At 43.2% G+C, this 144,179-nt stretch overlaps 2 protein-coding genes across 2 annotated transcripts; both read left to right on the top strand.

The window, feature by feature from the left end:
* Window positions 1–8,743: 8,743 nt before the first annotated feature.
* LOC144668554 (annexin A4-like) lies at window positions 8,744–55,525 on the top strand. The gene is made up of 12 exons (XM_078530698.1): window positions 8,744–9,066; window positions 12,544–12,625; window positions 15,794–15,888; window positions 17,073–17,186; window positions 18,993–19,083; window positions 25,630–25,709; window positions 26,347–26,403; window positions 30,293–30,386; window positions 41,873–41,968; window positions 46,254–46,312; window positions 51,711–51,833; window positions 54,856–55,525. Exons 1-12 carry the CDS (start codon window positions 9,043–9,045, stop codon window positions 54,919–54,921), a joined length of 981 nt encoding a protein of 326 aa, XP_078386824.1. The 5' UTR covers window positions 8,744–9,042; the 3' UTR covers window positions 54,922–55,525.
* A 21,575-nt stretch (window positions 55,526–77,100) lies between these two features.
* On the top strand, window positions 77,101–114,023 carry LOC144668553 (annexin A5-like). Its single transcript, XM_078530697.1, has 13 exons — window positions 77,101–77,209; window positions 77,331–77,365; window positions 84,779–84,866; window positions 88,720–88,814; window positions 93,194–93,307; window positions 96,300–96,390; window positions 97,904–97,983; window positions 100,072–100,125; window positions 101,497–101,590; window positions 105,965–106,060; window positions 109,242–109,300; window positions 110,419–110,541; window positions 112,438–114,023. Exons 2-13 carry the CDS (start codon window positions 77,348–77,350, stop codon window positions 112,495–112,497), a joined length of 972 nt encoding a protein of 323 aa, XP_078386823.1. The 5' UTR covers window positions 77,101–77,209; window positions 77,331–77,347; the 3' UTR covers window positions 112,498–114,023.
* Window positions 114,024–144,179: the final 30,156 nt, after the last annotated feature.

The following is a 144,179-nucleotide window of genomic DNA, read 5'->3' as shown; positions in this document are numbered from 1 at the left end:
CCTTTCAACTACAGCTAATGGTATATCTTTTCAAAGCATAGTCCTGCACTGCCTTCAGGACTGTGTTTTTCCCTCTGATTACTATAATTATATCGGAAGATATGTGTGCTGATTTTCAGCCATCTATTTTGGATGGAAGTCTTTAGAACATGATGGCATAGCCATAGATACTGCAGACTGTATGCCCAATGCTTTATTCCACTGGTCAGTCAACAAGCTCCATCTAATTCACTTTTGCTTTGCCAAGGCATTAATTTGGTATGCAAAGCTAAAGGAGGCACTCCAGCAAGCTTTTAATGCTGGCTCTGGTAGCTCTATGCTTGGGGCCTCCTGACGGATACATACAGCAACCGAGAGCCTGTTTATTAGTGTACAAGGTTCAACAGTTTATTTTCACATTGCAGCAGTGAGTAGCCCTCTAGCTTACATTCATCCCATGAATGGCATGCAACCTCTGTTAAAGAATTCTGATTAAAGGCCTTTAAGAGCTTCAAAATGGACCCAGATCAAATAAATGCAAGAATAGAAATCTCACCAGCCAATGATGTATCTGAGCATGTGTATAGCTATCTTTCTTTACAACATTTAGAGGTTATAAAGCAATTCAGTAGAACATACTTGCTCCGTAATGATCTGAAATAATATTTTAAAAAACTCATGTTCAATGTCTTTACCAGATTCTGAGCATTAGCTGGCTGTGGTATCCTTCCCTTCTTATTCTCTGGAAGGCTACACTTATTCTGTGTAGCAGTCAGCAATTGTTTTTGCCCTAATTCTTCCCTTTAGCCTTTTAATTTCAGGCTATTATTATGAACATAGTACTTGCAATTCTTTCAACTTATTTCTTATAGCTCTCAGCATCCCATTGGCTGTGAACACATTTCTGTTGGAGCAGCTGTTTACTCAAGATGTCAATAACTGTAGACTTTCAAATAGCCTCTTTTCCTATAATTATGTTTCTGACTCAAGTGTCAAGTTCCCCCCCCCACCCCACCTTCTCCTTCGTATAATGCTGGTATAAATAACACCTGAAGAAAAGTCATGCAACTTATTCTCATATAGTAAGATGACAAGATCTCAACTTGCATTTGCTTGAATAAAAATAGAAAAGAAAACTATTAACAATATTATCACATTAACTGAATCTTGGCTAATAAATCACTGATTTACAACCACGTGCCCTTAACAATTGCAGCTTATTTTTAAATTCCAGTTTTGAGATCACCTATTTGGTAAAGTAAATAGATAAGAGTACTTGGAAAATCAGTTTCTACTGATTTAGAAAAAGACAACATACATAAAATATGTGAAGGGCTCTTATCACAATTCTATAGCATGCTTTTCAACAATTCCTAAAGCTCAGATAGATAGGTTCTTGATTGGTAAGGGGATCAAAGGTTACGGGGAGAAGGCGGGAGAATGGGGTTGAGAAACTTATCAGCCATGATTGAATGGCGGAGCAGACTCGATGGGCCGAATGGCCTAATTTCTGCTCCTACGTCTTATGGTCTTATGGTCTCGGTCTTTTTAAAAGGCAATATATAAAATTTACTTAGTGTTTCTCCAAAGTTGTCACTCCAACAATAAAACATTTAAAACATGTTATTTGTCTTTTCTTTCAGATTAATTAACGGCATTTTTGTAAGCTCATCAATTCTGCATGGAAAAATATACTCTAACATATCCCGATTGAATTGTTAATGTGAATTTTTAAAATATAAACAAAACTTTAAAAGAGCACAAAATCTGGTATGAATGGAGTCTGATTATGCTTCATTGATTTTAATTGGCTGTTACAGAATATATTGCTTTTGAGTCAAGATTTTAAAATGGCCTCTAGAAGGCGCTGCTTGCTCACATTGCTTAAGGACACTACTGCCAGCTTTCTCAGTCACCAGCAGTTAAGATAGTTAAGATCATACCAACGATAAACAATCCCTCACATGTTGCCAGTGTTTAGGTTTCCTCGTAGCACTTAAAATTGGAATGGGCAAACACATCAGCTTAAAAAAAATAAAGTGCCACGGATGCTTCAAACCTGAAATAAAAATGAACCACTGCAGATATTCAGTAGAAAGCATCCCTGGAGGGAGAAAAAGAATTAATGGACAGTATTTAATGGAAGGAACAGGGGTCTTGCCTTCCAGCTGAAGATCTGCCGGGAGCCCATGTTGCTTCTTTTTGGGGAAAGTCCGCTGAATTAAGTGCCACTCCGTGTCGGCAAGGCCTTCTCCGGGATCAAGGGCCCGGGGGAACGGAAGTCTCGCCTGCCGAGACTTTCTGGCCAGAGGCCGGCAGCTCTATTGAACGGCATTGCCACTGGGGAAGTTGTGGTTGTTGCTGGTACAACATGCACCCTACACCTGGTATTGGCGCTGGATCCCATGCCACAGTTGAGTTGGCGGGGGTGATAGGGGAGAAGGGAGGCGGCTGCAAGGGCAGAGGGTGGCTCTTAGCAGGCACACCTCCTTTCCTCATGTCACTGCATGCCATTTAAACGAGGAACCCCAGAAGAGTCTGCAAGCAACCCCACATGGCTGGTATTAACCTAGTAGCGTCAGCCACTAGGTTAATACCAGCGAAGGAGGAATGGAGCCCTGAAGTGGGCATTAATTGCTCACTTAAGGGCCTCAGTTGGTGACAGAGCAGGGAGGGCAGTTATGTTTTACAACATAACTGATTCTCTGCATGTGGAATGAACAGCACAATAAATTTATTTGACCTTAAACTACTGATTTGTATGCTGGGAGAAATTTATGAAGGTGCTGGGGGAGGCAGTGAAGAAACGTGAGGTCTGAGTGTGGCTTCAAAGTGAAATTATGCTGTTTGTGTTCACTTTATTTATTGCAGGTGGTGCAAAAGGGCTGTACTGGGGTGGGCCCTCTGGAGATGGCAGGGAGTTGAGTTGTGAATTCTAAGAGAATATGTCCTTTATGAGAACACTTCTGACATTTCTGGATGCTGCCACCAGCTCCTCCTGCTGTTAAAGTTCATTGTCTCCTTCCAGCTCCTACTCATGTGCCTGAACAGCTACTTCACCCTCTTACGACCAGACACCACTTTCCAACAACAAGTTACATTTATATAGAGCCTTTAACATAATAAAATCTCCCAATGCACTTCACAAAAGCAATATGGAAAAATGTTAGACAGCCGCCCACATTAGGAGTTATTAGGCCACATGACCAAAAACTTGGTCACAGAAGTACTTTTTAAGGAACGTCTTAAAAGGAAAAAGAGATGGAGAGTTATAGGGAAGGAATTACAGTGCTTCGTGTCTCGACAGCTGAAGGAATAATTCCAAGCCATAATAATGCAGCAGTTGTGGAGGAATAATGGAGAGTACAGATAGATTTGCCCAAGCAGCAGGAGCCAGCCTTCAGGATAGCTGTAGCCTTTTCCTCGATTAGCCATGTTGAAGGGGCCCAATTATATTTTTCCTTTGTTTCACCATGGAGCATCTTCATCAGGATCATCACTGTTTTCATTAGGTACCCCATATTGCCTAGAAGCCATCCTGATACTTTCCTCTGGTTTGTGAGGAGAGTTGGTACTGAAGGCATCATGCCAGTTACCAAGATAAAGCACATCCACATCCTGAAACAAAATAGCAGCACCACTGGCAAAAGTATTCTCACATTGAGCTGAAGTTGCTTTTGAATTTGGAATTCCAGCAATATTTCTATCTTTATCCCTGCTGCAGAGATTGTAACTGCCATTTTTTCTTAACCAGTAAGTCTTATGTTGGGGAGGGCATAATGTTTCTGTGGTTTCATTTAAATATAGTTGCTATGATGTAGGTGGTATGTGTGACTATATAAAATTAGCAGGCTGGTACATTCATGATGACTGAAGCTTCATGACTGGTTGCTCCCACCTTCTGTATAGCATAATCCCAACATACAAAACTGGTGGATACTGCATGCTCCTGGACCCATTTTCCAATCCCATTTGCCAAGACTGCAAAGATATTTGGGGAGAAAGAGTAGATTATCTCAACCTCCGACTCCCATGCTACTGGCATGTTTGGAAAACGTCTCCATTGGTTTCTCAACTTTCCTCCTCCTATCCCTTCCAACTTTTTCTCACTTCCTCCGGAAACACACATACTTGTATCTCGAACCTATTTATATTATTCCACAGTAACTTGTACCATATGAACAGTTTCCCACTGTAGTGCTACCTGATTTCCCCATTTAGTCCTAATTTCCAAAAATTTAAAATATTTTCTGTAGATTTTGACCAGTGTCAGGAGAACAATTCCTCTGGATGTTTATTTTAGTAATGTGGCAGGTTTCAGAGGGAGCATGGAGTTTGTCTCAAAACAAAGATCAAAGTCTACCAGGCGGTGGTTCTCAAATCACTTCTCTATGACTGTGAGGGCTACTGGCATCTCCTAAAGCAGCTGGATGCATTCCACCTTCACTGGCTGAGATCGATCTGCAACATCAATTAGCAGGACAAAATTTCTAACACCAAAGCTCGTGCAAAGTGTCGCATACCTGGTACCAAAAGCATGCTCATTAGCTCAGCTTTGCTGGGATGGCCATATGATTTGCATGAGGATTCCCACTTTCTGCAGCCAGCTGAGCATGGGAACCCACACCACAGGACATCCCAGCCTCAGATACAAAGACAATCTCAGAGCCTGTAAATTGAACTCCACTACATGGGAAAAATCCTGGACAGATCCAAGTGGCAAAGTCTCTGTCATCAAGCAATCTCAACATTTGAGGAGAACAGAGATAGATCCTTACAGGGCAAGTGAGTATGCTGCAAAGCCAGTGTCTTCACCGACTCCTCCAACAGTGAGCGACTTGATATGTAACATCTGCAATCAGATCTGCAAATCAAGATCTGATTTAACATCACATATGAAAGAACACCAACCCAGACTGTGAACAACTGGTGTCCTTGCCGAACACTCATTCAGTGTAGAGTACAGGTCTCCTTATTTAAGGAAGGCTGTAAATGCATTGGAAGCAGTTCAGAGTGTGGTCAAGAGATCACATTTGAGAAGATGTGATAAATCAAAGAGCAGAGAAAAGGCAAGAGAGAAAGGTATTAATATGGGAAATGATAAACAGATTGTGACAGGAAGGGACAGGGAGCACAAATCTAAGAGTAAATCAGCAGATGAGGCTAGAAGTTACAAAAATAACAAAAGGATGAAACTAAGCTCTCTCTATCTGAATGCACGTAGCATTCAAAACAAAACAGATGAACGGAGAGCACAAATAGAAATAAATAAGTATGATCTAATAGCCATTACAGAGACATGACTGCTGGTGACATAGATTGGGACCTGAATATTGAAGGGTGCAAGACATTTAGGAAGGACAGGAAGCTAGGAAAAGGTGGAGGGATGGCTCTGTTAATTAATGATGGTATTAGCACATCAGAGAGGGATGACCTAAGTTTAGGAAACCAGGATATAGAAACGGTTTGGGTAGAGATGAGAAATTATAAAGGCAAGAAGTCGCTTGTGGGAGTGGTGTACAGGCCCCCTAACTGCAACCATATGGTAGGACAGGGTATAAAGGAAGAAATAATGGGAGCTTGTCAGAAAGGTATAGCAATAATCATGGTGGATTTTAATCTGCATATGGACTGGGGAAATCAGATGGGCAAAGGTAGCCTAGATGAGGAAGTTGTAGAATGTTTTTGGGATAGCTTCTTAGAACAGCACGTTCTGGTACCAACAAGAGAGCAGGCTATACTAGACCTGGTAATGTGCAATGAGTTAGGATTAATTAATGGCCTCATACTGAAGGCGCCCCAAGGTAGCAGCGATCATAATATGATTGAATTTTACATTCAGTTCGAAAGAGAAAAGAGTGGGTCCAAAACTAGTATTTTAAACTATAATAAGAGCAATTGTGAGGACATGAAAGCACACCTAGCTAGAGTTAACTGGCAAATTAGGTTAAGGGATAGGCCAATACAGATGCAGTGACAGACATTTAAGAGGATATTTCGGAATACACAGAATAGAAATGTACCAAAGAGAAAGAAAAATTCCAAGTTGGGGGGGGGGGGGGTGGGGGGGCCCACCTTCCGTGGTTAACTAAAACAATTAAAGATAGTATCAAACTTAAAGAAAAAGCATTTAATTGCGCAAAGATGGGTGGCAGATCAGAAGACTGGACAGAATATAAAGAAGAGCAAAGAATGACCAAAAGATTGATAAGGAAGGAAAAATCAATTTGATAGAAAGCTAGCTAAAAATATAAAGACAGATAGTAAGGATTTCTACAGATATTTGAAAAAGAAAAATTAACAAAGTGAGCATTGGTCCCATAGAAGGTGAGACTGGGGATTAATAATGGAAACTAAGGAGAAACAGATGAATTTAACTGGTATTTTACATTGGTCTTCACTATAGAGGATACAAGTAACATCCCAGAAATAGCTGTAAATCAGGACATGGAAGGGAGGGAGGAACTCTGGAAAATTACAATCACCAGGAAAGATTGTTGGAGCTGCAGGCTGACAAGTCCCCCGGTCCTCATGGATTTCATCCTAGGGTCTTAAAAAAAGTGGCGAGTGTGATAGTTGATGTGTTGGTTTTAATTTCCCAAAATTCTCTAGATTCAGGGCAGGTTCCATTAGATTGGAAAATAGCAAATATAACTCCTTTATTCAAAAAGGGAGGTATACTGAAAGCAGGAAACTACAGGCCAGTTAGCTTAACATCTGTTATAGGGAAAATGTTAGAAGCTATTGTGAAAGACATTATAGCAGTGCACTTGGACAATTCCAGGGTAATCAGGCATGATTTTGTGAAAGGGAAATCATGTTTAACCAAGTTATTGGAATTCTTTGACATAGTAACATATGCTGTGGATAAAGGGTAACTGGTGGATTTACTGCACTTAGATTTCCAGAAGGCATTTGATAAGGTGCCACATCAAAGGTTATTGAAAAAAATAGAAGCTCATTTTGTAGGGGGGTAACATATTGGCATGGATAGAAGATTGGCTGGCTAACAGGAAACAGAGGGTAGGCATAAATGGGTCTTTTTCTGGTTGACTAGATGTAATGAGCGGTGTGCCACAGGGTTCAGTGCTGGGGAGTCAACTTTTTACAATTAATATAAATGACTTGGATGAAGGGACCAAAGTACTAAATTTGCTGATGACAGAAAGATAGGTAGGATAGTGAAATGCAAGGAGGACATAAAGAGGCTACAAAGGAATATAGAGAGGTTAAGTGAATGGGTAAAGACCTGGCAAATTGAGTATAATGTGGGAAAGCATGAAATTGTCCATTTTGGCAGGAAGAATAAAAAAAGAAGCATATTATCTAAATGGTGAGAGACTGCATAGCTCTGAGATGCAGAGGGATCTGGGTGTCCTAGTGTATGAATCTCAAAAGGTTAGTGTGCAGGTGCAGCAAGTAATTAGGAAAGCTAATAGAATATTATCATTTATTGCGAGGGGAATTTAATTTATAAGTAGAGAGGGTTATGCTTCGGTTATACAGAGCATTGGTGAGACCACCTCTGGAGTACTGTGTACTGGTATTGGGGTCCTTATTTAAGGAATGTAAATGCGTTGGAAGCAGTTCAGAGAAGGTTTACCAGACTAATACCTGGAATGGGAAGGTTGTCTTATGAGAAAGGTTGGACAGGTTAGGCTTGTATCCACTGAAGTTTAGAAGAGTAGGAGGCGACTCTATATAAATATATATAAGATCCTGAGCAGTCTTGTCAGGGTGGATATGGAGAGGATTTTTCCTCTCGTGGGAGAATCTAGAACTTGGGGTCACTTTTTAAAAATAAGGGGTCACCCATCTAGGACAGGAATGAGGAGAATTTCTTTCTCTCAGAGGATTGAGAGTCTTTGGAACTCTCTTCCTCAAAATGCGGTGGAGGCAGTGTTTTTGAATTTTTAGACAGAGGTAGATAGATTGTTGATAAGCAAGGGTGGAAAGGTTATTGGGGGTAAGCGGGGATGTGGAGTTGAGGTTGCAATCAGATCAGCCATGATCTTACTGAATGGCAGAGCAGGCTCAAGGGGCTGAATGGCCTACTCCTGCTTCTAATTGGTATGTTAGTCCGTCAAAGCGACGGGAGAATTCATTATCAGTGTGGCAACCAGTAACTGACATGTACATGTATGGCAGCAAAGACAAACCATGAGTTTCGTTTGTACTTTTAAAAAAACTAAGACCTCTAATTTCACCCCAAACAGAAAATCAGACAACCTCTCGAACTTCTGCTCTTGTACCATGCAACAACCGCTCGGAGGTATTTAACACTCGTCCGGGCAAGAAGGCTACACTCCAATTGCAAGGAGAGGCTGTAGCGACTCCTGCCAGCAATGAAATTATGGAATTAGCTGCTCAGCACCATATAAGAGATTGAACCTTCACCTCTTTAGCGGGCTTCTGCACTTTTTGGTTGCACTTGCACAGTGTTTTGTCAAGACTAAGATAAAAGCAAAAAAACTGCGGATGCTGGAAATCCAAAACAAAAATAAAAATAGCTGGAAAAACTCAGCAGGTCTGACAGCATCTGTGGAGAGGAACACAGTTAACGTTTCAAGTCCGTATGACTCTTGCACCTCGTTTCTATTTTTCCCTAGTTCTGTTGAAGAGTCATACGGGCTCGAAACGTTAACTGTGTTCCTCTCCGCAGATGCTGCCAGACCTGCTGAGTTTTTCCAGCTATTTTTATTTTCGTTTTGTCAAGACTTCCGGGCGGAACATGACCCAATACCTGGAAGCCCGGTGAGAAAGAGACTGTGGAAAGAGGAAGCGTAGTATGACGATTGCGAATACTATCCCCCTGTTCATTGGTGAATGGAAAGATGCTGCCAAACGGGACTGGTGGCCGCTGGAACGCCCCTTTCGCAAAACCTGCCTCTACAAGTTGGGTAGCGCGGGCACACCTATGTCTGTTCAATAGCTTTTCTTGAAAGACACCATCCTCAAATCAACTGCGAGACAGTGTCCCTTACTCAGTCAGGTAAAGCAAAGAGTAAGGCTCTCCGGATTCAGGTCATCCAAAAATATCATAATTCATCCAATTCAGAGAGAATGGCTGCTAAGTGCGTGCTCAAAGTAAGTAAATAGTACGGTGAATACGCTATGTTTCTCGGGCACTTAATAAATTCTGTAGAGTATATCTAAAATGCTCAGATTACTTAAATGGATGACGGAAAAACGACTTTCAGGCCCGAGGTTTGTTCCAACTGTCCCAATTTCCGTTTCTCTTATCAATCAAACTATTATCTTGTGAAGGGAAATGTTATATCGCAAATGACAACTCATCCAGTCTCACGATTTATACCAGATGGATTGTGTTGGACATGAAAATAATGAAGCCATCGACATGTTCAAGTGGGGAAATATTACCATAATGCTAAATTTATAGTTTCCAGATTTGCTGTTGGTGATGGTAAAAGCTAATGAGACCAGCCAATTGTTAACACCACTACTGTAATAAGCGGCGATCTGAATTTGCAGCTTTAGAAATACCTGTGATAAATTACATTGGTTTCTGGGCGCGATAAAGTTTGATCACAAATTGGGAAGTAAGCCATAATAGGACTCTAGCATTTTAATTTTTTTGTTTCCGCCTGGTACCGAAACAGGAACTTTTTGCATAAAAAAGATAAATGCTAAGCCCTACTGTGCTACAGAAGCAAAGACGGTTATTTCACACGCTGGGTGAATGGCTATAATTTTTATCAAGAAAATTGTGTCTCTAATATTAATCGGGATAACTCCCTTTATTGAGCAATTGTTGATTCTGTCATACCCAGTTTCCAAAGGCAGTGTCTTTTTTTTAACAGTTCCATGCCGGTTATATCGCATACTGCTGCCTTCACATCAATATAATCATATGTAATTTTGGTACATCACTAATGTAAGACCATGTTTAAAAAATTAAAAATTAAAAAATGCTAAGGTGCTATATAAATGCAATCCTCCACGTCTTTCGTCGTTTGTCATCCAAGGGCTATACAAGAATATCAGATCCGTTATATTTGTTTATCTAAATGATCTACCCAATTAGACAGAAACGAATTCTTTCTTTATTTAAAGAACTGCAATCTTATCCCCTCTTAGCCTGTATTTGTGTGTTGAAAATGATCCCATCTCTTGGAGCCTCTGGTGATGTAAGCAGTGTATTTGTCCTACATCAACAGCTTGCATTTATAGAGAATCTTTTAACAAAGTAAAACATTCAAGGTAAGTCTCAGGAGCTTTGTCAAACAAAATTCGGAACTGAGCCATATTAGGCCAGATGATTTTTTTTGGAAAAATATACTTTATTCATAAAATATCTGAAAGAGCATTACAAAACATTTCAAAACAGCCCTCACAAAAAGTGCAATCATATTCAAGTTTCCCACATAGATCATGAGGTACTTCAATACAACCAATGATATACATTTCAATATGGTCATTACAGTCAGGCAGTGCATTGGTATTCAAGTTGTCGACATAAGTCATGTTGTACTCTGAGGTGCTTCAATACAATTATGATATATTTAGTATTCACTGCATACATTTAATGTGAGTCATACAGCCCGGGGGTCTATACAACTCCCAGCCCCTGGGCTGAAGGATGGCTGAAAGGTCTTAGACAGCAACCTTTCCCCATTGTGCCTTTGTGGCAGCTGCCCCAAGCTTTAGTGTGTACCTCAGCACGTAGTCCTGGACCTTGGAATGTGCCAGTCTGCAACACTCAGTGGGAGACAACTCTTTGCACTGGAAGACCAACAAGTTTCGGGCAGACCAAAGAGCGTCTTTCACCAAGTTGATGATCCTCCAGCTGCAGTTGATGTTTGTCTCGGTGTGTGTTCCTGGGAACAGCCCGTAGAGCACAGAGTCCTGTGTCACAGAACTTCTCAGGATGAACCTCGACAGAAACCACTGCATCTCTCTCCAGACCTTCTTTGCAAAGGCACAATCCACAAGGAGGTGAAGAACGGTCTCGTCTCCACCACAGCCACCTCGAGGGCAATGTGCAGAGGGGATGAAACTCCTGGCGTGTTGGAAGGATCTGACGGAGAGGGCCTTTCTCACCACCAGCCAAGCTACATCTTGGTGCTTGTTGGAAAGTTCTGGCGATGAGGCATTCTGCCAAATGACTTTGACAGTCTGCTGGGGGAACCATCTGACAGGATCCACCCTCTCCTTTTCCCGCAGGGCCTCTAGGACGTTACGTGCCGACCACTGCCTGATGGACTTGTGGTCAAACGTGTTTCTCTGCATAAATTTTTCCACGAGGGACAGGGGGTACTTGGAGCGTTCCGCGGCAGCATGGCCAGACCCATCCTTCGCAACACCGGAGACAGGTAGAACCTCAGCACGTAGTGACACTTGGTGTTTGCATACTGAGGGTCTATGCACAGCTTGATGCAGCCGCACACAAAGGTAGCCATCAGGATGAGGGCGATGTTGGGCACGTTTTTCCCCCCCTTATCGAGAGGCTTGTACATCACGACCCTGCGAACACGATCCATTTTGGACCTGCAGATAAAGCGAAAGATGGCTCAGGTGATCGCCATCGCGCAGGAGTGTGGAATGGGCCAGACCTGCGCCATGTACAGCAACAGCGAGATTGCCTCACATCTGATGACCAGGTTCTTACCCGCAATGGAGAGGGAGCGTCTCTCCCACATGCCCAGTTTTCTTTGCACCATAGACACTTTTCTAACAGAAAATTCCAGTATATTCTATGGCTGGAGTAGAATATCCCTTGACAATTGGTGAGCCTATAATTGATTAACATGGGATCAAATGTTTACTAGGGTAGCCCCTACAGTTTTCTGATGAATGTTTGGACATTATTATATGATGGCACCTCACAATAGATATTTTAATTGCCAGACTTAACCTTCACAGCAAAAATACCTTAGAATCTCTGGCTTCCTTGAGACTTTCCATTCCCTTTATGCCTTATGCCTTGCCTTTAGTAAATGCAACAGGAATTCTCTACATAACCTTCTGTTCAGAGATTCTTTAAGAATTTGATGAAAGACACTTAAGAATTTGATTTTTTTTGTGGTCAGCTTTGTTTACATATATGAATTTATTGACTATGTTAATATTTTGGTTCTGTATAGTATTTCACCTATACATAGGTCAGACCAAATAGTCTTAGCCTGTACATTGGATGGCCTTGTTACCTTCTTCTTCCGATGTGGCAGAAGAGTTTGGTAAGTTTCCCATGTATTCTCTGCTGAGTGACATACCCAAGGTTTGGGAGTGAATTACTAAACTTGGGCATGCTAACTTGTATATAGTGGTGAATAAAGAGACAAATTCAATTTTAAGGCTCTTAGTCTGTTTTTGGATCCTGAGGTATAAATATGGGAGCAAAAGATTGGAGAGAAAAATTCTGCACTGTAACAATCTGAAATACAAGCCCTAGAAAAATGCATAACCCTTGTGCAATCTATAAAAAATGGTTCTTTGTTAGATTTTAACTCTGTTAAAATTGTTCCACCTGAAACATTTTAAATTTCTAAAAATGAAATGACTGATTAAATATTATAACTATGTTCTTTTCTTCCACTTGTGTAGACAAGAGGCACTGTCAGACCAAGTCCTACCTTTAATGTTCATCATGATGCAGAAAATCTTCGCAATGCTATGAAAGGACTAGGTAACTGAAGTTATTAATAATTTTTCCTGTTAAACTGCATGATGGAGGAGAGACAACTGCATTGGATCACAGGGGTGTGAGTGGGGTGGGCCTGGGCCCCTTCCTAATCCCTTCCCCATGGCAGCCAGGTGTCTGTGTTTCTGGTTGCTAAAGGCAGACAAACTATTATGGATGTCCAAAGGCCCCATGCACGTGTGATGCCCTTCTTTGACTTGCAAACTCTGCTAGCCCTGCTCAATGGCAGTAGGCTGGAGGAGTTCTGATCAACCCTCTTCTGTGAATGAGGGAAAAACAGAACTGCTAAAACTGAATATGTCAAGAAAATAGAAACACCACTTTTAAAGTGGCAAAACACATTACAAAGGCAATAGAGATAGGGAAAAGTTTGGACCAGTACTCTTATTTCCCAGAAATAAAAAAGCAGAAAATGTTGGAAAAACTCAGCAGGTCTGACAGCATCTGTGGAGAGAGAAACAGAGTTAACGTTTCGAGTCTGTGTGACTTCCTCAGAGCTAAAGAGTTATTTCCGAGTTTTTACTGATGTTCCATTTTAAGGTATACAAGATCGGTTCAGACCAGTATCCTTATTTCCCAGATTCTACTGTTTTTTTGTTCTTGATCCAATACTAAGAATTTTCCTGTTCTCAATTTGGTACGATACAGATCGTACGACTGTGCACAATGGGTAGAATAGGAAACCCCTTCTACAGAGGATCTTTAACTCCAGAGTAAAATGTTAAAATTGTGCCAACTTTTTAAAGTGAGATAATCATTAGAGATGATTGGAAATGGGTTAAATAAAAATTTTATGTGGTTAAAACCAAAGGAGATGAGGCATACTAAACATGAATACCAGCTTTCAGAGTAACAACTCCTGTGTGTAGTCAGCTTGTAGATATTTCACCAAAAAATAAATTCTTCTTAGAAGGAAATTTGGCAATGTCAACAAAGCAGATTGGATGGAGGGCAAGGCCAGAGCCTGTCGAAACCAATAACCAAGTGTGCCTTCTCCCACTAATTGGTTGCATGTAAATTTGAGAAGGAAAAGCATTAACACAACATAGTTTTTGATAGCCTTGGTTACAGGTGGATTTTAATCTTTAAAATACCTGTAACCCCAGAAGAAGTAGTGTTTTGCTTGACAGACAAGGAAAGCAGGCTTTTAAGAATTTCAGACAATACATCAAATGAAGTGTCAAGAATCAGAATGTTCCGCGGTCCTGTCTGTCCTATAGGAAATAAATCTCCTGGGTGTAGCATTCACATCCTTCTTCAGTAATTCCCATATCCACCATCACTGCAAACTCGACTTTTGTGAGTACATGTTGGATATCCTTGCTGCTTAGGTTAACAGTCCCTTACCCAACAGTACTTTCAATATTGGTAACACATTGGGCCGATATTCAGGACTGCTATTGGTGTTTTTTTTTTAACTGGCGGTCAGTTTTTTTTTAGTATTCTAGATTGGCACATATGATGTAAAACTTCTTAGTGTAGCAGAAGACTGGAAGAGATATAACATTTCAGTCAACACCTGCACTAAGCACTATATTTTGTTTGTGGTACTTTGCAAGATTTTAACTACAATGGAGAATTGTAGATGTGCAAATTAAATGTTTCCCCTACCTGCAGCTTAATTTAAAATGCTGTATTTTGCAAAAGTATGTAAATGTTCAACTTTTTTTTTAAAGTTAAGTTTTGGTTGTATGATGTGTATTTTTATCCTCCATTGTTTGTAAATTGAAGCACCATCCTACATTTTGCTGTACCATGATCTCTGAGACAAAACACACTGTTCAAAGATTATAATTCCCTCATTAATCCCATCATTTTCAAGTGTGCAAATAAAAATCCTACTCTCATGTTACTGCTTCCACCATGAATCGATGATGTTAGCAGTTTACTCAAGTTCCCAGCCTGAAAATCAAACAAATGTGCTAATTTGTGGATTTCATCCAGAGTAAACTCATAAAAGTACTATAATTTGTTTGATGTACTTCGTAAGGTTCCATGTAACACTTCCCTTTATTGTGTCAGCTATGCCCTGGTTGGTAGCACTCTCACCTCTTGAACTATGGTGAAGTACTGAGGGAGCACTACACTGTTGGAGGCACCATCTTTCAGAAGGGACATTAAAACGAGGCCCTGTCTTCCCCCAGTTTTTAAAGAATGAGTGCCCTGGCCAATGTTTGTCCCTTGACCAACATGACAATTTTTTTAAAAAAAGATGACCTGGCCATTATACATTGTGAAAAGTTGCTGTGTATGGATTGGCTGTTGTTTCCTACATTACAACAATGACTACATTTCGGGGATGAAGTCCATCACAGGACTTGATGGCCATGCAAGCTGTGTTCATAATGCTGTCAGACAAGTTGATTATCAATCTACAAATCCTTCCAATATGCCTACAGCAGACAGTGAGAGTGGGAGAATCTACTGATCAGCCATGCTTGATGCAGAGTGGCCCCCCTCAAGCGGTAGCCTCTAGTTCAGGCTAACGACCTGTTCCAGGAAATGTGAGCTATGGAACAGTAAGTGTATACTTTGTCTGCCTCATGTGATTTTAGACTTGGGAAGCCTCTGAGTCTAAATCTATTAGGACATCCCTTAGCTTTGTCTTTTTCTAGAGAAAAGAGCCTCAATGAAAACATAGTCCTTTGCATATCTTGGAAACAAATTACAGTTCATGCATGCAGCCAACTTATTTTCTCCTTCCATTTTCTATCTATCCCATACACAAGGACAGAATAGTTCAGTCAGTAATTATCCCACTGGATGCTGTCAATTTTCTTTGGAAAGCTTACTGAGCAGGAGAGGTGAGGACACCTGGAAGAGCCGGAAGATGAGTTGCTGCGAATAGCAAACATAACCTTTTCAGAGAGACCAAGTGTGTATGATGTTGAAGGTTGGGAGTCAAACTTGGGTCTCCAATTGCAAGTCTATTGCTGTAATAGAAGCAAAATACTATGGATGCTGGAGATCTGAAGTAAAAACAGAAAACTCTGGAAGAGCTCAGCACACCTAACAGCATCTTTGGAGAGAGAAACGGAGTTAACATTTCAAGTTCAATAAGACTCTTGTTCTATTGCTGCAATATTGTATTTGTGAGTCAGTTACCTAATTGATATTTTCAATTATATGCTAATTTCCTTGTTAATTCATCAGGAACTAATGAAGATACCATTATTGATATTGTGACAAGTCGAACCAACTTTGAACGACAGCAAATCATTAAAGCATTTAAATCAAGCTATGATCAGGTAATGAACATATCTTAATATTTAGCTTAACCCTCAATATGATACACAGCTATCATACACTTGAAAGAATTCAAGTATGTCAGCAGAAAAATCAATTTAGCCATTTTCCCATCAAGTATAAACCAAAAAAAAAATGAAGAGAACTTTGCCTAATAGATGGGTGAAATGCTTCAGATTTGGAAACTACTGTTGGTAGAACATATGCTATTATACCCTATATATTTTTGGAATTGCTACCCTGGTAACGGAGAGGAACAACAATAGACATTAGTTTAAATAGTATAATGCACTCTTTGTTTCATCTCTTCTTTAGCATAAGGGGTTCCTTGTAAGTTAAACAATCAGTTATTGTATTTCATTGTAAGGACAGCATAAAAATACTTTTAAGCTACTTACATTACTCAGTGCAAAAGCAGCTGAAGTCTGGTGTGCTATTGGGTGGGAACAATTGTATACTTAATATGTTAACAAATTTAGGCTGGGGAAGGGGTGAAGCCTTGGAAGGATTTGAAAACGAGGATGACAATTTTAAGGTTGAGACATTACTTAGTTGAGAGCTGGTACAGACCATCAAGCACAGGGGTTGATGAATGAATGGGGCTTGTATAGGACATGAACAGCAGAGTTTTGGATGGCCTCAAGTTTACGGAAGCTAGAATGTGGGAAGCCGGCCAGGAATGCATTGAAATAGTCAAGCCCAAAGGCATGGAAGAGGGTTTCAGTAGCAGATCAGCTTAGGCAGTGAGAGAATTGGGGGATGTTATGGTGATGGAAGCAAATGATTTTAGTGATGGCACAGCTATGCGTTCGGAAGCTCGTCTCTGGGTCAAATATGACACCAAGGCTTAGAACGGTTTATTAACAGATTGTAGATTTAAACGTAAGGTAAACTGAAGGGAGAATAAGGCAATAGGTCTCACATCCCCAGGATTGCAAGGACAGGATGTTGATAGTTGTAACCAGATATACCATAATGATATCACCACAAATTCTGAGGTAATCATTTTGAAGTATATTCAATTTGATGCTTTGCTTCTCCACTCTATGCTTGATAACACTAAGTCAGAAGCAGCTCAAAACAAGCCTTTGTGTGGCATTCCCTACTTTATTGACCCCAATGTACATTTTTTACTGATTAAATATAAAACTGCTTTGTTGAATAATGTGTTACTAAATTGCGACAGAGCCTAATTGAAGAACTGAAATCGGAGCTTGGAGGGAACTTTGAATCTGTGATTGAAGGGCTAATGCTAACTCCTGGAAAATTTGATTCAAAGGAACTAACATATGCAATGGTGGTAAGTCACAGCTATCCATTTTTGTTTTGGTCTTGCGTTTGTAAATAAAACTCCATGGCCTAAAATGTAGGGCCTGTCAAGCCCCAAAAATATGGCAGGCCTGTCAACCAGAACTGCACCACCCACTGTATTGGGCAAGGACAGACAAACGGCATCCTTTACCAATGCTCGGAGCAGGTGTTGGGTCTTTTGCATTATATAAATGCAGGGCTAAATGCCTGCTTGAGATCCCCAGTGCAAGATAGTATGTGGTCCTATGTTAGATCGCAACGCCACCCCCCACCCCACCACCACCACCACCACCACCACCACCACCGGTAAAATCACTGCTTCTAGCCCCTGTTCCACCTGCAGTCCCCGACCGCTTCTTCACCCCCTATCCCTATTAAGGCCACCACTTACCTGTGGGTCGTTGCAGCGTTTACAGCAGCCCACTCTTTCTCACCTCCCCTGCTTTGGCTCCTTCCGCAGCTATGTTCTTATTTGAATGAGATCTGAAGCCGAGTATTCAGGGCCCTATAGATCTTTTCGTTACTATGCAAGGGTAAATACCCTACTTCAGCGGGAGTGCCCATAAAGAGTGTTCTCACATTTCTAGGCCAAGTAATTAAGTGTGTAAGAACAAAAGTATGGAATTGAAAAAAGCTATCAAGCTCTTCAGCCTCCCTATTTTCACAAAATCTGTGCGATTTACAGCAAATAAGAACCCTTCCTGCTCTTGTGCACGTGTGGACAACTGATAAATCTGACACCTTAAGGTCAAGTAGTCTGCTAGCACTTGGTATCTAAGTTCATCTTTTTAAGGACTGCCACCAGTTGGGGCTGGATTTTCGGAATGGAATCGAAGGTGGGCGGGGCTGAAATTTAACTCTGCTGACTGGCGTGCCAATTCCCTGGCTTCAACCTGCTTCTGGGCCATTTTGGCATCATGGTTACTGGATCAGGCTCATAAAAAGCCTTATAAAGTCCACTGAAAGATTGGAATTTTTCAGTTGGCCTCCAGATTCCTGCATTGGCGGTGACCAGTTTAGGAGGAGGGCACCCAGCAGCAGGTCAGCACTCCTACCCCCTGCCTGCTTGGGTGTAAGAGCAGCCACAAGCAGGCCTGCAGAGGGACCTGACAGTGGTGGCCTGGCTGCTGAGTGTAATTTAATTAAAGATTTTTTTTTTTAAATGGCGAGAGGGAGCCTCAATGCTGAAGTGTCCTTTCCATTACTTACCTTCCATTTCAGCCTGCTGCTCCTGTAGAGCTGGAAGGCCACTGACTTATCCTTCAGCTTCAAAAGCCCGTCCATTGCCTTCAATTGAGCAGAGAATCTGGTTCTGTGGCAATTAAGGGGAAGCCCCCGTGAAAATCCCAACGAGTGACCGTTCCCCTTCTGGGGGTGGGTTCAGGACCCGGAAACAGCCTCGATGTCTGTCTCACTGCTCACCCCCCCCACCCACCACCTGGTGGGAAAATCCAGCCCTTGGTTGAGATAGTAGAGAGTTACTGTGTGTGGAACCTTATCTTGGTGTGAGTCATAGCCCGTGGGAGTGCAAGTCTAAAATAACTCTTGCATTTTCTTCATTTACAGAATATGCAGGCAATAATGAACCTTATTGAAGGGCTAATAGTATTATTATTGCCTGCGTACTGCAAAAATGTGTATGTATTTTGGCAAGAAGTATCATAACATTTAGATAAGAGGTCAAAGGTATCTAGACTTTCTTGTGTAATCGATTTTGGATGGTGTTGTCATTATCTTCTTTTAAGTTTGATTAACATCAAGGTGTACATACTTTGAATTCTGTATGGTTTAATAGGGCTTTGGAACTGATGAGCATATCCTAGTAGAAATCCTTGTAACACGGACTAACAAACAAATTTGGGAACTTGCTGAAGCCTACCAATCAGGTAATATATTTACTTTGTAATGCCTAAAATATTGAAGGGGTCCATCATCATAACTGAGCTTGCTTTTGGTATTGAAAGTGCCTGCCTCAATATTGAACTCTTTTCCCCCCACCACCCACCTTTGCCAGTTGCTGTGTATTTGCCTTTTTTTTTCTTACCTTATTCAGATCTGCCCATTGCTCCACTATTTCATTTTTGTCCTTCCAATGATCATTTGTCAGCAGGAGCCTATTACAACATCATACTCCATACATGTATCAGTAAACTTAAATTTTAATCTTTGAGACTTGTATGTGAAATTATCTCTAACAGAATCAATGTCACTCTCTATTAAGATTATTGGTTAAATTAATTTGACCGCTTTAAGTTCTCAATCCAGTTCCTCCTTATGTGAGTCGGCTGCACAATTTTGGAACTGATTTGATAAACCAATTCAGGTTATAAGAATTGACTGTACGTAAATGTAAAAAGTGGCAGTATTACTGTGCTAGCTGGTGTGTGTTGTAGAGATGCATTGTAGCACATTTGCCTCTTGGTATGCAAGGCTTCCACTCATGCTAACTATGGCACACAGTTGTGGATTTAGAGGAAGCTAGCAGGAAGCCTTGCTTTCCTGTTGCTGTGTACTTTTTGAAATAAACACAAAAGGCAGTGCGAAAATTTGGCAAAAGCTGAGTATGTGATCAGGAGGAAAGGGAGGTGTTTGAATGATTCTGGAAAATGAATTAGGAGCAATGAATGAAATAAAAACAAAAAGTGCTGGCAGGCCTGGCAGCATCTGGAGAGAGAGGAACAAGAGTCAAGGTTTTGAGACCAATATGACTCTTCTGAGTTCTGAAGCACTTTTTTTGTTAAATATCAGATTTCCAGCATTCACAGTATTTTGCTTTTATTATAGGAGGAGAGAATACTTTGCCTTGGATATTTCTTTTCTTTCTGTCATCTCTTTTACACTAGCAAAGGCGATCCTTAACCTTTTCTCAGTCACACTTTTTGTCAAATGTACATTATCCCACAGAGAAAAAATTATCTATATAATATCCAATGGCAAACTATTGCCCCTTTTTGTAGGTACACCCCCACAATATTTGACAAGTGTAACCCCATATCCATTGCTTCTACAAGAACCAGGGTTGCCGTGGCTAAAGAACTTTTAACCATCTGTTTTATTTTCTTAGCTTCCCAGGCCAAAGGACAATATTTTCCATTTTCACCCACCAAGAATATTATAAAACCAGCTGTCCTCAAATACCCATTTGGATGACTGGCATGACAATTGTTATTAAAAATGACTAATTTCATGTCCTTCAGGCCTCCCAAGGCTGGAAACTTGAGTACACATTTCTCCATATTTAATTTTTTTAAATGTTTCATTTGCCCTTAAAACATCCTCGACTGTAGCATGTTTAGTCACAATACTTAGTTCCAATACACAAAAACTAGTATGTGGTCTTGTCTGAGTGCATAGCCAATTCAACTGCCAGTCAAGCTTCTTAATTGCTCTGTTTGCTCTTGAAACATAACATCATCTTTCTGTGACAACCTAACATGATTTATATGAATAAGCGTAACACTTTCTAGTTAAGATTTTTGATTTAAGGTTACTCCAGAGCTGATCTACTTAATATCTAAACCTATATATTTAAAGGCACCCAAAACCTGACTTCCAATTTTAAATTCCCCTTTACTATTATTTATTATAAAGCACTCAAATTCTACAGAACATCCCATTAGAAAATTGACATACATCATAAAGATGCCTGGGAGTTGTCTTTTGTGGTACCAGTAGAACATTGCTGGATCTACTTTCAGTTGAGTACAGCCTACTTTCAGCAAGGTGGATCTAAGCAAGAAATACCATACCTGTGATGCATCATTTAATCCATAAACTCACTTGTTTAATTTCCACTTCACTTGGCTCTTTAGGTGGTTTCAACAGCACTCCTCTCAATTGTTTCTTTCTGCAAAAATGCAGTTTTTATACTGACCGGTCTACATTTCCGTGAATATATGACCAAGAGAGCTAAGAACATTTTCAGGATTATTTTTCCCACCATGGGGGAGGCCACACTAACATCTTGACCTCCAAGTCATCTTGGAAACACCAAGCTCACTTTAAATTTTATAAGTCCCATCCGGGGTGACTTTTTCCATACCTGTCTATGTGATAAAGCTGGCATCCCCCATCTGGGACTTTAAAGTAGATACCAAATTTCTTCCCATTATCCAACTCTTTTTGTTTTGCCTCTCTCATTAATTTATCTTTAATTTGCTGGCAACCATCAAAACTTCCTGGTAAGGGCTTCTACTTCTAGTAGTGCTTCTAGATTGTTCTGTAGTCTTTGTTCTATTGCATAATCTGGTCAAGCTATGGCCTCTACTTACCCTTCTATCTCTTTCTGGACTAATACTACCAAAGGATCTCTCCATCCCATGAACAGAGGTTCTATCTGGTATGTGATTATTTTCTAGCATAAGAGTCACTTCCAGATCGACTATGAGAACTTGCACTGCGTTTTCTTGTTTTCTACTCTTTCGCCCCATTCTGCCGGTCCATAAATCTATCTTGTCCAACATCTTGGACATTTAGCAAATATTTGAACTTGTCAGTAGCTTTCCCTGTTCTCCCTATGATATTTGCATCCCTCCATTCACTGGATCCTTCTGGTATGTATGTCACCTGAGTACCCTCTCAAGATAGTTGCCTTTTGGATATAATAGCCCTGTTTTGTGCATCATTTCATTCTGTCTATCGCCATCCAGCCCTTGATGCCATATTCTGCTCCTGATCACCTTCTGTTAACTGCTCAGATTCTGAAAGTTTGTAATCAAGCCCAATTCACTGTGATGAATGGACCTTAATAGCTTGACTACTAGGTTGGAGAACCACTGTCTTACCATCACACCCTGTCACCTTACCCGGACCTATCCACTCTGAAGCTCTCTTTTATGACATACTAAATCCCCAGGATTAAAGTTAATCTTAGACAGTCTTGTATGATGCCTTAGAGCTCTGAATTTTCTCCGAGACTTTAACCATTGATGAATGACCTTCTCTCTGCAGGTAAAGTATTCAAGTGTGCCAAGAAAAGGAACTAATTTTAGGGCAAGGGGACTATCACTTGGCACAGAAGGAAATTTGGAATTCCTCCCATAGACCAATTGATAATGACTATTCCACCCCGCCACCCCCCCCAATCATATGAAGTGAATTCTTTGCATGGGTCACCCATGCTAGGGCAGTTGTTAACATGCAGTTTGATTGGCTAGGATCTTATGGAGCATCTCATCGATCACCATGTGATTTCTTTCACGGAGTCCATTGCTGAAAGGACTTTCAGCTGCGGTGTTCATGACCACAACATTCATATTTTTACACATGTCTCTCAACTCATCATTAGCAAATTCCCTGCCTTGTCAATCAGAAATTGAGTTGATGCTTCAAGTACAGTCCCTATCCATTTTTCTATGACTTTATCTACAATCATCCTCTTGTCTTTACCATGTATTACTGAAGAAAGACTAAATCTGGTTGCCATGTCTGTTTCTGTCTTTGCCCCACACCTTTAATTCCTTGGCTCCTACATCTTTAAAGTCTCATGCCAATGGAACACTTGCAATGGGGCATAGTGGCATCCTCTGATACTTCTTACATGTCATCAAAGAGGCGAGTGAAAAATATGAGCCTTATGTACTCATCAACCACACCTGCAACCTTTTAGTAGAATTTTTAACCTGTGATGTGTGAGCAAGTTGTCTGTAACTTTAAGGCAATTTTATTTCTCCCAAACTCTTAATACCAGATGCCATTAACACTTCTTTAATATTCTGATTAGAAATGTCAGATTTTGTTAAGGTGATGCAATAATGCCCTGCTTGGGTAAATTACAGATCCAGTGACTTAACAATTGCTTTATCACGTTTCCTGTCCAGTTTCATTTGTACCTTTTTTATGGAAAGCTTGCTCAGCAGCACGGGTATCTCTTAGCAATTACTCAGTACTAATAAAGTGGCTTCCTTTAGCTTTTCTTTTGCATGGAATCACCACTATTTAATGACGTCTTTGTGTTGTCAATCCCAAAACTTTCATACTCCCTGGCCTTCGTTCAATCCTTACTGAGTGAATCTAAATAATATTTTACCCTATCTGTTCCACACACTGTTAAGATGCAACCATTATCTAACACAGCACAATTAAATAAATCTGTGACTAATACTCATTACTGGACTAAGCTTTCTTGTGATTAGTAAAATTCCTTCAGACTGATCATTATCATCATCTTCAGCTTCTGAATTCTTTGTAGCATGTGTTGCTTCAAAAACCCTGCTGTTCCGTTTTGGACAGTTCATCGCATAAAGAGGTTTTGAAGTACATCTGAAGCACCTTCCCCATGCATCCTCTTGGTTCATTCACTGGTTATTGCTACTCCAATCCTGTTATTGCTACTCAAATCCTGTCATCTGCAGTGATATCCAGATGTGTGTAAAGTGTTATCATCCTCATTCCTTCTGCCTGTAACTGTTTTGTTGTTCTGAGGCAGGCGCGCCATATCTGAATGATCTCAAGGCCATAATCATTGAGTCCTTCATCCCTTGTGACACCACGGACACCATTAAGGATGCTGTAAATGGTGGCTTTCCCAGGATTTTTTTAAAGCAGCAGGCATGTGATCCAAAAGGATGTATTTTTCTGAGAAACGAATGCTGGATAAGACCAGGGGCCTAACCATATGTGACACCTTAACACAATCCAGTAACTTAATGCAACCATTGAATAAGGAATCTTGAAATTGAATTTCTGCAGTCTTCTATACAGTCTGTTAAAGATATGATGTATTCCTCTATGGAACGACTGTCCATCTTTTGAAATCTATCAAAGTCTGACCATGCCTCATAGGCGTCTAATAGAACATCTATATAAATTTCATCCATGAAACTTAATGAAAGGTCCAAACCTTCATCAATATCCAACATCCAGCTCACAAAAAAATTTTGCTACTGATTTTTGTTTCTGTTAGGAAGCCACATTGCCAATGTTGTCTCCTCGGTGAGGACTTAACCCATGTCCACACATCCGCTTACTTTCTCCATTGTCCATAAGGTTCGGATTCAGAAAGCACTGGTGGATATTCATAGCCTGACAGTTTACACTTGCTTTTGTGAAGATTGGCTGAAAAGAATTCAAGATTGCAAACTTATTTCTGAAAAGAAAATTCTTAATTTTCAATCATCACCTTTAGGCAGCCATCCTTTGCCGTCATGTTAGTTCATTCTGAAGCCCGTTAGTGAAGTAGGAAAGCAGACACCAATCTTTTACTTAGTAATAGATTTATTTACAGAATGCAGCATTGCAAATGTCTGCCTTCTCCCTAACCAATACCCAGTGCCCCATCAGTCTCCCTCTCTGCTCAAGATAATCAATCAATCTGTATATCCTTAACCTCAATCATATAATTGACATTCCATAGTATTATGTAAATTCGCCAACTGAAAAAAAAACTATAAACCCTCCTTGTATTTCATGGAGTCGCTAACTTTGACTAACTCCTGGTCAAATGCTGTCTCCTTATCATTTTATCCTGTGGTATTAACTGGCTGGAGTTTTCCAAAATTAACCAATATTTTTAGTGGAAGCTGTTATTATAGTTTGTCTCCTTTCCAATCTCATACATACAATATACCTCACTTGCAGCTTTCAGTTGCACACTACACTCCTTCCTCACCAGGAACGTGAGGTTATACTGATCAGGAAAAGATGAGCAGCATTTTTTTCCTCTTGGAAAGAGAAGGCTGAGGGGTGACCTAAGAGAGGCCTTCAAAAATTATGATATATTTGGATAGAATAGACACAGAGATCGTTTACACTTATGGAGAAGAGCAAAACTAAAGGCCATCAATATAAGATAGATATCCAAGAATTTGAGTAGGAAATTCAGAAGAAACTTTACTCAGTAAGTGATGAAAATGTGGAACTTGCTATCGCTGGGAGTGGCTGAGGCAAATTGGAATAAGTACATTTAAGGGTAGCAAAGAGAAGCATATGCGGAGGGGAGGAAATGAAGGGTTATGCTGGTAGTTAAAGTGGAGCCTAAACTCTGACATAGGTTGGTTGGGCCGAATGGCCTGTTTCTGTGCTGTGTATTCCGTGTAGCACTGGGCTTCAGGCATGGATGTTGAGGGAATTAAAATGGTTGAATTTGAGAGCAGAGCTAGTTGAGGCCTTAAAACTAGAATTCTAGAGTCAACATTCTATCACACCACTGCTGAACATCAGGTGCCAATGTAAGAGCTATTCCTGTGGGGAAGAAGGATGTATATTGCTTGAATTTTTAATGCATATTTGTATGTATTGTGTTTGTGCAGATTTGCTTTATACACGTAGATGTTACTGCTCGGTGTGATACTTTACTGAAGTGAAATAAATCCAAACGCTTATTTTGTATTTCTATTTTTATATTTCCAAAGCTAATTTCAGAATGCCACATAAAAAAAAAAACTTTTCTGTGAGTAAGTGAATAAACATTATTTGTCATTTTTCTCCTATAGAGAATTCTTCGAGTTTAAAGGAGGATCTCAAGTCTGAGAACTCTGGTGACTTCCAAGAACTTTTGCTGTCCCTGTTGAAGGTCAGTGTGGTTTGAGTTTTGTGACCTCATTATGCCTAAAGGTGAACAGCTATCTCTGAGTTTCAAGAAAATACTGTACTTTGAGAGAATTCTTTCATAATTAAAAAAAATTAAGACTTTAAGTTCCTCCCTCCAACTATCTGATTCAATAACAGGCTTTGGAGGCCAGATGGTCCTTGGCTAAATGCCTAGGTTGTAGTAAGTTAGCCAATCACACCAAGGCAATAGTAAAGCTCTATAATTGACTTCCATGTTTTTGTATGGAGGAGGAAGAAATCAGTCAAGTCTACTATTCCTGTTTGCTAACTGGTGGCTCCTATGGAATACAGTGTGTGCATGGATGTCAAAAAGCACAGGTCCAGGCTTGTGATGCCATTCACAGTTCAGTAAGCTACTCCTGGTTATTAACTAAATTCCGATGTGAACAACGGCTACCTGGAGGGCTACTGCCCTGCATGAATCTGTGCCATTAAGAGAGAATGGGCAAAAATGGAGGGAGAACAAAATTCAATTTAAAAAATCTGGCGCTTTAACAGATTTTAATAACTGTATTTTGAACATTGTGATTAGATTCTTGAATAATTGCTTTGATTTTATGCAGTAAGGTTCCACTCAAATAGTTATGCTCCCTTTTTAGGGAAACCGAGATGAAGGTTTGGAGGTCAATGAAAGCTTTGCAAATCAAGATGTTAAAGTAAGTATGGTGTCCTAAACCTCAATGTTCATTGTGATTTAGGGCATTATGTGATCATTCAAGAACCAACCACATTCATGGCAAATGCAGTCTTCAGTCAGCAAACTTCTCAATTTTCAAGAATAAATATGTAGGCCACAAAATTTAATGGCCATAATGAACTATTCATAATACTATTTGGCAGGTTATGGAGTCCTTTGTTTAGTAATTACTAATGTTGCTATTCTTGGAAAAACAGATAAGGGAACCAAAGAGAGAGTAAGTGAAGAGACTGGCAGCTTACATATATATTTGCATATAAATATTAAAAGAGTGATAATAAGAGGAGTGGGGCTGATTAAAGACCAAAAAGGGGATTTATGCATGGAGACACGGGGCATAGCTGAGGTATTAAATGAATCCCTTGTCTTTACCCAGGCCATGGGGAAAGAGGAGGTAGTTCAGACACTTGAAGGGCTTAGAATTGATAAGGAGGAGGCATTGTAGAGGCTTTCTGCTCTTAAAGTTAATAAGACACCAAGACCGGATGAAATACGTCCATGGATACTGAAGGAAGTGAGAGTGGAAATTGCAAGGCACTTGTTTAATAGGTGGATATCCATTTACTGAATCAGGCAGCAGAAGACATTCTATGAATCACAACTGTTTTATTGTTAAACTACAGTTCAGTACAGATACCAATTGCCTCTCTTCCTTCCTGGATCCTGTGCAGAAGCAAAAGCCCCCTTTACTAGGGAAAAACCTAGTTTCCAAGTACCTTGGCATCACCTGCTCTCAATTCACTCTGAAGCTTTTTAACTCTGAAGAAGAGTCATATGGACTCAAAACGTTAACCCTGTTTCTCTTTCTAGACAGATGCTGCCAGTCTTGCTGAGTTTTACCAGCATTTTCTGTTTTTATTTCATTCTGAAGCTTGTCCTGGTTTACTCTTAAAGGGACCTGCCTTTTTAACATTGTCACACTGGCCATAATTTTCCAATTTATCTTAGACTCGGGGATGTTGTCAGAGGACTGGAGAATTGAAAATGTTACACCCTAGTTCATAAAAGGGCGTAAAGATAAGCCCAGCAACTACAGAATGTTTGATCCAGGATGCTAGTCGTATTCAGATAGCATCTGAATCACATACTGTCCTGGGCTTTGGGCTAGGTTTAACAAATTCAGTGGACAAAATTACAGGGCACCTGAAGTGTATCTGTGCTGTAACTGAATGGGCAATTATAGGGAATCACGGGTCTAAAACCTACAGCTGAAGTGCTATTAATAGTCAATGCATCCCTGCTGGTGGGCTTCAGGATCTTGTTTTTAGAATCAATTTGAATCAGCTTAACCTCAGTGTGGGGAAGCTCTTAGAAACGATAATTTGGGACAAAATGGATAATCACTTGGTCAAATGCAGGTTAATTAAGGAAAGCCAGAATGGATTTGTTAAGTGCAAAGCACATTTAACTAAATTGCTTGAGTTTTTTGATGAGGTAATGGAGAGGGCTGATGAGGGTAATGCTATCGATGTGATGTACATGGACTTCCTAAAGGCATTTGATAAAATGTTGAACTACAGACTTGTGAGCAAAATTAGAGCTCAATTGGAATAAAAGGGACAGGAACCAGATGGATATGAAATTGGTAAAGTGTCATGGAAGTAAGAGTAATAGTGAACAGTTGTTTTTCCACTCTGGAGGAAGGCTTTTAGTGGAGTTCCTGAGGAATCGGTGCTGAGACCCCGGCTTTTCCTGATATACATTAATGACCTAGATCTTGTTATATAGGGCACAATTTCAAAATTTGCAGATGACACACAACTTGTAGGCATTGCGAACCATGGGGAGCATGTGGTGGGTGTTGGGGGTTAGTGTAGAAGTTCAAAAGGTCATAGACAAGTGGCAGGTATAGTTTAATGCAAAGAAGTGTGAACTGATTCATTTTGGCAGGAAGAAAGCAGAGAGCCAAACAAAATAAAGGGTAAAATTCTAAAGGGGGCGCAGGAGCCACGGGTCCTGTGTGTATATGTGCATAAATTGTTGAAGGTGACAGCACAGGTTGAGAGCACAGCCGATAAAGCATATGGATTCCTGGGCTTTATCAATAGAGGCATAAGAGTACAAAAGCAAGGAAGTTTTGTTCAACCTGTATAAAACACTCGTTCAGCCTCAACTGGAGTATTGTGTCCCATTCTGGACACTGCACTTTAGGAAGGATGTAAAGGCCTTAGAGAGGGTGCAGGAAATATTCACAATAATGATTCCGGGGATGAGGAATTTCAGTTATGTAGAAAGATTGGAGAAGTTGTGTCTGCTTTCCTTGGGGAAGAGGAGGTTGACAGGACTTTTAATAGAGGTATTCAAAATCAGAACTGAGTAGAAAGAGAGAAACTATTCCCATTGGTGGAAGAATCAAGAACTAAAGGAGCACTGATTTCAGTTAATTGGCAAAATATGCAATGAGGAAATACTTGTTCACACTGTGAGTGGTTAGGATCTGGAATGCACTGCCTGAGAGTGTGGTGGATGCAGGGTCAATTGAGGTTTTCAAAAGGGAATTGGATCAGTACCTGAAAAGGAAAATTTTCCAGGGCTACGGAGAAAAGACAGAGGAGTGGCAGTAGGTGAATTGCTCCTTCAGAGGACCACCATAGACTTGATGGGTCAAATGGTCTTCTTCTGTTCTGTGACCACTCTATGATTCTAGGACACCAAAGTTACCCCCTCTGCTCTTCAAAATAGTGCCATGGGATCTTTTTATGTCCATCTGACAGATCGGGTCTCAGCTTGATGTCTCACCCAAAAGCCTTATACAGTGCAGCACTCCCTCTGCACTGACTTAGAGTGTCAGCCTAGATTTTTGTATGCAAGTCTCAGGCATGGGATTTGAACCCAGAACCTCCCAATTCAGAGGTGAGAGTGTTTGCAAATCCAATGGTAGTGCTGCTTGAGGGAGGATGTTGACCAGGACACCAGTAGAATTCCTTGCTTATTTTTGACTAGTGACCCAAGATGTTTTGGGTTCTTCTGAAAATGTCAAGAGCAGGTCAGAGACTAGGAATCCCGTGGTGAGTAACTCACCTCCTGACTCCCCAAAGCCTGTCCACCATCTACAAGGCACAAATCAGGAGTATGATAGAATGCTTTCCACTTGCCTGGATGAGTGCAGCTCCAACAACACTCAAGAAGTTTGACACCATCCAGGACAAAGCAGCCCACTTGATTGGCATGCCTTCCACAAACATTCACTCCGCCTACCACTGATACACAGTGGCAGCAGTGTGTGCCATCTACAAGATGCATGGCAGAAACTCACCAACGCTCCTTAGGCAGTATCTTCCAAACCCACTACCACCTAGAAGGACAAAGGCAGCAGACACATGGGAGGACCACCATCTGGAAGTTCCCCTCCAAGCCACACACCATCCTGACTTGGAACTATATCATCGATCCTTCACTGTCGTTGGGTCAAAATCCTGGAACTCCCTCCCTAACAGCACTGTGGGTAAGCCTACACCACAGGGACTGCAGAAGTTCAAGAAGGCAGCTCACCACCACCTTCTCGAGGGCAGTTAAGGATGGGCAATAAATGTTGGCCTAGCCAGTGATGCCCACATCATGGAAATGAATTTTTTTTAAAAAATCAACAACAGTGCCAAAGTCCTTTAGTACTGCATGAAGGTATTAGCTTTGAGTGTGTTAATTTCCTGGGGTGGTGTTTGAACCAGCAACCTGCTGATTCAGGAATAAGAGTATTACTGATTGAGCCATGCTGACAGTTAAGGATTTAAATGAGGACGTCAAGCTTTATTAAAAAAAATAAAATTAAGACTTTTATGGTAAGATATTATCACTTTTACATGAATTTACCTTTCTGGTATCCACTTAATATTTTTCTTTCATTTCAGGCATTGTTCACTGCAGGAGAAGACAAATGGGGAACTGATGAGACAGCATTCATTAAGATCCTTTGCAGACGGAACTTCAATCATCTGAGAAGAGGTAGAGTAGAAAGTGTGCAGCTTTCTAGAATGTTATTAATATGCTCCACTTCTACAATATTGTCTACTTTAACTATTTTCATTAAATTAGTTTCCCTTCACAATCTGCTGGTGCCTGACAAATAGGCAATTCACACATCCCAATGTTTCAAGAGTGATGTGCCCAGAGAAGCTGAAATGTATGCAAGTGAGGCAAGACACACTGGAAAACATTAGCACTGTTAGGTGGCCCTGCTATCAACCTCCTAACGTCGGCTGTCGGGTTTTACTTGGTTTTCAAAGTTGCTAGTTTTACATGACCTCTCCTCGAGATGAAATTGGTTGGTTTGAGTCCACAATATGTGGATTGTACAAGCTCTGTTGAAGGACCAAGTTTGATGGGCTTCTGATTTTCTTGTTTTTTTTTTTTGCATTCTTATGTTCATATCATGAGGTCAGCCTGCCTGGGCAACAGAATGAATATATGGTACTGCAAGATTTAGTGTTATCTTATTACAAGTTTTTAACTAATTGCTTCAAAGTGAAGCACAAATAGCAACTTCAGGTTTTCTGGCAAAATATTTTGTTCATGGTTACAAATTTATTCCAATCTTGATTAATGTTAATGAGGTACAAATTTGAAACTTGTTTCAAGAAATAATGTTTAATTCAAACATAGGAGCAATCTTTAACTTCTCATACTCACTCTTATTATAGATAACATGTACTATTGAGCAAAAAGCAGGAAGTTCTGATGTCCTAGCCAACATTCCCTCAATCAACATCATACGCATACAAAAGCAAATTGATCGTTTATCACATTGCTGGCTGCCATGAATGTTTGTTGTTATCTGAAAGGAATGAATTTTATCAAGTGCATTTGATATACAAGGTCCTACAAATACTGTATATTTAAGGAGCAAATCTGGAATTGCAAATCAACACAACAAAAAAATAAGAACTGGGAAATAAATTTGCTGAGAGCTCAGTGGAGGGAGCATATTGTAACCTCATCATTCCCACTGGTGACAGAGAAAGGTCAATATTTGGTTTCAAAGAAAAATATTAAATCACTTGCAGAAGCAACAGGCTGAAAAGCAATTCTAATAATTATAATCACATTATAAGCATACAATGCGGCGAAGAGCAGTGGGAAACCAGGGGATTGGGAAGCCTACAAAGACCAACAGAGGACAACTAAAAAAGAAATAAGGAGGGAGAAGATTAAATATGAGGGTAAACTAGCCAGTAATATAAAAGAAGATTGCAAGAGTTTTTTTTAGATATATAAAGGGTAAGGGAGAGGCAAAAGTGGACATTGGGCTGCTGGAAAATGATGCTGGAGAAGTAGCAGTGGGGAACAAAGAAATGGCGGAGGAACTGAATAGGTACTTTGCGTCAGTCTTCACGGTGGAAGACACGAGTAGCATCCCCAAAGTTCAAGAGAGTTGGGAGGGCAGAGGTGAGTATGGTGGCCATTACCAAGGAGAAGGTGCTAGGAAAACTGAAAGGTCTGAAGGTGGATAAATCACCTGGACCAGATGGATTACACCCCAGAGTTCTGAAGGATATAGCTGAAGAGATAGTGGAGGCGTTAGTGGTGATCTTTCAGGAATCACTAGAGTCAGGGAGGGTCCCAGAAGACTGGAAAATCGCTAATGTAACCGCCTTGTTTAAGAAGGGAGTGAGGCAAAAGACGGGAAATTACAGGCCAATTAGCCTGACCTCGGTCGTTGGTAAGATTTTAGAGTCCATTCTTAAGGATGAGATTTCAGAATACGTGGAAGTGCATGGTAAAATCGGGCAAAGTCAGCATGATTTCATCAAGGGGAGATCATGCCTGACAAATCTGTTAGAATTCTTTGAGGAGGTAACGAGTAGGTTAGACAAAGGAGAGCCAATGGATGTTATCTACTTGGACTTCCAAAAGGCCTTTGACATGGTGCCGCACAGGAGGCTGCTCAGTAAGATAAGAGCCCATGGTGTTAGTAGCAAAGTACTAGCATGGATAGATGATTTGCTGATTGGCAGGAGGCAGAGAGTGGGGATAAGGGGGTCCTTCTCAGGATGGCGGCCGGTGACTAGTGGAGTTCTGCAGGGGTCAGTGTTGGGACCACAACTTTTCACTTTATACATTAATGATCTAGGTGAAGGAACTGAGGGCATCCTGGCTAAGTTTTCAGATGATACAAAGATAGGTGGAGGGACAGGTAGTATTGAGGAGGCGGGGAGGCTGCAGAAGGATTTGGACAGGTTAGGAGAATGGGCAAAGAAGTGGCAGATGGAATACAACGTGGGGAAATGTGAGGTCATGCACTTTGGTAGGAAGAATAGAGGCATAGACTATTTTCTAAATGGGGAGAGAATTCAGAAATCTGGAGTGCAAAGGGACTTGGGAGTCCTAGTCCAGGATTCTCTTAAGGTTAACTTGCAGGTTGAGTCGGTAGTTAAGAAGGCAAATGCAATGTTGGCATTTATTTCGAGAGGACAAGAATATAAAAGGGATGTGCTGCTGAGGCTTTTTAAGGCTCCAGTCAGAACACATTTAGAATATTGTGAGCAATTTTGGGCCCCGTACCTCAGGAAGGATGTTCTGGCCCTGGAGAGGGTCCAGAGGAGGTTCACGAGAATGATCTCAGGAATGAAAGGCTTAACATATGAGGAACGTTTGAGGACTCTGGGTCTATACTCGATGGAGCTTAGAAGGATGAGGGGGGATTTGATTGAAACTTACAGAATACTGAAAGGCCTGGATAGAGTGGACGTGGGGAAGATGTTTCCATTAGTAGGAGAGACTAGGACCCGAGGGCACAGCCTCAGAGTAAAAGGAAGACCTTTTAGAACAGAGATGAGGAGAAACTTCTTTAGCCAAAGAGTGGTGAATCTATGGAATTCATCGCCACAGAAGGCTGTGGAGGCCAGGTCATTGAGTGTATTTAAGACCGAGATAGATAGGTTCTTGATTGGTAAGGGGATCAAAGGTTTCGGGGCGAAGGCGGGAGAATGGGGTGATTGAATGACAGAGCAGACTCGATGGGCCAAATGGCCTAATTTCTGCTCCTATGTCTTATGGTCTTATTTAGAGAAGACCTTTTTATAAAGAGAGCTTATCACAATTGGATGAGGCGATAGTCACAAGCCCCTGCCATCAAAATGACTTTCTTGGAAATTGGCCAGGAACAATAATTAGCATTTATATATGCAAGGACTGTACCTTCAGCACCTCCCCATTGTCTCTCCTAACTTGAATTAAGCATGAGAAAAGTTATTCAGCTCAAGAACCAATTCTTCCATGGACTATGTAAAATCCAATCTATCAGTGCTTTTTAAAAAATTCATTCACGAGATGTGGGCTTCACTGGCTGAGCCATTTATTGCCCATCCCTAGTTGCCCTTGAGAAGGTGGTGGTGAGCTGCCTCCTTGAACTGCTGCAGTCCAGACGGTGTAGGTACACCCACAGTGCTGTTAGAAAGGGAGTTCCAGGATTTTGACCCAATGACATGGAAGGAATGGTGATATATTTCCAAGTCAGGGTGATGAGTGACTTGGAGGGAAACTTCCAGGTGGCAGTGTTCCCATCTATCTGATGCCCTTGCCCTTCTAGATGGTAGTGGTGGTGGGTTTGGAAGGTGCTGTCGAAGGTGCCTTGGTGAATTCTTGCAGTGCATCTTGTAGATGGTACACACTGCTGCTACTGTGCGTCGGTGGTGGAGGGAGTGAATGTTTGTGGATGTGGTGCCAATCAAGTGGGCTGCTTTGTCCTGGACTGTGTCAAGCTTCTTGAGTGTTGTCAGAGCTGCACTCATCCAGGCAAGTAGCGAGTATTCCATCACTCCCAACTTGTGCCTTGTAGATGGTGGATTGGGGAGTCAGAAGGTGAGTTACTAGTTGCATGATTCCTAGCCCCTGACCTTTTGTAACAACAGTATTTATATGGCTAGTCCAGTTCAGTTTCTGGTCAATGGTAACCGCCAGGATGTTGATGGTGGGGCATTCAGTGATGGTAATGCCATTGAACATCAAGGGGTGATGGTTGGATTCTCTTTTGTTGAGATGGTCATTGCCTGATACTTGTGGAAAGTAACATTTGCGCCACACTTGTCAGCCCAAGCCTGTATATTGTCCAGGTCTTGCTGCATTTGGACATGGACTGCTTCAGTATCTGAGGAGTCACGAATAGTGCTGAGCATTGTGCAATCATCAGCGAACATCCCCACTTCTGACTTTATGATGGAAGGATGGTCATTGATGAAGCAGCTGAAGATGGAACTCCTGCAGTGATATCCTAGAGCTCAGATCACTGACCTCAACCACAACCATTTTCCTTTGTGCTAGGTATGACTCCAACCAGTGGAGAGTTTTCCCCCTGATTCCCATTGACTCCAGTTTTGCTAGGGTTCTTTGATGCCGCACTTGATCAAATGCAGCCTTGATGTCAAGGGCAGTCACTATCACTGTATGTCGGGAGTTCAGTTCTTTTGTCCATGTTTGAATCAAGGTTGTAATGAAGTCAGGAACTGAGAGACCCTGGCAGAACCAAACTGGGTATCAGTGAGCAACTTATTGCCAAGCAAGTGCTGCCTGATAGCACTATTGATGACCCCTTCCATTGCTTTACTGATGATCAAGAATAGACTGATAGGGCGGTAATTGGCTGGGTTGGATTTGTCCTGCTTTTTGTGTACAGGTAAGGATGACAGATTTCCTTCCCCAAAGGACATTAGTGAACCTGATGGGTTTTTACAACAATCGACAGTGGTTTCATGGTTATCATTAGACTTTTAATTCCAGATTTTTATTTAATTCAAATTCCACATCTGTTGTGGCAGGATTCCCATTACCCTGGATCTCTACTCCATTGCACCCTTAATACATTTCATCTGCCTAGAAAAGGATCTATCAGTGTCTACTTGTTCCATCCCAATGTAAGTTGGGCAACATTCCAGAATATCTCTTGGACTTTGCATCTTCCAGCATATAAATTACTTGAGCTACACGTTTGTTTTGCAGTAGAAATAGATTTTCCCAAGAAACCTAAACATACTATGCACTCCTGACTTGTACCCGTTTCCCAAAATTACTTACAGTCGGAAATGATTATGGAAAAAAAAAATCAATTGTGGTGCCTTTTTATTGCAAGACATTTTACCACCATGAAAGTGCATAGAGTGGTGAGAGTGTGGAACCTGCCACATGGAATGACTGAAACAGGTAATATTGACACATCCAAGTGTGGCTTGATAGATACATGAGGGAGGGTGGAGAAAAAGAATGTAGGGGCAGGATGGGATGAGCTAATTCATTGAAGTAGGAAAGGCCAAAGAGGTGCATAAACACCAGTGTGGAGCAGTTGGGCCAAGAGCACTGTTCCTGTGCTGTAGATGTTATTTAACACAGTTGCAAATTCAGCTGTACCTACTCTGTTGTAAAAAAAAAACTTCCCAATGTTGTTCAATAAAGACACAATCTATAATTCTTGTGTGAAAATAAGCTTCCATACAGTGTTTCCATACAGATTCATATTTTTTTTGGAAACCAGAGTTTGCTCATCCTTTTTATCAATCTAGTTGTAAATTTACATAACAAAAACAGAATTACCTGGAAAAACTCAGCAGATCTGGCAGCATCGGCGGAGAAGAAATCAGTTAACGTTTCGAGCCTTCATGGCCCTTCGGCAGAACTGAAGCATAGTTAGAAGAAGGGAGAAATATAAATTGGTTTAAGGTGGGTGGGGGGGGGGGTGCGGGGGTGGGGGGAGAGAGAGACATTGAGGGTGTGGTGATTGTGGAGATGAGCAGATAATCAAAAGATACTGAGCGTCAACTCGCAGACATTTCCTCCTACCTCTCCCTGGACCATGACTCCACCACAGAACATCAAGCCATTGTTTCCAGGACTGTCACTGACCTCATCTCCTCTGGAGATCTTCCTCCCACAGCTTCCAACTTGATAGTCGCCCAACCTCGGACGGCCCGCTTCTACCTCCTACCCAAAATCCACAAACAGAACTGTCCTGGCAGACCGATCGTGTCAGCCTGTTCCTGCCCCACGGAACTCATTTCTCATTATCTTGACTCCCTTCTCTCTCCCCTTGTCCAGTCCCTTCCCACCTACATCCGTGATTCCTCTGACACCTTACGTCACATCAACAATTTCCAGTTCCCTGGCCCCAACCGCTTCCTCTTCACCATGGATGTCCAATCCCTCTACACCTCCATCCCCCACCAGGATGGTCTGAGGGCCCTTAGCTTCTTCCTTGAACAGAGGCCCCAACAATCCCCATCCACCACTACTCTCCTCCGTCTGGCTGAACTTGTTCTCACACTGAACAATTTCTCCTTTAACTCCTCTCACTTCCTCCAAATAAAAGGTGTGGCTATGGGTACCCACATGGGCCCCAGCTATGCCTGTCTCTTTATGGGGTATGTGGAACATTCCTTGTTCCAGTCCTACTCCGGCCCCCTCCCACAACTCTTTCTCCGGTACATCGATGATTACTTCGGTGCTGCTTCATGCTCTCGTCGGGACCTGGAAAAATTTATTAATTTTGCTTCCAATCTCCACCCCTCCATCATCTTCACATGGTCCATCTCTGACACTTCTCTTCCCTTCCTTGACCTCTCTGTCTCAATTTCTGATGATAGACTGTCCACCAATATCCATTACAAGCCTACCGACTCCCACAGCTACCTCGACTACAGCTCCTCACACCCCGCTTCCTGTAAAGACTCCATCCCATTCTCTCAGTTCCTTCGCCTCCGTCGCATCTGTTCTGATGACGCTACCTTCAAAAACAGCTCCTCTGACATGTCCTCCTTCTTCCTTAACCGAGGTTTTCCATCCACGGTCGTTGACAGGGCCCTCAACCGTGTCCGGCCCATATCCCGCGCATCCTCCCTCACGCCTTCTCCTCCTTCCCAGAAACATGATAGGGTCCCCCTTGTCCTCACTTATCACCCCACCAGCCTCCGCATTCAAAGGATCATCCTCCGCCATTTCCGCCAACTCCAGCATGATGCCACCACCAAACACATCTTCCCTTCACCCCCCCCTGACGGCATTCCGTAGGGATCGTTCCCTCCGGGACACCCTGGTCCACTCCTCCATCACCCCCTACTCCTCAACCCCCACTTATGGCACCTCCCCATGCCCACGCAGAAGATGCAACACCTGCCCCTTCACTTCCTCTCTCCTCACCGTCCAAGGGCCCAAACACTCCTTTCAAGTGAAGCAGCATTTCACTTGCATTTCCCCTAACTAAGTCTACTGCATTCGTTGCTCCCAATGCGGTCTCCTCTACATTGGAGAGACCAAACGCAAACTGGGCGACCGTTTAAGGAACACCTGCGGTCTGTCCGCAAGAAAGACCCAAACCTCCCTGTCGCTTGCCATTTTAACACTCCACCCTGTTCTCTTGCCCACATGTCTGTCCTTGGCTTGCTGCATTGTTCCAGTGAAGCCCAACACAAACTGGAGGAACAGCACCTCATCTTCCGACTAGGCACTTTACAGCCTTCCGGGCTGAATATTGAATTCAACAACTTTAGATCTTAAACTCCCCCTCCCCCCATCCCCACCCCGTTTCTCCCCCCCCCCCCCCCCCCCCGCTTTTTTTTCAATAATTTATATAGATTCTTCTTTCCCCACCTATTTCCATTATTTTTAAATCTAAAACTAAAACCTTGTTAGCCTTTCCACCCCACCCCCACTAGAGCTGTACTTTGAATATCCTGTCTTCCATTCTTAATTAGCACTTTTCTCAGACAAAACACCTCTTTGACCCTTTGTCTGTGACATCTTTTGATTATCTGCTCATCTCCACAATCACCACACCCTCAATGTCTTTCTCCCACCCCCCCCCCACCCACCCACCTTAAACCAATTTATATTTCTCCCTTCTTCTAACTATGCTTCAGTTCTGCCGAAGGGTCATGAAGACTCGAAACGTTAACTGATTTCTTCTCCGCCGATGCTGCCAGACCTGCTAAGTTTTTCCAGGTAATTCTGTTTTTGTTTTGGATTTCCAGCATCCGCAGTAGCTTTTAGCTTTTTGTTTTTATCTTTGTGTAAATTTACATAGTTTATTTAAACATTGTGATACACAATGACAAGTACAGTGTGTAGCATGTGTAATAATGTGTTACTCCTTCAAGTGTAGTAAAGCAGTTTTACTTGTCTGGCTGCTTACAGGGTCACTTATTAATTTCTTCCCTTGACAAGTAGTTCCCTGTTTTCATGCACTTTCTTCAGTATAGATTGATCTGGTCCCAAAAGTTTGTGTGTCTGCTGGCAATCCAACAGTTAACAACTTTGCACAGAGCATGAGTTTTATTGTGAAACACTATCATTTTAGATTCATTAAAATGGTTACATAAGTGTAGTACAACTAAGTGTTTCCATGTTGGGCATAGCTGCTAAAATGACGTGGCAGTTAAATGAGAATAGTAATTGCAGCGTAGAGCCCTGCTAACCAGTAAGCTGACACTCCCTGTAGAATGTAATTCATGTTTACTCATCCTGCTGAAAAGCCCTGGGGCCTGTACCGCCCTGTTATTGTGCTGCACTATTTTTTCTTAAACTCACTGGAAACGAAAGGGAACCAGTGAAAATCAAGGTCAATTAACAATTCTGAAACTGCAAAGAATGATACAAAATATTATCTTTTACGTTTTATGTTCAAGTGGTCTAAACCCAATAAATGTGCTTGCCATACAGTTCTGATATTGCAGGTTGAAAGGTTCTGGGTCACAATCTTTTTACATCTTGGAGAGTTGGTCCACTTCCAGAAGATATTTAAATTTGAATGACAATTTGGCTAACAAAACCTTATGCAGATTGATTTGTATTTAAAATTGAATATTAGGAAACTGCACTTGATTTCTGGGTGTATGGTCTGTGTCCTGATGGTAATTTTCTGGCATCACCAGACATACAAATATTGTACCACGTGAAGATGAATGTTATTTTTAAAAATATTTTCGGGAATGTGGTGGTATTCTGTAAAAGTGTGTGTGTGTGTATCATGCGTTTGTAATGAGAGGCTATGATGAAGTTGGATTTTAAGTAAATAGGTTGGGTTTGAAATTTTCATTAGGCGATGAGTAGGGACCTGACTTTTCAGCTGTTAAATTTCAAAGGGGAATTTAGAAGTGATAAGGAACTTTTATAGCTGACAATGGTTTCAAAAATAAGCAAGGGAAGGTTATTAAATTTTATTTGACTCGAAAGTGGAGTCAGTAGGAAGACATGAAAGATTGTTATGTTTTGGAAAAGCTGAATTCAAAGTGGTGGTTTAGAACAATGGAATCTAAGATGAAAGGGAAAAATGTTTAGCTGAGTTGTGGTGGCTGTGTGGGGGAAATGCCCTGAGACCCAGATCCGTGCTGGGAGAAGGTGTGAAAGTTGTGAATTTGAAGTAGCCGTCAAGTTTTCAAGCCAGTGAAGTCTTTGTTTTCAGAAAGCAGTCTGTTTCCGAACCTTCTTTTGGATTTCCAAGGCAGAGTGGAAGAGAATGAGAAGTCATGTGGTATACTTTAAAGTGACAGCAGTTATTGCCTTGGGTAATATTAATGGATTTTATGGTTAAAAATCTATCAGAGAGCTGTTGCCAAGTAGTTTACTTGTGTGTTCTGACCAAATGAGTTTTTTCATGGGGGTGTGGGGTGTGGATGCTTTGTAAAACTGATTTAACTATTTAACTTTAATCTTGTGTGCTTATGTTTTTTTCCCCTTCTTGTTAATAAATCTTTTTAATTCTAAAATCCTAAATGTGTCAGTGGGCTTCTATGCTTTTGGGATCAGTAGTTTTCAAAATGCAAAAAAAAAGGTAAGATAAGTTTCCCTCTGGAATTTTGCCTGCTCAGCAAATAATGTTGGCTGTGGTCATAACAACTAGCAGTTTTAATTTCTGAAAGAGAAGTTGCACTTCTGTGAAGTGGTTGTCCTGTTCTGGTATTGTATGGTTTTGGGTATTTTGGAGGTGTAATGTTCACACTTTGTATTCTTGGCCAACAGCAAATGATTGCAAAGTAGTGAGAGTTATCATCTAGAGCAGAGGTTCCAACCTACATTTCCAGGACCGTGTGTAGACCCTGGTGACTAGTAAACTGGCCAGAGACTTGAGTTCATCTAAAATTCTGCTGTCGGTATCCTAACTAGCAGCATCCCTCGAGCATCCCTGATTTTCATCGCTCCACCATTTGTTGGCCGTACCTTCAGCTGTCCAGGCCCTAAGCTCTGGAATTTCCCGCTCAGTTTGATATCCCTGTCTTAAACTCGCAGGTACCACTGTGAAGATGGTAAATATAGTGTTAAAGAATCTTAAGTTGCAAGCTTCCTTGATCTTAGAAACCTCACTCTGTTTTTTTTTTCTGCTACTGGCTGAAATCTTCAACCAATTATAGTAACCTGTTCCTATGGGTGCACATAATATGCAGCCTCTACTGGATTAATATTTTCTTCCCATCCCTTTGGCAAGTCTCATCATGCCATTTACCATTCTCAGGCAAAACGGCAAATGGATGACTTATCAATGCTGTTGTCAATGTTGGGAAGACTGAGGCCATTGTTTTCAGTCCTTGCCTCAAACTCCCTTCTGTAGCTACTGACCTCATCCTGCTCCCTGGCAGGTTTAGTCTCATCTGATCTATGTTTTCCTTAGGTGGTTTGGTGTCAGGTTTTGTAATGATCCTGCGACTAGCTTTGGTACATTTTATTTTGTTAAAGGTGCTATATAAATATAAGTTGTTCTGTATGCACAAGTGCTTTGATGTGATTCTCTACCTTTCCTTTTAGATAGCAGTAGATTTGTGTGCAGGAAATCGAGCCTGCACTCTAACACTTTGGCACTCATTGTTAATGCTTCAGTGTATGCTCTTAACCATCTCTTCGCTGCCACAAATTGCTGCGTTCTTTAAAGCTACTGGTCAGATTTGGTTTGACTGCAATTGGCATTTCATCCAGAAGAATCCTCTGCACTGAGAATTCAAATTTCCCTCCAAGTAACCTGATGATTTGAAGGTGTTGCACAAAGCACTGTCACGCTATCATGAGAAAATAACTTTGTCCTCTCCCTGAGAGAGAAATTGAATGCAAAAGACCTATATTTGAAGTGTCTGCCATTGAGTAAGATGATTGAGAGCAATACAAGATTATACTTTGTGAGGTTGCATTCCTGGCATGGAGTTGTGTAGAGTTGAGATTTATAGTGATTGGTTAATTGTGAGAAATTGGGAGTGCTGTGAATCAGCTACACTAACCTTTGACCTGATTCTTCATTGTGTGCTCTTGTCAAGCAAGTCTCTTATTGGGAGTGTAAATTTGTAAAATCTACCCTATTAATCCTCTATCAGTGAATTCATTGGTAACTTCAATTTTATCAAATGTGAAATACACTTTGTTTAATCAACTATTGGCTCTTGTAGCAATTTAAAATTTTGATAATGTGAAAAGGCTGCTGATATTATCTTCAATTTTCTAAATATAGATCCCTCTCTCTTTGCTTGTAGTGTTTGAAGAATACTATCAGCTAACTAACAAAGATATTGAAGATACCATTAAAGATGAAACATCTGGCACATTCCAAATGGGAATGCTAGCCCTGGGTAAGAATTACTTTGTTTTCACACTACTTGTAGAATGTATAACTTACAGATAAAATTGTGAATTGTAAGCCTTTGAAGGACATCCAAAACTGGATGAGCAGAAATTTCCAACAACTGAATATTGGAAAGACTGAATCTATTGGAGGGAATTTACCAGGCAAAGACAGGTAGATTTGGGTGCATGGGGAGTTAAATCCTCAAAAAGTGACGTTGGGTCGGGATCCCAACATTATCCTGCCCTCTTCCTGGTTTTACTTGGATGGGTTTGAAGGGAATTCCTGTGCAGCTGTTGGGTAAGGCATTTAAATGTACAAGTTGGTTATTAAGTTCTGTTTTAACCAAGGATTCTGGCATTAACAGCCAAAGGACCTATTTCCTGAGTAGTCAATGTCACCAAGGTCAATTAGGCAGGTGCACAGTGGGGACTGCTTCTTCATTGAAACTGATGGGTTGGGAAGGCTTTGATCAATGAAACTGATGGCCAGGTTACTGCTTACAATACTCCTTCTCAGATGCTTTCAGTACTTGACAAATGATTGCCATCTTCTGGGAAGTCACTTCACCTGTCTTGTACTTCACTCACCTTCAGTTGCACTTCCTTGCTGCTAGCCTTCACCATGGCATGGGAGCAGCTTTTACAGCTGTACCTTACACTTCGGAAGAGCAAGGGAAGCAGCAATACCACCAACACAAGCAGTAGCAACACCAGCACCAGCCGTCTTCACCTCAGCCACGTGCTGCTCCTCAGGACAGAAAGGATGGTCACCTCCTCCATCCCCACCCCCTTTCCGATCCCCCCCTTTTTTTCCCCAATAATTTATATAGATTTTTCTTTTCCCACCTATTTCCATTATTTTTAAATGTATTTCCATCCATTGTTTTATCTCTACCTTTTAGCCCATTTAGATCCCTTCCCTTCACCCCCACTAGGGCTATCTGTACCTTGCTTGTCCTGCTTTCTACTCTTAATTAGCACATTTCTTAGATAATATCACCATCTTCAACACCTCTTTGTCCTTTTGTCTATGACATCTTTTGGCTATCTCCACCTATCACTGGCCCTCTATCCAGCTTTACCCCCCCACGCTTAAACCAGCTTATATTTCACCTCTTTTCTATTTTTACTTAGTTCTGTTTAAGAGTCATATGGACTTGAAATGTTAACTGTGTTCCTCTCTGCAGATGCTGCCAGACCTGCTGAGTTTTTCCAGGTATTTTTATTTTTGTTAAGGATGGTCACAGGATGTGTGAGAACCAGAGGCCGAGGAGTCTCGGATTTTCATGGCTGGTTGTTGCTGACGTCAGCTTCCTGGAACAAGATCTCCTTCCCAGTGGACTAGGTGGACATGCATTGCCAATCGCTATCAAGGTTCCTGTCACTGGAGGTCCACCCTCTTATGCCTCTGACTTCCCCTGCAAGGAAAGAAATCAGAAGTTATGAGAGCTATTAATGGCTCGTGTGGATAGTAGAGAAGGACAGCATTTACGGAGGTTATCAGTGAGACATGCAAGAGGGTAATAGAATGAGGGTGAGCGTGAGTGTTGGCTGTTCAGATGGGAATATAAGGTGCCTGGACAGAAAGGAATGATTGTAGCTGCAAAGTGCGTTGTTCTGAGGAGTGCTATGCAGGACAACATTAGGAAGATCAGTGTTTGGAGCTTGGCACGTAAAATTTGTATACCACTCCAAGTTTCCTGCCTCCTAAGGTCCTGGATTCTCTTGATGCACTGTCCCCAAGTTGAAGGGACCACGCTTCTGCTGACTTCCTCAGCCATTTTCACCCTGACCTGCTTGGTTTGAAAGGCTGTCCTCTTTCTCCTGTCCTTGGCAAACACCAACTCTCTGCAGTCCCTCAGATCCTGCAGCAGGACCTCCAGGGAAGAGTAAGATTCCCAGGGAACTGCCTTCCCAGGTCTCCTCTCCTCTCTCCTATGGTTGCTGCATCCTTAAAAATCCACGTACAGCTGAGCCATCCTAACCCATTTATTTATTCATGGGATATGGGCGTTGCTGGCTAGGCTAACATTTATTGCCCATTCCCTTGAAGATAGTGGAGAGCCACGTTTTTGAACCGCTGCAGTCCATGTGGTGTAGGTACACCCAAATGTTTTTCGGAAGGGAGTCCCAGGATTTTCACCCAACGACAGTGAAGGAACGGCAATATATTTCCACGTCAGGATGGTGTGTGGCTTGGAGGGGAACTTGCAAATGGTGGGGTTCCCATGCATCTGCTCATCTGATCGAGGTCATGGGTTTGGAAGGTGCTGTCGCAGGAGCCTTGGTGAGTTGCTGCAGTGGACCTTGTAGATGGTACACACTGCTGCCACTGTGTATTGGTGGTAGAGGGAGTGAATGTTTAAGGTGCTGGAGGGGATGCCAATCAGCGGGGTGCCCATGCTGGGGTCTTTTTAGTTATAAATCCATCCTTTGACAGGACCGATGCGTCACCCTGCACCCCCTCCCTATTGGCTAGGGAACCTGGAGGTGAAATGTTAATGCCATGGCTCAGTTAAAGAACTGTGGCAAAGCCCACTGAAGCAATCAATGGGTTCCTGACACACTAATGGTCCCATCCTTTGATCAGGAACCAAGTTGAGAAAATTTCACCTACTGCCTTCAGTTCTTGCCATGAGCTCTGTGTTCCCTAGCCACTGAATTTATCCTTCTCATTTGCAACTGACTGAGGTTGAACCAGACTTTGCACAGCCTCGGTGTCATATTTAACCCTGAGGAGAGCTTCTGGCCAGATAGCCGCACCATCAGTAAGGCTGGATACTTCCACTCTGTGACATTGCCTGACTACCTGAGCCCTGCCTCAGCTTGAATGTTGCTCAAATCTTCATTCATGCATTTGTTACCTGTAGATTATTCCAATGCACTCATAATTGGCCTCCCACCTTTCACCCTCCATAAACTTGAGTTTATGCAAAAGTCTGCCCATGTCTTAATTTGTACAAAGTCCTGTTTCCCCCATTAACCTCATGCTCCCTGACCTACATTGGCCCCTGGTTGAGCAGCATATCAATTTTAAAATTCTCCTCCGTGTTTACCCCCCTCCTCCTCTGTCCATGGCCCACCCCTTCCTATCTTTAGTTCTACAACCCCCCCAAGATATCTACCCTCCCCCAATCTGGTTTTATGCGCATTCCCAGATTTTAATCCCTCCACTATTGGTGGCTATATTTTCAGATGCTGAGGTCCTAAACTCTGGAAATTCCTTCCCAAGCCTCTTCACCATTTATCTCTGCTCTTTAGAGACCAAACTTTCGGCCTTTTGCCCTAATAGCTGCTGTGTGTCAAATTTAGTTTTAACAGTCCTGTGAAGCACCTTGGGATGTCTTACATTCGTACAGTGCATTTAACGTTGTGAATTGTGGTGGTGCATCAATGAAGAACAATGTAAGTTTCCAGAATGACCTTCAAATGTTTATTTAAGAGGTATGATTATCATATGCTATGTACATATGTGCAGCTATCTACTTCACTCCAAAACTGCCGTTTGTATTCCTAATTTTCTGTTAAAGCCAAAAGTTACAGGCCTGCAGGCAGGAAGGAACAGAAAATAACTGAGAAAGGAATTGGCTGACCCTTGGGTTGATCCAAAGTGCTTTTCACATTCTCAGGATGTTCAGAAGTAATTGATTGTCTGCAAGTTCGATAACTGATGTTTTGTAGGAAAATCTTTCTTGCTCAAGTGACTTTGGATTAGCTTTTCAGGCGGTCCAAATTTGTTGTTTTTTTTCTCTCTGACTTAGCCTGTGGAGTGGCTTCCACTTTTCCAGCCTAACAGTTCCTAAACTTCAAAAATAGTGCACAGTACAAGATACTGCTTTGTGTAATCAGGTTCTGTATAAATCAAGTATTAGTATTTTGGAATCTACTGTTGTACAAATCCATTTGTGTTATGCAGTACCTGAAGGGACTGGCACTCTGACCCCTACCAGCAAAGGATTATTTAATGTTTTCTACCATTTTATATAATTGGGGAATCTTAAACTGAAAATATTTCCCTGTCCCATTTCATCAGGGTTATAAAGTCTTTTAAAACCAACCTCCCCCAATGCTGCAAAAGAACAAAACATTTAAATGTGTCTTTAAAATGAAGCCACTGATCTTTCTCTGTTTATCCACTCCCCAATAAAGTATACGAAAATTATATTCGGACAGATTTTTTGGCCTAGTCAACAAGCTTTACATGAAAGGCACATGAAAGGCCTTATCCTTTTTCAATAGTTGTGTTCCTCATTTATTTATATTGTGTTTTTTATCTTTTGTTCACTGTAGTGCAATACGCAAAGAACCCAGCTAGATTTTTTGCAACAAAGCTTTATGAAACGATGTCGGTAAGCATCAAAAAAGGTTTTTGTTTTAATTAACTTGTCTCCATTATGCACAATTGTAACAATATTGGGGTTTTGTCTCAACAATTTCAGAGTTCCTGCCCCCATGAAGCTAATAGTGTTACCATTCTCTCTCTCTTTAGGTGCTGTTCCTCTCCTTTAAATCTGCTATCATCACCCCTCTCCTCAAAAAAATAAGCCCTTGACCAAACTGTCCTTGTAAGCTACTGTCTGATCTCCAACCTTCCCTTTCCTTTCAAGTCCTTGAATGTGTTGTCACCTCCCTAATCTGTTTCCATCTTTCCTGGAACCCTTTGAAACCTGATTTAATCCCTTCAATCGGGTTTCCAATCCTGCCACAGTAACAGCTCTTACCAAAGTCACAAATGACATCCTATATGACTATGACACAAGTAAACATTCCCTCATCATTCTTGGCCTGCCTGCAGCCTTTGACATGTTTCATCACACCATCCTCTTCCAATGCCTCTCCACTGGCATTTAGCTGGGTTGGAATGCTCTCATGCGATTCCAATCTTATCTATTTAATCATAGCCAGCGAATCACTTGGAATGGCTTCTCCTCTTGTCCCCGCATCGTTACCTTTGGTGTCCCCCAAGAATCTATCCTTGGTCCCCTCCTATTTCTCATCTACATGCTGCCCCTCATGCTGACATGATCTAAAAGCACCGTCTTAGTTTTCACATATATGCTGATGACACCCAGATCTGCCTCACCACCACCTCTCTCGACTCCTCCACTGTTGCCAAATGATCAGACTGCTGATCTGACATCTAGTGCTGGATGAACAGAAGTTTCCTCCATTTAAATATTGGGAAGACTAAAACCATTGTTACAGTCCCCATTCCAAACTTTGTTCCCTAGCTACCAGCTCCATCCTTTTCCCTGGCAATAGTCTGAGATTAAGCCAGTCTGCCTGCAACCTTGGTGTCACATTTGATCCCGTGATGAGCTTCCGACCTCATACTTGCAACAACACTAAGACTGTTTAACTCCATCTCCGTAACTTTGCCTTGTTTCAGCTCATCTGCTGCTGAAACCCTCATTCGTGCCTTTGTTACCGCTAGATATTCCAATACCCTCCTGGCTTGTCTCCCACTCTCAAATCTACTCTCAATACACTTGAGGTCGTTCAAAACTCTACTGTCTGTATCTTAACTTGCACCAGGTCACATTCCCCTATCACCTCTGTGCTTGTCGACCTACATTAGCTCCTGGTCAAACAAGATCTTGATTTTAAAATTCTCATCCTTGTTTTTTAATCCCTCCACGATCTTACCCCTCATAGCCTTACCCCTCCCTATCTCTGTAAACCATTTTTTTTCTTTGGTGCACACTCATCTATTGAAGTGAGGGGATACTCCATTGAACGGAATCTTCTGCTCTCTGGTGGCAAACCTGGAGGCGGGAAGGGCATTTACTTAGGCGGGTGGTGGCAGACCTGAACCCCACCATCTTCTCACCTCCGCCAGAATTAAGTTATGGGCGGGGAGATTCATGGTCGATCTGCCCATCCCCTGCCAATTGAGGCCTTTAAGTGACCAATTAATGATCACTTAAGGGCCTCATCCCGCTGTTACTGGTATTAACTCAGTGATTGGCCTGTCGCCATGTGATGTGCATGGCAGCAAAAACCATGTGGCCCAGCTCATCATTTCTGTGGAGGCTGTCTCTCAATCAAAGACATTGGGAAGGATGGGGCGGGTTATGAGCCACCCCCTGCCCTTGCTGCCAACCACCCCACCCACACCCACTGCCTGGAATTCCCCCCCGCCCAATCCTCCACCCCACATTATTTATCTGTGGCCTAGGTTGCTCCGTGATCCTGGGACCCCAGTGTTTGCCCTTCCAGCAGCAGCCATGGCCCCACCGCTGAGGCACTGCTGAGCACGAGCTACAGGCCTCTGATTGGCTGGCAGCTCTCAGTAGGTGAGACTTCTGCCGCCAAGGTCTTGATTCCAGGGGAAGGCCTGCTGTTGGCCTCGCCACTACCTGATTGGCACATGGTTTGGCAGGCCCTACCGAAAAGAGGCAGCTTAGCTCTCTCATGGGTTCTGCAACCAGCAGGCGAGATCCTTGACACTTCACTAAGGTTTTGTCCATAAAATGGAAAAGGTGAAGCATAAATGGATGTGCTAACTATTAAACAATCCCATTTGAAAATATCAAAATGTTGGTGATCAAATCTTGGGGGTTTACCTGTCTTCATCATCAATTCTCTTTCAATATTGATGTTGAATAGAATTCAATTGTCATTCAGTAATGCAAGCTTTTCATTATAGAGTCCGCGCCCCCGCTCCTTCTGACCTTTTCTCAGAACTTCAGAGAGATTCTTATCTTTTCTGCTTTGTTTCCTTTGACTTGGGCTTCTGGCCAAATGTGACCAGATTGGGATTTATAAATACAAAACAGTCCATTGAGCAGTTCAAATGAGATACATCCAGTTGTTAGCGCAATGGTAATTCGTGTAATCCAGATGTTGATGTCTATGAGAAATGTTCACCTACTGTGCCTACTCTTACAGCCCAAGTTATGAGCTAATATAATAAGAATTGCATATTCTTACTGAGCCAATTCCAACAACACAGGATGTTGAACCAGTGAAGCAACCATTTTACTTTACAATCAGTCACTCCACCTACTCAGAGAACAATGGAGTCTTTTTTTGGTCTGAGTCAGTGGAGTGCTTTGAAGCCAAATATATCAACATTTATGATGTTGTTAAACACTAGATAAACAAGATGAGGAATACTGGTCTGCTTTTGTGTAACTTGCGTGTCCATTAGTATAGTCATTAATATGGCACTATAAACAAAGTAAACTTCTTTCATTTGACATGTGGAACGATTGATATATAATTTAGAAGTCTGAATAAACCCTTTTATTTGCTTTAGCAGTTTTAGAAAAGAAACACCCAACAACAACAGCAACTTATAGTTATATAGCACCTTAGTAATTTTGTAAAATACCCCAAGCTGCTTCAGGGGAGCATGATCAGAAAAAATCTGGTGCTGATCCACATAATTGGGTTTTAGAGCGAATCTCAAAAACTTGATCTAAAGAGAGAGATTCTAAGAAGCCTCTTAAAGTAGTTAGCAAAAGAGGCAAAAGCGATATGAGGAGAAACCTTTTTATGCAGCAAGTGGTTAGGAATTGGAATGCATTGCCTGAGAGTGTGGTGGAGGCAGATTCAATTGAAGCATTCAAAAGGGACTGTTACCTGAAAGGAAGAATGTGCAGGGTTACGGTGGAAGGTGGGGAAATGATACTAGGTGAGTTGCTCATTTGGAGAGCTATGCAAACACAGTGGACCAAACGGCCGCCTCCTGAGCCATAATGTTTCTGTGATTTTAAAGGAGAGGGACGTAGACGGGCAGAGGGTTTTAGGGAAGGAATTCCAGAGCGTAGGGTCTAGATAACTCAAGGTGGGCTAAAGGAAATCGGGGATGTTTAAGAGGCCAGAATTGGAAGAACACAAGAATTCTCAGAGAGTTGGAAGGCTATTGATAAGCAAAGGTGAAACCACGGAGAGATTTGAACACTAGGATGAGCATTATTTGAGGTGGTGTTGGTCTGGGAAGCAATATAGGTCAGCAAGCACAGGGGTGATGGGGTGAATGGGACTTGGTGTGAGTTGGGATGTGGGCAGAAGAGTTTTAAATGAGCTGAAGGTCATGGAGGGAGGCCAGCCAGGCGAGCATTGCTATAGTCAAGTCTGGAGCTAACAAAAGGGTGAATTAGAGATTCAGCAGCAGCTGGGCAATGTTATGAAGATGGAAATAGGTGTGCTTTACAATGGAAAGGCAATGGGGACAGAAGCCCATCTTGGGTTGCAATAGGATGCCAAAGTTGTGAACAGTTCAGTTCAAGCTCCAACAGTGGCAAAGAAAAGGGATAGAATCAGTTACGGAAGACGATGGCTTCAAATTCCCAATATTTAATTAGAATATTTAATGGTCCTAAGGACACCCATTTCTTAAGTAGCTAAAGTCTAAAAGGAAAAAAAAAGTTTTATCCAGTCTTCTCGATTATGCCTTTTAGACTTGCGTATTGTCCTTTCTTAAAATTTGGAAATTCCTTTTTGTTGAAAATTTTGAAAACCTTTAAAAGATACAGGACAAAACTAAGTTAAATGCCCATATTTTATGCATTTTCGTGTATTCCAACGAACTTCAAGCACACCCCTATGTTGCACCAGTTATTTTCAGTTTACAGCACTTTGATTGTGGTCATGTCACCCATTCCTTTTCACCTTGCCACTACAAATTGTTTTCAAAAATTATTGGGAACTATACGGTGCGGTAGGTTAGCATTTTCATTCCATTAGATTGGCTAGGGCCTCCAGGACATGGGATCAAATTCAGCCCAGACAAATGGATGAGTTTTATCCTGGCTACGCATGAAATGAGTTTGGACAGTCTGTCATGCATTTGGACATGTAGCTACCTCCTAAATGTTATACAGTGTGACCTGATTGGCTGGAGGAGAGTTGACCTGGGAATAAAAAACTGACGGAGGTGTGTCATTGCATGCTGTCCGAGATTGATGCTTGGGCAGGTGTTTTGGGCACAGTAGGTGAGATTTGCTCTGTATCTAACTCTATGTCATAACTGGTGAGGCACTACGGCCTGGATATTAGTGAGGCAGATTATGTATGCGGGGGTTTGGAGTTTTGGATGGGAAACCCGGAAGTTGGCCTGAGTGACGAGCTTGGCTTCCGCTTAGGCCCGGGTTACTCCAGAGCAGACCTCTGGACCAGGTAGATGCGATCCCCAACCCCCTGGTGGGGTGTTCAATTCTGGCAGCGCACATCCCTTACCCGAAGGCCTTTATGGGGTGATGGTGATTTGAGGCAGTGGGGAAATGTGGCAGGCGTAAGGGGCCCGGGTGAAACATTCCTTTTCCCTTTGCCTCGCAATCAGTGCTGGAAAAGCCATCGCTTTTTCCTGAAGCTGCCATCATTTCCCTTGGCTGCTGAGTTTCCTGTGGCCTGGAAAACCTGACCGGCTGCTGGGAACAGCAGAATTTGGTTAGATCAGAGACTGCCAGTCTCATCAAAGATTTACTTAGCCAACCCGCCTTCTGAGAGCAAATTGGCTGCCTTCATTACCCAAGGAAATGGGTGGGTTGGGCCAAGGTTTGAGATTTTTAAAATCCTAGCCTCTGACCGAACCCCAACCCACTGGTTTTTGGGTAATTAAAATTCAGCCCTATGAACCTTAAATGGTAATCTATTTCACAGCATTGATATCTGTTACCATTTGTACAAAATAGCATGGGTGGCACAAAAATACCTGTTTAGCTGTGCACGTGTTTGTGTTTCATTCTGACCATTCAGTATACTCAAAATCGTGAAACTTAACTGTTCTGTTTCTGTCAGGGTATTGGTACAGATGACAGAGGCCTCATTCGAATCATAATCACTCGGAGTGAAGTAGATATGATTGACATCAAAGCTGAATTTATGAAGCTCTATGGAATATCATTGAATTCATTCATTCGGGTATGTCCAAAATCATTGTATACTTAAAAGCTACAAACCAATCTTTTATTTTTTTCTCCCTTTGTTCATGGGGTGTGGGGGTTGCTAGGTAAGCCAGCATTTATTGCTCATCTTTAATCGCTCTTGAGAAGGTGGTGGTGAGCTGCCTTCTTGAACCACTGTAGTTCATGTGGTGTAGGTACACGCATTTTGTTAGGAAAGGAGTTCCAGGATTTTGTCCTAGCGACCATGAAGGAACAGTGATATAGTCCCAAGGCTGGATGGTGTGTGACTTGATGGGGAACTTGTAGGTGGTGGCGTTCCCATGCATCTGTTGCCCTTGTCCTCCTTGGTAGTAGAGGTCACGGGTTTGGAAGGTGCTGTTGAAGGAGTCTTGTTGAGTTTCTGCAGTGCATCTTGTAGATGGTACACACTGCTGCCACTTGTGTGTAGGTGGTGAAAGGAATGAAAGTTGAAGATGGTGGATGGGGTGCTAATCAAGCAGGCTGTTTTGTCCTGGACGGTGTCGAGCTTCTTGAGCGTTGTTGGAGCTGCACTCATTTGGGCAAGTGGAGAGTATTCCATCACACTCCTGACTTGTGCCTTGTTGATTGTGGACAGGCTTTGGCATGTCGGGAGGTGAGTTCTCTCCAAAAAATTCCCAGCATCTTATGTGCTCTTGTAGTCACAATATTTATATGGCTGGTCCAGTTCCATTTTTGCTGAATGGTAAACCCCCCAGGGTGTTGGTAGTGGGGGATTCAGCGATGGTAATGCCATTGAATGTTAAGGGGCAGTGGTTAGATTCTCTCTTGTTGGAGATGGTCATTGCCTGGCACTTGTGTGGCATGAATGTTACTAGCCATTTATCAGCCCAAGCCTGGATATTGTCCAGGTCGTGCTGCATATGGACACAGACAGCTTCAGTAACTGAGGAGTCGTGTATGGTGCTGAAAACTGTGCAATCATCAGCGAACATCCCCCATTTCTGACCTTATGATGTAGGGCAGGTCATTGGTGAAGCGGCTGAAGATGGTTGGGCCTAGGACACTACCCTGACAAACTCTGTAGCAGTTTGATACAACTAAGTGGCTTGCTAGGCCATTTAAGAGTCAACCACATTGCTGTGGGTCTGGAATCACATGTAGGCCAGACCAGGTAAGGACGGCGGATTTCCTTCCCTAAAGGACATTAGTGAAACAGATGGGTTTTTATGACAATCAGCAATAGTTTTGTGGTCAACATTAGACTAGCTTTTAATTCCAGATTTATTTTAAAAATGTATAATTTAAATTCTACCATGGTGGGACTTGAACCCATGTCCCCAGAGCATTAGACTGGGCCCCTGGATTACTAGTCCAGTGACATTACCACTATACTACAATGTCCCCCTGATAGTATCAAGTGATCCAGGATCATTAACTGAGACTGTGAAGATTTTGAGCTCTGGCAATGCTTTCTCCCTTTTTGGGATACCCTAGGTCTGTAAAGTACAGGTAAGCAGCAATAGAAGACGCTACAGTCTCCACACATACTGCTGTATCTATCTAGTTGCACTTCACTTTTGTGTAGCACTCCACCTTTTGAAGATCCGTGACTCACTGCTTGGAAGGAAGCCTGGGAATGGATGTAAGTAGGTTAAAATTTCAGCCTAGGTACTGATTGTGCAATGTTTCTATTCACTGCCATTTTGTACAAGCAAGGGAAAAATTATAAAAAATTATTCCTGATGGCCACAAAACACTCCAGATCTTGCAGCCTTCACTTATTGTGGAAGGCGTCACATCTACTGGCGGACATTACATTCTCCATTTCTAGGGTTAGCTGGGCATGGCCGAGAATGAATAGTCGAGACATGTTTTGTGTAATTTACTTTTCATAAGACAACTTAATTCCTTTCAACCACGAAATTTGGTTCTCCAAGAAATGCTTTATTTTGCACCTATTTAAGCAGTTTCAATGTTCAGCCTTGAGAGAAAAATGTCATAAAATCATTATAACTGGAAATTGGGCAAGAAATATGAGTTTAGACAGAATTTAGGATCTATCCATTTGCTGGCAAAATCAATGCTCAGGAAGCCTTATCTCACACTACAATTTAGAGAAAGCAATGTTCCCATTCTGGCATTTGGTGATGAGCCCCACAAGTAGTTAAAAGGAAACTAAAAAAGATTCAGCAGATCCAATATCATGCCTTGCTGACCTAGTACCAGACCTGCACTTGGACTACCGATGCTGCATAAACCAAGGTCAGCTCATTTGCATAATTTTATGCTTCTTTGGGAGAGTCCACAAAGGGCCACTGGATGCCACTTGTGCTCTGAACAATTGTCTGGCTTGGTAGAAAAGACAAGGGGAGTTGGGTGGGGTGGGGCTTGCGATCGGGATGCAGGGCTGTCTATTATTTTTACTTCAATTTTGTAAGGCAGTCTGCAGAGTCCATTTGGAACTGCCAGGTCACTGCTAGAGCACTGTTCTCATTAGAAGATAACTGCCTCATTTACATTAAAGTTGGGGGCCTAATAAGCCTGGTGTATAGTTGGTGTGCAGTCCCCTTTGTGCTCATCATCATATTTGCCCAGTAGCCTATTCCAATAGCTCAGGTGGTTGAGCACCTGACTCCTCACTTGGAATTTGGGAGATATCTGTCTCTGTTCTTCATTCTGCCAACCCCTCTCTCCATTTCTGTTCAGTTTTAATCATTTGTGGTATGCAGCTCAATGTAGAGGTGTGGGATAATGAGTCTTTATCCTAGCAAAATCCCACTGCTGCCTTATGTTTAGGCCAGTAGAAAACAGGTTTAGCGTTGTCTGTTTGATAGATTTTCTGGGCCTTGCAGCCTATCTTATTCCATAAGCAAGGCAGAACAGAAAACTATAGGAAAAACTCTCCATTTTTGAGACAGTTGGCAAACTGTACAATTAGTCCATGGTTACCAGTGAGTCTTTTAGTTTCAATAGCTTAGATGTCTATGTGGCAAGTACAATGAAATAGCTAACTGGAATGACTGATACTAATATGGCCTTTTTTGTTTTCCCTACAGGATGATGTAGGAGGAGATTATCAGAAGGTCTTGCTGAAGCTCTGTGGGATAGATGTTGATGAATGAAGCACATTTACTGTTCTAGAAAAAGGCCACAATTTTGAGAGCTCAGATGTGAAATGCATAACTACACAGTCTTCTTCACCAGCATTTACTTGTATTCTGAATACTTGAGGTATTAAAGAGGCTTCTAACTTACAATAAATTCAACAGTCTGGACATAAGAGTAGGATCCTGAAATCCATAACTTATTTGCTAAAAAACTTCATGCCTGAATCAGTGTTTCCATAAACTCCAGATAAACAGTACATTTTTGTTCTTTTTGAAATATATCCCATCAGGCATTGTGGTAACATCTCTGTCTAAACAAAAATCTACTTTATACAAAAGATTAGTGTTCTAAACCTATTTGGCAACAGTTAAATCATATTTAATACGCTGAGCATTGAAAACTGTAATAAATGGAACTTTCATTTCTAAATTGGCATTTCACGTTTGTTTGAACCAACAAATCGTATTTTTTTTGTGTTCAGCGTGATGGTAATAAATGTTTGGTTAAGGGTTTCATTTTGCATCTATTGTATTACTTAGTATTGTAGTTACCAGAAGACTGTGATTTGAAGATCTTGGCCTATATTTTAAAATAAAATTCCTGACAACTTTCAATTGATTTTACTGTGCCCCTTGTCTTTCTTGAATGCCCTTTTGGGTAATTCTCCTTCTTACTGAGTTATTTTGTGTCCCAAGAGCAGGTTACAAGAGCAATTCAGAGGCTAGGAATCATGTGACGAGTAACCCACCTCCTGACTCCCCAAAGCCTGTCCACAAGGCACAAGTCGGGAGTGTGATGGAATACTCCCCACTTGCCTGGATGCTCAAGGGCCCTTGCACGATCCAGGACAAAGCAGCCTGCTTGATTGACACCACGTCCACAAACATTCACTCCCTCCACCACTGAAGCACAGTAGCAGCAGTGTGTACCATCTACAAGATGCACTACAGGAATTCACCAGGGCTCCTTCGACAGCACCTTCCAAACCCACAACCACTGCCATCTAATGGACAATGGCAGCAGATAGATGGGAACACTACCAACTGGAAGTTTCCCTCCAAGTTGCTCACCATCCTGACTTGGAAATCTTTTGCCGTTCCTTCACTGTCGCTGGGTCAAAATCCTGGAACTCACTCCCTAACAGCACCATGGGTGTACCTACACTGCATGGACTGCAGCGGTTCAAGAAGGCAGCTCATCACCACCTTCTCAAGGGTAATTAGGGATGGGCAATAAATGCTGGCCCAGCCAGCAAAGCCCACATCCCATGAATGAATAATAAAAAAAAAAAATTCTTCCCTTTCCTGCAGTGCATATTTTAAACCAATTATAGGCTCAAGTTGCTGATGTGAAAGCCCATTCTCAATGTAGTCAGAGCTAATTTTACCTTGCCCTCTCATCCCCTTTTTCCCCCAAAGGGGATGCACCTATCTTCTGCTGGGTGGTCACCCAGACTGTCACAGCTATGCAGAAGAACCTTTTAGGGGACTGTGGATGTGAAACCATCTTAAGCCAATTAGTGGGACCATGCATTGGTACTTCAATCTGCTTAGCTGACTTTTTAACTCCAGCTTTTCTTTTGCTTGTAAGACACTTAATTGAACTTTGCTGCATATGCGAACACACAGATGTTATGTTATGATTAGGGCCAAGTTTTGCTTTGTAATATAACTTTGTATAAATGGTGCTGCTCTGTCATATAGCTCCCCAAGTCAACTTCCAACATATGGAAGGTTATAAATTTACTATGTTTTCCTCATTTATAATACAAACCAACTACAGCTGCATTTTCTCTGGAAACACACTCCAGAGTGCTACCTTTTATCTTTCATGTGCATGAAAGACTCCTAATTTGGGATCTTCAAGATAAGAAGGATTTAGTGACTCTCTAGCAATTGAGTGATTGATTTTGCCAAAGATTGAATTGTTGCTGTAATTTGATCTTGTTTCAGAAGTAAAACGCACCCTATTGGTTCTTAAACTATCTAATCAAATGAAATGGTTATGTGCACATGTTCACTTGCCTCTTCCTCCCCTTCTCTGTTTCTGTAAGGTAACGCAGATGAATCGAACCCTCCCAAACTACTGAAGTTTGTGCTTAACTGACTGAGCATTTAAAATGTGATTCACAAATTAATTGCAGGGGTCCCGCCTTTGCAAAGCAGTCTAAAAATGAATGGGATTTGTCATTCTTGTGACCACAGAATTCAAGTTACACATTTCCTCACCCAAGTTGGAGAGTGACTCAAGGCCAAACTATCTGTTTCTAGAGAAATCTCTGCGCGTAGCTTTGTAACAAGAGTTAGTATATTTCTGTGAAAGGAAAGAGCAAGGCTTTAAAAAAAAATTCTGGCACAGCTCCAGATGCTAAGATTTGGATTAATTCCACAGTTCCTTACATGGAACTCTTGATTCCAACTGTTGTCATTAGGATATTGTGAAATCAGATCTTTTTGCTTTCCTTCCTTACCCCACTGAAAGGGAGGGAGGGAGTGCAGAAAAATCAAAGCAGTAACCTGGACTAATTTTTCAATCATTCATGGGATGTAAGCATCACTGACAAGGCCAGCATTTATTGCTCATCTTAGCTTATTGCTTAATTACCATTGAGAACGTGGTGGTGGGCCATGTTCTTGAACCAGTGCAGTCCATGTGGTGTAGGATTACAAATAACACCCCAGAAATAGCTGTAAATCAGGAAACTGAAGGAACAGAGGAACTCAAGAACATTACAATCACCAGGGATGTGGTACTGAACAAATTGTTGGAGCTGCGGGCTGACAAGTCCTCGGGTCCTGATGGGCTTTGTTCGAGGGTCTTAAAGAAGTGGCTAGAGATAGTTGATGCATTGGGTTTAATTTTCCAAAACTCCCTAGATTCGTGGAAGGTTCCATTAGATTGGAAAGTAGCAAATGTAAATCCTTTGTTCAACAAGAGAGGGAGACGGAAAGCAGGAAACTACAGGACAGTTAGCTTGACATCTGTCATTGGGAAAATGTTAGAAGCTATTATTAAAGACGTTATAGCAGGGCACTTAGAAAAATTTAAGGTAAGCGGGCAGAGTCCAGGTTTTGTGAGAGGGAAATCATATTTAACCAATTTATTGGAATTCTTTGAAGAAGCAACATATGCTGTGGATAAGGTGGATGTACTGTACTTAGATTTCCAGCAGCTATTTGATGAGGTGCCACATCAATGGTTATTGTGGAAAATGAATGCTCATAGTGTAGGGGGTGACACATTGGCGTGGATAGAAGACTGACTAGCTAACAGGAAATAGAGTGGGCATATTTGGGTCTTTTTCTGGCTGGCAAGATGCAATGAGTGGGGTGCCACAGAGATCAGTGCTGGGGCCTCAACCTTTTACAATTTATATAAATGACTTGGATGAAGGGACTGAAGGTATGGTTGCTAAATTTGCTGATGATACAACGATAGGAAAGTAAGTTGTGAAGAAGACACAGAGGCTACAACGGGATATAGATAAATGAGTGGGCAAAGATCTGGCAAATGGATTATAATGTGGGAAAATGTGAAATTGTCCATTTAGGCAGGAAGAATAAAAAAAGAAGCATATTATCTAAATGGTGAGAGATTGCAGAGTTCTGAGATGCAGAGGGATCTGGGTGTCTTAGTGCATGAATTGCAAAAGGTTAGTATGCAGGTACAGCAAGTAATTAGGAAAGCTAATAGGATGTTATTGTTTATTGCAAGGATAATTTGAATACAAAAGTAGGGAGGCTATGCTTTAGTTATACAGGTCATTGGTGATACCACATCTGGAGTACTGCGTACAGTATTGGTCTCTTTATTTAAGGAAGACTGTAAATGCAATGGAAACAGTTCAGAGATGTTTACGAGACTAACACCTGGAATGGGAGGGCTGTCTAATGAGGAAAGGTTGGACAGGCTGGGCTTATATCTGCTGGAGTTTAGGAGAGTAAGGGGCGAATTGATTGAAACATAAGATCCTGAGGGGTCTTGACAGGGTAGATGTTGAAAAGGTGTTTCCACTTGTGGGAGAACCTAGTACTAGGGATCACTGTTTAAAAATAAGGGGTTGCCCATTTAAGACAGATGAGAATTTTTTTCTCTTAGAGGATTGTGAGTCTTTGGAACTCTCTTCAAAAGACGGTTGAAGATGTTGGATATTTTTAAGGCAGAGGTAGATAGATTCATGATAAGCAAGGGGGTGAAAGGTTGTCAGGGTTCGATGGGAATGTAGAGTTGAGGTTGGGAATGTGGGGTTGAGGTTACAATAAGATCAGGCATGATCTTATGGAATGGCGGAGCAGGCTCGAGGGGCTGAGTGGCTTACTCCTCCTAATTCGTATGTTCGTATGTGGGTACTGCCATAGTGCTGTTCCAGGTAAGGATTTTTCTGGATTTTGACATTGACAATAAAGAAACAATTATATATTTCCAAGTCAGGCTAGTGTGTGGCTTGGAGGGGAACATAAAGGTGTTATTGTGGTTTTTATCTCGGGATTCGTTAGCTTCTTATTCCTGAAGAGATTTTGCTGGGGGCAATGGTCTTTTGCTCAATACATGTTTATTTACATGCTAACTATTTACAAAGGTTAAATAAGACCAAGACATAGCTAGTGCTACTATCTGAGATGCTAGTCAGTCATCTTCTCTCAGTGAGTGATGTCACTGTGACAGAGCACCTTACGCACATGCTCAGTAGCCATTATTAGAGTTAACCCTTTACTCTACAGTGGTCTTTCCATCCACCTGCTGCCCTTGTTCTTCTAGGCAGTATAGGCCACTAGTTTGGAAGGTGCTGTTGAAGGAGGCGCTTTGAGTTGCTGCAGTGCATCTTCTGGGTGCTGTAGACTGCAGCCGCTGTGTGCCGATAGTGGAGGGAGTGAATGTTTTAAGGTGAAGGATGGGGTGCTAATCAAATGCACTACTCTGCCTGGGTGGTGCCTAGCTTCATTCATGAGTGCTGTTGGAGCTGCACTCATTCAGGCGAGTGTGGAGTATTCCATGACGCTCCTGATTTGTGCTTCATAGGTGCTGGAAAGGGTTTGGAGAGTCAACAGATGAGTCACTTGCTGCCATACCCCTTTCATGTCTCCCAACAAACAAAGTGATGCTGCCAGAAAATTCCAAAATCATGCAAGTGGACTCCAATTATACCTCCAAAAGCAAAAAATTGTGAATGAGTCAATGAATAGCCATTCAAATTATAAGATCATAAGAAATAGGAGTAGGAGTAGGCCATTTGGCCCTCGAGCCTATTCTGCCATTCAGTACCATCGTGGCTGATCAGGTTGTGGTTTTAACTCCACTTTCCTGCCTGTCCCCCATAACCCTTGACCCAGGAAATCGGTCTAACTCAGCCTCGAGTACATTCAATGACCTAGCCGCCACTGCTCTCTGTGGAAGAGAATTCCAAAAACTAATGACCCTCTGAGAGATGCAATTCCTCTTCATCTCTGTCTTAAATGGGAAACCCTTTCTTTTTAAATGGTGCCCCCTAATTCTAGATTCCCCCATGACAGCTGTCCAACGAGGCTTATAGTGGGGGTTCCCCAACGAAGAGCGCAGCAGGAGCTTTCCCCGGTGTCAGCACGCCAGGACATGGGGACCCCCAGCAGAGGACGCAGTGGAGGGCTTCCCTGCCAGCCACAGCTTCTCTCATGGTCGACTCCACCAGCCTCGGCGTGTGGGGGGTTCCGTTACAGGGCGCCATCACAATGGAATTGGCAGTAAAGGCAGATTAAAATGAAAATGAAAATTATGTTGATGTGCATAATTTTCCTCATCCCTCTTCAAGCTTCTGCCTGGTTTATAATGATTATATGTATTTACCTAGATGTATCACGAATTACAATGTATTTTATGATGTATTTTAGATTATGTTTATCACATAAAATAAGCATTAGGGCAGGCTCTCAATATAGGTATCTGGACCAAAAGGGTGTGTCCCAAAGCCTCCACTTGCAGGAAGCCAATCCGGCTATTTCCCATGAGATGGCTCCCAATTGGTCACCTCCAAGCTCACCGTCCAATGAAGGACGGCAGGCGAGCTCCCGAAGCTGCTGGGCCGGTGGCTATAGACCCTTGGCATCAGCAGCCCCACCAACTGAGGTGTCCTCTGAGGCAATATAAAAATTAAACTGCTTAGAGGGACCAAAGAGGCAGGCCCTGCTGAACTAATGGCAGCATTTGGGATTGATGGACCCTTCCTTGTGGGCTGGAGCTCGTCATAAGATGGCCACCTCTATTAAGTGGGAAAATGCTGCCAGGCTCGAAACCCCCGCAACAAAAACTTTGTCTTCTCAACCCGGAGAGGTTTGCCTCACACTATTTCTTCAAACCCCAGCTCACCACTGCCCTGCACCCCCTCCTCACCCCACTTTCCAGCGAGATTGAATTCGACCAGCCATGGAGTCCGGTGGCGAACACACAATTCCAGCATCGACTCTCAACAGTTGGAAGGTGGCACGCCTGATGGAAGGGCATGCATGTGTAAGTGATGGTCATAGCCAGCCTGAACAGCAACATGATGCGGCGCAGCAGGAGCCTGAAATGACGGCAGAGGAACGAGGTTCTGCATTACGATGCATGAGACAAGGTGCATGGTGCCTCAGTGATATCCTCTCCTGAAGCATTGGAGATACAATCAGAGTGACAGCAAGACAAGGTTCAGGATGGCGATCCATCAGACCGGGTACAAGGAGCTTCAGAGACATCCCCCAAAGCTCTGGTAAGCCTTGAACTTCTGACACCAAGAGTAACCAATATATTAACCTTGGAAGCTAAGTTAGTCATCGCTATCCCATGCTAATGGTTCCCTGGAATAGGATTCCAGAGGAAGAGATGTGCTGCATCACCACGAGGTTGTTGACGATCAAGGAGCTTGTGAAGGGTTAGTCACTGAGAATCTAGGCGCTGCTATCCGACTTCTGATGTGATTCAATCTCAAGCAATTGGCAGCAATTGAAATAATAACCATTAACAATGATGCATGCTGTTGACAAAACTGTCTGACCTCACCATGACATTATGGCCAAAATATGCCCGGGATAGTGTCCAAGAGCTTCCATCTTCCAACTTTCTGCAACAAAATCTCCATTTAGGCTCTTGAATTCGTGAATGTATCCTGAATTGAGCAGACTAAAGCTCATGTTTCCCTGAATGGTAAATGTCTCCACTTGGACCTCGCTTCCAAGGAAGTTTTAAAAAGGACTGGTACCACAAAATGTGATGGCAATTGGCCTTTATGAGCAACTAAGGCAGCAGCATTTCCCTGTCCTTGTGAAATCCTCTCCAACCCTGCTGTTTCACCTTCACTTTCACTGCTTCCCTTTGCAAATACTGAATGTGTACACAACATTGAAGCTGAAGAGATTCAACAAGATGAGGGCAGTAAGGGGCCGGCAAGACATTTATTCCATGAATCATTCAATGAGCTATTTCCAGGATGTCAGTGCACGAAGACAAAAGCAATGTCATTGGTTTTAATGTTCGTCATGTGACACTCTTAATCATCCGCTGCGGTGATGTATCTCCTGGAACATGTAAATCCGTTATGTGTGAGTTTGACACTTAAGTCCACAACGTCAATTCTCAAGTCAATCCTTTCCAGCAATGCAGTTAGCCTATGATTCCACTTCTACTGCCTGTATTGTTATAGTTACGCTCGTTCTTTCAGTGTTCTGGAAGAAGAGGAGGTACCACGTCCCTGTATTGTTATAGTTACGCCCGTTCTTTCAGTGTTCTGGAAGAAGAGGAGGTACCACGTCCCAATTGTGAGCAGCTATGTGTCATTAAAAATCTAACCAGTGACAACTTTTTCATCACCTCAGATCTCAAGTCACAAGTGCAGACACTTCTCCGGAGAGATGAAATAAGAGAGAATCCGAAGTACAGAGAAAACCATCGAAATTTGGTAGAGGGAAATATTGAGGACATGTGTGATGGAGCATATTACTGAAACATGTCTGAGGAAGGCCAACCACTGAGCGATAGGAATAACTTCTCATACATAATCAATGCAGATAGGGTTGAACTCTTTCAAATGCTCCTTATGGACTGTACATTTAATCATCAGTGAGTGCCCAACAAAACTTAGAACTAGTAATCTTATTCTAACTGGATCATGGTTTGGAAAATGCGAACCCATAATGGAATTATTACTGGATAAAGTTGTCAATGAAGTGAGGAGACTGTCAGAGGAAAGAATTGAATGGAATTGAATGTGGGGGAAGTGCTAACTAGTGGATTGTTTCTACTTTGCTGCAGTGTGGATATTCCCACACGTGCTGGGAGTGTGGCACAGAGATGGTTAACTTAGCTTCCAAGGCTAGTATGTTGGTCATGCTTAGTGTCAGAGGTTTAAGCCTTAGCACATCAATGGGGGATGTCTCTGAAGCTCCAGGCACCCAGTCTGATGTATCGCTATCCAGAACCTTGTCCTGCTCTTGCTCTGATTGTATAATCCATCGGTTTAGCGGAGGATAGCAATGAGACGGTGTGCACCCTGTCTGGTGCGTCGTCACGCTGAACCTTGTCTCTCTGCTGCCGCAAAAGGATGTCCATCACTTCAGGTTCCTGTTGTGCCGCACCGTGTTGCTGTTCAGGCTGGCTATGACCACCATTTGCATTTGCAAGTGCATGCCCTTCCATTAGGCGTGCTGTGGAGAGTTGATTCTGGAATTGTGCGTTCGCCACCTGGCTCGAGATAATCTTACATACCAACTGGCTCTGTGCCTGGTCAAATTCATTCTCACTGGAACTGGCAGAGGTGGGGGGTGTTGGCGGTGGTGGGGCTGCAGTTTGAAGAAGGGGCAGTGCAAGGCTACTGAGTTTGGCAAACTTCTCCAGGCTCAAGACAACAAACTCCTTGTTGAGGGGATTTAGAGCCTGGCAGCATTTTCCCACTCAATAGAGGCAGCCTCCTTAGGACAGTCTGGGGGACCTTTGGAGCCAGAAGCTCCAGCCTCTAAAGCAGGGTCCGCCAATCCAAAATGCTACCCACTGGATCAGCAGGGCCTGCCTCTTTGGTCCCTCTAAACAGTTTAATTTTTTGTATTGCCTCAGGGGACATCTTTGCCACACCCACCTCAGTTGGTGGGGCTGCTGATGCGGAGGGTCTAGAGCTGCCAGTCCTGTGACCGGGCCAGCAGCTTCAGGAACCCGCCTGCTGTTCTCAATTGGGCAGTGGGCTCGGGAGTGACCAGCTGGGAGCCGTCTGATGGGAAATGGCCGGATTGGCTTCCAGCAAGTGCAGGCTTTGGGGCCTCCCTTTCGGTCCTGAAGTCAGGCTCCTGATGCCTGTGTGGAAAACCTGCCTGAATGCTTATTTTTCGTGAAAAACCTAATTTAAAATAAGATATAAGATTTAATATAAGATAAAATAAAATACGTCTACAATTATATAAATTATGGTAATGCATTATAATTAATGATAAATCTATGTAAAATACATTTAAACCATGCAGAAGCCTGAAGTGGGACAAGGAAAATTATGCACATCAGCATAATTTTCATTTTCATTTTAATCTACCTTTACTGCCAACTCCATTGTGATGGCGCCCTGGAACGGAACCCTCACGCGCCGAGGCTGGTGGAGTCGGCCATGAGAGAAGCTGTGGCTGGCAGAGATTCCTCCACTACGTTCTCTGTGGGAGATCCCTGTGTCCCAGCGGGCTGATGTCGGGGACACCCCAGCTATTCTCTTCGCCGGGCAAGTGCCACTGCAGGCCTCGTCAGAGAGGGGAGACATCCTCTCAGCATCTACCCCTGTCAAGCCCTTTCAGAATCTTATATGTTTCAATAAGCTCGCCCCTCATTCTTCTAAACTCAGCCCAACCTGTTCAACCTTCCCTCCTTCATCCCAGGAATCAACCTAGTGAACCCTCCCTGAACTGCTTCCAAAGGTTAAGTAAGGAGACCAAAGCTCCAGATGTGGTCTCATCGATCCTCTGTACAACCATAGCAAGAATTCCCTACTTTTATATTCCATCCCCCTTTGCCTTCTTAATTACTTGCTACACCTGAATACCTAACTTTTTAAAAATTCATTTTATGGGATGTGTGCGTCACTAGCCCAGCTAGCATTTATTGCCCATCCCCAATTGCCCCTGTTCAGAGGGCATTGCTTGGGCCTGGAGTCACATGTAGGCCAGACCAGGTAAGGATGGCAGATTTCCTTCCCTAAAGGGCAGATGGGATTGCAATCAACAATGGTTTCATGGTCATCATTAGACTTTTAATTCCAGATTTTAAAAAAATGCAAATTCCTCCATCTGCTGTGGCAGGATTCAAATCCGGGTCCCCAGAGCTTTACACTGGGTCTCTGAATTACTAGTCCAGCAACAATACCACTACTCCATCACCTCCTGATTCATGTACAAGGACGCCCAGATCCCTCAGTACTGCAGCGTTCCACAGTCTCTGTCCATTTAAATAATATTCTGCTTTTCTATCCTTCCTGTCAAAATGGACAACCTCACATTTCCCACATTATACTCCACCTGTCAATTTTTGGCCCACTCACTTAACATCCATATCGCTTTGCAGGCTCTTTGTATCTTCCTCACAACTTGCTTTCCTACCTACCTTTGTATCATCAGCAAATGTGGCTACAATACAGTCAGTCCTTTCATCCAAGTCACTAATATAGCTCGTAAATTGTTAAGGCCCCAGTATTGACCCCTGCAGCACTCCAATAGTTACAGTCTGCCAACTTAAAAATGATCCATTTATGCCGACTCTGTTTCTTGTTAGCCAATCCCCTATCTGTGCTAATATATCACCCACAACACCCTGAGCTCTTATCTTGTGTAGTAATCTTTTATGTGGCACTTTATGTGGGAGGAGGTGGCATAGTGGCATTGTCATGGGACTGGTTATTCCAGAGACCCAGGGTAAAGCTCTGGGGACCCGGGTTTGAACCCCACCACGGCAGATGGTGGAATTTGAATTCAATAAAAATTAAAAGTCTACAAATGTCATAAAAACCACTCTGGTTCACATTAGGGAAGGAAATCTGCTACCCTTACCTGCTCTGGCCTTCATGTGACTCCAGACCCACAGCAATGTGGCTGACCCTTAAATGCCCTCTGAGCATATCCACCTGCTTGTTGCTCAAAGAGCTCTAAAAAATTTGTCAGATGCAACTTCCCTTTCACAAAACCAATTTGATTCTGCCTGATTGTGATTTTCTAAAAGTCCTGCTTTTTAAAAATTCTTTCGTGGGAAGTGGGCATTGCTGGCAAGGCCAGCATTTGTTGCTCATTACCGATTAGAATTGCCCTTTAGAAGGTGGTGGTAAGCTACGTTCTTGAACTGCTGCAGCCCATCCTGTGCAAGTACACCTACAGCGCTGCTGGGAGTGGACTTCCAGGATTTTGACCTGGTAACAGTGAAGTCAAGATGGTGAGTGGCTTGAAGGGGAACTTTCAGGTGGCGTTGTTCCACACATCTGCTGCCCTTGTCCCTCTAGATGCTAAATGATGTGGGTTTGGAAGGTGCTGTCAAAGGAGCCCTGGTGAGTGGAAGGAGTGAATGTTTAAGTTGGCGGATGGGGGTGCCGATTAAACGGGCTGCTTTGTTCTGGATGGTGTTCAGCTTCTTGAGTGTTGTTGGAGCTGCACTCATCCAGGTAAGTGGGAGTATTCCATCATACTCCTGATTTGCGCCTGGTAGATGGTGGACAGGCTTTGGGGAGTCAGGAGGTGAATTACTCGCTGCAGGATTCCTAGCCTCTGACCTGCTCTTGTAGCCACAGTATTTATATGGCTAGTCCAGTTCAGTTTCTGGTCACTGGTAACCCCCAGGATGTTGGTAGCGGGTGATTCAGTTATGGTAATGCCATTGAATGTCAAAGGGAAACGGCTTATACCTCTCTTGCTGGAGATGAAATGCTTGGCATTTGTGTATCACAAATATTACTTGCCACTTATCAGCCCAAGCCTGAATCTTGCAGGTCTTGCTGTATCCTTACTACCTCCTTAATAATGGATTCTAGCGGATGATAGACTAACTGGCCTATAGTTTTCAGCTTTCTGTCTCCCTCCTTGCTGGAATAGCGGTGTTACATTTGAAGCTTTCCAACCCACTGGGATTTTTCCAGAATACAGGCAATTTTGGATGGTTACAACCAATACATCCACTATCCCTGCAGCCACTTCCTTTAAGACCCTAGAATGTAGGCCATCAGACCTGGGAGACTTCCCACCCTTTAATCCCATTAGTTTTCCTAGTACTTTTTTGTCTAGTGATCTTGATTGTTTAAAATTCCTCTCTCCCTTTTGACACCTGCTTTTCTACTATTCTTGGGATGTTTTTTGTGTCTTCTGCTGTGAACACAGATACAAAATACTTCTTCAAAGTGTCTGCCATTTCCTTGTTTACCATTAATAATTTCCTAGTCTCATTCTCTAAGGAACCAATGTCCACTTTAGCTTCTCTTTTTTATATACTTGTAGAAGCTTTTACTGTCTGTTTTTCTATTTCTTGCTAGTTTTCTCTCATGTTTGTGGAGCCTCCTCCTCAAATTATTTAGTAATCCAGAGAATATTACTTTTGTGGTTCTGCTTTTCAGTTTAACCCCTAGCTGCTCATTTTCTCTCAGCAGGACCTATTTCCTAGATCTACCTATCATTGGTACCCATGGAGACCATGACAACTGGATCCTTCCTCTCCCACTCCAAGTTCCTCTCCAGCACCTGAGGTGATGTTATTAACCCCGGCACCGAACAGGAAACACAGCCTTCAGGACTCATGTTCTTGGCTGCAGAGAACAGTTTCTATCTGCCTAACTATTCTGCCTCCTACAACTACATTCCCTTTTACTCCTCCACTCCTCCACTTGAATGGCCCCTGAACCACGGCGCTGTGGTCAGTTTGCTCAACCTCCCTGGTGTGTGACTGCCTCCTGAAACAAAGTGTCCAGGTAACTTTCCCCTCTCTGACGTATCAGTGTCCAAAGCTCAGACACCAGCTTATCACCTCGGAGCCGAAGTTCCTCGAGCTGCAAGCACTTTCTGTCGATGTGCTTTCTGTGGATCACAATGGTGTCCACCAGCTCCCACATGCTACAGCTGCAACACATCATCTCCCCTGCCATCTTTATTTTGTTTATATTGAACTAATGAAGTTTCAAGTTTAGAATATCACTCAATGATAGTTTTATTTTGGACATAACTAGTTTCCAATAATGTAATGTAATCTGTATATCTCCCTAGTACAAGTTTAAACTACTGCCCCAGTTTAGAGGGTGAAAGAAGATTTAAAACTGACCAATCACCGACCTGCACCCCTAATTAACACCCCTGGCCTTCAGCTTTTGGGTCTTGCTATCTCCCTCTCTTGGACCACCCCTTTTTGTGAAGGCCTCCTCCCTCACTGCCCCGAATTCCCTCATTTACTAAATTCCCAGATTTAAGCAATCTGTCTAGCTGCACTCAGTCTCCAGCTGCCATTTTCATGTGACTTACTTTGTGTGTCTGTTAAACCTGCTGTATTTACATTAGCTCAGATTCTAGTTGCTCAATAATAGTCAGTGAACAAAAGGGAGAACATTGAAATGTAAAATTTTACGTGGGATGTTTGTCAATTGATTGTGTTCAGTTTGTACAATTATTTTTCTCTCTGATATTAGCAGACCTGTACTTAATGTAACACATAGGCCTTTATGTTTAAAGAAGGCAGGAGGGGAATGGGTGTGAACTGTTTAGTTCTGCGGACGGGAAACATGAAACAATGTGTTTGTGATGAGTTCAATGGTAAGAACTGATTTTTAAAATTTGTCTCCAGGCTGAACCCAGGAAGCATAGAGGAGGGCTGGAGAGACTGGGGGAGGAGGACAGAATATCATTGAAAAGATGGGAGAGGATGAGAGAAGATTGCAGTGGGTCCATGGAGAGCATGGGGTGAGGGGTGAGGGGAGGACAAGGAGATCTTGGGCCATGGACGACATCAGAGCGCATCAGTCGGCCAAGTGATCACGCTGTTTTTCTTGCATTCCATGGAGGTTGTCTGCACATCTACAGGTGCCAAGCCTTTATTGTCGGTTGTTGCTGAATTTCCCTGGATCCTGAACTTAATGCTAATCTTTCTCCACTTTCTCTATGTAGGATAGATACAATAGAATGCTGAAGGGGTGTCCAACTGTTGAGGGGAGTAATGCTAAGTGAAAAATATCCGCTCAAAACTGTCCTATTATTCTTTTCTCCACATACAGTGAAGTACAACTCACCCTTGCTGCAAGAAAACCAATGGATGAACTGTTAAACCTATTCCTATGTATTACTCAAGTTTTAAAGGAATCTGACCAAGTAGATTTAGTCTGTCTGCATCGATCAAATGGCATATTCTATTCCACCTTTTAAAAAGGACATATGGCTATCCCACATATCCTCCAGTGTTTTGTACACAGTGATTCGGAGTTTATTGTTGACCTTTTACACGCGTACAACGTATGGCATGCACAGATAAATGAGTTTCGATTATTAGGCAACTTAATCTGCCTCGGAAACTCCCCTTAGCCTTAAGAGGTTCTAGAGGAAAAACCCTTGAACTGTGACAAACAGCTTACGGGCAGAGGTGATTTCATCACATTACGCAAAGGCTGGGTTTGAACCCAAAGCATTGTGCCCCCTCAATCCCGTTTAATTTTCTCAACGTTTAGACCTAATCCCACTTTGCTTTATATCTTGACAACGTAGACAAGGTTTCCTGAAGGCCAATGCCAGTTTTTTAAGTGACAACTGTAAAGTAAATGAGTTTTTTTCTATGAATGTTTCTGTAAATACATTAGGTTGATATTGACTCCTTTATTCCCGTTGTGGTGATGTAAAAATCCAGCTTTACTCACAGAAATCAAGATATGATATCTCAGAGAATGAGACATCTTTAGCCAACTTGCTTGAGGAAGGAACTACATCACAACATCAACGTAAATTTCCCTGGAAAATTTCAAATTTTCTCAAATTTGATTTGGAATTGAACAATCAAATCACAAAGAGCTGCTAGCTTTTTTAAAAAAAAAATCAACAAAGCCCCAGTCAACATTTTTGGATTTTTCTTGTATTGCAAAAGGCTCGAATGAATGCGTTTTATCTGCAGCCTTCATAGGCAGTCCGATCTGGAACATCCAAATGGTATTAGTTAAGGTAAATAGCTCCTTTTAGCTGATAAGAAATGGGAAATGAATCACAACCTGTGATTAACTCCAATTAGTTGTGAACTATTTAATATGTTCTATTACGCAAGGAGTTGGCAAAGCTTGTATTACTACTACTGTACTACTACTGTAAAAATATTAATTTTATGCTATTTGCCTGCTTGTTAGTTTACTGCCCAGTTCATTAGTTCGGCAGTGAAAGAGTAAAATATTTGCTTTGAGGAACACTCAATGCTAACACCAGATCCCCAAGGTGGAAAGCGTTCTAGAGCCAACATTGAAATTTCATACCTCGGTGAGCATTAAAGTAACAACTACAAGTTGTATTTATATAGCGCCCTGAAAATAAGCTACCACCCCAAGGAGCTTCACAGGTGTGTTACAAATCAAAATTTGACACTGAGACACATGAGGAAATATCTGGGGGAGGCAGTGGCAGAGTGGTATGGTCACTGGACTAGTATTCCAGAGACCCAGGGTAATCCTCTGGTGAAAGCAAAAAACTGCGGATGCTGGAAATCCAAAACAAAGCCAAAAATACCTGGAAACACTCAGCCAGACCTGCTGAGTTTTTCCAGGTATTTTTGTTTTTAATCCTCTGGTGACCCAGGTTTGAATCCCAGTGGTGAAATTTGAATCCAACAAAAATCTGGAGTTAAATACCCATCCACTAATGTCCTTTAGGGAAGGAAATCTGTCATCCTGACCCACAGCAATGTGGTTGACACTTAAATGCCCTTGGGACTAGGGGATAGGCAACAAATGCTGGCCTAGCCAGTGACACCCACAACCCATGAACGAATAAAAACAAAAATAATCAAAAACTGAGCCATGCAGGTAGGTTTATGCAGCATCTTAAAGGAGGAAAGATAAGAGGTTTAAGGAAGGAATTCTAGAGCTTAGGGCCTCAGCAGCTGAAGGCAGGGCCACTGATGGTGGAATGATTAAAATTGGGAATATTCAAGAGGCCAGAGAGGAGCGCAGATGTCTCAGAGAGTTATGGAACTGGAGGAGATTACAGAGATAGGGAAGGTCAAGGCCTTGGAGGGATTTAAAAATAACAATGAGAATTTAAAAATCGAGGCGTTATTTAACTGAGAGGTCAGGGACAAGAGGGGTGATTGGTACGAGTTAGAATGCTGGTAGCAGAGTTTTCGATGACTTCCGGTGATGGCGTGGTCCAAAGCCCACATTGGGTACAGCCTGGTTCAGCCTCAGACAATTGCCGGGAGGGGGATGGAGTCAATGGCTAAATAACCCAGTTTGTAGCGAAGACTGAAGAAAATGATGTCAGTCTTCCCAATACATTGCTGACCAGCAGACAGAAAAGACTTTTTTAAACCCAGTAATGGGTGGCAAAAGTGGAGTAAATTTTAAATTCTAAAGTTCTCATGCTTGTTTTCAAATCCCTCCTTGCTCTCCAAACCCTCTGTGTCCCTGCCTAGCTTTCTAACCTCTGAGATCTCTGTCCCCCTCCAAATCTGACCCCTTGTGCATCCCTGCTCTTCATTGCCCTACCATTGGTGGTCATACCTTCAGCTGCCTAGGCTCTAAGCTCTAGAATTCACTTCTTAAACCTCTCTGCTGGCAATCTTGTATGTCTTTGACATAGCTTTTGGTCATCCTGTCCACATGGTATCAAGGAACAACTGAGTGCATTTGATTGCAAGCAAAGGATCTGGGTCCAGGAAACACCTGGTTTTTGTGTTGAAGGCTTGTACTCCAGATTTAACTCTTTTGGAGTCAACCAAATAAGCTAACTTAACAAAATCAGGGACAAAATAAACACAGCCCCTAAATTAGGGACACTGAAAAACCAAGGACAAAGTTTAAAGGAAACTTACAAACATTAAACCAAAATCTGATTAAGAGGGTCGATAAAGCACCCCAGTCCCCGCGGTGCCCACCGAGCATGGAAGGCCTCGACCGTGCCAGCAGACACCGTGTGCTCCCTCTCCAGGGACACCCGGCCGCAAATGTAGCCTTGGAATAGGGGCAGACAGTCAGGTCAGACGACCCCCTCGATTGCCCACTGCCTGGACCTGTTAATGCTCCAGATCTAGATGCACACTTAGCCACCCTGATCCAGTACAGCTACAACACTGGCAATATGGAAAATTACCCAGGTATGTTCTGTCCACAAAAAGCAGGACAAATCCAATCCAGCCAGTTACTGCCCCATCAGTCTACTCTCGATCATCATCCAAGTGATGGCCGGTGTTGTTGATGCCATCGTCAACTGTTTCATCAATGACCTTCTTTCCATCATAAGGGCAGGAGTAGGGAAGTCTGCACAGTGTTCAGTTCCATTCACAGCTCCTCAGGTAGCAAAGTCTGTAGACAGCAAAATCTGGAAAACACTCATGCTTGGGCTGATAAGGGCAGGTAACATTTGCACCACACAGGAAATGACCATTCCCGACAAGACAGAATCTAACCATCTCCCCTTGACATTGAGCAGTATTACCATCGCTGAATTCTCCACCCTCAGCCTCCTGGGTGTTACCATTGACCAGGAACTTAACTGGACCAGCCACATAAATGGTTGTGAGTACAACAGCAGGTGAGAGGTTGGGAATTCTGCAGTGATTATCTCACCTCCACGGCCTGTCTACCAGCACAAGTCAGGAGTGCGATGGAATACTCTCCACTCACCTGGATGAGTGCAGCTCCCACAACGCTCAAGAAGCTCACCACCATCCAGGAAAAAGCAACCCGCTTGATTGGCACCACATCCATCACCTTAAACATTCACCCCCTCCACCACAGGCGCATCCTGACTTGGAACTGTATCACCGTTCCTTCACTGTGGCTGGGTCAAAATCCTGGAACTTCCTCCTTAACAGCACTGTGGGTGTGCCTACATGAACTGAGTGGTTCAAGAAGGTGGTTCGCCACCACCTTCTCAAGGGCAATTAGGAATGGGCAAAAGGTGCTGGCCTAGCCAGCGACACCCACATCCCATGAATGAATATTAAGAAAAATCTCCTTACGTGGCTCGTTGTCAAATTTTGTTTGATAATGCTCCTATGAGCACCTTATTGTGAAAAGAATACAAGTTATAGGCTGTTTTTCTACAGATACAGTGCAACTCATTTTAGCACTGTGATAATCCTGTGATTGTTTCATTCAGTTTTAGTTCAGTTTCCTCGGGGCTTCTCCTGCTGCAATTTAGGCAACTTGTCAACTTGTGCAAATGGATTTTTTTCCCCGATCTTTTGCCTAAGTTTCAGAGATGTTGGAGCGCTCTGAGTAAAGAGGCAGATACATTTTGCATTTTGGCACAGAATCAAACATTACATCATTCTCCTGTTATAAGCAAAACACGGAGTGCATTTTCTCTTCAGCTGCAGTGGCCTATTCCCTATCCTTGCATCTCCTGACTTCTACACCTACCTCTTTGGGCTGTTGCATCAAACAGAGGCAATTATCTTTGCTCGGTTCACCATTTCATAACACATTAAACACATGCTATTAGTCTATGCTCTTAACTTTGACTGTTCATTATTCAGTAGAAACAGTTTGCATTAAATTATTTAAGACACCCACTGTTCTTTTAACTCTAATGATCGGTAATTAAAAAGGTGGATCAAAAATATTTGACAAGTATATAGGGAAATATAGAATTGTCCAGTGTTGAAATCTGGGACACAGTGAATTGGATTCAGGGACATGGTACAAACAAAGATGCCATGTAAAGTGATCATATTTTTGTTTTATGTATTTAATTGCAAGTTTACGCCAATGTAGTTTCTCATATCATTCATATCCACACCATAATTGCTGAAGTTAATCTTGTCAAGCATCCAAGCTATGTTGGAGTGGAGCCTCGGGCCAAATTCCATGAATTGCTCTGGTACTATGATTGGAACTGTAATTATGCCTCTTATTCTCCAAGTATATTATTGAGCAGCTGTACTTTTCATGACTTGTCTGGTACTTACAATATGTGTGTTAGAAATTCCTCCCCTCCTCCAGATTAAACACCTCAGCCTCCTGTTCTGTTTGAATATCTCTTGATGCTCCTGGTTTCTGTAACTCAGCGAATCAGCTTTGAGCAAGACCATGCAACATTTATTTACACTTCTCACACTTTTGTTAGATCAGAGAGGTTGCATGTTTCTCAAAAAAACAAAGATTGCCGATTTATCTGCTCTCCTCAGTTACTTGGATTGACCCCTTTAATTGCCAGACCTTCCTTGCTTCTGTTTGGCCTTTTCTTCTCCTCTTCAACCCTTCTTTTCCTGAAAGCGCTGACTCACCCTACCACAGGCTTCCATGGATCCACATAGCCCTTCATCACTTCAACCAAGTAAACAGTCCATTCTTCCTATGTAAACCTTGGCAATGGGTGCCAACAGGCTATTTAACCATGAAGAAGGGTCATACGGACTCGAAACGTTAACTCTGTCTCTCTCTCCACAGATGCTATCAGACCTGCTGAGTTTTTCCAGCATTATCTGTTTTATTTCAGATTTCCAGCATCCACAGTATTTTGCTTTTATTTAACCATGGAGATCATCATAGGAGTGCATGGTCGTCTTGTTACCTGGTGATCCTGCACATGTACTTTCCATTGGGAAATTAGGAAGGAAACCAAGCTGATTTTTTTTCTATTTTTAACCCAGCAGGACCAGAAGTAGCTACCTCATAGAAACAGAGACATTTGAGGCACAGTAGAGGGCCATTTGGTCAATTGTGCCTGTACCAACTTTGCCTGTAACCCTTGTGGGTTACGACACTTCAAGTTTAAATGCAAGTATTTTTTAAACGTGATGATGGTTTTTGCTTCTATCACCCTTTCAAGCAGTAAACTCCAGCCCCCCACCACAAACTGGGTGAAAGGATTTCACCTCAACCCCCCTCTTAATCCCTCTACCAATGTATGTAAATCCAAATCCTTGTTTATTGACCTCTCTGCTAAGGGGAATAGGTTCTTCCGATCCACTCTATCTCGGGCCTCTCATAATTTTATACACCTCAATTAAATCACCCCTCAGCCTCCTCTGTTCCAAAGAAAACAACCCAAGATCTGGATGACTTAGTGTCGCACCATGTAATTCACTTGCCTATTGAGTCATTGGAAACACCAAACATGCATTTAGTACTTTCATTCCAGCTCAGCTCTTTTTACTGAAACACCTACTGTATGGCCAGTGTGTCTGAGTTGGGATACTCACATCTGCTGACAGAGAATTGACCTGGACAAGTGTCAGGAGGAGGTGTTTATATACAGAGAAAAAAAAGTGTAATATCTAGAAGATTTGCATTTATACAGTTGAGTTCGGGTATTAGGAATGGAAATGTTCAGGTTTCAATTCACTCAGGGAGCGCTGGAATGTTCTGCTCTTATGCCCTCCTATATCTTTAATTAGGTATGTGTTATTATAAAGTGTGTGGAAAATCTTTATTTGGTGTTTGTTGAACTTATAAATACATCAATGAGTTCTGAAAATTTGATTATGTTGACTACACTCATTATGGGTTCAGTGGTACCACTCTAGCTCTGAGCCAGAAGGTTATAGGTTCAAGTCTCACTCCCAGGATTTCAAAACAAAATCCAGGTTGATAATCCATCGCAGACTGGAGGTACCCACTTTTGGATGAGTTGCTAAACCAAATCTGCCCTCTCAGGCGGACATCGTAGATCCCATGGGACTATTTTGAAGAAGAGCTCTCCCTGATGTCCTTGTCCCTGACCAACACCTTAAAGCACGTCCATTACCTGGACATTATAACATTGCTGTTTGTGGAACCATGCTATGGCAAATGAATGGTCACATTCATCACGCTGGCTTTTCTCTAAAAATGTAGTTAATTGACGATGAAGTAATTTGGGATGTTGTGAAGTGGTGAAGGGGTTATATGAATGCAATTTCTTTTTATTTAATTGTACCACAATTGTGCTGAAAATGAGGTTTGGTTATCCTCTCTTCCAGGTATACGGTGGCTTTTAAAACATCCAATTGCTAGTAACTCAGCACACACCACATATCACCACTGTGAGCTGGTCTAGCACAACGTTTGCTTTCCTCCATTTCTTCTCCATTGCTTTCCTGAGCTGGTTTTCAGTGTGAGAGGAAAATTGAAGAGAGTAATTTATAAGCACCCACTGTAGACTTGGTAGCAACTGGTGGAAAACTGGCATGGAAGGGAGCTGGTAGAGCCCTTTGTCCACCCTCTCTGGCACTGGAAGAATTGACCTGGTCAAACCTATATAGCCAGGAGAGGAAAACAGAATGGTTTAATGTGCCTAATTTGGAAAAGAGAAGATTTTAGGATGTCCTGGTACAAGTCTTTAAGCTTAGGAAGGGGTTTGATAGGATAGATGGAGAAGGGATGTTTCCACTTGCATGGAGTCCAAAACCAGAGAGTATAAGAGAATAAATCCAAAAGGGAATTCAGGAGAAACTTTTTTGCCCAGAGACTGGTGAGAATGTGGAACTCTATACCATATGGAATAGTTGAGGTGAATAGTATGGATGCATTTAAGATAAAGCTAGATAAACAGAAGTAGAAGGGTATATTGATGAGATTAGGGAAAGGAGGTGAGGATGGTGGGTGTGGAGCATATAAACTGGCATGGACCTTTTGAACCTAATGACCTGTTTCAGTGTTATAAATACTTCGCAACTTTGCAAAGAAAATACATTCTGAGGAGCAAAGGTCATGGGCTGAATAAAGGAAATTATATTAAAATTCAGATAATGATTTAGGGACAGAAATTAATATCAGAGGGTGACAGACATATTGTGGGATGCGCGGGATTAAAAACATACAATTCCCTTCTTCTCCTCCCTGATCTTGCTCGACACTGTAACATAGAAGGTTGAACACATTTCAGGGATATGTCATTTTTGGCCCTGTGCCAGTGAAAGCCATTGCTAAGGAAACTCTTCCAGTTGAGTAACTGGGTTTATTTTACATTAACAGGATAGTTCAGGACTGGTTTTATGCAGACCCGCAGTAGTTTGGGATTAGTAGTTCCTCATAGGCTAGCTTCCTGCTATGACTAATTTATTTAAATAGGTTTCCAGGCTCTCAACCAATCCATAAGCAGCCTTCGAAGGTTTCCCAAGAGAAAAGGCAGCCCTTCTCTCTTTAGTTTCCATGAGTCAATAAGACTGCATTTTTTTTTTCAGTCTCCTTTGAAGCAGGTTTGTCCGTGTTATGAAATGATTTGATGTCTTATTTAGTCTCTACAAAAATAAAGTATTGAACTACTTCAAGAAAACTGAAAACGCTACATTAAATTATTTGTTTGCTTGTTTGAAACAGAGAACTCTGACTGAACCATGGCAGCCAAAGGCGTGGTAAGTGGAATTTGTAATTCATCTGTCACAAGGCAGCCTATGTGTAGCATGAATAATCAGTAGTGATTCAGTTACTGCAGCTAGTGCTGGCCTAACAGCTATGTGTGTTTGCTTTCTTCTGCATTTTGGACTATATGCAGAGGTTTAAGGAATACCACGCCTAGATTTCAGGAAAGTGTTGCAAGGACACAAAATTAGTGTTGGCATTTAATGAAGGGACCTTTTTTTGGGAAAATTTATTTTCAGCATTGATGAATACTTGAGTCCTCATTCGATGATTGACTGACTGCATGTCATTGTGCGTTGAGTAAATTAAATGGTTTGTAAAGCAGCTTTCTATGAAGATACTGCCAATTAATAATCTTAAAACATTTTCCATGTTGCTGAGATACTCTATTAATTAGTATCAGGTTACTCTCCATGCAGGAGAAGGTCAATAAATATGCCATATAGTGTTAGAAATCTACAGCACAGAAAAAGGCCCTTTGGCCCATTGAGTCTCTGCCAGTCAAACAAGTATCTAACTATCCTAATCCCATTTTCCAGCACTAGGCCCATAGCCTTGTATGCCATGGCATTATTGCAAGTACACATTCAAATACTTAAATGTTATGAGGGTTTCTGCCTCTACCACCCTTTCAGGCAGTGAGTTCCAGATTCCCACCACCCTCTGGGTGAAAAAATTCTTCCTCCTGCCCCTTACCTTAAATCTCGGCCCCCGGTTATTGATCCCTCCATCAAGGGGAAAAGTTCCTTCCTATCTATGCCCCTCATAATTTTATACACCTCAATCATGTTCTCCCTCAATTTCCTCTGCACCAGGGAAAATAACCCCAGTCTATCTAATCTCTCCTCAAAACTAAAACTCTTCAGCCCAGGCAACATATCTGCAAAACTGAACTATGTACTCCTTGTTGTGTATAGGCAGACTGCCTATTTCTGATGTATTTGATATACTGATACTTATGAACCTAGCTATAAATTCCACATTAGAAAGCAATTTAGTGTATTCTTCCCTTTATTTCTTAAAAGAAAAATAGAGCTTTTTCTCTAGGAACTAGTTTTCCTTCAACTCCCATCATTCCAGGTGACTGTTGTTGAGTCATACTGGGAATTGTGCAAGTCCTTTTGCACACAGGTAGAACAGTTAAATTGTTTGTTACTGGAGGAGTTGTCAGTAGGCTGGTGTGTTTGCTTATTGGAAAAGTGTACAATTAAGACTTTAAATGAGCTAAATTGACCTCCAGTGAGATGTTCAAAGTAAATGGCTTCTACCTTGGAATAAAGAATAAACTTGCATTTATGTACCATTTTTAAAATACTCCAGTTACAACTAGTCAGGCAATGACCAGCCATAACAACTAGCATTTAATTAGATGTAAACTAGCTGCAAGTGGTTAACTACCACTAACTTGAACTTTTTTACATCAAAATTTTTACTATATTTCAGCTTGATGCAAAAATACTCTACTTTTATTCTTTCATGGGATGTGGGCATCACTGGCAGGGCCAGTGTTTGTTGCCCATCCCTGATTGCCCTTGAACCGAGTGTCTTGCTAGGCTATTTCAGAGGGCAATTAAGAGTTAACCATGTTGCTGTGGGTCAGAGGTCACATGTAGGCCAGGCCAGGTAAGAATGGCTAAATTCCTTCCCTAAATGGCATTTGTTTTCTGTGTAAACACACACACAGGGGTATATGTTTATTTAAATTTCATAAGAAAATGACAGAATTAATTTGCTTCTGCAGCAAACACAACATTAGAAGTTGTCTTAATTTTTGCAAGAACGGATGCTAAAATGCAAATCACAAATGAGTACAATGGGGTTTCAGCCAAGAACCTTGGTGAACCAAATGGGTTTTTATGACCATTGATGATAGTTGCTATGGTCACCATTAGAGACTAGCTCTTATATCTAGGTTTATTACTTGAACTTAAATTCCACCAGCTGCTGTGGTTGGTTTTGAACCTATGCCCCCAGACTGTTAGCCTGGACCTCTTCATTAATGTTCCAGTGACATGGCCTCCATCTCCCCTTACCTGTACTATTTACTGTTCTCATCAAATTTCTGCTACCAGTCTTGTTTAGTAGATACTCCTGGTATTCTAATCAAATCATTCCTCAAAAGACCCTGGTCATTATCTCACTGCCATGCATATGACCCGGAAGTATGTGAATTGGCTTCTACATTTATCTAGATAACTGCTAATCTCCCAACACGTGCGGGAGAGTTAGGACCGTATGTTATGGAAAATTCCACTGACAAGAATTGATCTTTATGGGTGGGAGGGGGAAGGAAAGAAAGTGAGGGAGTGTGTGTTGCGATTAGCAAAGCCAACATTTGTTGTCCATCCTTAATTGTGCTTGATAGTGATGATGAGTCACTTTTTTTTTAAATGTGTTTTGGATATATCCTCACTACTGCTTTAGATAGGAATTTAAAAGATTTTGACCCAATGAGGAGCAGCAATACATTTCCAAGCCTGGATGATGTGAGATTTGGAGGAGAGCTCTAATTTGGTATTGTTGCCATGTATCTGCTACCCTTACCCTTCTGTGATGGAGGTTCTGCAGTGCCTGTTGCAGATGGTACACTGCTCCCACTGTGCGCTGATGGTGGAGGGAATGAATGTTTCAGGTCCTGGATGGAGTGCCAAACAAGAGGATGCCTGGCTGAGCTGCTTCTTACCCCCAAGTTGCAACTCGAGGTATTCCCCACACTTGTGACTTGTGCTTTTGTATATGGGGAAAGTCTTATTGTGGAATTACTCACCACTGAATTCCCAGCCTCTGACCTTGGAGCCACTTACTAGTTTCTGGTCAGTTGTGAACCTGTCCAAGTATGTTGATGGGTGGGGAAATTTGATAATGCCTCTGACTGACAAGGAGAGGTGGTTGGACTCTTTGGAAATGATCATTGTTAGTGTGGGTGTTAATTACACATCAGCCCAAGCCTGAATGTTTCCCAAGTCTTGGGACACAACTGCTTTATTATCTGAGGTTTCAATTGGCACTGAATGGTGCAATCATCAGGGACCTTCCCCACTGCTGACCTTGCGATAGTCATTTGTGGCACAGGAGACCTTCCAGCCCATCAAGTTCATGCTGGCTCTACACTAATCCAGTAGGTTCCATTCCATAGTCATGATTTGGAGGTAGGGAGAGAGGAAAGAGGGGGGAATTGGGAGAGTACAAAACAAGATAATGTTGACCAAGCTTATTTATGCTCCTAGGCACCTGACGATGGGGATGGCAATGGTAGTGATTTAAAATCTGATGTGTAAGAGGCCAGAATTGAATCAGACCTGGGGGATTTAAGGGCTGGAGGTTAGTGGGAGGGATTTTGGATCCGGGCATTGCTGGACCAGTGACCGATGGACACAGCAGCAGAGTTGGGTGATGGTGGAAGTAGACAGCGATGGAGCAAATTGTGCTTAGAAGGATGGGGGCAACCCAACACACAATCAGTCAAGGCTGTGACTGGTTTATTCTGCCTTGGACAGGCGTCCATCAGGCAGAGGGATGGAGTTGATGGCTCAGAAACTAAGTAAGTTTGTGACTAGGACTGAAGAATATGGCTTCAGAGTTTCCAATAATTAATTGGAGAGAATTTCTGCTGGTCCCGTATTGAAATCAATTGAGCAGCATTACTAGAAAGACAATAATGAATGGGAAGGAAAAAAAAAGTCACGTTCCACTTGCAGCTAACTTTCAGTGAAGGTAGTGTAATGTAATACACAGCAGTGAGGAATTGTAATTGGCAAGACTTTAAATTGAAGGCTGTAGTGGATGTAATAATTGAATGGAAGTAGAAAAGGTGGTCCAGTTTTGCTGCCAAGACAAAGTTGGCATCACCAAACACAATGCCACACTTGATGCTGGCACATTGCACTAGTATGGTAATCTTAAAAAGAGAGACTCGCCATCGTATATAGTAAATAGGGGTTAATGCAATGGGAGTGGCTTGGCAGCCTGTCCAGCCTTGAGCTGGTGTCTTGTGATCCAGAGCAAGGCTTATTCTTGGATCACAAAGGCTGTGAATCGAGGGGAAAAATCCAGCTGTAGTTTCCATGGGTGTGGCAGGGACTCCAGTGGCGCTTATGATCACAATGTTATCTTGATGCTGCTCTGATTTTTTATTTTCACTCCGCCTGCGTGTGACAGTTAATATTAATTCGCGATTATTATTCCGAGGCAAACGCTGCGATTTCTCTCCCCACCCACTTTCTCTCTCTCTCTCTCCATCTGCTGAATACTAAAACCCTTACTGCAGCTTGACCACTGCATCAAGTTCAGACCGCGCTGTGTTCCGGGCGCCGCCTGTTTTCGTGCCCCAGTGGCACCTGAATTTAACCCCACCACATCCTCTAATTTCTCAACAGGTAGAGACAGTCCAAAACCACTGTCTGCACCAGAACCACTGTCTGCACACCCCTTTCCCCCGGGACCCCCCTAACACTGGTGCTTGGGTTTTTTTTTAGTGCCGTGTAAGCACAACATGAAGGTAAACAGCAAAACAGAGCGAGCAGCTGGCTGCAATAGCAAGAATGACAGTGCTTTAACTACCAATGGTTGCTCGTTATACACCCATAGCATTCATGACGTTGCATGGGGGGGTGGTTGGTGGTGAAGTGAATGTCCATGTTCACTTTTTTTTCTATTGGTCATTTTTAATGTGCTTATTGCATACAGTGTAACTTTGGTAATTGTGACCTTGCCAACCCTCAACCGTGGGGCAATGTTCGACAGCACCTTCCAAACCCATGTCGTCTACCACCTAGGAGGATAAGGGCAGCAGGGAACACCATCACCTGCAAGATCTCTTTCTCTCTCTCTCTCTTTTCCCTCGCCCCCCCCCACCCCAATCCTGACTTGGAAATATATCACTGTTCCTTCACTGTCGCTGGGTCAAAATCTGGGAGCTCCCTCCCTAACAGCACTGTGGGTGTACCTACACCACATGGGCTGCAGCAAACCACCTTGAGGGCAATTAGGGATGGATGATAAATGGTGGCCTAGCCAGTGATGTGCACATCCTAAGAAAGAATTAATAAAAAAGCAGACTAATTACACCTGTTGGCCATGGGAACTATTTTAGTAGAAAATGCCTTAACACCTATAGCTATTCAGTAACAAATCAGTAATGTAATCAATGATCAAAACACTCACACTTGGCATTCTACCACCATGTGCAGAAAAGTATGTTATACAAAAGCAAGTTATGGCAAACCTTTCTCAAAACCCTACTTCTACCTCCAGTTGGAGTAGTGTGTCCCATTCTAGGCATATGAAGGCTTTAGAGAAGATGCCAAAGAGATCTTGCGTTATTGCAGGATTGAAGGGCTCGAGTTACATAGTTTATAGAAACTGGGGTTCTTTGCAGGGCTGGGGGGGGTCAAAGGAAGGTTGAGAGATTTCATATGTGCGAAATCTTTCCATTGGTAGAGGACCTGACATGAGGGGGGTGGAACTTTTTTTAACACAGTGAGTGGTTAGGATCTGGAATGCACTGCCTGTGTGGTGGAGGCAGGCTCTAATGTAGTTTTCCCAAGGATATTGGATAAGTATCTAAGAGAAAGTTTCAGGGTATTGGAAAAGGGGTTTGGGAGTGGGACTAGCTCTGTTACTCTGGCAGAGAGCCACCATGGAATGTATGTTCTCCTGTGCTTTAACCATTCTAATTCTAAATGCTTTTAAGTTTGCATAATACATGTATTGGAATCTAATGGTACACTTTTTTTTATAAGAAATGAACTTGGTCAAATTTGGATTCCCAATTAACAATAGGTGGCTGATGTCCAACACTGTTGAATGTCCCTATGCTAGCCACCTGTGACTTCTGAATAAAAATGATAAATATACTAACACTTGCTGCAAATTTAAAGGGGAACTTTTTTTTCTGTCCAATCGTATTTCGCACAGGACCCTTGCTGAAAGAGGAGACCTTTTAACCTCCAACAGGGGCTGACTTTGGGTAGCAGTCCCATATTGCTCCCTATCTCTAACCACTTCTCAGATCTCTGCACCTCTGAATTTTTGTGTATCCCTGGTTTCAACTCTACCATTGGCAGTTGTACCTTCAGCTGCCTTGACCCTAAACTACCTCCTCTATCTTTCTCCTCTTCAAAACCTCTTTCAAAACCTATCTGTTTGTCCAAGCTCTTGTTGTTTGAGCTGGTATTTTCCTTGTGACTTGGTGCCTATATTTTACAGCATTAAATAAAGACAGTTTATCAAAATCACAACAAAGGGCTATTGCCTGATCCATTGCTGGGGCAAATTGACACAGGCCTATGGGGCCTGTGCTCAGGGGTCTCATGTGAATGTGTTTCTTTTAAGTGTAGTAAATTGATATGATTACTGCAGTGCTGAACTGTTTGAGAGGTCTATCTTTTACTATGCTTTTTTTTAAAAATATATCTCCAATGGATGGAGAGAGGATTGTGTCTGGTGTGGAGGGGCCCCAGAATTATTGACCTGGCTCTGTCTACTACTTTGCTCAATACTCCTGTTATGGGAACTGAACAGTAGTGTAATGTTACTGCCCTAGTAAAACAGAGGGTTGGACTGCAATGAGTTCAGAGGAATTTAAATTCAATTAATTAAAAACCTGGAATGAAATGCTAGTCTCATGACCAAAATGATCATTTTTTTAAAAAAACCCATCTGGTTCACTAGTGTCTAAGGAAGGAGGTCTGCCATAGTCTGGCCCACATGTGACTCGAGACCCACAATATGTCTCTTTTTTTTAAATGATCTCTGAAATGGCCTAGCAAGCTATTGTTGTATCAGACAACTAAAGAACTTGAGCTTGCACTGTGGGTGTACCTACACCACATGGACTGCTGCAGTTCAAGGTGGCTCACCACCTTCTGGTGGGGGTGGGGGGTGCAATTAAATCCTGGCTTTGCCTGAGTTGCTCATGTACCATGAACAAATGAGGAAAATAAATTTGTCACCTTTTCCTGAAGGCTGTAGTTCTTGTTAGGGTATAGTTAGTTACCCTTTGCTACTTTATGTGAGTCATGTATTGGGTGCAAGAGGTGTATCAGCAGAGTCACAACATCTATACGTTAGTTATTGGATGTCATCAGGCTGCTTTTCCTTTTACCCTCCCACTGGATCGACAGTAATTCCTCCCCCCACTCCAAACAGATCCGATAATGTCCTTACAAACTAGGGGTTAAATCTAAGCCCTCTGCTCCGGTGTCAATTACTCAATGGGTAAAATTGGTGTTGAATCTGAGCCCCCTGCTCCGGGGTCAGTTACTCAGTGGGTAAAATTGCCCTAAGTGTTGGTGGAGTCCCTATGTAATTTAATGTATGTTTTGTAATGTGTCCTTGTCTGAAGCATACATTGCATGGTAAAGGCCTATGAGACATTTAAAATAATAGACTCTTTCTGTACATAGGGAAGGACCCGTGGCACAATCCATGACTTTCCAGATTTTGATGCCAACCAAGATGCTGAGACACTTCACAAGGCGATGAAAGGATTTGGTAAAGAGACAAGAAAAGCTTTGTTTTTGTGTTATAGTTTTGTAGTACAGCTGTGCTTGTATTTGGCTCTAGAGCTTCCTCCCACTTTATTTAATCTTGCCCTATTAGCATACCTCTCTATTCTCCCCACCTTCCCCATATATGCATCTATGCTCTTTGCCTCAACCATTCCACATTCTCGCTACTTGCTAAGTAGCAAAGTTTATTTTGAATTCTTGGATTTACTAGCTTTGGACAATTGCAAAAGTGGAAATGTTGTCTGCTCTATCCAGACCCCTCATAATTTTGCAGACCTTTATCAATGTCCTGACTGGGGGGGAGGGGGAGGGGGAGGGACGAGAAAGAGAGAAAGAGAGAGACCATTAACCCTTGCCTGGTGCCATTCTAAAAGAACAACCTTGCCCAACTGACTAATTACTCATGCAGGAGCCCACATAGTGAGTTAGCAAGCTGTTACTTGTGGGGGTGCTGGTGAATTAGTCTCAGCCTGATTCTGTTCATGCTCATCTTTGGGCATCATGGGGGTCATGGACAGAAATTGAAAACCAAGCTGATTTTTTTTCTTCCCCACCCCCCAATCTTAAAAGGCTCTGACCTATTGTAGCCCTTGTTGCAGCCTTGGGTGGGTTCTGGCCTCATGCAGCATGAAGCTCCCACCTACTAACTAGGAGTAGGCTGCTCAAGCCCACCGCCACTCAATAAGATCACGGCTGATCTGTTTGTAACCTCAACTCCATATTTCCCCTAATAACCTCTCCCACCCTTGCTCATCAATAATCTACCTAGCTCTACCTTTAAAAATATTCAGACTCTTCATCAAAAGGCAGTGGGAGCAGAGAGTTCCAATGACTCGCTACCCTTAAACACTCCTCCTCATCTGTCTTAAATGGGCAATCCCCTTTTATTTTTAAATGGTGACCCCTAGTTTGAGATTCCTCCAAAAGGAAACATCCTCTCCACATCCACCATGTCAAGATCCCCAGGATCTTGAGTTTCAATCAAGTCATCTCTCGCTCTTTTTTTTTAACCCCAGCAATACAAACCTAGCCTGTCCAACCTTTCTTCCTAAGACAATCTTCCCATTTCTGGTATTCGTCTAGTAAACCTTCTCTGAACTGCTTTAGGCATCTACATCCTTCCTTAAGAGACCAGTACAGGGCCCAGCTATGATCCCTGTGGTACACCACACTTGCCAACCAGAAAATGATTCATTTATCACAGAATTTTAACGGTGCAGAAAGAGGCCATTCAGCCCTTTTTTTGCACCAGTTCTCCAAATGAGCATTGACCTAGTGCCATTGCCCTGCCTTTTCCCTGTACCCCTGCACGTTTTGATTCAATCTTCTATCCATTGCCAATATGTTGCTTGCTACACCATGAGCTTTTTATTTTTGGCAGTAACTTTTGAAGTGGCATCTTATCAAATGCCTTCTGGAAATCTGAATACAGTATATCCGCCATTTCCCCTTTATCCACAGCACATCTTACTTCAAAGAACACCAATAAATTGGTTAAACATGATTTCCCTTTCGTACAACCATGTTGACTCTGCCTGATTACCTGCTGTGTCCTGCTCTGGTGTCTTTAATAATAGCTTCCCTACAAAAGATGTTAAGCCAACTGGCCTGTAGTTTCCTGATTTATCTCCCTCCTTTTTTTGAATAAAGGAGTTACATTTGCTATTTTCCAATCTCATAGAGCCTTTCCAGATTCATCTGGTTTTAATTAAAATTTCCTAATGTATTGACTATCTCCACCAGGCACACTATGATGAAGTCCATCAGGATCTGGGGGCTTGTCAGCCTGCAGCTCCAACAATTTGCTTAGTACCACTTCCCTGGTGATTGTAATGTTCCCAAGTTCCTCCATCCCTTCCACTTCTGATTTACAGCTATTTCTGGGATGTTACTTGTATCCTCTATATAGTGAGAACCAATGCAAAATGCCTGTTCAATTCATTTTCCATCTCCTTACTTTCTATTACTAATTCCCCAGACTCCCCTTCTATAGGACCAACACTCACTGTTAACTCTTTTTTTCTTTAAATATCTAAACTCTTATCATTTTTTTATTTCTAGCTAGCTTTCTCATACTCCAATTTTCCCTCCTTATTAACCTTGTAGTTTTTTTTGTTGTTGCTGTTTTTATATTCTGTCCCGTCTTCTAACCTGCCACTCTCTCTATTTTCCCTTCTGCTCTTAAAATTTAATTGAACAACATCTAGGGCCGAATCTTCTGTTCGGCAAGCGGGGGCAGGACCTGCTCGCTGTCATGTAAAATGACACGGGGTGACGTCAGGCATGTGTCCCGATGTCACCCTGCGTCATTTACATTTCAGGTCGGCGGGCACGCAGCCAACTTGGCTGCATGCCCGCTGACCTATTAAGGCCATTAAAAAAAAAACTAATTGAAACCATTAATGGACCTGCCCATCCAACCTGAAGGTTGGCGGGCGGGCTTCTGAAAAAGCATGAAACCTCATCCATGGGCGGGATGAGGTTTCATGAGGGATTTTAAAATTTCAGTGTGTTAAAATAAAAGTTATGGACATGTCCCAACTCATGTTACAGTATCACATGAGGGGACATGGCAGCGGTTTTTCCTCATCTTCATTTAATATTTCAAGTCTGAGCTGATCTCCCTGAGGCAGCACTGAGTGCACGTATGTGTGGAAGAGTGCACTCCCAGCTCAGGGAATCCCCTCCCGCACAGGGAGTGAATAGCGCTTCCTGGCGCAGGTCATGCTGGCCTTAATTGGCCTGACCACATGAAATGGTGGCGCGCCCCTGACCAGAGGTGCTGATTGGGAACCCGCCCGCTCCTGCACATCTCCCTCCCTCCCCACCCCCACTGATGGGAGGGAAATGTTGCCCCTCGTGTTACTGTGGGCTTCCGCTGCTGGTACCAGTCATTTTTTGCTCCGTAATGACCTGGTGTTGTTGTACACACTTTTGTGCATATCAGTGCTTCCCCAGCTCATCTTACTGCTGATTCTCAGTGTTTTCATCCCTTCAGGCCAAGTCATCTCCAACACGCTAACTTGACTGTTCCACCAGTCATTTATGTCCTCATCGAATATTGACTTGTGCGAGGAAGAGAAAAACAAAAGGCAGTGGCAAACAAATGTTCCAATTGGGGACTTGAGTTCTAATCTGAGAAGTTGACTGGTCCCTCAAGGTGGTTTGAATGGTAATTGTTTGTTTAGGAAAACATTAACCTCTTGGAACCAACCTTTCCTCAGGTTTGAGTGATCTGTTTTTGATTCTAAAAGGAATCCTTCTCGAGCTCAATGTCAGTCAGGGAAATGAGTCCTCAATTGACTCAATGTCTTTGTAGTTAAGTTTTCAATTAATTGGATCCCAAATTTAATGCTCCTTTCGAACCATATCAATTATGGTGAGGCACTGGATGCATTGAAGATTGGTATGTAGTGTTTACAAGAAAATTTAATTATAGAATATTTTTAATTTGATTTTTAAATAAAGGTAGAGCTTGGAAGCGAAATGGCATGAGGAGGAATAAGAATTTTATTTTTAATTTTAAATTAAGCATTCAGTTTGCTCGTTAGTGTTAATATAATCAAAATGACCCCAACAGACTTTTCTTCTCAGCACCTGTCATGTGCTGAGAAATCAAAACCAATTGCCCTAGGGTTTGGATTCAAGATATTTCACTCCTCCTGTACCCACCCACTCTCAACACGCCAGATGGTCTTGTTTTGTGCCATTTGAGTTGGAGGTGCAGTTTGCAAAATCCCATGTTGATGTTTCCCTGTCGATTCAAAATACTGAAATGGTCTTTTTGGTACTGATGTTTTCAAAGTAAATAGTTATAAGGCCTTGATTGCTCACAGGAACTGATGAAGATGGCATATTGGATATACTGGCACGGCGAAGTAACAACCAACGCCAGCAGATTGTTCTTGCCTACAAAACTGTAGTTGGGAAGGTAAGTTTTGGTGAACCACACTTTTTTTCCCCCAAACTCTTGTACCCTTGAAGCCACCAAAATGAATTACCAACCTCAGTGTGCTATGCAATAAGCTGTTGTCTTTTTAAGCTTTTGTTCCATGTTGAGTCAGCTACCCTTGTGTGGTGACAGCAGGCGCTATACTTGATGCCAGCAATCCTAGACTTGGCAAAGAAGCAAGTCTGTCAGGATTCCCACTCCTGACCACTGTTCACAGAGCTGGACGGAATGTTACCATTTCCAGGTGTTATTAAGGGTAGGATTGTGATTGACTGTGGTGCCCCTGCAGTCAAGTAGGTTACACTTGATGTGTACGTTCTCATTCGTGCTTTTGGAATTGTCATGTCTGGAGATAACCATGCACTCCAGGGCAGACTTCCATCTTCCATTAACTGGTACTCATCCCAAAATTCTGCAGCCTGTATCTTGACTCTGGAGTTCTGTTTTCCCATCACTGCTGACCTACATGGACTCCTGGTCCATCAATGCCTTGATTTTATAATTTTTCATCTTTTCTTGTTCAGATCCCTCCATGGCCCTGCCTCTCCTCCAGCCCTATTGCCTCATTCCTCGACACTGGACTTTATTTTTATTTATTTTGTCACTGACAAGGCCAGTATTTAGTGATTGCCCTTAATTGGTTAAAAAGAATGCTTACCTCTTTGGCAAAAAGCATTTGGTCACCTCTCCTAATGCCTCGCTTTTTTTTTCTGTTTACACTTTTATGAAGTTCCTTGGGGTTTTTTATAAACTGCCATGGTGCAATATTAATTTGCAGCAAGTACATGAAGGCTATCCTCCTGGGCAAGATACCAGAGGGCAGTGTGCATTCATGGAGGTATACCTTGGTATTTAGCGGGAAGACCATTGGGAAGGGATCTAATCGTAGTATACATGCATGGTGTGAGAGAAGGGAGTGCTGGTTTGTGGGGCACTGGCACCAGTATTGGGAAAATCAGCACAAGGCTAGATGCAACAAAAATAAAAGGACAAACTAAAGGCTCTATCTAAATGCATTCAAAACAAAACAGGCAACTGATTAGTGCAAGTAGAAATAAATATGATCTGATATCCATACCTCTCTAATGGCTACAGAATGACATGGATTGGGACCATGACATTTAGGAAGGACAGGAAGTTGGGAAAAGCTGAATGGGTGTTTCTGTTAATTTAATGATGGTTTTTAGCACAGAGAGGGACGATACCTAAGTTTAGGAAACCAGGGTATAGAAACGGTTTGGGTTGAGATGAGGAATGATGGAGGCAAGAAGTCACTTGTGGGAGTGGTGTACAGGCCCCAGATTGTAGTTGCATGGTAGGACAAAGTATAAATGAAGAGATAGTGGGAGCTTGCCAGAAAGATACAGCAATAAGCATGGGGGATTTTAATTTACATAGACTAGAAAAATCAGATGGGCAAAGGTAGCACAGATGAATAATTTGTGGAATGTTTTGGGGATAGTTTCTTAGAACAGCATGTTTTTGAGCCAACCAGAGAGCAGGCTATACTAGACCTGGTATTGAGCAACAAGAGGATTCATTGATAACCTAGTGAAGGCACCCCTAGGTAGCAGTGATCATAATACGATTGAATTTTACATTCAGTTTGAGGGAGAAACAAGTGTCCAAGGCTAATGTTTTAAACTTAAACAAGGGCAATGAGGGCATGAAAGCAGAGCTAGCTAAAGTGAACTAACAAATGAGGTTAAGGGATATGCCATAGAAGTTCAGGGACAGACATTTAAAAAGATATTTCAGAATACGCAGGACATATACATTCCAATGAGAGAAATTTCATGGGAAGGGAACCATTATCTGTGGTTAACGAAAGTTAAAGACAGCATCAAACTTAAAGGAAAAAAAGCATATAATTACGCAAATACAGGTAGCAGGTCAGAAGATTGGAAAGAATATAAAAAATGCAAAGAATGTTGTAGATTAATAAGGAGGAAAAAATTGAGATAAAGCTAGCTAGTAATACAAAGACGGGTAATAAAGAGTTTCTATAGATATTTAAATAGGAAAAGAGTTAACAAATTGAGCATTGGCCCTATAGGGAGTGCAACTTGGAAATTGATAATGGAAAGTAGGGAGATGGCAGATGAATTAAACAGGTATATTGCTTCGGTCTTCGCTATAGACGGTATGAGTAATATCCCAGAAATAGCTGTAAATCAGGAAATGGGAGGGACTCAAATTACAATCACCAGGGAAGTGGTATAGAGCAAATTGTTGGAGCTGTGGGCTGACAGAGCCCCCAGGTCCAGATGGACTTCACCCTAAGGTCTTGGAAGAAGTGGCTTGTGAGAGAGTTGATGCAGTGGTTTTAATTTTCCAAAATTCCCTAGATTTTAGCAAGTTTCCATTAGATTGGGGAAAATGACAAATATAACTCCCTTATTCAAAAAGGGAGGGAGACAGAAAGCAGGAAACTATAGGCCAGTTAGCCTTATGGCTGTCATGGGGGAAATGTTAGGAGCTATTATTAAAGATGTTGTGGCAGGGCACATAGAAAAATTCAGGGTAATCAGGCAGAATTAACTTGGTTTTGAGAGGGAAATCATGTTGGAGCCACGTGCTGTGGACAAAGGGTAACTGGTGGATTTGCTGTACTTCTAGAAGGCATTTGATAAGGTGCCACGTCAAAGGTTATGGCAGAAAATAGAAGCTCATGGTGTAGGGGGTAACATATTGGCATGGATAGAAGATTGGCTAGCTAACAGGAAGCAGAGTTGGCATGAATGGGTCTCTTTCTGGGAGGCAGGATGTCACTAGTGGTGTGCCACAGGGATCAGTGCTGGGGCTTCAGCCTTTTACAATTTTATATAAATGACTTGGATGAAGGGACTGAAGGAATGGTGGCTAAATTTGCTGATGACATGAAGATAGGTAGGAAAGTAAATTGTGAAGAGGACATGAGGAGGCTGCAAACTGATGTAGGTTAAGTGAGTGGGCAAAGATCTGGCAAATGTGAAATTGTTCAGTTTTGGCAGGAAGAATAAAACATTATCTTTAAAAGTGAGATTGCAGAGCTCAGAATCAGAGGGATCTGGCTGTCCTAATGCATGAATCACTAGGTTAGTATGCAGGTGCAACAGGTAATTAGGAAAGCAAATAGAATCCTTATCATTTATTGTAAGGGGAATTGACTACAAAAGTAGGGAGGTTATGCTTCAGTTGTGCAGGGCACTGGTGAGACAGCATCTGGAGTATTGTGTACAGTATTAGTCTCCTTATTTAAGGAAATACGTAAATGCATGCGTTAGCAGTTCTGAGAAGGTTTACTAGACTAATACCAGGAAAGGTTGGACAGGTTAGGCTTGTATCAGCCAGAATTTATAGTAAGAGGTGACTTGATTGAAACGCAAGATCCTGAGGGGTCTTGACAGGGTGGATGCGGAGAGGCTGTTTCCTCTTGCGGGAGAATGTAGAACTAGGGGTCAGTGATTAAATATAAGGGGTCGCCCATTTAAGACAGATGAGAAATTATTTGAGGGTTGAGTCTTTGGAACCCTTCCTCAAAAGGTGGTGGAAGCTGAGTCTTTGAATATTTTTTAAGACAGCTAGATAGACTCTTGGTTAACCTTTCACCCCTTTTGTTATCAGAGGTAGGCAGGAATGTGGGGTTGAGGGTACATTCAGATCAGCCATGATTTATTGAATGGCAGAGCAGGCTTGTTGGGCTGAGAGGCCTACTCCTAATGCGTATGGATTGCATGCGCACACTTTCCTGCAAAGGCCCACAATAAGTCAGTAATTGCTTACGTTAATTTCTGTAAGCCTAGGGTTAATGGAGAGCTGAGTTGAAATAATGAACTTGCAAACATCTGCTGACTTTATTAAATCAGCCTGCAAATGACAATGGAAGCCCACCATTTGACCCGGAAGAATCCGATGAGTGTGTGAAGGTTAAATGGAGCAGCTAATTCTGAACAAGCAAACATGTAAGCTGTTTAAAGAATGGGTTCTTGCTATGGCTTGGCATAGATGATTTCAATGCAATTTGACTGAGTTTTTTTGCATGATTTTCCAAAGGCACATGATCTCATTTGACTATAGAGTCATTGTTCTAAACATTGTCATTTGATAGAGTTTCTGATTGAAGCATCTTGGTAAATATTGTTCACCTTTAATATTTGACATGCAGAATTGTCCTAAGGGCACTAGCCTGGCTCTGTGATGCCCTGGTTAGAGCACTTAAGAATTAATCCTGCATCTCCTGCTAAATAAACCACTTCACTTATCTTTCGAGCGGTGGGGAGGTGGGTGGAGGAAATGCTTTGATTAAGAGTTGAACCCTTTGCATTGTAGCTCTGCACGATTATTTATTTGATTGATTGATTTGCCTTTTGCCGTAGGACCTGACTGAGGATCTGAAGTCAGAGCTGTCGGGAAAGTTTGAGTCGCTGATTGTTGCTCTCCTCCTTCCTCCAGCTCGGTATGATGCCAAGGAATTGCATGATGCTTTGAAGGTAACTGATTATTTTGGAAACCTGCAAAGCACATGATGTTTGCCAGCTATCTCTACATTTAGTAGTTATTGATTCAAAATTGCCATTCTTCAGGTTCTTTTTTGAACTGAGACTCTACCCATTTTACTGCCCCAGCTCACTCCTCCTCAGGATCTCCTTACCTCCCTCAGTCTTCCCTTTCTGTTACAACCTGCAGGCTGTTAGTACCTAAGCTTGGCATCACCTAACCACTGCTTCTTGGCTCCTCGCCCTGCTTCCTCTCCTGTTTTCCACTTGGATATTGTCCTGTACCGGAAGAGAAAAGGTAGGTCTTGCTTTGCATTATTTCATTCATTTGTCTTTGTAGGATGTGTCAACACTTTTTGATTTTTATTTTGGAACGATTGTATTGACTGCATGGTGCTACATGCTCTTGAGCAGCTGATGGGGCCTGTGATTGTCTGTGTGCTGAACCAATGGAGTTCTAGTGCCAGGCAACATGCTCTCAGTAGATGCAAAAAAAATCTGCTAGTGTTAGAAACTGGAATTTCAGTATACATTTTGCAATGCAAGCAGAGTAGAATTTTCATCCAGAATGAAACATGCCTACTGATAACTGGAGTATACAGACCATAGCTGGAGTATACAGCTATAGTGTATCTCTAAGGAGCTTGGGATTCAAAGGCATGTAATGTACCAGACCACCTCCCCCACAAGAAATGCTATCCACATATTATACCCAATAAGTCCAGCAGATGATATAAAGATTCCATCTTGTAAATGACAGTAAAATAGTGCCCTGGGACTTGACCATACTAGAACTGCATTCTTTTAATTCATTCAAACTAATTATCATTCAGCTTGGTGATTGTTAGCTTACACTGGCTGCTTCAGTGTAAGAGAACTTTTCTATGGCACAGAAAGAGGTCATTCAGCCCATGTCTGCACCAGCTGAAATAGCTCATTTTTAATCTCACTTTCCAGCACCTGGTCTGTAGCCTTGCAGGTTACAGCACTTTCAGGTGCAGACCCAGGTACCATTTCAGCCTCCACCATCCATGAATTCCAGACACCCACTACCCTCTGGGTGAAAGCTTTTTTTCCCCTCATGCCCCCTCTAATCCTTCTACCAATTATCTGTAAATCTATGCCCCTGGTAATTGACCTGTCAGCCAGGGGAAATGGATCTACCCTATCTAGGCACCTCAGTTAGGTCATCCCTCAGCCTCCTGTTCTAAGGAGCCCATATCTCATGAAACCTTGCTTTCTTGACCAGTCTGCCATGTGGGACCTTGTCAAATGCCTTAATAAAATCCATTCAAGTAACCTCTGCTACACTACCCTCATCATTCCTCCTTTATTACTTCCTCAAAGAAATTCTAAAGTTAGTATAAACTGCAAGTCAATGGACTCCTGGCTGGGGCACCGCCTCACCTGAGACAGGTCCCACCCGCAACAGGGCAGGAAAATCCCGGCCTGTGTTTTAACCAGGCTTCACAACTTGGTGAATGCTGTCTGTTTCTGATGTCCTTTTGTAATCATTTAGCTGCCTGTGTACAACCATAGTAACATAATGGCACAAGAACAGTAAGTCTGAGGGGGGGTGGGGGTTGGGGGAAGGAGTCATTTTGCAAGCCTGTCCTGGCCTAGTATCACTTCAAACAAGTATCTGAGCTGGGTGGCACTTCATCTTCTTTTCCCCCCCCCCACCCCACAACTTCACCCAAGGTCATTGGAGATGACTAGCAGCCTCCTATTGCATAGAATTTACAACACAAACTGGCTATTTTTGCCCAGCAGGTCAATGCAGGTGTTGAAGCTGCCTCCATCTACCCACTGTTCAGCCACACCCTTTCTCCCTCTGCTTGTCTAGCTTATTCACTTTTCTTTAAAAGCCGACTTCGTTCCAAGATGGTTTTCCCCCTAAATTCTGTATTTGATTTATTAGTGACTATCTTTATATTTATGGCCCCTAGTTTTGGTCTCTTCCACAAGGTTTTCTCTGGTCAATCCTATTGAACCCCTTTCCAGTCTTTAAAGACCTCCTTTGGGTTACCCCTCTCCCTTTTGTTTACTAACGAAGAATCCCAGCCTGTTCATGGTCCCTGATCGCCTGAAGTTATACTTGGCATTGTTTGTATATCTTTTGCACCTTCCTTCTCCATGCTCTTCTTTGTGTTTTCTTTTACATTAATTCTTTTCTCTCTACATCCTGCTGATCAATCCTGAGCCCTCCCTGAGGCAAATCTCCAGGGGTTTACACCTTTTTTGTTTCTAGCCATTAGTAATAAAGCTGTGTCCTGTAGTAGTGGGTGGACATCATTCATTAACACGTTTCACATGCATGCTGAGTGTAGCACAAGGCAAGAGACTGACTCACCAAAAGCAACTTCAAGACTTTTTTTTATATACAAAAATTCTCATTGCCCTTCCTCCTCCTTTCCCCACCTGTGGTGACTGCTGAGCTCCAGTTCCACAGCTGACAGTTGCCATACAGAGTTCACCCAAAACGCCCACCTGAAAGATCGTATCCACATGAGGTAACTTTGTGGGCCAGTGGATACCTTTTTTCTCCAGTTCATCAGCCTAAACTCAGCTGTAGTGGAGATGAAGCATCATTTAATTCAAGGCGACCAGTGTGATTTATATCGTGTTAAGTAAACACAGACGAAGGTGTGGGTGAATATTAGAAAGGGATGGAGGAGGCATGTGGGGAGCATGAATATCCACTTAGATGTGCTAGGCAAAATTGCCAGTTTCTGCTGTACCATTAGCTCTGGGACTGAAGTGTAACCTTACTTTGTACTACTGTTATGACCAGTTAATCATTCACTAGTTAGTAGTTATGATGCAGGCTAAAACAGACTTTGGATATTCCTGTTCCACTTGGTTCAATGCAAACTTTCAGATTTGACTCTATATATGCTACATGTGTATTGTATGTAACTGTACTCTACTCTAATGTCATGTCTTGAGCTCCTCTTTCTCACCCTTCTTTCTTTTTCCTCTACAGGGTGCTGGAACATCAGAGGATGTTCTGATTGAAATCTTAGCATCTCGCAATAATGCACAAATACAGCAAATTGTAGAAGCCTACAAAGAAGGTATGACAGAGCAATTACTGTTGAAATCTGTGGTGCTGAAAAATAATCCATCACAAACATAAGCCTATTCTCTGTTACTTGCATGGGTTGAAGGGAAACCTGGTTCAGCAGAAAGGTGAAATTAAGAAATGAGTTAATATAAAATATTAAGGTTTTTTTATGCTTGAGTTCAAACCCACTATCTCAGTACACAATATGATAACTAAATCGGTGGGAAGATATCCAGCTTGATTCCTGCATCTGTCAAGAGCTGGTTGAGGCACTGCAGTTAGGCTCAACATCCCTAGGCTGGTCGGGGATGGACTTTTTTTTTTTTTTTGTCTTTTTTTATTCATGGGATGTGGGTGTTGCTGGCTAGGCCAGCACTTATTGCCCATCCCTAATTCCTTGAAGGTGGTGGTGAGCTGCCACCTTGAATCACTACAGTCCATGTGGTGTAGATACACCCACAGTGCTGTTGGGGAGGGAGTTCCAGGTTTTTAACCCAGTGACAGTGAAGGAACAGTGATATGTTTCCAAGTCCGGATAGTGAGTGGCTTGGAAGGGAACTTCCAGGTGGTGGTGTTCCCATGTGTCTGCTGTCATTGTCCTCCTAGATGGTAGGGGTTGTGGGTTTGGAAGGTGCTGCCTAAGGAGGCTTGGTGATTTCCTGCAGTGCATCTTGTAGATGGTACACACACTGCTGCCACTAGACCTCAGTGGTGGAGGGAGTGTATGTTTGGGGTGCCAATCAACTGGGCTGCTTTGTCCTGGATGGTGTTGAGCTTTTTGGTGTTCTTGGAGCTGCACTCATCCAGGCAAGCAGAGAGTTATCTATCACACTCCTGACCTGTGCCTTTTGTAGATGGTGGACAGGCTTTGGGGAGTCGGGAGGTTAGTTATTTGCAACAGGATTCCTAGTCTCTGACCTGCTCTTGTAGCTACAGTACTTATATGGCTAGTCCAGTTCCATTTCTGGTCAATGGTAACCCCCAGGATGTTGATAGTGGGAGGGAGGAAGAGAGAGACATTTGGTGATGATAATGCCATTGAATGACTAAGGGTGATGGTTAGTTTCTTGTTGGGAATGGTTATTGCCCAGCACTTGTGTGGTACAAATGTTACTTAGCCCAAGCCTGGAAATTGTCCAGGTCTTGCTGCATTTGGACATGGACTGCTTCAGTAACTTGAGTCATGGTTCTGCACCATTCACATTGTGCAATCAACAGTAGTTAGATAGTCCTGTGATCAGCTCCCAGTAAATTCCCAGCCCCTATTATCTTTGCATAATGAAATTGATTAGTCGCTTCTCTTTAGCCAGTTCCCAAAGTAGAACTCCTCTTGGTTTTTGTGCTCACCTCTCAAATGGGTGCCAGAGTGACCTATTGTGCAATTTGGTGGATCTCTTTTCTCTCTCTTTCCACCCCCCCCCCCCGCCCCCCCCACCCCTCCCCCAACCAATGTACACTCTGAATCATATTAGAATGAAATTGTGTTCTTGTTCTGTTTAATCAGCTTCTTTGATCTTTTCTAGACTTTGATTCAAATTTGGAGGAGGATATCACCTCCGACACATCAAGCTACTTTGAACGAGTTCTGGTGTCCCTAGTTCAGGTAAATATTTCAGAGTATTAAGAAACTTTATATAGTTATTTTAAAAAAAAAACCTTGACTGCACATTCATACAAAAGCAATCAGTTTGCTAGGCACTTTTTTCAAATATTAAGAAAATATTTCCAATACTTCAGTTCCACTTAGGAGAATTTCTTGTTGTTGAACAAGTTGTAAACTTTTTTTTTATCTTCATGAAAATGGGATCTGGCAAAGAATAAGTGACGATCTGATTTTAATTGACATATTGGGTGGCTTTTTGTCCCCCCAAAAAACTAGCATTTATGTAGCACCTTTATCCCATGATGTTTCAGATTACCAAACAAAACATGAGACCAAGCTGCCCAAGGAGGTTAGTTGGGGCAGTGGGACCAATCCATCAAAAACTGGGCCAAAGAGGTAGATTTTAAGGAACCTCTTAAGGAGATGGTGTAGGGAATTTAAGTTCAAGGCCTAGCCATCTAACTTCATAGCACCAATGATGGGATGTTGAAAATATGATCAGCAAATGGTCAGAATTGAAGGACATGGTGATCTCTTAGGGGTTGGAAGCTCGCAACCAAGAGAAGCAAGGCCAGGGAGGAATCTGAAAACCAGGATGAAAAAATGTAATTATCCGTGACCTATTTGCGATCTCCAGAGTTTTGATGCTGGCACTTCTAATGAAGCTTGACTGTGACTTTGCTGCTGCTGCTAGTGAGAACAATGCTCTCTCCTGAAGCTTGGGTGACAATTAAATTCATGTCATTTCATTTCCTTGTTAATTTCTCTCTCTCTCTCTCTCTTATGTAAATCCTGTCTTTTTTTAAGAACCGGATCCTGGATTTCAGTTCTGCTGGGATTTAATCATGCCTTTGACCTGGTCTTTAAATTCTGGTCATGGTTTTCTTTTATCACTTCAAAGGCCTCTGTAACTCATTGAGCTGACATCATTTCTTTTCCAAACTCTTCATAAAACTCCAAACATTTGAGACCAAGGATATTGATCCTCAGCAAAGGATGTCATTTGTTGGAGTAGTTTCCATAGGAGCTGAAGACCAAATATCATTTTTTTTGGCCTGGATGAATGAGCTGGGGTAGAAGCCTGTGCCAGTGCCCTGATTTATGCAGATGGTGCCATCTTGTAATAAGATGCTGGCGTTGGGTTGGGGTGGGGAGCAGCTGTGCTCCAGCTTCTGCTGCTGAAACGGGGCTCCATTCCCAGGTCTTTGCATTCAGGACTGGTCTAAAATCATCTTGTTAACCGTTTCCTTATCAGCTTTCGCAGAATTAGAATTCCTGGGGCATGGTTTTGTGAATATTCCTGGCGATGCAGGAATGAAGAGTTTGTGCAAAATATCGAGCTTCTTCCTATGGAACTCTCTAAGAGTATTGCCTGGAATTGGGTCCTTTTTTTAAAAAAAATGTGCAAGTGATGAATGACGCTCCCCATAACATGTTTATGTCGGGGCTTTTTTAAGTTGCTGTTTTCCCTGTATTCAAGAATACCAGTAATTGAATCCTGTGCAATACCATTCGGTTGCTGCACTTTTTAAGTGATCTGTCATCGCAGAGGTTATTTGATCTTTGAAGCTATTTACAACCCCAGTTACAGCAATCTACATGGCATGAATTTTTGTAGACTCATAATTTTTTTTTCAGTCCCTTGGTGTGGCAGATTAGACAAACCTTTTGTAAACAAAAGCATTAGAAGTATTTGGAAATTAGTTAGACTGTTGGAAACCATAAGACAAATATAATTGAGCTGCAGTCGAATGGAGCACTAAAGTCATTGATACCAGGTTAGTCAGTGGCCCCCAGAATCTCACTATGGTGCTTACTGGTATCTCAGTGCCACTTAACTAAATTTCAAGGAGTTTAGTGATCCTGTTGCTTTTGGGTGTATTTTCTCATTACTGCCAGTGGCCATCGAACAAAGTAAAGCAACAGGGTTATTTCTGTAACAAAAACAGAATTACCTGGAAAAACTCAGCAGGTCTGGCAGCATCGGTGGAGAAGAAATCAGTTGACGTTTCGAGTCCTCACGACCCTTCGGCAGAACTGTTATTTCTGTCTCTGTTTTAAATTGAAATCTCTTTTTATTAAACTTAGGGTAATAGAGACGAAGGGGGAGCTGATCCATCTCAAGCAGAAGATGATGCAAAGGTGAGATGCATACATGTTATTGAGCCACAGTTTTCTCTCCATACCTGTTGCAATCTTAATCTTCCTCCCATCAATACCAATTCTCCTGAGCCCTGTCTCCCTAAAAATCCAAATAAGGTGGATGATGGTCAGTGCCCTCTGCTGGCAGGAACATACAGGTAGTATAATCCCGAACCTGAATGGCCCTTATCGCTGATGTCTACGTTTTTTTTTGCAGCACGGTAGTGATGTGGTCCCTTGGGTTATCCAAATGACAGGGAGAGACACTTTCCTGTGATGTTGGCCAACAGGCTAAGCATGCAACTAAGCAGCCTAATGAGGTTCATTGGAGCCCTAACTGCAGGCCACAAAATAATAAATTACAGAAATCATTCACTTGCCTTTACAGTAGGGAGAATTAATGCTCCTGACTTAACTCCACAAGGATGGACTCTGGCCAATGCTGGCAGAAAGTCATTCGGTTACGCTTTTAACTTGGCCACAGCCCTGCGGCAGCTGTGTGCTGGTGGAGTTGGCTGAACGATCAGCCCCCTCCAACCAGTGAGGTGCACAGGCCATCGGTGAAACCAATGAGACCGACTATACAGGCTGAGCCTTGCTTACCACCTCCTTTATAGAGGTGGCCATGTGAGATTCAACCCAATCCCAGGGGTTGCATTCTATTCACCCTCTGTTTTAAAATGAGATGCTCTGCAGCATCTGATTCAACTTCATTTTCTGCACTTTTTTTTGACCTTGGCATCCGCCCTATGGGTCTTTGAGATTCTGCAATAATGACTGCAGGATGAAATATGGGGACACTTGAAATCCAAGTGTAAATTTGGGAAAGGCATCCTTGGTTATCTAGCCACAATTTTTCATAGCTGGAGGTGTCAGTAATTTCCCATAACATGGAGACGCTTACACCTGAAGATCCTGCCTGCTAGAATGTGCTATCCCTTCCCCGTGGGGATGTGCCCTCATTGCCCAAGTCTAGAGAATTTGGGCACAGATTGGCAAATCCTGACTGCCAATCTCCAGTGTCCACATGGATACTAGTTGCCCTCAAAGATATCACGTGCACAGATGCCCAAAGAGGAGAACAGGGAGCAAACATTCAGTGGGGATGAGAATTACTCGATCTAAATGTAAGCACCCATTTCCTAGAGTTTTTAGTGAGTTGTTCAGTTGGATGGCAAACTGAAGGTGACATATGTTCCTTCTAATTAAATGAGTGGGGTGGCACCTGGTAGATGTGCAGCAACACATCCATACTTGTGCAATCATGAAACTATAATACTTTTACAAAGGTATCTCTTCACTTATGAATAAAAGTGATCGTTATCTGCTTGAATGCCAATTTTACATTAAAATGTTTTTTTTTAAATAAAGGTTCTTTATGAAGCTGGTGAAAATGCCTGGGGCACAGACGAAGGAAGTTTCATTGCTATTCTCTGTTCAAAGAGCATCCCTCATTTGCTGGAAGGTAACAATGGACAGTGTTCGGATAACAGGATAAAAGAGCATGAAGACATAACTTGTAGTTAAACATGTAACCTTAGTTGTCAGTGGTACTAGCATTCAACAAACACAGTAAATTGTAGCATCCATAGGTTATTTAATTTACTTGAATTGCTTTCTTAAGTTAGAATGGCAGGACAGGTGTTGTGTTGCAGCTGTGAGATGTGGGAGCTTTTGGATGCCAAGGCGATCCATGACAAACACGTCTGCAGGAAGTGTAAGCAGCTAGAGGAATTCCAGATCAGGATTATTGACCTGGAAACTGAATTGCAGACACTGTGCAACATAAGGGAGGGGGAGAAATAACTGGATAGAAGACAGTCACACCTCTTAAGGTCAGCAGTGAGGGACAGGAGGATGAGACTAAACAGACAGTAGTGGAGGAGCCTCAGAATTTGCAATTGTCAAACAGGTTTGAGGCGCTCACAACCTGTGTGGTGGGGAAGGAAAGGAATGTAGTGGTAGTAGGGGAATGGTATAGTGTGGGGATTGACACTATTCTCCGCAGAAAGAGCGAGAGTCCACATGGCTACATTGCCTGCCCGGTGCCAGGGTTCGGGACATCTGCTCAGGGCTGGAGAGGAACTTGCAGTGGGAGGGGGAGTTGTCGTGGTCCATATAGGTACCAATGACACAGGTAGAACTAAGAGGTTCTACAAAGTTAGTATGAGGAGCTAGGTACCAAATTAAGCAGAATCTCTGGATTATTACCTGAGCCATGTGCGAATTGGCATAGGGCAAATAAGATTAGAGACGGATGCATGGCACAAAGACTGGTGTGGGAGAAGTGGGTTCTGGTTTGTGGGTCACTGGCATCAGTGCTGGGGAAAGTGGGGGCTGTACCGTTGGGACGGTTTATACCTGAACCGTGCTGGGACGAGTGTCCTCGCAAATCGCATAACTAGGGACGTAGAGAGGGCTTTAAACTAAATGAGGGGTGCGGGATCAAGTTTGAGTAGAGGTAGCAATTCAAGGTGTAAGAGTCAAGACAGGAGAGCAAAATAGTAAAATGAAAAGAGGGCCAGAGAATGGCAGGAAGGGACAGAGGTAAAAAGACCTAAGAATACATCAATCAAGACTAGATGTTACAAAGGTAACAAAACTGAAGGCTCCCTATCTGAATGCATGTAGCATTCGTAACAAAGTAAATGAATGATGACCCACATTGAAGTAAATAAACATGATCTGATAGCAATTAGAGAGACATGGCTGCAGGATGACAAAGATTGGGTTGTTAATATTGAGGGGTACATGGCATTCAAGAAGAATAGGAAGCTAGGTGAAAGTGGGGGGGGTTAGCACTCTTAATCAGAGGGCGTTGGTGCAATAGTTAGAGATGACCTTGGTTCAGGAGATCAGGATCTAGAGTCAGTTTGGGTGGAGATTAGGAAGAGTAGGGGAAAAACATTTAGTGGGAGTGGTCTACAGGTCCCCTAACAGCCAGTGTAGAACAAAGCATTCAAGAGAAAATATTGTGTGCTCGTGATAAAGGGATGGCAATAGTCATGGGTGATTTTAATCTACACATACACAGAAAAATCAGATTGGCAGTAGTAGCCTGGATGAGGAGTTAGTTTCATGGAGCAGCATGTTCTGGAACCAACCAGAGAGCTGATTATTAGACTTGATATTGTGTAATGTGACAGGATTAATGATCTGAGTAAAGGCACCGCTAGGTAGCAGCAACCACAATGATTTGAATTTTACATCCAGTTTGAAAGAGAGAAGAGTTGGTCTAAGACTAGTATCTTAAACTTAAATAAGGGCAACTATGTGGGGATGAAAGCTGAGGTAGTTGAATTGAACTGGGAAACTAGGTGAGAGGATAGATCAATAGAGAAGCAGTGGCAGATATTTAAGGGGATATTTGAGTATTCAGGATAAATACATTCCTACTATAAAGAAATTCTAAGGGAGAACCCACCATCTGTGGTTAAATAAAGAAGTTAAGAAAAGCATCAAACTTGAGGAAAAAGCATACTCTGCAAAGATGAGTGGCAGGACATGATTGGACAGAACAAAGAATGGCTAAAAGGTTAATCAGGATAGCAAGAGTTTCTACAAGTACTTAAAGGAAAAGAGTGAGGGTTGGACCTCTAGGGAGACAATGGAGAGTTAATAGATAAGGAAATGGCAGAAGAAATGAACAAATACTTTGCTTCTGTGCTCACTATAGAGGATACAAAAAACATTCCAGTAATAGCTGCAAATCAGGTGGTGAACAGAAGGGAAATCTGACCAATTTGATTGAATTTTTCAAAGAGGTGACCAGGTGTGTAGATGAGGGCAATGCATTTGCCATTGTCTATTTCAACATCAGTGAGGCTTTTGCTAAGGTCCTGCATGGGAGACTGATAACGAAGGTGAGAGCCCATGGGATCCAAGGCAATTTGGCAATTGGATCCAGAATTGGCTGAGTGGTAGGAAGCAGAGGGTGATGGTCGAGGGGTGTTCTTGTCACTGGATGCCTGTGTCCAGTGGGGTTCCGCAGGGATCGGTGTTGGGTCCCTTGCTGTTTGTAGTGTCTATATGTAAAGGATTTAGACTTGAATGTAGGAGGGTTGATCAGTGAGTTTGTGGATGTCACAAAAATTGATGGGGTGGTAAATTGTGAGTCATGAACTATTTTCTTAAACATCTGCCATTGTTCATTGACCATCTTTTCTGCTGAACTCCTTTCCCAGTCCACTCCAGCCAACTCTGCCCTCATTTCTTTGTAATTACCCTTATTTAAGTTTAGTACAAATGTTTCCGAACTAAAGTTTCTCACATTCCAAACTGCGTGCTAAATTCCAACATTTTATGGTCACTGTTTCCTAGGGGATCTTTTACTCAGATCATTTATTAAACTTGCCTCATTACACATTTCCAGATCCAAAATAATCTGATCCCTATTTGGATCCACAACAGTGTTCTAGGAAACTGTCCCGAATACACTATGAATTTTTGCTTGTGGCTAACTCAGCCAATTTGATTTTTTCCAATCTACATTGAGATTAAAGTTACTGCTTTTTTTACATGCCCTCATTATTTCCTGATTTATTTTTTGTCCGATAGTATAGCTACTGTTAGAGGGCCTGTAGACTACTCCCACCAGTGTCGTCTTTCTCTTATTTCTTACCTCCACTCATATGGATTCCACATCTTCCGATCCAAGATCATTTCTTGCTATTGTACTCATTCCATCTCGTACTAACAAAGCTACCCCACCACCCTTTACTTCCTTCCTGTCCTTCCAAAATCACATACTGTTGAATATTTAGTTCCCAGCTTTGATCTCCTTGTAACCATGTCTCTGTAATGGCTATAAAATCATACCCACTAATCTAATTGTGCTGTTAATCCATTTATTTTGTTTCGAATACTCTGTGTGCATTTTGTAAAGAGCCATTAATTTTGCCTTTTTACCCTCTTTCCCGCCCCCTCCGACCCTATTTGCTGTTTTTTAAATATTTGTACACTCTATCCCTTCCTGTCACACTCTGGGTCCCATTACCTAAGTAGCTGGCCTGCAATGCAGCCATATCCTTTTGCTTTGTAAGCCTACTTATCCCCTCTCCAGAACCCTCATACCCTCTTTCTGGCCACACCCCCTCTAACCTAGTTTAAAGCCCTCTACAGCTCTAGTTACTTGATTCACCAGGACACTGGTCCCAGTGTGGTTAAGGTGAAGCCTATCCCACTGTAACAGTTCCCTCCTAGCCCAGTACTGATGCCAGTGCCCCATGAACTGAAACCCATCCCTCCCACACCAATCTTTGAGCCATGCATTTAACTCCTTGACTTTATTTAACCTATGCCAGTTTGCCTAGGGTTCAGGTAGTAATCCTGAGATTATTACCTTGGAGGTTCTGCTTTTTAATTTAGCTCCTGTTTGTTCAAATACTCACCAATCCAACTTGCCAATCAACTGCTCTGTGCTCTTTTTAAATGAAGTCTCCCCACTCTGTTTTAAATAAAGTCCACACACTCACCCACTCTTTTAAATGAAGCCAACGAGTGCCCTTGCTGTAAATGACCTGCTTACTTTTCTCAAAGCAAATGTAAATTGAGCAGCAAATGAATTATATAATGTAGATTACAATGAGAAGTACTGTGGGCTGATTTCTACCCTGTTAGCAAATGTAATTAACGGTAACAGCCAGTAATCAGTAAGAGCAACGCTTAGCATCTAATTTTAGTAATTTGAAATGAATATTATAATTGGATGAAATGCACACTATGATCACAATAAATGCAATGGCTTGCAAAACCTGTTAAAAGTAATTTCTAAAATTGGATTTGTATTTCTATTGAAAACATTGTGTTTGTCATTTTACATTTTATTTCATTCATACAGTATTTGACGAATACCAGAAGATCAATGACATTGACATTGAAGATAGCATTGGGAGTGAATGTTCTGGAAGTCTGCAGTCTGCTTTGTTGGCCATCGGTAAGGCAGCCACTGTTGCTTTCTGAAGGGTCTTCGGGAATGCCGTGATTGAAAGGTTAAGGAGTCCGCCTGTTAAGTGTAGCTGCAGTTTTTGAATTGAATTGGGTACAGTTGAAGCATTCGGGAAAGAATTGGAGATCAATCATGATTCGATAGTGGGTGTAGAGCACTAAGTAACAAAAGGCTGCTTGGCCAGAGGGAAAAAAACTATTGCCTTTCCTGACCATGTAAAACTGACAGCTGTGCTCAATAGTAATGATTTTGCCTCTTGAGTCAGAAGGTTGCAAGTTGAAATGAGACCCCCTGGTAGATGTAGAAGATCCCATCGACATTATTTCTAAGAGGAGCAGGTGAATTCTCTTTGATAAATATCGGGCTGGACACCACTTTTTATATCAATTCATTTTCTCATGTACAGCAAACTCTAACAAATTAACTTCTGTATTTCTGACATTAGTGACTACACATCAAAATAACTAGTTGTGAAGCACCTTTTTTTTGATGTTATGAGGTGCTAATAAATTCAATTTTTCTCAACTCTTGAGGAAAGATACTAAAGGCATTCCTCTTCCCTCGAAAATAATTGAACCAAAACTCTAAGCGTATGGTTTTTAATTCATTCATGGGGTGTGGGTGTTGCTGACTAGGCCAGCATTTATTGTCCATCCCCAATTGCCCTTGAAGGTGGTGAGCTGCTGCCTTGAACCGCTGCAGTCCATGTGGTGTAGGTACACCCACAGTGCTGTTAGGGAGGGAGTTCCAGGATTTTGACTGAAGGAACAGCAATATATTTCCAAGTCAGGGTGATGTGTGATTTTGAGGGGAACTTCCAGTGATGGTGTTCCCATATGTCTGCTACCTTTTTGTCCTTGTCCTCCTAGATGGTTGGGGTCATGGGTTTGGAAGGTGCTGTCTGAGGAGGCATGGTGAGTCCCTGCAGTGCATCTTGTAGGTGGTACACAGATGCTGTTGGTGGTGGATGGGGTGCCAATCAATTGGGCTGCTTTGTCCTGGATGGTGTCAAGCTTCTTGAGTGTTGTTGGAGCTATACTCATGTAGGCAAGTTGGAGAGTATTCCATCACACCTGACCTGTGCCTTGTCAATGGTGGACTGACCTTGGAGTCAGGAGGTGTTGTAAGGGTGGCAGGGTTCTACTATTAGAGTTGAACTACAGACACCTCTTGGATGGAAACATTAATTGTATTTGCAACATACTCAGCAGCAGCTACACATGCTTTCAACTCCTAACTCTATCTCTACACTGTCTGCTAAGGTAGCCTGCACTACTCTCCTACTGGTTACTACAGATCATGTGATCTTTTCTAACGAGCATTATTCTTAAAGGTATATTGCACACTAAATAAAACCATAATTACTGCAGGTGGTGAGTTATTTGCTGTAGGATTCCCTAACCTCTGACCTGCTCTTGTAACAACAGTATCTATATGGCTAGTCCAGTTCTATTTCTGCTCAATGGTAACCCCCAGAATGTTGATTAGTGGGGGATTTGGCAAAAGTGATGCCATTGAATGTGATGCTTAAATTCACTCTTGCTGAAGAAGGCCATTGCCTGGCACTTGTGTGATGTGAATGTTACTTGCCACTTGTCATCCCAAGCCTGGATATTGTCCAGGTCTTGCTACATTTTGGACATAAGCTGCTTCAGTATTTGAGGAGTTGCGAATGGTGCTGAACATCGTCCAATCATTGGCAAACATCCCCAATTCTGACCTTATGATGGAAGGAAGGTCATTGATGAAGCAGCTGAAGATGGCTGGGCCGAGGACACTACCCTGAGGAACTCCTGCAGTGATGTCCTGGAGCTGAGACGACTGACCTCCAACAACCACAACCATCTTCCTTTGTGCTGGGTATGACTCTAACCAGTGGAGCAGTTTCCCCCTGATTGCCAGTAACTTTTGCTAAGGCTCCCTGATGGAGAAAAATGCTGCCTTGATGTCTAAGGCAGTCACTCTCATTCCTCCCTCACTTGGAGTTCAGTGCTTTTTTTTTTTGTTGTCCATCTAAACTGTTTACTTTGCACTGCCCAGTGTCAGACTTGAATATTGCTGAGACATGTTGGCAAAGCTCTTTTTGTTTTGCATTCACCAAGGCAAATGCAAAAATGCCAAATTTCAAACCTCAATTTCTTCCCTTCCTAATATGGGCAGAATCTTACGAGTTGGTGGGCGGGGCCTGCTCATCGACATGTAAAATGACACGTGGTGACATCGGCGGAACTCCTGACGTCACCACGCCTGATTTAAATTTTCAGGAAGGTGGGAGTGCAGTGAAATCTTCCAAGGGCGGGATGAGGTTTCATGTATGCTTTAAAAAATTTTAATAAAGATTTTGTTTAAAAAAAAAAAAAAAATTATGGGCACGTCCCAACTCGTTGTCACATGAGGGGACATGTAAGGGAAACTTTATTTTTCTATTTTTATCTTTTTTTACATGTACAGCCGATCTCCTTGAGGCAGCACTTAACCTCGGAGATGAGTGCGCTCTTTTGTGCGCGTGCTTGAAAGAGCACGTTCTCGATTTTTGGGATTCACCCGCACAGGGAGTGCACAGCGCTTCTGTGCGGACGCCATGCTGGGTGGGCCTTAATTGGCCTGCCCACATAAAATGGCAGCGCGCCTCTGGGGGTGCCGATCAGAAGCGTGCCTGCCCCCTGGTGGGGAAATTCAGCCCTATGTCTTTTAACTTCATCAACTTCTCACTGTTTAACTTTGCCATGTCTCCCCTTTCTGTCTGCTAAAGGAATATGTACTGCATGATTTTGTTTTTTTTTGGCTTTTGCTAAAATCTAAGTTGTATGCTGAGGAAAGTCAAGTAATGGTATCTGAACCATCTATTCCCATTATATACCTCCCCATTTAAAGGCAAGAAAGGCAAGTTAAAATTGCTACCAATGGTGTGTGCGCCTTCAATGAAATGACCTAACGATTAAACCAGATATATTGTGAACCAGCCTATTTAATTATTTGGATCTATAGGATTCTGCAGAAATTGTACACTTTATTGCAAACTAGATCCTGGAACATTGGAAGCTATTAATAACAATTTTAAGCAGTGCGTATAGATAGCAAGGGCAGGATTCAGTCTTTCATATTTAAGGCTATATTTCGATGTTTGTTGCTAATTGCGATTATATGAAATAATACTTTTTTTTTTCAGTCAAATGCGTGAAGAGCAAACCAGCTTATTTTGCAGAGAAGCTTTATAATGCAATCAAGGTATGTTTGGTACATCAAACCGTTGGCTCCCCTTCAACTTTTTGTACCTTTTTTTTTATTTAATGCTTGCCATCTGATATTTACAAGCTCTCTCTTTTCTCCACTGTAGCCTTTCATGACTTTTTTTTATTTTCTCAATTTAGCCATGATTATTGCTCCTCCGAATACTCGTCCCTAGAAGTTTGGGTCTGACCTTTGATTTTTTAAATGGTCAGATGATTGTGCAGCATAATCTGAGTTTTGAAATGTGCTACTCTTGGTTGGTGAGGCCACTGTCCCTGTCTACACTGTCCTAGGTTGGCTGCCAGTCTGGCAACACCCTAGATTTTTAAATTCTCATTCTCCTTTTTTCAAATCCCATCCTCCTCCCTATCTCTGAACCAACTGCACCCTACAACCCTTGGATCTCAAGATTTTACACCCCACCATTGGCAGACGTGCCTTGAGCTGCCTAAGCTCTAGAATTGCTTTTGCACTCCACCCCACCCCCTCCTCTCGTACAACACATCTCAAGACCTCCTCGATAAAGCTTTAGCCCACCTATCCTGATATCTCCTTGTGGTTCAATGTTAATTTTTGTTCGTGCTTCTTCTATGAAACATCTTCAGACACTCCTTTAGCACACAAGGTGCTAAATAAATGCTGGTTGTAGCTCATAAGCAGGATGCAGATGAATTCCGTCTTGCAGACTAAGTATTCACCGCCTTATTGTGCTTTGATCTAGTATTTTGAGGTAAATTTAGAAACACATTTCATTGGCTTAATTATGGGAGCAGGAATAGTCATGAGCCTCAAAGTGAGTAGAGTGGAGTGCAAGGACCAGATGTCTGGGCCTAAATTATAGATTTATGTCTCCCTGGTGTTTAGTACCTAGATCTGTAAATATTTTTTTGAATAACAGCCTGTAGTAAATGCTTAAGGTAACAAGGCACCCCATCCAAGACTGCAACCCAAGACAAAACAGTCTGCTTATAGTTCTGATGTCAGGTTCTACATGAGTGCACAACACTCCAGCCCCCTTTCATTTCACAATGCAACAACAAAAACATTGTCAGGCTGTGATTTGCTTCAGCCATGATGGCATAATTGATCTAAAGGTTTGTTTTTTTTTAAATCAGGGTGCTGGAACAGATGACAACACCCTGATTAGAGTTATGGTGTCTCGATCTGAAGTTGACATGGTGGAGATCAAATCTATTTATAAATCCAAGTATGATGAGTCTCTTCATTCTTCAATTGAGGTAGGTCATAGATCTCCTCTTGAGGCTACTTAATTGAAGCAGCAAACCGTTATGTTTCTGAGTAAAACTAAGATCTGCTTTTGTATTTGTGGAAAAGATATCTTGAAGGGGAGTTTCGATCTAGTCTTATCAAAGAATAGTGTTTTTACTTGGCAATTTTGCTTTCTCTTCATTGAAGTTTGTAGAATGTGGAGGGGAAAAGGATTTCATTCTAGGACACCATCGATGTTTTATTTAATGTGGCCTATGAATGTTGGTAGTGGTTGAGTTTGTATTGTAAAACTGCCCTCCGTTTACCACAAGTTGGCAGTTGCCAACTCCTGTTGCAGTGGGTTGGCACTCTTTTTATGAAATGATGGGTTAGACCACATTGTTACAGTTGGGTAGAAGGTGCTTTACTGGTGCATCTGACTGTGCTTAGTCTGGGAGTTCTGGTTGCTGTGACTGGGTGTCCCAGGTATTCTGGGGTTTTTTTTAAGTACTAACATTCATCACCTTGCACTTAAATTGTAAATTAAAATACCAAAACCTTTAAATTTAAGGGGCACTACCTTAATGATTTCTTTATTTTTTTTCTGCTTCCCAATTGTACAAGTGATTTTTGGCTTGATTTTGACTGTGTACGTGTTATGAGCCTGTTTCATTATGACTTGCATTCTTCAGTAAAGAGACCAGGCAAAGATGCCACCTCCCCAAGTTTTAAAAACTTGTATTTCATGTGACCATTACACAGATTTTTGAGCATTTTGTATTAATGCAGACTACATTTTCTTTCATGGGATGTGGGCCTAGCTTTTTTTGGGAAAAATATACTTTATTCATAAAATACCTGAGTATTTCAGAATGGCTGTCAAAGTGCAATCATATTCAAGTTTTCCACCGAGCTCGAGGTGCTTCAATACAATCAATGAACCTTGCAGACATTTCAACATGGTCATTACAGTGCAATGGTAGTCAAATTATCCACATAGATGTGGCCCTAACTGGCAGAGCCATCATTTATTGCTAATCACCCTTGAACTGAGTGGCTTGCTGGACTATTTCAGAGGGTTGTTAAGAGTCAACCATTGTACTGTGGGTCTGGAATCATATGTAGCCCAGACAGGTAAGGACAGTTTCCTTTCCTAAAAGGACATTAGTGAAACAAAATGAGCTTTTACAACAATCAATGAGGGCTCTCCTGGACACTTACTGAGATTGGCTTTATTTTCCAGATTCTTAATTTTCATTTAAATTCCTGGTGGGATCTTCACCTGTATCCCCAGAGCATTAACCTGGGATTACTAATTCAGTGGTATTACCCATCTGCTACCCATCTTCCCCAAATTCAACCAGTTGTAATCAGTGGTGCTTGGCACATTCATGATTGTCAAATAAAGAATCCCACGTTTTAGTTGGGTTGACCTTTTTTCTCTTGAATATATGTACTGATCTTAGCTGTTAACAAATGTTGTTGAATGTGGAAGAAGCTCTTAACATGAGCAATCAACAACACTAATCAGCTTTTTCCCTTTTAACACAAACCACTTTTTGCAAATTTCAACTTATTGGTCTGGATCATCAGCTGAAGTTGGTGTGGTTGTGCTTGGTATGAGGATCTGATTCCAAGATAGTTTCACACCCCTGGCAGAATTCAGTGTGATGAGTTAACCCTTTTTTTTTAATGTGTACAATATCTTGATACCAAGACAAACCCTTTGCATTAACTGAAATGTAACACCTGACTGGAAACAATAGCTGTAACTGCCAGCTAGATTAATGTTCATGCACTAATGGAAATTAACTGAATAAGTAACCTAGTAATGTGGTGTGCTCAACAACTAAAGTCAGGGGAAATGATCTGTGGATAGTGAGCTTACTGTGTACAATTTTATTAACAATTGTTTCTACCTACAGGGAGATACAGGTGGAAACTATAGAGACACTCTAGTGAAGCTTTGTGCTGGCAATCGTTGATTTGGCTTTTCTCTCTGATCTGGGAATGGACCACAAGAAGCAGACATTTTGAATATTGTTTTCTTGTATTAATGCCTTTCTACATGGCTTAAAATTACCCAGCTGACAATCTTGCTTTGCACTATATAGCTACAATATTTAGATATTTACTAATAAGTGGATAATGACCTCACTGAGGATACAATTGCATACGTTTATGGTTGGGTTCAAGATTTTTTAAGGCCATAAAACTGTTCATTTTGAGTAATGTCTCCATTCACGTGATACTCACTTGTAATTCAAATCACCTGAATTAACAGCAGCTTCATGAGTTGAAAAAGATAGACGTACTTTGCAATGATGCATGTAAAGAAATTAAAAATTGTGGTGAAATGTATCTCCAATCTCAGACGTTTGATTCAGAACATTAATCTGTATTCAGCCATGATGTAACCTACTCATTCTATAACTAACCTTTCTACACATTCCCTCATCTGTGTCAATCCTATATAGCCTATATGATATACATATAAACCTAATAATAAATACGGGCTTACGTTGGGTCCTCCCAAATACTAAGCCCATATGCTTTGTGATCAAAGTGCAAAACATTTAGCAGATAGAGGTTATAACCCCCTTCCCTTCCTTCATACCTGAGCCCTGGGCTTCCATGCCATTTTTCTAGCCTTCTACTTAGACTCCACATAGTAGTGGGAATGTTATTTCTTTATCTTCCTCCAAACTATATAGGAAGTAGGATTTTTTTTTAAAAAAAATGATTCCAGTATGGATTTGTCCCTCCCCAACACATGAAGCAACTTTTATTGCTAACTTGTGTGGAATGCCAAGGAAGCTCCCAATTGTGAACTGCCCATGGCCTTCTGCAACTGGAAAGTGGCAGTTTGACTTTGGCAGGATTGGCGGACGTATCATTTGTTTTGTTTTTTTCCACCTGGCCCAGTTTTACTTGGAAAAACTCAGCAGGTCTGGCAGCATCGGTGGAGAAGAAAAAACCTGAATCAATGAGCATTATCACACTCAATCCACCTGGTCTCATGGGTCACCTGCCCAGCAAATTGGTTTCTTTCCTTCTCTTGTACATGTTCTAGAGATACAAGTAATATAAATAACAATATTCAATCTGAAATATTTATTGTGCCAGAGTGCTGTCCCACTCCATGTCAACTGACCCCTTCTAGCCAAGCTAGACACTTTGCAGAATGCTGTGATGGGCTAATATTTGGAAGCCATGGTAGTGAGGTTGACTACGATGGGAGATGCAAACTGTGTGGAAGTAAAATATTAACAGGAAAGTTTTTTGTGTATTATCATGCTCAAGTACGCGTATAACTTGAGCCAGTTTTGGGTATTTAGACATTTGTCTAAACCACTTATTTCATTCTCCCAGTTTGTTCTATATCCATATGACTTGTTCATATTTATTGCATCATGTTAAATTGGTTATTCTTTAGGCCTATAAAATATGTACTAACTCATCCCTTGTAATGGTGCTCCCAGAGAGAAAATAAAATATTCACCTGGATTTATCACTCGTGTTCTCATTCATCCTGTTAATACTGAACTTTGTCTTTAAAATGTCATTATAAAGCAGAAAAAAATGTGTTCCACTTTCTTCCTCTGCTTAGTAGTTCTGTTTCCTTGATTGCACTCAACTGGTGGCTGCCTTTTTTCCTTTTTGAGGTCTAGCATATGCAATGCAGCAGGGTCAGGAAGCTTTGTCCAGGAACTGCTAGTGGAGCCAGTGCAACCACAAAGCAGCCTCTTAAAGCAGCAAAACTCGGGTAGTAACAAAACCGAACTATGTAGTTTCACAAATAAGAAAACCTGGCTTCAGCAGTGGAAATGAAGGGTTTGGGTCTATTGATATACATCCACCTATACTGACATATAGGTTTCCATGTATTTACATTGCAGTCTTTCTCAATTCCATACTAGAGTAACCATTCTATGATGGTTGTACAAATTTGTATATCTGATTATTCCAAAACTCAACCAGTAAATATCAGTAATTTAATCTAGCCCATTTGTAGATTACATTTTGTGCACAATTTACACAATTAATAGTAACTTGCAGCAACACTTGCATCATGTGGGCCATATTACACATTATAATGTGAATTTCTTCTAGTGCATATGCTGTGAAAGTGTAGAACAACATGCACCATAAGTATCATTTCCTTTTCATGTCAAATCTAATTATAAATGCAGAATTTATGTGCATCCCTGGCTGTTGCTAAAGGTGTTGGAGGAAGGCACATGGGTAGTAGATTGGTTTCACTCCTGGACTAGCTTCCATTTTAACAATTTCTGCAAAATGAATTTAATTTACTAGATAGCAGCGTGAGGGCAAAGTGAGTGAATTGCTTCTTGCCAAATTCAGAAGCCAGTCATGCTTAATTGTATTGGTTACAAATTACTGTGAAATTAGGTACATGAATGTTTAACAAATATATTTATTAGTTATCTAGCAATTAAACAGCAAATATTAATGGCAGTGAGTAATATGGGAAATTCATCATTAAGCAAATACTCTCTACCAGTTAGTTAAATCGGCACAATTGTCCAAAGATAATTTTTCTGATTTGGGAACCTCCATTACTAGAACCCTGCGTGATGATTGACCTTTCTTGGGTTAGCTAAATCATTAACAGTATTCTGTTAAACAGCTGATCCCTTCTTATGTGATGACCTAAAAATGAAGTTTGAGCTTGAAAGGCAATTTCCACTTTGAGCAGTTTGCAGGACACTGTTTCTACATGTTTCGAGTGTACGTAGTCAGTAAAGCAATAGTTATGAGGCTCGTAATGGCATGAGGTCCTTACAGCACTGAGGCGATGGGGCTTAGGAACTCACTGTTGGGTGGAGAGGAAATTAGGGAGTGCTCTGGAATGCCTAGATTGAGGAGTATTGGAGCTTGAAGAGCTGAGTGGAAACTTGGGTCCCACCCCCAGCCACTAATGGCCATCCATCTGGTACTTCAGTCATGATACGTCTAGGTGTGGATCACCTACGAGAAGCACTGCAGCAACTCACCAAGCCTCCTTGAATGGCATCTTTCAAACCATGGTCTCCACCTCTACTATCTAGAAGAACAAGGTCAGCTGGTGTGTGGGAACACCACCGCCTGTAAGTTCCCCTCCAAGCCACACTGACTTCAAACTATATCTCTGTTCCTTCACTCTCTTGCTGGGTCAAAATCTTGGAACTCCCAAACAGCACTGGGGTGTACCTACACCACATGGACTGCAGTGGTTCAAAAAGGCAGCTCACCACCATCTTAAGGGCAACTGGGGTTGGGCAACAAATGCCAGTGACGCTTGCATCCCATGAATGAATCGGGGGGGGTGGGGGGGGGGGTTGGGAAAGATCCTCAGATTCAGGATCGGAGACAACAGAAATCTTTCTGGCTTCTTTGGTGGCTGTAGAGATCTTTCAGAAACTAGGAATCAAGTAAGTGTTTCTCAAGGCAGGATTCTGAGAGTTTAAGGCAGGTTCACTCCTGAGATGCAGTAATGGGCAAAAGGATGAGAAATTCTGTGTTTCAACATTCCCTGAAGCATAGCCTGGATGACAAGCTTTGTGGAAGATTATATTCTGAATCCTGAACTTGAAATTTCAATGATGCAAGTAACATTGAGTCTCACGAAGAGCAGTTTAAGGAATAAAGCTGTGAAAATTGAGCAAAAAGCATATCTGAGGACTTGTGTAGGCAAGAGTGGTTTTCACTATTGTAGCTTAGAATAGGTGAGTTCATTGTTAAACTTGGTAATTTTTTTTATCATAACTGGTGGATTTTGTTTTATTCATCTGTTATTTTGCTTGAGAAGAGTTGGTGTGGAATTAAGAGTTTAATTAATTCTTCAAGGTTTTGTGTTTTTTGTGCCAGTTGCTGGTTGGTCATTGAGTACTTTTCTTCTTGGGGGGGGGGGGGGGGAAAAAGTTTCTAAGGAGACCTGGTGACACTAGTCTTAAACAAAAAGGAGAAATTTTGACTCCTGGGTGGTAAGCTGGGAGCAGCAAGCGGAAGGTCTGATCCAAACTGCATTCACTAACTTGTGCTGTCTCATCGTTTTTCAATTAATTCATGGCAGTTGGGCATCACTGGAGTGTTTTAATTGCCTTCAAGGCAATTGGGTGGCTTTCTCCATTGCAGAGGACAGTTAAAAGTCACGTAGGCCAGACCGGGTAAGGATGGCAGATTTCCTTCCTTAACCAAATGACTTTTTATGACATAGTCACCAGGCTTCTGGAATATTAATCAAGTAATATAATCACTGCTTTCATACCCTGACCTGTCCTGTTGCAGTCATGCAACAACTGTTAATAATTATGCAAGCAGTTGCATTCGGAATTTTTAATAAGGTACATCCACAATCTATGACAAAAAGCATGATGCATGTCAGGAGTCTAATGGTTATTGTTATTTTTACACTCTAATGTTGTAAAATGTTCCAAGGCACTTAGGCAGTTTGGAACTGTATAACTCAATTGCCCTTTTGTTGCTGTGGGTTACTTGTCAAATGGTATTGTGTTTTACTTTCCACAAAGAGAATGAATGTAGGCTTGCTGTAGCCCATGGTAGAGAACCCCTTGGTAGATTTCTCAACTAGAATGTCAAGAAAGGGGAGTTCATTTGACTGCTCCATTTTAAAGGTGAATTTGCGTGCAGGATGGAGCCCATTAAGAAATGTAAGTACGTTATTCCATGCAGCTGTGGATTTAAATATACCGAACATATCATCCACATATCGGAAATATCCAAGTGGTAGGAGGTTAGGTGTTATTCCATCGAAGACACATTTCTCATGGGATCCAACAAAGATGTTTGCGAGAGCTGTGCCTAGAGGGGATCCCATGGCAACCCCATCTATTTGGGCATACATGGTGTCATTAAAACTGAACTCAACTGTGCAAGTTGCTGAGTTCATAAGTTCAATGAATACTGATTCACACAATGGTGGTGGGTCTAGATCGCTATGATATAGTACTGCAGCGCAAATATCTATGGCTTCCTTAAGTAAAACATTGGTAAATAGGCTAGCAATGTCAGATGAGCACATGGACACAGCATTGCTATTGATATGCAAGTCGCGTATGGCCTTAAAGCAAATGTAAAGGAGTCCTTCACAGTGCAAGTGAAAACTTAGTCAAAACTGACTAACAACTCGCCCAACCATTTGGCTATTCATGTTGTACAGAACCAGTCATAGATAAGACAAAGCATAAAGGGACATCACTTTTGTCTGTCTTGGCAGCCCATACGTATGTGGATATAGTGAAGTGTGAGGATGAACCCTGTCATATATGTTATGTGGTAGCTCATCGCTCTTCCACATGTCCAAGCATTTTTTTAGTTTCAAGCAAGTCATGTTGAGCAGCAGGTCCAATGGATGCGAATTTGGACCCGTCATTAAGAATGGCGTGCATTTTGTTGATATAGCCAGACTTGTTAAGGGTGACCATTCCTGTCCCTTTGCCAGGTTTACTAAGGTGTATGTCCGTGTTGGTCTCCAGCCTTGCAATACTGTAAGATATTCGCGTTGTATGTGAAAGTCAGACAGGTCGTTGGGAATCCCGCAATATGTGTGTGTTAGAGCAGCTAGGTGCACTTTCAAGGATTCAGCATCTTCTATAAGCATGTAAATAATAAAAGGGTTGTAAAAGAAAGCGTAGGGCCAATTAGGGGTAAAAGAGGAGTCTTGCATATGGAGGCAGGAGAAGTGGCGGAGGTATTAAACGAGTACTTTGCATCTGTCTTTACAAAGGAAGAGAATGCTACCCAGGCCAAGGTGAGAGAGGAGGTAACTGGTGCATTCAAGAAATTTACAGTTGAGAAGGAGGAGGCATTAGAAAGGCTATCTTTACTTAAAATTGATAAGTTACCAGGATCAGATGAGATGCATCCGAGGATACTGAGGGAAGTGAGAGTGGAAATTGCAGAGGCACTGGAGATAATCTTCCAAACTTCCTTAGACACGGGTGGTGCCGGAGGACTAGAGATTTGCACGTTATACCAGTGTTCAAAAAGGGGTGAAAGGATAATGCCGGCAACTACAGACCAGTCAGTTTGACTTCAGTGATAGGCAAACTTCTGGAAACTATAGTTCGGGACAAAGTCTATACTGACTTAGACAGGTGTGGGATAATTAAGGAAAGCCTGCATTGATTCATTAAGGGAAAATCAAGCTAACTAACTTGCTGGACTTTTGTGGAGGTAACAGAGAAGGTTAATAAGGGCAATGCTGTTGATGTGGTGTATTTGGATTTTCAAAAGGCATTTGATACTGTGCCACACAATGGACTTGAACAAAATTCTAGCTCATAGAAGTAAAGGGAAAGTAGGCACTTGGGTAAGAAATTGGCTGTGACAGGAAACAGAGAGTAGTGATAAATGGTTGTTTTTCAGATTGGAGGAAGATTTGTAGTGGAATTTCCCAGGGGTCAGCGCTGGGACTCTTGCTCGTGATAGATATTAATGACCTAGACTGTGGTGTGCAGGGCATGATTTCAAAATTTGCGGATGATATGAAGATTGGAAGCATCGTCAACTGTGATAAGGATAGTCCTGAACTTCAAAAGTACATAGACATGTGGACTGAGCAGCCAAATGGCAGATGAAATTCAATGCAGAGAAGCGTGAGGTGATTCATTTTGACAGGAAGAATGTGGAGAGACAGTATAAAACAAAGGGAGAGACTCTAAAGGAGGTGCAGGAACAAAGGGACCTCGGTGTATATGTACAAAAGTCATTGAAGGTGGCAGGGCATGTTGAGAGAGCAGTTAATAAAGCATATGGTATCCTAGATTTTATCAATAGGGGAATTGAGTACAAGAGTAAGGAGGTCATGTTAAACTTGTATAAGACACTAGTTAGGCCTCATCTGGAGTACTGGGACCAGTTCTGGGTGCCAAACTTGAGGAAGGATGTGAAGGCATTGGAGAGAGTACAGAGGAGATTCACAAGAATGATTCCCGGGATGAAGAGCTGTAGCTATGACGATCGATTGGAGAGATTGGGACTGTTTTCCTTGGAAGAAAGAAGGCTGAGAGGAGACTCGATAGAGGTATTCAAGATCCTGAGGGGTATGGACAGGATAAGTAGTGAGAAACTGTTCCCACGCAAGAGAACATCAAGAACTAGGGGCACAGATTTAAAATAATGGGCAAAAGGAGTAGAAGTGATGTAAGGAAAACTTTTTTTCACCCAGAGGGTGGTTGGAGTCTGGAACGGACAGAGGCGAGGCTCAAATAAGGCCATTTGAAATGAAAGGAATCAGACGTGTGTCATGGGCGGCCAAGCAGACATAGAGTGAGTGCTGGAGAAAGCTGGTGTTAAGATGAACTTGTTTGAGGCAGTCATATCAAGGAAGCTCACATATTTTGGACGCGTGAAGTGAACAGGAGGGGAGTGTTTGGAAAAAGTTGTACCGTAAGGAAAAACACCTGGAAAACGTGCACATGGAAGACCCAAGATGGCATGAATGATGTTATGATCCCAGCTGATGTTACTACTGAACAAGCCAGAAGGAACCCGGCTTGATAGATCTTGATTTTTATTATTTGTTTAGAAACATGGAAAGTGGCTACTGAACAGAGTCATAAGAGTCAGCTGGTAAACTTCTAACAAAACAATAAAACTTTTATCAAACAAATAAAGATCAATTATATTACAATACTCCTTAACCCACAATGTTACCTTTACAGATATATACAGATTTGTAAGGATAACACAAGTTACAAAAGCTATCTTAACCTCTAATGTTCACAGTTAGTACACAGTCCATGTAAACCAATAGGCTACCTGTGGTCAGACACACCACACTCTGAAACCAACTGAAAGATGCCACCCCAAACAGATGCTATGGATCCCCCATCAACTCCATCCAGACGCTTGTCACACCATGAGCCAACCAGTCTCACTGAACTCTGTCTTTCACATGAGGGTTTTCAATCTCCACTCTCAAAGAACCTGCTTTGGAATCTTCTCCCAAATGATGCTTTCTCTCGGACGCTTTCCACAAGGGTCCACCTCTAGGGTTTTGATGTTCTGATGTTTGTTTCCTCTGGCTTGCCACGTGCATTCAAGCTTTGCCTTCGAAGCACTCTCTCTCTCAAATACTCAACTGTGCCACCAGCACACACTTCTTCACATGCCCATAATAAAAGAGTTACAGACCTTCGGCTGTCTCCTTGGATCTTCTGCCTTCTTGCAAGCCAATTTTGCTTCAGGTCTGCATCCTGCATCTTTCTCTCTTTAAGCTTGGAGCCTTTCTCTGCTCCTCACTTTTAACTTCACTTAACAGGACCTTTTACAGATTGTTTGTTTGTTTGTTTTAATTCCCCTTCCAGAGTCGTGAAACCTTATTAAAATGCAAGCATCTTTTAAAGTGAAGCTAAAACTCAAGTTCTCCCTTTCTTCACACACAAATACAAAATACAAATCAAATTTGAACATTAAAGCCCATGTCCTACGACTTACCTGAAAGGGCTTCTTGGGCTTTTCTCTTTTTCCTTTAGGACCTGCTCTCTGCAGTTCTCTCTCCCTGTAGACTGCTGACAACTTGGTATCTCCCTTGAGATCCAGAACTCACTTGACATTCAACACTACCTTAGGTTTAGAGCAACCCATCTAAGATTCTTAGACTTATTTTGCTCAGCGGTTTGCCGGCATGTCACCTAGAGAGAGACTTAAACTGCTCCCGTCATCTTAGAGCATAATAACCAACTGAACTCAAACTGCTTTTGGTTTCTGTGTGTCTGTGTGGGGCCTCTTTCTTGGGACCCCTGTTGCTAGGCAACAGCACAGCTTTTTTCTACCTTGTTTGTTTGTTTGTTTTAACTCCCCTTCCAGCGTCGTGAAACCTCATTAAAATGCAGGCATTTTTAAAAGTGAACCTAAAACTCAAGTTCTCCCTTTCTTCATACAGAAATACAAATCAAACTTGAACATTAAAGCTAAAACTCGTTCCTAACACACGCAAATACAAATATAACTTACTTAAACTATCTCTAGTTTCCTAACAATGGGTAATATCAGAACATGGGCTGGTCTCTCCATAGGACAAGCAGTGAGGGCAGCAGAGAATAGAAATCAATGGAGGAAGATGGGTCATAGTGTGGCCAACCCTCAGAATGAGGACAGATAAAAGACGGACTGAAAGATTATAGGGTTTGTGATTATGCAAGTTAGAAAACTGAACCATGACTTCACTTTAGAAAAACAGCATGATTTGCAATAAGAGAAAATGCTGGAAATACTCAGCAGGTCAGGCAGCATCTGTGGAGAGAGAGAGGAGTTAGCGTTTCAGGTCATTGGTCCTTTCATCAACTGGGAAAAGTTGGAGATGTAATAAGTTTTGAGCAAGACGTGGGTGAGAAAAGCACAAAAGGAAGGTCTGTGATAGGGTGGAAGACAGAAGTGATAGAGGGACAGAGGAGCTAGTCTTACGAGGCCAAAGGGAATGGTAATGGGACAGAAAGAAACAAAAGGAACAAAAACAGAAATGCTGGAACAACTCAGCAGGTCCGGCAGCATCTGTTAAGGGTTCCAGACTGCATGCCTCTTCTTCAGAGCCCTGAAACCAAAGATGTGCCTAGAGCAGGTTGTGCTGCTGTGTGAAAGCGAGAATAAGAGAAAAAAACTGAACCAGGAAAAGAAAATGAAACAGAATGGAGGGTAAGAGGTTAGGGTCTGAAATTGTTGAACCCTATGTTGAGTCCAGAAGGTCGTAAAGTTGAAAGATATGGGGCTGTTCCTCAAGCTTGCGTTGAGCTTCAGTGGAACAGTGCAGTAGGCCAAGGATGCATCTCCTCCAAAAGGCTGTGGACACCTGATGTCAGTTGGAGGTTTCAACACTGAGGCGGGTAGATTTTTGGAGAGAGAAGCAGAACTAATGTTTCAGGTGTGTGACCTTTCATCCACTCAACATTAAGTCCATTTGGCTCTCCACACAGATGCTGCCAGCGTTTTCTCTTTATTTATTCATGGGATGTGGGCGTCGCTGGCTGGGCCAGCATCTGTTGTCCACCCCTAATTGCCCTTGAGAAGGTGGTGGTGAGCTGCCTTCTTGAACCGCTGCAGTCCCTGTGGTGTAGGTACACCCACAGTGCTGTTAGGGAAGGAGTTCCAGGATTTTGACCCAGCGACAGTGAAGGAACGGTGATATATTTCCAAGTCAGAATGGTGTGTGGCTTGAAGGGGAACTTCCAAGTGGTGGTGTTCCCATGGGCAGAATTTTCCCGTTGGTGTGTGGGGGTAAGCCCCCTCCGTCCATGCATAAAATGATGCGCGGTGACGTCGGGCGAGCGTCCCAACGTCACCGTGCGCCATCGCGATATTTCGCTGGGCGGGTGCGCAATGATATCCACTGCACGCCCGCCATTAATTAACGGGTTCATTTAAGGTCCTTGACTCACCAACTGATGCCAATTTTTCGGTGCCCATGCAATCTTCGGGTCGACGCATGGGCACAACGGGCAGGCGGGTAGGAGACATTTGTATCAACCTCATCCACGGGCGGGATAAGAGGGCTCAGTGGGGTCACAAGTGTGCACTGTCAAGTATTTATTTTTCAAGGTTTTTGAAACTTGCCCGTGTGATCTGCAATACTTCAAAACTCATCCCAGCTGCTTTGTCTGGACTCCTCACCCTCAGCTCAGCACTCTGCAGTGAGGAATCTTTTCTGGGCCTGCAGGTCTCAGGAAGCTTTCACTTAGCCTGGGAATGGGAGCTGAATTCTCCACTGGAGGCAGCTCCTCTGAGGAGGAAGGGAGGGCTAGAAGGGGGAGGAGGCCAGGAGTGCACATTCAGCCTCCAGGGGAGCCACCTTTGGGAGGACAGGTGCAGGCACAAGGGGCGCAGGGCCAAGAGGAAGTCCAAGGCGGAAGGGGCCACAGAAGACGCCACTATCCTGCTGCCAGGGTTTACAGGCGGTGAAGCAGCTACCTCAATATGTCTGAGGTGCAGTGCCGAAGGAGGCTCCGTCTCTCAAGGGAGACAGTCAACTATATCTGTCAGATGATTGGGCCTGAGATCTCCCCTAACTGTGTGGGTGGAGACCCCATGCCAGTGGCTCTAAAGGTCACAGCTGCCGTCAACCTCTATGCCTCTGGCTCCTTCCAGGGCTCGGTGGGTGATCTTTGTGGTGTCTCCCAATCAGCTGTCCACACTTGTGTCAAGCAGGTTACAGACGCTCTGTTCAGACAGGCATTGACCTTCATCCACTTCCGCTGCGACCAGGCAAGCCAGATACAGTGAGCCAGAGGCTTCACGGCCATTGCTGGCTTCCCCCACGTCCAGGGTGCAATAGACTGTACACATGTGGCCATCAAGGCGCCAGCGGGTGAGCCCGGTGCCTTCGTCAACGGGAAGGGCTTCCACTCCATGAATGTGCAGATAGTGTGTGATCACAGGATGCAGATTCTACAAGTCTGTGCAAGGTACCCAGGCAGCTCCCATGACGCCTACATCCTCAGACACTCCCAGGTGCCGGGGCTCTTCAGTGCTCCAGCCCAGCTGGATGGATGGCTGCTGGGTGACAAGGGCTATCCCCTCAGAAGGTGACTCATGACGCCTCTCCGCTATCCAAGAACAGAAGCTGAGCAGCGGTACAATAGGAGCCACGCCTCCACAAGGGCTGTGGTGGAGAGAGCCATTGGTCTGCTCAAGATGTGCTTCCGATGCCTGGACCGCTCTGGGGGCTCACTCCAGTACCCCCCAGACCGTGTATCGGTGATAATGGTTGCATGTTGCGCTCTCCAATCTTGTGCTGGAAAGGGGGGACGCAGTGGATGATGAAGATGTCGACGCAGTGGCTGCGGCTGCACATGATGAGTCCAGCAGTGAGTCTGAGGATGAGCATGCACAGGGAAATGCTGAGGGGGTAGATGCTGTCCCGGGCATACTGCAGGGAGGCAGGGACACCCAGGAGGCTTTAATCCAATGAACCTTCAGCTAGCACACCACAGATGGACCACCAGGACAAGCCTGGGCTGTAGGCTCGATACTCAACACCTAAGTGCAAAGTCTGCCTGGTTAGGAACATTAACTAAGGGCCTTGTTAATAAAGTTGAATGTCCCACAAAGCACTCCTAACATTTTTGGAAACCATCCACCTGCAGAAGACAAGAGGCACCTTCAGCCACGGTCACATGTCTCAATTTAATATCACAGGCAAAGAAACTTAATGAAACAAAATGACAAGGGTGTTCCAATTCAAAGCAAATCATAAAGACCTCATCTCGGGCCCACAAAAAAGCACCAGTGATAAACCCGTGGTGTGTCTAAGGTGCCTTATGTTTACATTTCCAGGTGCTACGTCTTGGTGCTGCCCCCTCGCTGGGAGTGGTATCTGAGCCAGCCTGCTGACTCTGCTGTCCTGTTGGCCTCGATGACCTTGGCGGCCGTCCTCTGGCCCGTGGAGCCTGTGCTGGCCCTGCCTGGGAGGGAGCTGCCAGTTCCACAGTTGGCATCTCCCCAGTCATCGCAGCCTCACCGGATGCTACGGTCACTGGGAGAGGGGCGGAGGAGCTGCTGCCCTGAGAGGTGCCCGCAGAGATGCCCGGCAGCTGCTGCGCCGACGTGAGGTCGCTACGGACCTCCCTGCTCACTGTGGATAGGTGGGCACCGAGGTGGGAAACTTGGTGCCCACACCATCTCCCACACAGGCACTGACCAGCTGAGGTCAATGCCGATTTGAGGGCTTGCTGGTCAGAGCACATCCCCAGGAAGCCCTGATGGGTCTCCTGGAGGAGCCTCTCCACAAGAGTCGCCCTCTCTCTATGGAGGACGCATGGCTCATTGCTTTGGCAATTGTCTGCGTAGACTCCTGCACCATGGAGACCAAGCTAAGCATAGCCCCATGTATCTCCCCCAGATGCTCTCGCACACCCGGCCGCATTTCCTGCCCCTGTTGCATCGCGGACGACTCCAGAGGCAAATCATCAGGCACCAACTGAGCATGTGCCTGGCCCCCTGCAGTCCTCCAACTGCTGGCGCCATGGGCACTCTCTGTCTCTGCCAGCTCCTCCAGTGACTGTGAAGTGCCCTCACCGCTGTGCCCCGGGATACTAGCCAATGTTCGAATTCCCACCCAGGTGCTAGTATCAGCGCTGGTGCCTGCCTGGCAGAGATGGTGTGACGCTGGTGAGACTTCAGGGCCCTCAGGTGTGAGAGGGGTCTCTGCTGCTCCTCCTCCCGGCCCTGCTCCGATGATGCTGAAAGGAAGAACAAGGACATTGGATCAGTTAACGTGGAGACAATGTCAATGTGCATCCCTGTCCCCCGGATCATTATGCGCTCATCCTTCCATAAGCAATGGTCAAGCCATGTTGCAAACTTCAATCACTGAACATTCAGCACTGCCATGGCTGTTGGGAGAACAATGGTGACCTCACTGCTGGGCAAACATGCCCGTGGCACCCCAGCCTCACCGACACCAGTGGATCTGGGCGCATGGCGCCTCTCCAGATTCAGGGCCTCCTACTCGAAGTGGCTAAGAATGGCGATCTGCGCCTGTCCGCTGCCAGTCCTCACACACTCTGCCGCGCTATGAGCATTCTTCTCCTGAAAATGAGACATGAGCATTGATTTGTGCAAATTGCACATGGACACTCTTCGTGCACGGCCCACCCCAACCAGAGTGGGACATATCAGGGCTCCAGTGCTTCCTCACCCCGCTGCTGCTGATCACTCAGACAAAGATGCTGGGCCTGCTCCACACCCCCCGACCCTCCCACCTTGGCCACATGCTGCCTACATCACATTCGGCACCACACGGTATATCCTTCCATAGCAAGGAGGCACAAGCACATGGAGCGCAGAGGGCAGCAGATGGTTCAGTGCTACGCCACCTTGAAGCTCCTCTCCCAGCATCTCATCACCCTGACTTGGACATGTCCTGGAGTTCAAACACAGCGCCTGGGTGCAGCTCCTCCAGGCTGCCCCCAAAACAGTCATGTGGGACTCAGTGTAACACATGCTGCGGGCGCAGAACCCATCTCTTCATCACCCTCTCAGACTGACCTCGGCATGGGCAATATCTGCTGGCCCACCCAGCAAAGGACACACGCCGCCAATGATTCAATGCAGTCATTACACTCAGACCTGGGGGGCAGGGGGGGAAAGGCAGCAGGGGAGTAAGCCGACCTGCTGGGTTAAATGTCCAATGCCAACATTGCCCTCACCCTGCCAGAGCGCAACAAGTCATTGAAGCGCTTGCGACAGTGGATCCAGGTGCACCGCACCATGTCGTGGGAGCTCACCACCCCCGCCACCTCCTCCCAGGCACGTTTCGTCATGTGGGGGGGCCTCCTCCTCCCGTCCTGGGGAACCAGCACCTCCCACCGTGTTGCCACCTCCTCGAGGAGGGCAGCAAGGCAGTCATCCGAAAACCGAGGGGCACACTGGCTCCCCGCCCTACCCTCCGGCCTGGCCTGTCCCGGTGGCCTACCCTCCGGCCTGGCCTGCCCCGATGGCCTACCCTCCGGCCTGGCCTGCCCCGATGGCCTACCCTCCGGCCTGGCCTGCCCCGATGGCCTACCCTCCGGCCTGGCCTGCCCCGATGGCCTACCCTCCGGCCTGGCCTGCCCCGATGGCCTACCCTCCGGCCTGGCCTGCCCCGATGGCCTACCCTCCAGCCTGGCCTGTCCCGGTGGCCTACCCTCCAGCCTGGCCTGCCCCAGTGAACAACCCTCCGGCCTGGCCTGCCCCCATGACCTACCCTCCGGCCTGGCCTGTCCCGGTGACCTACCCTCTGGCCTGGCCTGCCCCAGTGACCTACCCTCCGGCCTGGCCTGCCCCGATGGTCTACCCTCCGGCTTGGCCTGCCCCGATGGCCTACCCTCCAGCCTGGCCTGCCCCGATGGCCTACCCTCCAGCCTGGCCTGCCCCGATGGCCTACCCTCCAGCCTGGCCTGCCCCGATGGCCTACCCTCCAGCCTGGCCTGCCCCGATGGTCTACCCTCTGGCCTGGCCTGTCCTGGTGGCCTACCCTCCGGACTTGCATAACCCCCATTGCCCCTCCTCAGAGCCCTTTGCCCAGCCATTGGGAGCAGCCTTTCCGAGGCTGCCAGGCCTTCCTTTATACAGGCCGCCGGGTCGCCATTGGACCCAGCAGCCTGAGCACGCCCACCGCCGCTCGCCCACTCCCGCTATGCACAGGAGTCATGAAGTACGCTGGGCGGGCCTTAATTGGCCAGCCTGCGTAAAATGACGGCATGAACCTGATCGCGAGTGGCGATTGGGTCTGCGCTCGCCCACGCCCGGTCCCCCTCTGCCGCCACCCCCCCAGCCATCCAGAAAATTCTGCCACATGTGTCTGCTGCCCTTGTCCTTCTAGATGGTAGCAGTCGTGGGTTTGGAAGGTGCTGCCTAAGGAGCCTTGGTGAATTCCTACAGCGCATCTTGTAGATGGTACACACTGCTGCCCTTATGCATTGGTGGTGGAGGGAGTAAATGTTTGTGGAAGGGGTGCCAGTCAAGCGGACTGCTTTGTCCTCGGTGGTGTTGAGCTTCTTGAGTGTTGTCGCACTCATCCAGGCAAGTGGATTTCTGTTTTCACTTCAGCCTTCCAGTATCTGTGCTATTCTGCTTTTTGACTAGAGAATAGTTTTCACCCAGTTTGCTGATTGTACCCAAAGTGGAAATTTTAACCCCATGACTTCTTCATCTTTACCATAGATATTTTTGTATGGCCGTTGAGTAAACAAGTCCAGCTGACCTTCCTAGTCATGTCAAAGTTCAGATTGCTTGCAATGTGTCCTAGAGTTCCAATTATGTCAATTATTTAGTACTCCGAATATCCTAGATGTTTGAAAAGTGGGAAAATTTGGTGCCAATAGTTTGCAGCACACGGTTTTGACAATGAAAGGTAAGTCACTCTACAAGAGTACAAGTAAACCCATGGATGAATGCTAAAAATGACCATGTGTTTTCATTTCCATTACTCTACCGTTCTCATTCCTGCCCTTGTTCAAGTCAGGTCTCCATTATTCCCTGTTTGAGTCAGGTCTCCATTATTGCCATTATATCATAACCTAGCATGGCATCTTATGCTTTCAGCTCACCAGCCTTATTTGTTGCGCTCCTTGTATTTACACACGTGCACCCCATACTCGCCTTTGCTTTTGGGTTTCTTCTCTACCTGATCCTTTATTTTTCAGTGCTATTTGTTGGATTGCTGGTTCTCGCTCCCAACCTTCTATGCACCTTGCTTCTCTCCTGCCCACCCCGCCCCCCCACCCACTCTCCCCCCACCCCATGCCACCACCCCCACCATCATATTAGATTCAGTCTTCCCCCAAAGCACGAGTTAACCTTCCGCAAGTACATTGGCCCCAGTCCTGTTTGGGGCCAAGCTGTCTACTTTGTGCAGAGTCGACGTACCCCAAAACTAGTCCCAGTACTTCAGGAATCTGAACCAACACCAGCTCCACTTCTTCAGATACACATTAAACCTGCTTCATCTTGTTCTTCCTATGCTCCCTAACAAACAGCACTGGGAGTAATTCAGAGATTACCATCTTTAAGAAAATGCTCATCAGTCTGCTCCCTAACTCCTGTAAGCCCTCAACTCTAATTTTTCCCATGTCATTGGTTTGAAGATGGACCATGACCTCCAGCTATATCCCCTATCCAAGCTACATTTTCTGCATTTGTTCTTTCATGTAATGTCTCAGGCTAAACGCACAAATCAAGTTTATATATAAACTAAATTTAAACCAAGGGAACAAAAGCACAATACCTTAAGTATAGCAACTGAATACTCAATGTCTCACCAGTACCTAGAACATGTTCCAAAATAATAAATGCCTCAAAACTCGAGCAGTCTTCTGTAGATTGGACTAATGATTATTTGAAGATCTTTGCTAGCTTCCATATGTATAGTGGCACTGGAAGAAGGTAACTAGCTGAAGCATGACTGCCCTTGACATCAAGGCAACACTTGACCGAGTGTAGCATCAAGGAGCCCTAGCAAAACTAGAGTCAATGAGAATCAGGAGGAAAACTCTCTGCTGGTTGGAGACACGCTTAGCACAAAGGAAAATGGTTGTGGTTGTTGGACATCAGCCATCTCAGGTTCAGGACATCACTGCAGGTGTTCCTCAGGGTAGTGTCCTAGGCCCAACCATCTTCAGCTGCTTCATCAATGACCTTCCTTCCATCATAAGGTCAGAAGTCGGGGTGTTCACTGATGATTCCACAATGTTCAGCACCATTCGTGACTCCTCAGGTACTGAAGTATGTCCGTGTCCAAATGCAGCAAGACCTAGACAATATTCAGGCTTGGGCTGAGAAGTGGCAAGTGACAATTGCCAGGCAATGACCATCTCCAACAAGAAAGAATCTAAACATCAGCCCTTGACATTCACTGGCATTACATCGCTGAATCCCCCACATGCCAGAGACTGGGAATTCTGCAGATAGTAACTCACCTCCTGACTCCCCAAAGCCTGTCCACCATCTATAAGGCACAAGTCAGGCATGTGATGGAGTACTCTCCACTTGCCTGGATGAGTGCAACTCCAACAACACTCTAGAAGCTTGACACCATCCAGGACAAAGCAGCCCACTTGAATGGCACCGCATCCACAAATATTCGCTTCCTCCACCACTGATGCACAGTGGCAGCAGTGTGTGCCATCTACAAGATGCACTGCAAAAACTCACCAAGGCTCCTTAGATAGCACCATCCAAACCTATGACCCTACCATCTAGATGAAGGACAAGGCAGCAGACACACAGGAACACTACCGTCTGGAAGTTCCCCTCCAATCCACTCACCATCCTGACTTGGAACTATATCGCCATTCCTTCACTGTCACTGGGACAAAACCCTGGAACTCCCTCCCTAACAGCACTGTGGGTGTACCCACACCACATGGACTTCAGCGGTTCAAGAAGGCAGCTCAACACCACCTTCTCAAGGGCAATTAGAGATGGGCAATAAATGCTGGCCTAGGCAGCGACACCCAAATCCTATGAATGAATAAAAAAATATATTGTGATGGCCCATGTTGTTTGCGGAAAACCTGTATTTTCTTTTTGTGTGGTGTCCCCTTTAAGACTAAGGTGAACTGGGCAGTAATCTGAAAGAGGGCTAATTGGTTTCCAGATTATGACATCATTAGGTTCCAAGAAATGCCCATGTGACCTGAAGTTATCTTGGGGATGAAAAGTTAAGAAGCCTAGAGTAAACAGAAAGCTAATTGCAGTGGTGTTGGATTTTTCAGCCTGCCTTTGTGGTAGACGGTTCAGGACACACCAAGAATTCATCTGAGAGGAATCAAGCAAGGCTGTCACCGAATGGAACGGTTTTCTGTTCGGCAGTTTTCAAACAGACCCTTGTGTTGAAACAGGTCTCTGAGAATAGAGCAGAGACTGTATTACTGTGTGTGTTATATAGTTGGAAAGGACAGAGAACTTACGATAGAAAGATCAAGGGATTGTGACTTGGGAAAGACCCACTGTTGCTGTTTCAGTGTTGCTGGAGCCCACCAGACTGTTTAAAGAATGAAGCGAGTCTTTGAGGATTCTGTGCCTTCAGGACTATCATGACCCAAGTGAGAGTGGTTTCTTTGACGTGTACTTTATCTCTTCCCACCTACATCTGCAATTCCTCTGATGCCCTACCCCATATCAACAATTTCCAGTTCCCTGGCCCTAACCACCTCCTCTTCACCGTGGAATCCCTCTACACCTCCATCCCCCACCAGGATGGTCTGAGGGCTCTCTGCTTCCTTCTCGAACAGAGGCCTGAACAATCGCCATCCACCACCACTTTCCTCCATCTGGCTGAACCTGTTCTCTCACTGGACAATTTCTCCTTTAACTTATCTCACTTCCTCCAATTAAAAGGTGTGGCTATGGGTACCCGCATGGGCCCCAGTTATGCCGGCCTCTTTATGGAATATGTAGAACATTCCTTGTTTCAGTCCTACTCAGGCCCCCTCCCACAACTCTTTCTCCGGTACATCGATGACTGTTTTGGTGCCGCTTCATGCTCTCGTCTGGAGCTGGGAAAATTTATCAATTTTGCTTCCAATTTCCACTCCTCTATCACCCTCACATGATCCATCTCTGACACTTCCCTTCCCTTCCTTGACCTCTCTGTCTCAATTTCTGGTGATAGACTGTCCACCAATATCCATTACAAGCCTACTGACTCCCACAGCTACCTCGACTACAGCTCCTCACACCCCGCTTCCTGTAAGGACTCCATCCCATTCTCTCAGTTCCTTCGCCTCCGTCACATCTGTTCTGATGATGCCACTTTCCAAAACGGTGCTTCTGACATGTCTTCCTTCTTCATTAACCAAGGTTTCCTACCCACTGTGGTTGACAGGGCCCTCAGCCGTGTCCGGCCCATCTCCCACGCCTCTGCCCTCACACCTCCCCCTAGAGTCCCCATTGTCCTCACCTTTCACCCCACCAGCCTCTGCATTCAAAGGATCATCCTCTGCCATTTCCGCCAACTCCAGCATGATGCCACCGCCAAACACATCTTCCCTTCACCCCACTCCCCACCATCAGCATTCCATAGGGACCATTCCCTCTAGGACACCCTGGTCCACTCCTCCATCACCCGCACACCTCATCTCCCTCCCATGGCACCTTCCCATGCAATCGCAGAAGGTGCAACACCTGTCCCTTTATCTCCTCCCTCCTCACCGTCCAAGGGCCCAAACTCCTTTCAAGTGAAGCAGTGTTTCACTTGCACCTCCTTCAAGTTGGTCTACTGCATTCGCTGCTCCCAATGTGGTCTTCTGTACATTGGAGAGACCAAACACAGACTGGGTGACCGCTTTGCGGAACACCTTCAGTCTGTCTGCAAGCATGACCCAGACCTCCCATCCATTGCCATTTCAACACTCCACCCTGCTCTCATGCCCACATGTCCGTCCTTGGCTTGCTGCATTGTTCCAGTGAAGCTCAACGCAAACTGGAGGAACAGCACCTCATCTTCCGACTAGGCACTTTACAGCCTTCCAGACTGAATATTGAGTTCAACAACTTCAGATTATGAACTCTCTCCTCCATCCTCACTCCCTTTATATCCCCTTTTATCAATATTCATTCTCATTTCTTAACTTTTATTTTTTATCCACTTATTTTTATTTCTATTTTTTATTTAAATTCCTTTTTATTCATTGTTTTATCCTATTTTCACTCTTTTTTCCCCACCACCATTCCTTCCTCCCCCCACCCCCACAAGGGCCATCTGCTACTTGTTCATGTTGTTCTTTCCAGAGTGCTTACCCTTGTCCTCCATTTATCACATTCTGCTCTCTGACCTTAATGCCACCATCAGCACCTCCTTTAGCCAGTATCACTATCATTAACACCCTTTTTTCCTTTTGTCTATGACATCTCTGGCAATCTCTTCTTTGCCTCCACCTATCACTGACCTTCTACCCAGCTTCACCTGCTCCACCACCCCCTTAAACAATATAAATTTCGTTACATTTTTACTTCGCTTTAGCTCTGAAGAAGAGTCATCAGAACGTGAAACGTTAACTCTTTTTTTTCTCCACAGATGCTGTAAGAAATAGCGGAGGTTCATCATTTCCCATTCCTGTCTTGCTATGGGTGTAGTTCCGGAGCTCTGGAGGACAGCTAACATTGTACCACTGTTTAAAATGGGGGAAGGCAACAGACTGAGTAAGTACAGGCTGTCAGCCTGACCTCAGTGGTGGGCAAAGTGTTGGAAAATTCTGAAGGACGAGCATTTAGAATGGCATGGATTAATCGAGGACAGTCAGCATGAACGTGTTAAGGGAAGGCTGTGTCTGGTTAAATTAGCTGAATTTTTTCAGGAGGTGACAAGGAGGGTCCAATGAGGGTAGCTCGTTTGATGTATTCTATGTGGATTTTAGCAAGGGTTTTGACAAGGTTCCACATAGCAGATAGGTCAGGAAAGTAAAAGTCCATGGGGTCCAAGGACAAGTGGTAAGTTGAATTCAAAATTGGCTCAGTGGCAGGAAACAAAGGGGAATGGTTGTCAGATGCATTTGTAACTTGAAAGCTGTTTCCTGTGGGATTCCAGAAGACTCACTATTAGTACCCTTGCTTTTTGTGATATATATATAACAATGATTAAGACTTAAATGTTGGGACATGATTAAGACGTTTGCAGATGATACAAGAATTGGTCGTGCAATTGATAGTGAGGAACAAATGTGTAGTCTGCAGGAACCTATCAATAGACGGGTCAAGTGGGCAGAAAAGTGACTAATGGAATTCAATCCAAAGTGTGAGGTTATGCATTTGGGGAGGGGAAGAGAATACGCAATGAATGGTAACATACTGAGAAGCGTAGAGGTGCAGAGAGACCTTGGAGTGCATACACATAGATCCCTGAAGGTGGCAGGATAGATAGATAAGGTGGTAAGAGAGACATACAGAATGCTCTCCTTTATTAGCTGAGGCACAGAATATAAGAGAAGGCAGGTTATGCTGGAACTTTATAAAACACGAGTGAAGTCACAGTTAGAATGCAGTGTACAGTTATGCTCACCAATTATTAGAAAGGATATGATTACACTACAGAGGGTACAGAAGAGATTTATGATGATATTGCCAGGAATGGAGAATTTTAGTGGTGAGGGAAGATTAGATAGGCTGGGGTTGCTTTCTTTGCAACAGGGGTGGCTGAGGAGAATTTAATTTAGGTCTATAAAATTATGAGGAGCCTAAATAGAGTGGATACGAAGGGTCCATTAGCAGAGAAGTCAATAATAAGGGGCAGTGTTTTAAAACAATTAGCAGAAGGATTAGAGGGGGATCGAGGAGTAGTATTTCCCCCCGAGAGGATGGTGGGGGTCTGGAATTCACTGCCTGAAAGGGCAGTAGAGGCAGAAACCCTCATCTCATTTAAAGAACTACTTGGATATGCACTTGAAGTGTTGTAACCTACAGGGCTATGGAAAAAGAGCTGGAAAGTAAAATTAGTTTGGATAGCCAGCACAGACAGTATGGGCCAAATGGCCTCATTCTCTGCCATAAATCTTTATGATTCTATGAACAACAACTTACGTTAATGTAACATATTTAACGTAGAACTAAATACTGCAACTAAAAATATGAAAACAAGAATAAAAATTCAATACGCTTATCCTTAGGTGCAGACTCTAGCTTTCTCCCTGTAGCCTCCCCCTATTATTGTGTTGGAAATAAAAGCAAGACAGCAGGAACATATTCCATCAAAAATACGGAGGAAGGCCCCCTAAAGTACCTAATATTTAGGCTTGTTTGCAATCTTGATCGATTTGAGCTCATTCGCTTTTGTTCATGGTCTTTGCACTGCATGATGTAGCCTGCACACAATATTGCTGCCCCTCTATCACTTTCTCTCAGATGTGGGCAGTTCAAAGCTTTTCATCAGCAGCAGTTTCTGGGCTCCGATTAATTGAGCTGCAATATTCTTCTCCAGCAGCGGGAGGCAGCATGTGGACTTATATTTTTTTTTTAAAAAAGGAACAGAGTTCAAAGTCTGCCATCAGCAACTGGGCAGAAAATTATTAATCATTTCAGAGAGCCTAGGAGGCCCAATAATCAGGGTTGGATGGTTTTATTGAATCTTGTGTAGTTTTGGTTTCATATAAGAGAAGTAGGAAATGCTGGAAATACTCAGCATGTGCGGAGATGGCAAAAAAATGTGTTAACATGGCAGGTTGAGGACCTTTCATTAGAACTGGAAAAAGGTAGACATGTAACCAGTTTTAAGCAAGTACAGAAGGAAGGAAAGGTGGTGGGTGTGGGGGAGGTGGGGAACAGAAGGGAAGGTCTGTAACAGGATGGAAGACAGGAGAGATTAAGTGGCAAAAAGGATGATAACGCAAGGCATGAGGAGATGATAATGGAACAAGTAAGGAAACAAAAGATGTGTCTAGAGGAGGTGTAAATGGGAAAATGCAGAAATTAAATATAAATGAGGAGGAACATTCCTCACTATCAAATACATAGAATTTACAGAAACAGACCATTTGACCCAACCCATCTATGTTGGAATTTATGCTTCACTCAAGTCTCCTCCCATTCTACTTCATCTCATTCTATCAGTATATCCTTCATTTTTTTTCCTCATTCCAGATTTTTTTTATTCATTCGTGGGATGTGGGCATCTCTGGCTAGGCCAGCATTTATTGCCCATCAATCTTTGCCCTTGAGAAGGTGGTGGTGAGCTGCCTTCTTGAACCGCTGCAGTCCCTGTGGTGTAGGTACACCCACAGTGCTGTTAGGGAGGGAATTCCAGGATTTTGACCCAGTGACAGTGATGGAACGGTGATATATTTCCAAGTCAGGATGGTGAGTGGCTTGGAGGAGAACTTCCAGGTGGTGGTGTTCCCATGTGTCTGCTGCCCTTGTCCTTCTAGAGGGTAGCAGTCGTCGGTTTGGGGGGTGCTGTCTATGGAGTCTTGGTGAGTTCCTGCAGGGCATCTTGTAGATGGTACACACTCCTGCCACTGTGCATCAGTGGTGGAGGGAGTAAATGTTTGTGGATGGGGTGCCAATTCAGTGGGTTGCTTGAATATACTAAATAAATGTTATATTAACTTTATACTAAAATAAATGTTTTTATGTCACACTTGCAGCTTTTACTCTGTCAATTTATTGCCATGAATATATTGTCATTCAGTGTGCAAGATTTTTCATGCACCCAGCATGGGTCCTGCTAAATTTCTTTTTGGAGCACGCGAGTGACTCGTTTAAGTGCATGACTCTTATCAATCCTTTTTGCGTGACCGTACATGTGCAGTCTCCTGTGCCAACTTGTGTGCAGCCTACACAGGAACTTTCCATTTGCTGCACAGTCATGCTAAACAGTCACAACATAAAACAGGTTTATGAGGAGCAGATTGGTACCATGGATTGATGTTATGACATGATGTACCACACAACAGCAGAACACATCTCATCCAATATAGTGTGGTACTTTCCTTGTGCATTTAGATGTCTCCTTTTATGACCTCTTGACACCCCTAGGTGCTTTACAACCAATGAAGTACTTTTTGAAGTGTGGTCACTGTTGTTATGTAGGAAACACAAAGCAAAGTACCAACAAACAGCAATGAGATAATGACCAGGCAATCAGCCGTTTCTATGTGATGTTGATACAGTCCTCCACTGCTCTTCTTTGAAATAGTGCCGTGGGATCTTTTATGTCCACCTGCGAGGGCACGCAGAGCCTCGGTTTAGTGTTTCATCTGAGGGGTGGCATGTCTGGCAGTGCAGCACTCCCTCAGTATGATCTCAATGTGGTGACCAGAGAACGGAGTTTGAAAAAGGTGGCCACCACCTTTTGTGTTTGGTCTGCCCAATGTAGAGGAGAGTGCACCACAATCAGCTAACACAGGGATGGTAGTTTCAAGTGAGTGCTGCCTCAAATGCAAGAATATTTCAGCCTCCTGGGGAACAATGTGGGAGAAGGTGAAGGGGCAGGTGTTGCATCTCCTTATGTGGGGAAGTGCTGGGCAACGGCAGTGAAAACTTAGGATGGTGGAAGTTTGAGCTGATGGGGAAATTTTGACCTTGGCAACAGATGCAAACTGGATGATAGTGAATCAGCTGCCCATTTTGCATCTCTCCTGTTTTTGTTTACATGCAAACTGATAGAAATGAAAATCACGTGCGATGTATAACAAACAGCTGATTTTATAATGACCATTCGACATGACCTCCCAATGTCATTTCCCAGGACACTGTGGAAGGAATTGGTCTCTCCGGAAAGCAGAAATGGGAGGTGAAGATGAGTTTGATGGTGGTGAATCCAGAAGGCTGGTTGCGTAAAAGGTGAGGACCAGTGGATCCTGTTAAAGATGTGAGAGGAGGGGAAGAAGTTAAGAGCACAGAGAGAAACAAGATCGCCAAGAGGACAAAGTAGTTCATTTAATTTTATGCCAGGAATTGTTTCACTGGCTTACCTCAAGTACTGATATTAGCTTTAAAGTTTCAATTAACAGGCCGCAATTCAATTGTTGCAGAGTGCACATTTAGAATTCAAGGTATTGGACTTGCAAGAGTTAAGATTTCTATTCAGTGCAGAGTTTTTGCTTTATTCATTATACTAGAATTGCTTTTCAGATCAGGGCAGTTAAACAGGATGGCCTAACCCCCTGGGTAAAGCTTGTTGTGGAACTGATGCACATCCAAAGATGATTCAATTTTTTTTGCTCTCCCTGGAAAGCTTATTGATTTCACAATCTGATTATCTGCCATTAGGTTTTGCTGTTTCAATGGCAAATATCTGTGATAAACGAGGGCACACAGGAAAACATTGTGGCAGAATAATGTGTTCATTGAGACAACCCTCATGAATTACCACACACACAATGGAAACCCTGGCATTATTTCCCCATGTTCTAAAATAACGATAAGCAAGGACATGATAGCAAACTGCTAGCAGGAACGAGGAATGTCCTTGCCAGAAATGAATGCGAGTGAGTGATTAATAAACTGTATCAGCAAACAACAGCATCATGCTGAGTGCTGGTCTGGAAACAGTGTGGGCTGCCTTGCAATGTTACTACAGACAGTCCACAACACAGTAAAGTTTACACAGCTTTTACCTTAAGGCTTCTATTGAAACATTTTTCGATTACCAATTTATCTGCAAGTTAGTCTATAAGGAAAAATTATATCCTGAGGGTAATTTATGATTGGTGAAACTGTTGTGGGTTGGGAATCAAGCAGCAATCGTGTTCGCCCAACTCCCCACTGGCATCTTTTCTTTTTAAGTCAGTGTCAAATGCTTTTATGCAATGAGCACAGTCTGCCCATATAGAAACATAGGAACATTGGAGCAGGAGGAGGCCATTCAGCCCCTCAAGCCTGCTCCACCATTCAACCAAATCATGGTTGATCGTCTACCTCAGCGCCATTTTCCCCATATCCTTTGATGTCATGAGCATCTAGAAATCCATTGATTTCTGTTTTGAACATACTCAACGACTGTGTTTCCACAGCCCTTTGGGTAGAGAATTCCAAAGAATTCTTTGCTCAGCAAAGGACACAGTTTCATACCCTTACGCCCCCATCTCAATGAATTTCGAGCTCAGCATGATGCTGAACTCTTCTTCCGCCGCCTTCGTCTCAGTGCTCACTTCTTTGGGTAGGAGTCCTCTCCCCGTTCAACGGATCCTTTTACCCGCCTCCAATATTCTCCCTCCACTTGGACCCCTCCCTCTGGATTCTTACCTTCTCTTGATCTTTTCATTGAGAACTGTCGGCGTGACATTAGTCGTCTCAATTTCTCTGCTCCTCTCACCCACTCTAACCTGTCTCTCTCTCTGAACTTGCTACACTCCGTTCTCTCAGGTCCAACCCTGACATTGTCATCAAACCTGCTGACAAGGGCGGTGCTGTTGTTGTCTGGCGCACTGACCTCTACCTCGCAGAGGCTGAGCGTCAACTCACAGACACTTCCTCCTACCTCCCCCTGGACCATGACCCCACCACTGAACATCAAGCCATTGTTTCCAGGACTGTTACTGACCTCATCTCCTCTGGAGATCTTCCTTCCACAGCTTCCATCCTCATAGTCTCATAGCTTCTACCTCCTACCCAAAATCCACAAACAGGACTGTCCCGGCAGACCGCTCGTGTCAGCCTGCTCCTGCCCCACGGAACTCATTTCTTGCTATCTTGGCTCCACTCTCTCTCCCCTTGTCCAGTCCCTTCCCACCTACACCTGTGATTCCTCTGACACCCTACATCATATCAACAATTTCCAGTTCCCTGGCCCCAACCGCCTCCTCTTCACCATGGACGTCCAATCCCTCTACACCTCCATCCCCCACCGGGATGGTCTGAAGGCTCTCCGCTTCTTCCTCGAACAGATGCCCGAACAATCCCCATCCACCACTACTCTCCTCCGTCTGGCTGAACTTGTTCTCTCACTGAACAATTTCTCCTTAAACTCCTCTCACTTCCTCCAAATAAAAGGTGTGGCTATGGGTACCCGTTTGGGCCCCAGTTATGCCTGTCACTTTATGGGGTATGTGGAACATTCCTTGTTCCAGTCCTACTCCGGCCCCCTCCCACAACTCTATCTCCGGTACATCGATGATTGCTTCGGTGCTGCTTCATGTTCTCGCCTGTACCTGGAAAAATTTATTAATTTTGCTTCCAATTTCCATCTCTCCATCATTTTCATATGGTCCATCTCTGACACCTCCCTTCCCTTCCTTGACCTCTCTGTCTCAATTTCTGGTGATAGACTGTCCACCAATATCGATTACAAGCCTACTGACTCCCACAGCTACCTCGACTACAGCTCCTCACACCCCGCTTCCTGTAAGGACTCCATCCCATTCTCTCAGTTCCTTCGCCTCCGTCGCATCTGTTCTGATGATACTACCTTCAAAAACAGTTCCTCTGACATGTCTTCCTTCTTCCTTAACCGAGATTTTCCACCCACGGTGGTTGACAGGGCCCTCAGCCGTGTCCGGCCCATCTCCCGTGCATCCGCCCTCACATCTTCCTCTCCCTCCCAGAACCATGATAGGGTCCCCCTTGTCACCCCACCAGCCTCCGCATTCAAAGGATCATCCTCCGCCATTTCCGTCAACTCCAGCATGATGCCACCACCAAACACATCTTCCCTTCACCCCCCCCGGCGGCATTCCGCGGGGATCGTTCCCTCCGGGACACCCTGGTCCACTCCTCCATCACCCCCTACACCTCAACCCGCTCCCACGGCACCTTCTCATGCAACCGCAGAAGGTGTAACACCTGCCCCTTTACTTCCCCCCTCCTCACCGTCCAAGGGCCCAAACACTCCTTTCAAGTAAAGCAGCATTTCACTTGCACTTCCCTCAATTTAGTCTACTGCATTCACTGCTCCCAATGCAGTTTCCTCAACATTGGAGAGACCAAACGCAGACTGGGTGACTGCTTTGCGGAACACCTTCGGTCTGTCCGCAAGCTTGACCCAGACCTCCCTGTCGCTTGCCATTTTAACACTCCACCCTGCTCTCATGCCCACATGTCCGTCCTTGGCATGGCTACAATGTTCCAGTGAAGCTCAACACAAACTGGAGGAACAGCACCTCATCTTCCGACTAGGCACTTTACAGCCTTCCGGACTGAATATTGAGTTCAACAATTTTAGATCATGAACTCTCTCCTCCATCCCCACCCCCTTTCCGATCCCCCTTTTTTCCAATAATTTATATATATTTTTCTTTTCCCACCTATTTCCATTACTTCTAAATGTATTTCCATCCATTGTTTTATCTCTACCTTTTAGCTTATTTTGATCCCTTCCCCCCACCCCACCCCCACTAGGGCTATCTGTACCTTGCTCGTCCTGCTTTCTATCCTTAATGCCACCTATTAGCACATTCCTTAGATAATATCACCACATTCAACACCTCTTTGTCCTTTTGTCTATGACATCTTTTGGCTATCTCCACCTATCACTGGCCCTCTATCCAGCTCTACCTGTCCCACCCCCCTTAAACCAGCTTATATTTCACTTCTTTTCTATTTTTCCTTAGTTCTGTTGAAGAGTCATACGGACTCGAAATGTTAACTGTGTTCCTCTCCGCAGATGCTGTCAGACCTGCTGAGTTTTTCCAGGTATTTTTGTTTTTGTTCCAAAGATTTACTACCGCCTATGTGAAGAAATTCCTCCTTATCTCAGTCCTAAATGGCTTGTCCCTTATTCTGAGACTGTGTCCCCAGGTTCTGGACAACCCCCCACCACCCCCCCACCCTCGCCGACCCCATAGCCAGGAGAAACATCTTTGCTGCATCCACCCTGTCAAGCTCGTTAAGGGTTGTGTATCTTTCAATGAGATCACCTCTCATTTTTCTAAACTTTAGAGAACACAAGGCCCAGTCTCCTCAATCTGTCACCATACGACAATCCTGCCATCCGGGAATCAGCCTGGCAAACCTTCGCTGCACTCCCTCAATGGCAAGTATATCCTTCCTTAGGTAAGGAGACCAAAACTGTACACAACACCCCAGGGTGCGGTCTCGCCAAGATTCTATACAATTGCAGCAAGACATCTTTATACCTGTACTCAAAACCCTTTGCAATGTTAACCAACACACCACTTGCCTTTCTAACTGCACGTTAGCTTCCAGTGGCTTATGAACAAAGACACCCAGGTCTCTTTGGACATCAACACTCTCCAATTTCTCACCACTTAAGAAATATTCTGCACCTCTGTTCCTTCTACCAAAGTGGATAACCTCACACTACCCACATTATACTCCATCTGCCATGTTCTTGCCCACTCACTAAGCCTGTCCAAATCCCCTAGAAGCCTCTTTGCATCATCCTCACAACACACATTCCCACCTAGTTTTGTGTCACCTGCAAACTTGGAAATGTTACATTTGGTCCCCACATCCAAATCATTGATTTAGATTGTGAATAGCTGGGGTCCCAAGCACTGACCCTTGCAGTACCCCACAATTCACAGCTTGCAAACCTGAGAATGACCTGTTTATTCCTATTCTTTGGTTTCTGTTAACCAATCCTAAATCCATGCCAGTATATTACCCCCAATCCCATGTGCTCTAATTTTGTTTACTAACCTCCTGTGTGGGACCTTATCAAAAGCCTTTTGAAAATCCAAATACACAACATCCACTGGTTCTCCCATATCTATTCTATAGTAACATCCTCAAAAAAACTCCAACAAGTTTGTCAAACATGATTTCCCTTTCATAAATCCATGTTGACTCTGCCCAGTCAGGTAATTATTTTCTAAATATCCAATTATCACATCCTATATAATAGATTCTAGTATTTTCTCTACTACTGATGTGGAGCTCACAGGTTGTAATCCCCCTTTTTTCTCTCCCACTTTTCTTAAATGGTGGGGTAACACCCATATTTTATTCGTTCTTTCATAGGGTGTGGGCTTTGCTGGCAAGGCCAGCACAATTGCCCTTGAACTGAGTGGATTCCTAGGCCATTTCAGAGGGCAGTTAAGAGGCAACCACACTGTGGGTCTGGAGTCACATGTAGGCCAGACCAGGTAAGGATGGCAGATTTCCTTCCCTAAAGGGACAGTAGTGAACCAGACGGGTTTTTGCGACAATCAATGATCGCTTCATAGTCACCCCAACTGATCCACCACCATTCAATTCCAGATTTATTAATTGATTAAATGCTACCAGCTACCATGATACGATTTGAACACATATCCCCAGGGCATTCGCTTGGGCCTCTGGATTACTAATCCAGGGAATTTCCACTTCTCCAACATCTCCTTTGGTATCCTAAAAAGAATCTGAGATAATTCAGGCTGCTACACAAGTTACCGAAATGTGCTCATGTTTACTTTGGGTTTTGGTTTTGAAGGGATCCTTTCCCTGCACAAGGCTAGTCCCTTCTTACCCGCACATGCCCATGGAGCCACATTTAGAACCATAGAAAAGCTACAGCACAGAAAGAGGCCATTTGTCCCATTGTGTCTGTGCCAGCTGAAAACGAAAACATGAATAAACTAGCTGCCCATTCTAATCCCACCCTCCAGCACCCGGTCCGTAGCCTTGCAGGTTACAGCACTTTAGCTGCAGATCCAGGTGCCTTTTAAATGAGTTGTGGGTTTCTGCCTCCACCAGCAAACCAGGCAGCGAATTCCAGGCACCCACCACCCTCTGGGTGAAGAAGTTTTTCCTCATGTCCCCTCTAATCCTTCTACCGATCACCATAAATAATTTAAAGACTCAGACTTTGGCCTGAGTAACACTGTCTCCAGAGGTCCTGGCTTGTCTGGGAAGTCGGGCTGATTCACAGTCAGCCTTGGCGGTATTGCCAGGAGCAGTAAAGGCGACCATTCATTTCTATGACACAATAGCCTCCTAAGCTTTTGCAGGGAATGTGTGTGATACTAGTCAGTCTAGTGCACCAATACATCCAGCAGATTACTGATGCTTTGTTTAGCAGGTAAAGTAGTGTTATTTTTCTGACTGAAGCACAACAGTGAAATGGAAGGGAACATCTTCATATTAAAATCCCTATGTGGCCTTGCCTCTCACTATCTCCATTAACTTCTCCAGCCCTACAAGACTAAGAGAACTCTGCCTTCCTCTAACTCTGACCTCTTGTGCACCTCCCACTCCCTCCACCTCTCCCCCCCAGTGGTGGCTGCATCTTCAGCCGTCTAGGCCACAAGTTTGGGGATTGCCTCCCCAAACCTCTTCAGCCCACTCTCCTCCTTAAAACCTACCTCCACCTATCTAAACCTATCCTATCTAAATGTCTCCTACATGGCGCAGTGACACCTTTTTGGCCAATTACACAGATGTGAAGGTTTTACTATGCTAAAGGTGCTATATAAATGCAATTTGTTGCTGTTGTTGGAGTGACTGCTTATCCCATAATTATTGTATGGCTTACTCGATAAAATCACTTCAGTGGTTAATGTTGAAGCAGACATGCCCGAATTCTGTACTGAGGCTGGAGAGATCAAAGGAAATTAATGCAGAAATATATCAGGGAGTCTCTTTTCACTGTTTGATGTAGTCATATCAATACTGTGGCTACAGGAGCAGGTCAGAGGCTGGGGAGAATAACTCACCTCCTGACTCCCCAAAGCCTGTCCACCATCTATAAGGCACAAATCAGCAGTGTGAAGGGATACTCCCCACTTGCCTGGATGAGTGCAGCTCCCACAACTCTGAAGAAGCTCGACACCATCCAGGACAAAGCAGCCCCGCT

Source organism: Cetorhinus maximus, chromosome 27 (genome assembly GCF_964194155.1).
Source record: "Cetorhinus maximus chromosome 27, sCetMax3.hap1.1, whole genome shotgun sequence".
Lineage (NCBI taxonomy): Eukaryota > Metazoa > Chordata > Chondrichthyes > Lamniformes > Cetorhinidae > Cetorhinus > Cetorhinus maximus.
Note: the sequence above shows the minus strand (reverse complement) of the source record. Positions and strands in the feature narration are given on the sequence as shown.

What these genes read in the sequence shown, in the direction of transcription:
- LOC144668554 (XM_078530698.1), top strand. Translation starts at nt 9,043, where the DNA reads ATGGCTGCTAAGTGCGTGCTCAAA. An exon ending in AACTAACATATGCAATGGTG is followed by an intron (nt 17,187 to 18,992) that starts GTAAGTCACAGC and finishes ATGGTTTAATAG; the next exon opens with GGCTTTGGAACTGATGAGCA. An exon ending in AATGGGAATGCTAGCCCTGG is followed by an intron (nt 41,969 to 46,253) that starts GTAAGAATTACT and finishes TGTTCACTGTAG; the next exon opens with TGCAATACGCAAAGAACCCA.
- LOC144668553 (XM_078530697.1), top strand. An exon ending in TGTAGAAGCCTACAAAGAAG is followed by an intron (nt 96,391 to 97,903) that starts GTATGACAGAGC and finishes GATCTTTTCTAG; the next exon opens with ACTTTGATTCAAATTTGGAG. An exon ending in TTCTGGTGTCCCTAGTTCAG is followed by an intron (nt 97,984 to 100,071) that starts GTAAATATTTCA and finishes TATTAAACTTAG; the next exon opens with GGTAATAGAGACGAAGGGGG.